Raw genomic sequence first — 139,546 nt, 5'->3', positions numbered from 1 at the left:
TCAATTAACTGCAGTGTTTTCTCTCTTAGACGTCCAGGGAAATCAAAGTGTCGGGGGCGATTGGACCCTGTGTGTCTCTGAACGCTAAAGGACCCTGTGTCTCTGAGAATGTACGTAACCACCAACACACTACTGACCTTTGAATACAGTTGCTTCTACAGGACAGTTGTACAGGTGTGCTCTAACGTGTGTTACAGGAGATCGGTACCGGAGGAACGTGTCAGTGGAAGATCTGCGGTTTGGATCCCAGCACCACGTTGGCTCTTTACTTTGAGGTCGTCAACCAGGTACGATCACCTGACCTCTGACGTGTATACAGACTCAAGTTTGGTTTATTACAGGTCAACAGCTGCTCTGAGATCAGTCTGAAGCTGCTCAGTGATTGACAATACTGATAATAAACAAATGGTTAATGAATAGAAAATCACAATATAAACAAACCTCAGTTTACACATCAACAGAGGGAGCAGGAAAGGAAAATCTGCGAAGATCTGGGGACTCGTTGTAGAGGTCTGGACTCACACAGGTCTGGACTCACAGAGGTCTGGACCTGTAGAGGTCTGGACTCATAGAGGTCTGGACTCATAGAGTTCTGGGAACAGTAATTTGCACATAAACAGAAGGAGTAGGAAATGATAAAGGTTTTTAAAATTTATCTGAACAATCGAGACAAAAAAGCACCATGTTGACTGACACCATGTGAGACCATGTTATATCCATTTATTGTGATTATTATTATATAAATACTTATTACAACCTGAGTTTTCAGTTTCCTTACATGTTAAACTGCTGTGGTTGAGATTTATTTGGCTTTTACAGCTCCAGTTGGTCACAGTGAGATTCACCAGTAACTTAACATTAAATCCACATTTTGATTCAATAAATTACATCAATAGTCACTTTATTACAATAGTTTCACTAAGTCTGTCATTATTGAACAGTGTGTGAAATATCCTCTCTGAAGCTGAAATGTAGGGGTTGGGGTTGATGCAGTGTTGATCCAGGTGGGTGGAGGTGTGAAAGTAAAGAGAGTATTAACTTCAGAGGAGAAGATGCAGGTGTCAGCTAACTGTCTTTGTTATCTCCTCTGGAATCAATTTTTTGAATGTAGTGGAGAAGGATTGTCTTTAAATCAAATGAACTAAAAATGGAAGGAGGAACTATATTTCCTAAAATGCACTCTAACGGTCACAGTTCGGCCTGTTCCTGTAGATACGGCAGATGTTTCTGTCTAATGAAGATGTCACAGTGGTGGCTGTGGATCACATTGGTCATGGTGCTGTTGGTACCGGTGTTTTTGGAGATGACAGAGGACGTGTTGACGTCGTCGTCACGCTGATGCAATTGGTTGTGTGCAGGTGGAGGGTGGAGCTCTGTGGGCATGTCCCAGAACATGGACACCTTCGAATAAACCTGCCGATGCTCTGACGCACTGCTGCCCTGTACCTACTGGAGACACATGAACAGACAGACGGGAGTTTGAATGGTTCTTTCACAGCAAATCTAACTAATACTCTGTGATGGAACCACCTCACATGAAGCAGCATAGACTGTTTACAGCCTTTGCATTTGCTGAGTCTTACGTACGTCTGCGTCATGCAGGTGATCCAGGGGTTGAGGGCAGCGCTGGTCAGAACCAGCCAGGCAGAGAGGGCGGAGGTCACAGCCGGACTCTGCTGACCGCTGAACGTCTCATACAAACACACTGAGATGTATGGCAGCCAGCAGACCAGCAAACACACTGAGAACAAGAACAAGAGCTTTCACCAGACGACCAAATCAGAACCAAACAGTGAAACAGTCTGAGGAGTAGTTGTAGAAGACTGAGGACAAGTTGTAGAGGTCTGAGGACTAGTTGTAGAGGTCTGGAATTGTTGTATAGGCCAGGACTACTTGTAGAGGTGTGGGGACTAGTTCTAGAGGTCAGGAATAGTTGTAGAGGTGTGGGGACTAGTTGTAAAGGTCTGGAGTAGCTGTAGAGGTCGGGAGCAGCATGTTATGACTGTGTGTCACTGTAATGAGAGTCATTAAACACTGACACATGACTCTGTTGTTTGCATTGGTTTATGACCAGTTTCATGTTCTCATACATGTTCTGTCAACATCCGTTGATGATGTCTGCGGATGTTTAGGAGCGCTGTGGATACATTCACCTCTCAGCTTCTCATCATCTACTACTGTTAAGTTCCTGTCACTGAATCACACTTCCTGCGCAGATGTTTCACATTAAAGGTTTTCAGGGAAGAAAGGGACTCTAACACATATAGACTTTTAATGTGAAACATCCTGTAGCTTAACAATGAACAAAAGAGCAGCTGATAATAATCAGAGAATGTGTTGGTGATTGTTTCATGACTCTGTGCTTGGAAATGACCATTAGACCTAATCTATAAAGACAATAGATGGTGGTTTTGAGTTTGTTGCAGCAGCTGATTAAAACAGGAGCAGATCAAAAATCTTACTAGAACACGATCCATGGAACTTTTGTTAAATACGTATAATGTAAGTTTTTCTGAAACATTTTACTGCAAGGTTCTTTACGTTAAAGAATAACTTAGGCATTAAGGCAGAAATGTACTACAATGAAATAAGATGATTAATAACCTGTACTGTAATCTAACCATTTCCTGATTAATACTTTGATCTTCACCAAGTACCTTCAAATAATATTCAACATGACTACTTATTAATTTTAGACACACTGGGACTGGGATCTCTGGACTTTTAAAAAATGAGAGATTTTGAACAAAGTTAGGACAAATTGTTTTAGTTTGTAAAGACAGAAGGGGCAGGTAGGTCATGCCAGGGACCAATCAGAACAGAGCATGAACTCACCTGAGGTTGTAACCATGACAATGGAGCTCCTCAGGTAATTGTTGGCAGGGACATAGAAGCAGTGCAGCTCATTGCACATGAAGGTTCCCCTCCGGGCCTGTTTCCTGGCCACGTAGACGATGTATCCATACAGAGAGCACATGGTGAAGATCGGTGCCACGATTCCCAGCAGCATCCACAGCACCACAAAGTACCTGTTCTCAGGTGTGAAGCTGGGACAGCAGAGGAACCTCGACTCGCTGTAGACGTAGCTGCCGAACCCCAGCAGGGGCAGGGTGGCGGCGACCAGACAGAACAGCCAGACCAGGACCAGCACCACCCGGCTCCGGCCGGCCGTCCAGATGCTGCGGTAGCTGAGGGCGAAGCAGATCTCCGTGAACTTGTCCACAGTCGCCCAGGTGAGCGAGTGGATGGAGGAAGTCTGCAGGAGGAGGAAGATGAAGCCGTTGCCCTGACAGAAGGCGCCCTCGCTGGGATATCCAGAGGGCTGGGAGAGGCTGTTGTGGGCTCCGAAGGGGATGGTGGAGAGTCCAAGGGCCAGGTCGCTGAGGCTGAAGCTCAGGACAAGGCCCAGCGTGTCGGACCGAAGCTCCTTGTTCAGGAGGAGCACAACCAGGAGGAGGAGGTTCCCACAGACGGAGGCCATGCTGGACAGAGCCATCAGAGCGGCGTACAGCGTCCTCAGAGCGTTCACCATCTTCACAGGACAGGAAGTGTGTCACTGATTACGTCACAGCTCAAACGGGACATGAGAGGACTCTTTTATACAACCTTACTGTCCAGAAGCAGCAGGAAACCGTTGTGCTGCAGTTCCTCTAATGTCCACCAGGTGCTGCTCTGAGAAAACTCCCAACTTTCAAGTCAACATGTGTAATCACATTTTAACAACCGGACTATCTCCACGACAACTGATCAACTCCATCTACTGAAGAAGGCCATGAGATATGGGTGAAAGCTCTAGAAACGAGAGGTAATTTGATAATCTGTGTGATTTGCGTCCTGCTCGTCAGGCTGGGAGCAACTGACCACAGTCACATCTGGAGAGAAACAGAAATAAAGATGGATCCCAGTGTTAGTTTGTTGAGATTCATTTAGTCACATTTAATGGAGAGTGTTTGGTAATGATACCTGTCACACCTCAGGCAGGAAATACAATAATTCACCTGGATGGAACAGTAAAAGGCAGGAGGTGAAACTGCAGCAAAGACGTGTGGTGATAATGTTCGTCTTGCTCTGAACATGTGAAGATATCCTGGACAACAGATCTCCTTCATAAACATGCAGAAAGTAGACGAGTGAAATGTCCTCCACCTCCTGCTCAGCGCTCTGTGGAGAAACTGACATCAAAGTTTCTATTCAAACTTGTTTCTCAGATTTCTTATCCTTATTTCTGCTGTTGCAGCTTGTGAAACAATTAAAATCATATAATTACTTTTCAACGCTTGACGACTGTTGAGAGAAACCTGAGGTTATGAGTCTCACTGCTGTTTCAGGAGTGAAGTGCTTCCTTTGGCTCCAAGACGAAGTTCAAATCTCTTCGAATCAGGTCGTCTGAACCCGACGCTGACGACACCGGACTGTGGACGCCTGAGGTCCAGACCTGGTATAAACAGACCTCAGTCACCACAGAGATGTGATCAGCATGGTTTAAGGTTAGATGAGTCACAGAAGAACAGCAGATCTGTTACAGCTGCTGCTCGCCTCTTCACTGCAGCTCGTCCAGGCCGATCGTTTCAGAATGTGTCCTTAGAAACCTGACAGTAACAACAGACCTGTGTTGTTCTGATATAAACAGACCGGCCGGTTTGATCTCTGTCACCACGGAGATGTGATCAGCTTTGAGTCTGAACCTGTCCAGGAAAGGGAGAATCCAGCAGAGGAACCACAGTCTGAGGAAGTCCTGGGAACAAGTCACATCATGAATCCTCTCGTTTTTCAGAGGCAACAGAGCCCAACAGCCAATCAGAGGTCAAAGGTCAAACCAGATGATCGGCAGATGTTGCTGCTGTCGATTGATGATTTCTTTGATCTTCACAGTTGTCGTTTAAATCTGATCTGAGACCATCAGTCTGATCAGCTCTGAGTCTGAGGACGGACTGAGGGAGGCGTGTCCTGCTGAGCCTCTGTGTGTGTGTGTGTGTGTGTGTGTGTGTGTGTGTGTGTGTGTGTCTCCAGAGGCAGCGTTGCCATGGTGCACCTGTCAGTCACCTGCTGAGATGATGATGACAGGACACACACACACACACACACAGGATATTGGATGCTCAGGTACTGTTGACATTACAGTCAGCAGATAACTGTGTGTGTGTGTGTGTGTGTGTGTGTGTGTGTGTGTGTGTGTGCGCGCGCTCACGTGTCACACGGCCTGACTCTGGTAATAACAGGTGTGCAGGTGTGTAATCATCATCATCCTGCTGCTGAACCTCAGACCTCTGAGGGCTCAGGTGTGAAGCAGCCAATCATAGCAGGATTCTGACCCAGTTTGTGTCATGTTAGATTTATGACTCACATTTATTCAGACCTGATGTGATCAGGGTGAAGCTGGTGTTTCAGACCAGGTGTAGGCCAGGTGTAGACTGTTTCTGGGCTTCATGTTGTCCAGAGAACAGTGAAGAGGTTCTAATGTTCTTCAGTCAGAGTCAGACCAGTGGGTAAAACCACCAGACTGAGCTCTCTGAGACTATTATTGTGAAAGGGTTATCAGGAAGTCTCAGCTGATTGATTTTATTGCAGTTTATTAAAACATGAGACAACAACAAAACAAAGGAAAACACTGATGCACGTCTGCTACGAGCATTTTGTTCTTACCCATAATGCACCAGTGGATTATTGTTTGGAAACACAACAAACAATAATAAACAACAACATGAAAACAGACTCAGCACAGATACACAACTGTAGAATCAAATGTTCCCTCAGTTTCCTGATCAGATTGATTATTGATCCAGATTGTTCTTCCTGTTGCAGCACAACGCTCCGATCCCTCAGGGTGGCCGGGGGGCGATCCAGTTCGTGACTCAGTACCAGCACTCATCAGGACAGAGACGGATCAGAGTCACCACCACCGCCAGGAAGTAAGAGCACACACACCTCCACTTGCACCGCCCGGTGATGTGTTCACTGACTTCACGTAAAGTCTGTGAGACTGCTTGTGATACTGAATCGTTTCCATGGAGACGTGTGAAGGTTGTTGATGGTGTTTATAAAGGTCACAGTGAGGAGAAGTTTATCTTTTACAGGTGTAACTGTGATGTGACAGTAACCCCCCCCCCCCCCATCATCTTCTCTTCCTCCCCCTCATCTTTTCCTCCGCCTCCTCTTCCTTTACTCCTTCCCCTCTCCTTCCCTTCCCCTCTTCTTCTCTCCTCTCTCCCCCTCCTCACTCCCTCCCCTTTCCCCTCAGCTGGGCTGATGCTCAGACTCAGATTCAGAGCATCGCGGCGTCCTTCGATCAGGAGGCGGCGGCCATCTTGATGGCGAGGCTGGCAGTGTACCGTGCGGAGACTGAGGAGGGGCCTGACGTCCTGCGGTGGTTGGACAGACAGCTCATCAGACTGGTACGAGGACCAGGACTAAAACCCGGATCTGGACTCAGAGGATCTGAAACTGATGTGTTCATGTGTTTGTTTCTGTTCAGTGTCAGAAGTTTGGAGATTATCATAAAGATGACCCAAACTCCTTCAGGTTCTCCGAGACCTTCTCCCTCTACCCTCAGGTGACATCCCATAATACTCTGCTCCACCTGAAGGTTACGTGTGACCTGCCTCACTTCCTGTATCTGACCGTCTGTGTTTGTGTTCCAGTTCATGTTCCACCTGCGGCGCTCTCCGTTCCTTCAGGTGTTCAACAACAGTCCAGACGAGAGTTCGTATTACAGACATCAGTTCAACAGACAGGACCTGACCCAGGCTCTCATCATGATCCAACCTGTGCTCTACGCCTATTCATTCAACGGACCACCTGAGGTATTTACACACACCTGTGCACACCTGTAGTGACATCAGCTGTATTCGCAGTAAATGATCCTTCTATCAGTCAGAGAGATTGATCAGAGTGATTGTGTGTTTCAGCCCGTCCTGTTGGACAGCAGCAGCATCCTGCCAGACCGAATCCTTCTGATGGACACCTTCTTCCAGATCCTCATTTACCATGGAGAGGTACAGACACTCATCAGCTTCACTGACAGAATGAACCAGAACCAACAGATCTGATCTCATGTCGCTCTGTAGACCTAAACTGAGGCTGGAGCTGGTTTGTTTAGATATAAGGACTCTGGAGACTCTAGATCCACAGGACTGAGTCAGAAATACACTGTAATCTGTTACTGTTAGACTGTAGCTCAGTGGAGGTAACGTGTGTAATCTGTAATCTGTTACTGTCAGACTGTAGCTCAGTGGAGGAAGGCTGGGTATCAGGACATGCCAGAGTATGAAAACTTCAAACACCTGCTCCAGGCTCCAGTGGACGACGCCCAGGAGCTGCTGCACACTCGCTTCCCCATGCCGAGATACATCGACACTGAGCACGGAGGCAGCCAGGTGAGGGCGCTAACGCACACAGATATATATACACTTTACATTATTAGATACACACATCAGCACTACATCAGTACATACGTGTACTACACATGAATATATGTTCCTTAGCTCGATATATAAAGCACATCACAATACACTGTACCTCAGTGTGTGTATTACAAATCAACACACTGTAAAAACTATTTATTTTAATTTATTTATAAATACATCACTTAAGACAAAAAACACAGGGCGCCCCCCGATGGGCGAATGTTTAGGGCGCGTACCACATGGGCCTCAGTTCCCTGAGCAGCTGGACTCCGGCTCGACTCCTGATCTGGTCAGACCTTTGCTGCATGTCATTCCCGTACTCTCTCTCCCTGTTTCCTGTCTCTCTCCACTGGGCTAATAAATGCAAAAAACCCCAAAACAATCATTTTAAAAAATAAAATAAAAAAAGACAAAGAAACACAAATAATATACATATTGATTTACGTACTGATACATTAACATGTATTTTTTCATTAATATATGTTTTAATGTTTTGTCAATATATACACTTTAGATAGATACATAGATAGACGGTTAGGGTCTATCTATCTATGTTTTTTCTTTCTATATATCTTTATATGTATACATCTATATCATAAAAAATAAATGTCATAGTATGATGTCATAAAAAAACGTCATGATATATGTTGTTGGAAATGTAGTATAATAAGACATAAAATAAGTCATGAAAATATGAAATTTTTTGACATTTTCATGACATTTTCATAGTATAGCATTAAAAATGTCATAGTATAATAAGACATCAAAGATGTCATATAAACATTATTGGGATCTAATGATTCTTAAACGTTCACAGTCTCATAAGGTGACACAGGAAGACAAAATCGTCATCTCCATGTCTTATCAGTATAGTGCGCTATACTGGATCACTTATAACACATCACATCACTGTACACGATTCAACATCACTTACACACAGTGCATCGTCATTTATACTGTATAAACTGCTCAGTGTGTTTGAGCTCTGACTGTTGAGTGACTTCATTTCATTTTCACAAACAGTTTGACTCATGATGTTTTCCAGGCTCGTTTCCTGCTCTCCAAAGTGAACCCCTCCCAGACCCACAACAACATGTACGCCTGGGGACAGGTACGACCCTCACCTTGAAACATTACGCCGAATGCTTTGACTTTTAGTTTCAGACCAGTGTCAGTACTGATGTGAAACCTGTTCTGTGTGCAGGAGTCTGGAGCTCCCATTCTGACAGACGACGTCAGTCTGCAGGTGTTCATGGATCACCTGAAGAAACTTGCTGTCTCCAGCGCTGCCTGATCTCACCTGTCCTCAACTCACCTGCCTGCATTATGTTTACTGTTTTGTTTTGCATTTGCTGCCTACAGTCACCTGTCAGCCAATCAGCAGCAGCATCTCAGAGCAGGAACAGCCAGTAGTGACGTTAGCTTCAAACCCTGCTGGGTTTTAGTTCTGTTGCGCAAAGTTATATTCTGACTTGTTAGAACTGACATTTGAAGACATGAAGAGATGAAACGTGAGTCGTGAGTGGACAAAACTTCATTTGAAAAAAAAAAACAGTCATTAGTTTTACATGTTTCAGCCACATCACAGCTTCAGGTAAAACTGATCCACTGACTAAAATAAAGCAACAGTCAACATTAACCACCTTTTTATTGTGAAGGATGACAGGAGGAACTGCTGCTCTTTAATTTTCTGGCTCAACAAATCGATTTCAGAAATCCACTGTTTTCCATGAACTTCTGCAAGATAGTGAACGCTGCTGTGAAGATCAAGTCTGTGTTAGTATTATGTTGTTGATATGGTTGAATTTTTCCCAGTAAGTCTGTAAAACTGGTTTAGAAGTCTAAAGCTGGACAGCAGACATCTGAATCAGTCAGATGATGTTAAACTTATCGAGCTGGTTCATACAGTAACAGACCAGTTGTGTTCCTGTTTGTCACCAGCAGGTGTCACGCTTTGCACAGGTTTGAGTTTCTCTCTGCTGATGTTTACATCTTTAAGTTGTTTTGATTTTCCTTCAGTGGCTCAGAGTCTGTTCATGTCTTTATCCTGTCACTGATGTGAGATCAGATCATCTCTGCTGAAACGACACCAGTCAGACAATCAACAAAGAAAAACAAGACTCTGATGGAAACTTGGACTAACCCTAACCCTGATCATCAGGGACTTTTCAGTGTCTCTGTAGTAGCTCTGTTTGAAGCGTCGTCAGGTCAGTGATGTTTGTACAAAGGTAGGGTTAGGGTTGGGTCAGGATTAGGGTTGAGTCAGGGTTAGGGTTGGGTCAGGGTTAGGGTTGAGTCAGGGTTGGGGGTTAGGGTTGCGTCAGGGTTCGGGTCAGGGTTAGGGTTGGGTCAGGGTTTGAGTTAGGGTTGGGGTTAGGGTTGGTCAGGGTTAGGGTTAGGATTTGAGGGTTAGGGTTAGGGTTGGGTCAGGGTTTGAGTTAGGGTTGGGGTTAGGGTTGCGTTAGGGTTAGGGTTGGGGTTAGGGTTGGTCAGGGTTAGGGTTAGGGTTGGTCAGGGTTAGGGTTGGGTCAGGGTTAGGGTTGCGTCAGGGTTAGGGTTGGGTCAGGGTTAGGGTTGAGTCAGGGTTTGAGTTAGGGTTGGGGTTAGGGTTGGTCAGGGTTAGGGTTAGGATTTGAGGGTTAGGGTTAGGGTTGAGTCAGGGTTTGAGTTAGGGTTGGGGTTAGGGTTGCGTCAGGGTTAGGGTTAGGGTTAGAGTTAGGGTTGGGGTTAGGGTTGCATCAGGGTTAAGGTTGCGTCAGGGTTAGGGTTGGTCAGGGTTAGGGTTGGGTTAGGGTTGAGTCAGGGTTAGGGTCAGGGTTAGGGTTGGGGTTTCTAACAGGTTGATTTTCTGACTACAGTGATTCAGCAGTGATGATCCTCTGTGCAGTATGAAAACAAGTTTGTCCACTTGGTTTGTGCGAAGTCTCTGACCTGTGGATGTTTGTTTGTTGAGTTTCTTTCATTCGTTGAACACTAAAGATGAGTTCCTGTTTTCCTTCAGTTCTCTCTTTATTCTCATGTTTCTAATAAAACTCTGCTCTGGAAACATTCACTGTGTCTCTGTCACTAATGATGATGGTGAACACACTGATGAAACTGTTTTTTCTGTCTCTACTGACTGTTACATTCATTCTCTGACTCTGTTGCCGTGGTGACAACCATTCCACCAGCTGAACAAACAGGCATAAAAACAACCCTAGTCAGAGGTTTGTTCACTGTTGCCATGGAGACGGTTGCTGCAGTGAGGGTTTGAGTTAGGGTTGGGGTTAGGGTTGCGTCAGGGTTAGGGTTAGGGTTAGGGTTTGAGTTAGGGTTGCGTCAGGGTTAGGGTTAGGGTTGGGGTTAGGGTTAGGGTTTGAGTTAGGGTTGCGTCAGGGTTAGGGTTAGGGTTGGGGTTAGGGTTAGGGTTAGGGTTTGAGTTAGGGTTGCGTCAGGGTTAGGGTTAGGGTTGGGGTTAGGGTTAGGGTTAGGGTTAGTGTTTGAGTTAGGGTTGCAGCAGGGTTAGGGTTTGAGTTAGGGTTGCGTCAGGGTTAGGGTTAGGGTTAGGGTTTGAGTTAGGGTTGCGTCAGGGTTAGGGTTAGGGTTGGGTTAGGGTTAGGGTTAGGGTTTGAGTTAGGGTTGCGTCAGGGTTAGGGTTAGGGTTAGGGTTGGGTCAGGGTTTGAGTTAGGGTTGCGTCAGGGTTAGGGTTAGGGGTTAGGGTTAGGGTTTGAGTTAGGGTTGCGTCAGGGTTGGGTTAGGGTTGGGTTAGGGTTAGGGTTAGGGTTAGGGTTGAGTTAGGGTTGCGTCAGGGTTAGGGTTAGGGTGGTTAGGGTTAGGGTTAGGGTTGGGTTAGGGTTAGGGTTAGGGTTTGAGTTAGGGTTGCAGCAGGTTAGGGTTGAGTTTAGGGTTGCGTCAGGGTTAGGTTAGGGTTAGGGTTAGGTTAGGGTTAGGGTTAGGGTTAGGGTTAGGGTTTGAGTTAGGGTTAGGGTTAGGTTGGGTTAGGGTTTAGGGTTTGAGTTAGGGTTGCGTCAGGGTTAGGGTTAGGGTTAGGGTCATGGTTAGGGTTGGGGTTAGGGTTAGGGTTAGGGTTTGAGTTAGGGTTGCGTCAGGGTTAGGGTTTGGGTTAGGGTTAGGGTTAGGGTTAGGCTTGGGGTTTCTAACAGGTTGATTTTCTGACTACAGTGATTCAGCAGTGATGATCCTCTGTGCAGTATGAAAACAAGTTTGTCCACTTGGTTTGTGCGAAGTCTCTGACCTGTGGATGTTTGTTTGTTGAGTTTCTTTCATTCGTTGAACACTAAAGATGAGTTCCTGTTTTCCTTCAGTTCTCTCTTTATTCTCATGTTTCTAATAAAACTCTGCTCTGGAAACGTTCACTGTGTCTCTGTCACTAATGATGATGATGATGAACACACTGATGAAACTGTTTTTTCTGTCTCTACTGACTGTTACATTCATTCTCTGACTCTGTTGCCGTGGTGACAACCCTCGACCAGCTGAACAAACAGGCGTAAAAACCACCCTAGTCAGAGGTTTGTTCACTGTTGCCATGGAGACGGTTGCTGCAGTGATGCAGTGCTCGTCAGTTTAAATGACATAACGATGAGACCCATCCTGATTATCATCTGACCTCCAGCAGAGCCAGGGCCACAGGTTGCGCAACAGAGTTTATATTCAGGGTCTTTTATTTTGTTAATGAGTCTGCTCCTCCACAGGAAGTCATTATTTCCTCGTTAGAGCAAATAACCAAATAATCATTATCAATAATCAAACACCTGTTGATCACCTAGCAGCTGCAGGTGTGAGTGTGTGTGTGTGAGACCTCGCCTGAAACCTCTGATCAGTTGACTGCAGATGATGTCATCAGCTGAGTGGGGAACAGGTGACACCACAGAAAAAAAAAAACACCTAAATCAATCAGACAGTTTAATAAACATGAAAACCAATCAGATCCTTCGCAGACTTCAGACTGGATCACATCCACACAGATCCTGAAGGATCCACACATAATTCAATTCAATTCAATTCAATTCAATTTTATTTATATAGCGCCATATCACAACAACAGTCATCTCAAGGCACTTTTCATATAGAGCAGGTCTAGACCGTACTCTTTAAAATAGGTATTTACACAAACACACACACACTCACACACACACACACACACAGAGTCAGGTTACCTATCACTGTGTTACCATGACAACAGCAGTCCATTAGTTGTAGCTCCACCCTCCACGACCTTTGACTTCCTGTCATTGTTCACACACTTCCTCCAGGAAGCAGCTGGGTCGCCGTGACAACAATTACCCTCCATTTCCACTGTTTGTTCAGATACAAGAACTTTGTGTGTGTGTGCTTCTATCTCTGTGAGGACCGCTCTGAGTTTAGACCTGGGGAGTGAGAACAAATCTCTGAAATCAAAGAACTAATAATCAGTTTAATCAGACCTTTGGTGTCTTCTCAAGGACCTTTGGAACTTTCCAAAAACAAGTGACGCTCTTCAAGTCCTATAGGACTCCTGGAACCACTTCAAGAACAAAATGACCCTCCTCAGAGAACTTGTGTCTTCTCAGGCAGTTCTAGAACATCTTCAATGACCAATGGATCTCCAGAACTCATTGAACCACATTAAAGACCAATGCAACTTCCTCCAAGACGTCTGGTCCTCCTAAAGGACCAAAACCCTGTCTAGAATCACCTCATGGACATAAGGACAAGTGAAGTTCTTCGACCTCTGTGCAGCCATAAATGATCACTGTTCAAGGACCTTGGAAGTCCCTCAAGGTCCATTTTAACATTCTCAAGCGCCTCTGGACCTTCCTGGTGGACCCATATAAGGTCTTCAAGGAACCCTGCCACCTCATCAAGAACCCAGGTACCTCCTCCCCAACGAACCCTGAATTTTTTAAGTGACCAGTCAAACCTGCTTGATGACAGGTCCCAAGGAACCTCCTCAAGAACCTCTGGCAGATTTTTAAGGACCACTGGAACCTCCTCAAAGACCCTTGAAACCAGAAGAAATTAACTGATTTAAATTAATTTGTCCAAACTAATCAGCACTTTTGTTTTTTTTTTTATTTCTGTATTGTGAATTCAGTTGATGCTGATAATGTGTAAAATATTTTCATGGGTTTTAAAGCTGTATCAGTTTTCCTGTTAGGGATCAATAAAGTTGATCTGATCTTAGTTTGAAAAATCTTAACTCGGCTGTGAAATTTTCTCTCAGTCTAAGCGACAGCGGCAGTGTTTCTGTGGAGGAAACCTGCTCGCCATATCAAGACGCAACACACTTCCTGTCCTGGAGGAGGGGGGTGAGGGGGGTGAGTGTGGTGAATGAGGGGTGAGGCTGACAGTCAGTCTGTCAGCAGAGTTACTCTGGAGGAAAACCAGCAGAAACTGGGAGAGAAAAGAAACTGGGAATACAACTTAGAAACAAGTGGAGAGAGAAGAAGTAAAGAAGGAAGAAAACAAAAGCTGAGAAAACTGTTGGAGAAAGGAGGAGAAAATACATGACACAAGGAGAGAGTGGGATAAAGAAAGTAAAAACCAAAAGGAGAAGAAGGTGCAGAAAAGAAGTGAATGAATCAGTTTCCTGATTCATGTTGAAGAAGACGAGTTGAGTTTCAGTTTGACAGAAGGTAAGAAAACAGTAAATTCAGATTTCATTGTCATTGTCATTAATGTGATAAAAAATCTGTCAGACATTTCGAGAGGAAGAGGAGTCGTCGTCCTCATTTCCTTCTCATCAATACATTTTGTGACACTTTACCTCTTTAGTTTTTCACCTCAGTGTGACGGCATAATGTCGGTCCTTTGGTTCAGACTGAAATATCTCTGACCTGTGTGAGCTTGGCCAATCATTGAGGAGGAGGGGGTTGAAAAGTTATCATGTTGAGACCAAACTGAAAATGTTTACTTGGTAGAGATTAACTTTGTTTACAGCTTCCTGTTAAAATAAACTCTTCAGGTCAACATTCATCTAAATTCAGCCTTCACTGGTGTCCTACCTGAATTAACCCACTTTTTCATACCCTAATAATGATGTCACGGCTATAGAAACCATCAACAACATACAGAAACACAGTGTAACAGAACAGGTCATGTAGCCAGAATAAATGACATCGCTGAAGCAATGCTATTAAAAACCTAATGAACACAGTTCAACAGGTCTCCAAACACTGCAGCCACAGCTGCTCCACACACATCATCTCCAGCAGAAGCAGCAATATAAGACATAAACAATACAATATAGATAAAATACATTTTACTCACTGAAACTTCTGATTATTTGTAGAAAAATAAAAAAATTATTCTCAGCCCTAAAGTAAATCAAAATATCTGTAAGAAATATGACTGAGCAGAGTGGACTTTCAGCGTTAGCCTCCACAGAGATAGAAAAGGACTTATTGTTGAGCTGAGATGCACAGATAACCTCTACAACAGAGTCATTGAACTCTTCCTCCTCCTGCAGCCCCTGCGGGTTGAGAAAACAGCTATTAAATCTATACTAATGTGTTTTAGCGTGTGCTAGCAGCTATAGATGTGGTTACCTCTCTGACTATCCAATCAAAAGACATGAAAATGCAGACACTATCATAGACTTGATAGATGGCTCCTAGTCTCACCGACTCAAAAGCTGGTTGGTTAAAAGATCCATGAAGCAACAGTTTCATCACCATTCATTTTAAATTACAGGAGCCTGAACTACTGATTCTGAAGGCCTCAAGGCAGATTTCTGTTACCTTGGCAACACTGGGCTGAAATCTGATTGGATAAAAATTCTAACATAAACAGACTGTATTGGAAGCAGCGCAAACAAGAGGAAAGCTATAAGATGAAGAGAATTAGTGAAGTACTGATGGGAAAAGATATATAAAAATATAATTCAGTGATTGTGACAGTGTTTAGGCCAGCAGAGAAGGCCTTGCTGGCATGATGATTAAAAGATGATCTTTTCATACAATCAGAATCTTGAAAAGTGCTTATTAAATAAACTGAACTACCATTATTATTGTCATTAGAATTAATGTGTTTGCTGAAGTCTGTGACTACATCCAGATTCCTGATCTTCTGGCCATGTGAAGAACCAAAAACACTGACTCTGAAAGGTAGAGTTGAGTATCATCTGCATATTATGATAGAAAATAGTTCTGACAGTTTCACTATCATATAGGAGGTTTCAGCCTGAATCACTCTCTGTCAGCTGAAGTGAGGTCAGCCACATTTTCTTTCTTTAGATATTTGAACTTTCAGTTTCATATACAAACACAAAAACCTATTTTCTGATGTCACTGCATTTTAACAGAGTAACATCATCAGAAAAGATGGCATCTTGGTTCAACTCCTGGTGGATTTACCTTTGGATTGTCATCCTATCCAGAGAAGTCTCTGCAGACTTGGCTTCACCTCCACACTACACCATCAACCAGATCAAGGCCAGCTTTGACCAGGCCACAGAGAACTGTTCCCCAGGTGTCCTCACCACACTCGCCACCAAGCAGGAAGTCACTGACGTCATCGGGCTCATCTCCAAATTGGTGTTGCATCAAAGAAAGTTCACCTTCTGGATCGGCCTGAAGAAAGCCAAGAACGAGTGTGTTGTTCCTGCACTGCCACTGAAAGGATTCAAGTGGACGGAGGATGGCAGTGAGGAGTCACAGATGATCAGCTGGATGGTGGAGCCACAGGATACCTGCACGACGACTCGCTGTGCAGCTCTACGGGGGGAGTTTCATGGGTCGACGGTGACCAGCTTGGGTCTGATTGCAGTCTCCTGTAAGTCCACCTTTGGGTTCATCTGCAAACTGAGAGACGGACAGACAAGACAGACATCTGAGGACAGAAAGACCACTGTTAAACCTGCTGCACTGGAACCAGTGACTCCTGAACCTAAACTTGCTGCACCAGAACCATCTAAACAAGCTACACCTGAACCAGAACATCCTACATCTAGACCAGAACAAGAAAATGACCTGAATCTTACAACCAGACCTGACCCTGGATCTGGCTCTGGACCAGCATCAGGATCAGACTTGTGTCATCACCCTACTGTTCCAGGGTCCCGCTCAATCACTCTGGACCCCAAAAATAGCAGCAGGATCCAGGTGGAGTGCTGGTCTACTGGCCTGCTGGAGCTCCGCTGCTGGGGTCATCCCACCATGTGGCGTCTAATTGACAACTCCCCTGCCAACTTCACCACCATCTGCCAGCCGTGCAGCAACGGCTTCAGGAAAGACACCTCTGGAAACTGTGTGGACATCAATGAGTGCAGCAGCGGCGTCCCCTGCAGGCACACCTGTCTGAACACAGAGGGCTCCTACAGGTGCATCTGCCCCGACCATGACAAGAACTCAACAGAGTGCACAAAGACGATCAATGACGTCGTCATCATGAACCCAGCAGGGATGCCAGACTTCCTGATCCCGGTGCTGGTTGCTGTGGCCGTGCTGGTGGTGCTAGTGGTGGTTGTTTTGGTGACGGTGAAGTGCTGATCTGATGAGACGGTCAAAAAAACGTGCCATGAAGAAGTTGGAGAAGATGGCGATGAAGAATAAAGACAGTCAGGATTCCTTCACAACAGCCAATGAGAAGACAGCAAAATGAGCAGGTAGAGCTGTGATTGGTTGAACACAGATGACATCACTGTCTCCAAAGTGACTTCACAGGAAGCGATAACAAGTTCATTTTTTCACTTTAAAATGTTTTGATGTAAATCAGCTGTTCTGAAAACAAGTATCTCAGTTTGTTTCTGGACTGACTGGACTCAGTTCTGAACCAGATTCAGTTCTGAACCAGACTCAGTTCTGAATCGGACTTAGTTTTGAACCGGACTTGGTTCTGTCTTTTGGATGTTTTGTTTCACTGCTTCTTGTTCTGACTCTTGGACTCGACAGCAGCGCCAGAAATAACAACAAAGGACATTTTAAACTGAACTGATTGAATATTAGTTAAATGAAAAGTGATCAATTAAAAAAAAAAAAAAACTAAAAGTGAAACGAAATTATTAGAACACATTCTTTTGGACCAAAGTTATTGTTAGTCTGTAAATTATTTTAAATATGAAGTTTGATGTGTTCACTGACATGAAGAAAAACCTGTAAAGAGAATTCTCTGACTCTGCTGTTGTTTGTTTATGAGTTGTAATCTTTTAGGGAAATGACTTTCTAACTTGATTAAAGAGAAAATTTGATGTATTGTTCTAACATTAAAATTATGACATTTTAAATAAAGTTTTGTAGATTTTATTTAAGAAATAATCTTTACAAACACAAACTGTCTTGTTGGGTTAAACTCTATACAACATATTAATATCCATAAAAATCACATGATGCTGTAACATCTGCTGTCCACATACTTTTGGAAACATCAGCATCTGTGTGTCTTTAGTTGACTGTGACCTGCAGCTGTCCACATACCTTTGTCCAGTCAGTGAAGGAGGTTTCTGTGAGACAGGAAATCATCAGTGTGTTTACAAACTGGTTTTCCTGTTTCCTGAAGAAACAACCAATGTTAAGACAGGAAACACCCCCACCCCCCAGCTGACTCACGGGAGGTTGTGATGAGTGTGTGTGGTTATCTGCCTGAGGGTCGGGACCTCTCAAACCCAAACATAAATCTGAGGGATCTGACGACGATTAACGGAAAAATAAAATGACCTGACATTCATCACAGAGGTCAAAGGTCACCTACTCCCCTGCTCATCCCCCCTTCACTCAGAGTTACAGTCATTTCCATCACCTCCCCCCTCCCTCTCTCTCTCCTCCTCTCCCTCCCTCTCTCCCTCTTCCTCCCTCCTTCCCTCCCTCTCTCCCTCTTCCTCCCTCCCTCTCTCTCTCCTCCTCTCCCTCCCTCTCTCCCTCTGCCTCCCTCCCTCTCTCTCTCTCTCTCTCCCTTCCTCCCTCTCTCTCTCTCTCCCTCTTCCTCCCTCCCTCCCTCTATCTCTCCCTCCCTCTATCCCCCCCCCCCCCAATCTCTCTCGGTGCCGGAGTCTCTCCGGTTGAACCGGATCGTTCAGTTCCTTTTCTTCTTCCTCAGAATCTGTTTGGGATTTTTCTGGATGAATCTCTCCATCTTCTGTCAGTGATGCAGTCCAACACCACCTCCTCCTCCTCCTCTCCTCCTCTCCCGGTCTCTCTCGGTTCCCTGGAGGACGGCTTATTCCTGTTGAACGGCTCCAGTAACGGCTCCGTGCCCGGCGGCGGAGCTCCGTCCGCGGGCAGCGCGGCTCTCATCTCCTCCATCTACTCGGTGGTGTGTCTGGTGGGTCTGAGCGGGAACTCCATGGTCATCTACGTCATCTTCCGGTACGCTAAGATGAAGACGGCGACCAACCTGTACCTGCTGAACCTGGCGGTGGCGGACGAGCTGCTGATGCTCAGCGTCCCGTTCGTGGTCACGGCCGCGCTGCTGCGCCGGTGGCCGTTCGGCGCGGCGCTCTGTCGCCTCGTGCTCAGCGTGGACGCCATCAACATGTTCACGAGCATCTACTGCCTGACGGTGCTGAGCGTGGACCGGTATATCGCCGTGGTGCACCCGCTGCGGGCGTCCCGGTACCGGCGGCCCACTGTGGCCAAGCTGGTGAACGTGTGCGTGTGGCTGTTCTCTCTGCTGGTCATCCTTCCCATTATCCTCTTCTCCTCCACTGCCCCCAACTCGGACGGGTCGGTGGCCTGCAACATGCAGATGCCGGAGCCGGAGCAGCGCTGGATGGCGGTGTTTGCGGTCTACGCCTTCCTGATGGGCTTCTTGTTCCCGGTCCTGGCCATCTGCCTGTGCTACATCCTGATCCTGAGCCAGCTGCGGGTGGTGGCGCTGAGGGCCGGGTGGCAGCAGCGCCGCAAGTCTGAGAGGAAGATCACGGTGATGGTGACAGTGGTGGTGTCAGTGTTCGTGGTGTGCTGGATGCCCTTCCACATCGTGCAGCTGGTGGGGGTCTTCTTGCAGCGTCACGACCCCACCCTGAGCCAGCTCGCCGTCGTCCTTGGGTATGCCAACAGCTGCGCCAACCCGCTGCTCTATGGCTTCCTGTCTGACAACTTCCGACGCTCCTTCCAGAGGATCCTGTGTCTGCGCTGGATGGAGGCCCCCGAGGAGCCCCTGGACTACATGGACTACTACAGCACAGCCCTGAAGAGCCGCAGACTCAGCCTAGACCAGGACCGGGAGCAGGACTCAGAAAACGGGACCCATCCCCTCCAAACACCAGCTCCAGGATGTGGTCTGAACCCTGCTGACCCCTCCAAGATTTAAAGGACCAGACTGCTCAGGGTCTAGGTTCCGAGTCTGAGTCCAGGTCTGCACGAGTCTACGTGGACAGTCTACAGGACAGAGGGGTTCAGATTAGTTTGTTCAGTCCAGGTCCTGGATTCAAAGGATCAGATTGTGTTTTTGTGCTGAAGTTTTACTCTTTGTGTCCAGAGTACTGATCCACAACGGTCCACAATGGTCCACAACGGTCCACGAGGTCGTCCACAGCTCAGACCAAACACAGTCAGAGTCAGAGGTCAATAACGCTTTATTGATCGTATTGATCTCATGGTGTTTGTCTCTGATCACTGAGATCAGCTGTTGTTGGACTACAGGTCAGAAATCCTTCAGTTTAAAGCGGCAGCTACTGAATGAATCAACATTAACATTAATGAAGCCTAATGAATGTTGACAACCTGTAGCTCCAACCTGAACATGAGCTGAGCAGCAGGAGCTCTGAAATATTGATTATTGATTGATGTGAATTGTTGGGTCACACCTGGAACAAACTGACTTTTACACCTGAGTGTTCACAAACAACTTGATCCTGGAGCTCCTGGTCCAGAACTCTGATGTTAACTCCAGATATTGACTGAGCTGTGATCAGCTGATGGTTTCTCTGTTGAACAGAAACAGATGTTACAGAGTGATGAGTCTTCACTCAGAGTCCAGGCAGACGTTCGTCAACATGAATCACTAAACTCTGACTTGAAATCAGTTTGATGTTCACTGCATTGTCAGTTTATTAGGAACAGCAGCTGAATCTGAGTCTGGTCCTCCTCTGTGTTCTCATGTTTAGTTTGTGTTCAACCTGTTTCACAGGTGTTGATTCATTTGTGCGATGGAGGACTTTGTCTGTGCTGCTGAGACCTGTTTCTGTTGTTTGGCCTACAGTCACTGATGTGTTTGGACACAATAATAGAAACACCTCCGTCACATGAAGGGGGATTTACATTGGACCAGACTCAGTTTCAGCTGCTGTTCCTAATAAACTGAGACCAGGTGTCCTGATCAAACAGATGGAGGTGAGGAAAGTTTCCTCCTCCTCTCCCTCAGGACTGTACAGTATGAAATATAATCCACAGATGGTTTCAGCTGCAGAGGAGGAGAGGAGGTCTCTGATGGTGATTGATGAAGAACCTTAAACGTCCCTCTGACCTTCACTGGACTTCAGGGACTTTCAGACATTTCTCAACATGTTACTCTTTGTCTACAGAGCTCTGCAGTGATGATGTGTTTCTGTACTCCAGCCCTGAGGTCAGCACCAGCCTGGTTCACTCCACAAAAAGCCAAAGGGATTTTTTCATTGTGTTTTGGATTATTCCAGAAAATAAACTGTGAGCAGCTAAAGTTTCTGATCCTTCAGGTTTAGTTGATCAGATCATCTTCTCAGATGAACACCACTGTTCTGATGTTTGAAGTAAGAAGCTAATGTTAGGCTATAAACCAACTACACCACGGTCACATGACGTCAACGTCTCCACCACTAAGCTTCCAACTGGTCATTTCATTTAGCTCTGAGCTCTTCTACAAAAGCCTTTCTTCTTAGAAAGTTAGTGAGAGTTTGAAAGAGCGTGAGTAGAAACACAACGAGGCTGTAAAGGTGGACTGGTGAGTAGATGGGTTTTCATGTTAATGTCTGGTGCTAGTTGATGTCGCAGTGGAGCTCAGATCCCTCTCGACACTGATGATGATGATCTATAATCTGCACTGATGGACTGAATCAGTGAATCTGATCAATAATGTTGATGATAAAAGCTTTTCTCTGATGAAATCTGAGGATTTATCTTCCATCTCATCACTGAGTCATTCTCTGATCTGCAGTCAGCTGAGTGAAGGTCACCTCCTGTTTAACAGTTGCTGATGAAATAAAAACATACAGGTGAGATTTTCCTGCAGCTCATAGGTGTCGATGAAGGACTGATGAGGGACACAATGAAAATATCTCAAATTAAATTGGTGTGTAAACCTTGTGACAGTGTTCACATCACTGCCTCTCACTGTTGCATCTTTGCACACAAAGATATTTTAAAAAAAATAATTTTAAAAAGGCAGCAGAAACTAAAGTTAGAGATGTTTTCTGAGTCAGCGTCAGGTCTTCAACAGAGAAACAGGAAATCGTTTAAAGGAAAACCCTGGTTTCTGTGTTTCTTTAAAGTTTCTGTTTGGAAAAATCTGAAGCACTTTACATTTTCTATCTTTTTAATCACCAATTTGTGAAAAGATTGTAATGTGACATTCCCTGACTTTCTCTGCTGCCTGTAGACTAATTTCTATGTAAAAGACTCAGGTCATGTTTTCAAGATGCTTGCTCCTGAGTGTCCCGCCATAATAAAAGTCTCTTTACAGCACCAGCAGTGTACTATCATTAGCCCCAGGATGGAGTTATTGTTATGAAACAACTGAAATACTCCAAAGCAAACTCTACACAAGAACAAAAACCAGAAAACTCTCATGAATCTTGTTGACTTGGAAAGACATCGGGGGAAAACATCCCAATCATGGAGAGCTCTGTGTAACAAGGGTTTTCAGATTCTCTAAACAGAACCTTTAATCCTGAAACAGAAACCTGTAACAGGCTGCAGAGATGTGAGGAGCAGCTGAGTCCTCACAGTGTTACTGTCCTCACAAACAGTCAGACCACAGCACTCACACACTACAACAACACTCATGTCCATTGTTTTGAAGGGAAGTTGCTCTGAATCTCTCCTGGAAACTGATCCAACTCTTAAACCAGGTCTGAGCCCTAAAACTCACTGATCCACCTTGTGGGGACTCTCCTGCTGATGGTGATGAGTCCCCACAACATCAGTAAAACATGTTCACACACACAATCTGTCAGACAGCTGAATGGGAGGACTGTTTCTCCTGCGACACCACAGGAAGTAACAGATATGGTTTCCATGGAGACACTGACACACTGACACACACACACACACACACACACACACACACACACACACACACAGACCATCACATCATAATGTGACTGATGATCTGGCTGATCAGCAGATCAATATTCATTACGGTCTTTATTTAAAACAAGTCAAATCTACAGCTGTGTCTTTTGTTCCTGTCGCTGTTGTTAATAAAGTTTTTTCTTCAGATGAAAAATATTTTTACTCTGAAACATGTTTCCTGTTTCTGTTCGAAACAGAATCAGACTCTCTATTGAGTTAATATATGATCAATCAATCAATCAATCAGTGCTCTCAGGTCTGTTTCCAATCATCTCTGCACTTACTTGTTTCCCGGAGCTCTTGACCATATCCCACTGTATTCTTCAGCAGGTGGATGTTGCTCAGGTAACATCAGGTGACCTCAGTACAAGACAGTGGATCAGTACAGGTGACGTCGTTATACCTGCAGAAGAAGGAGAAATACTCAGATTCTCTACTGAGGTAAAAGTACCAGTACTGCAACATATATACTTCTATATACTATACTATAAGTACTTATACTTATACTACACCGTATAAGTACTTATACTTCAGTGAAGTATAAGTACAGGAGTGTTAGCTTCAAGTACTTAAAGTATCACAGCACAAGTACCTCATGTGGGTCTGGTCTGATGTGAACTGGAGTCTGGATGGCAGTGTTTGTGTTGGATCTGGCTCCATCTGGCGGCAGTAGACCAGACTCACCTGCTCCTGCGGTCTGAGCCTTTCACAGGTGGATTGTGGGTAATGTGGTCCTCTGGGCAGAGACTGACCTGGGTCTGATGGACTGATCTCACATCGACTTGTAACAAAGTGAATCTGGGACTAGTTCTTCCCACAGAACCAATCTGAGGAGGTCCGTAGTGGTCTGAGGAGGTCTGAGGAGGTCTGAGGTGGTCAGAGTAGGTCTGAGGAGGTCTGAGAGCAGCTGGGACTGGATGAATCACACTTGTGGTCTTTACCTCAGTGACTCCGATGAGATTTGGGTCTAAACAGTGTCATCAGGACCTGAACCTGAACTAGCAGGTCTCATCATCGCCCAGCAGGTGGCAGCATCCACCTACAACACAGACCTCAAGCTGGTCTCAGTCTGAACCACATTGCAGCGCAACACAAGTACAACAGTCCACATCAGTCCACATCAGTCCTCATCATCAATTTGACAAAATACATTTTACATCAGGTACATATGTACAACCAGTCTTCACTGGTCCTGGTCTTCACTGGGAGCTGCTCTGATCTGTGAACAGGAAAATTGCTTCACTTCAGTGTGTGTGTGTGTATGTGTGTGTGTGTGTGTGTGTGTGTGTCCTGGTGGCCAGAGGTCAGCTGATGTTCAGGTCAGTCACAGTCAGTGTTTGACCCTCAGGTAAACTCACTCACCTGTCGACTGCAGCACGATGACTGACAGCAGAGGATGTTGGGAAATATTTCAACATCCGTGTGTGTGTGTGTGTCTGTGTAGACATTTGAACTGATAAAACAGAGTTGAAGAGTTCAGGGGAGAAACAAAGCCGTCAACATGACTTTAATAACAGGGTGTAACACACACATACACACACACACACTCTCACACACACACACACACACACACACACAGTGATCCTGTTCTGACGTGTTGATCCTGCAGTGACTTGTGTTACTGACGCTCTGATTAAACACAGGATCTAGTCAGACCGATCAGGATCGATCAGAGTCTTTTGATCAAGAACCAAAGATCGAAGAACTGAATTGGAACTCAAAATGAAATTCAGACTTCACAGAAGAACCTGAACGCAGCACGAGTGCTTCACCATGAAAGACAGGTTGTTGGTCCGAGCCATCAGATATGAGCGACAGGTGAACTGGACCTTCATCATCATGGTAACAATAATAAACAATTCAAAGAAAAAAAAAGCACATTGAGTCTGTCACGTGACCTCCTCCTGTGTCATCATCACCTCGACCACCAGAGGTCAGAAAACAATAAAATGTAACCACAGGTTTGAATAAAACCGATGACCCAACACTGCACCCCTGAATGAAGAAATCAGTCCAAGTTCAGGCTCTACCTGCCTCGGTGTCCTCGTGACCTCACTTCCTGTCTGCTGGAGTCTGTCAGTCTGTGTGAGCGGGTCATGGACAGGTGACAGGTGAGTCAGTTTCTGCAGGAACATGATAATTATCAGTGAGAAGCTTTTAGTGTGACGGCTGCAGGATTTACAGTCCCAGTGAGTCACACCGAAATCCTGAACCACCTCCTCCTCAGGATCTGGTCCTGAATCACATACGGGAAACTTCACGTCCTTGCTGTACAAAGACGTCACCTGTGTCAAGTGCTATAACACGGATCAGCTCAGACCAGTTTCTGTGAGTCTTCCAGGACCTGTTCCACGAGAGACTGGTCAAAGTAGATCCAGAGCTCTGCCTTGGGACTCTTATTCTGAGTCCATAAAGTCCTAAACATCACCCAGATTGAACTGGTTCAGGGCAGAAAGACTCCTGGTCCAGGTCTACAAGTTCCTAAATTCTGCAGTGAGACTTTGAGTCAAACTGATTCTGCTCCGAGACTGAGGTCCAACTCTGCAGCAAAAGTCTTAGTCCAGGATGGGGACTGTGGTTCTGGATACAGAGGGTCTAGGACTTTGCAGCATGGATCCTGGTTCAGGTCTAACTGGTCTAGAATTCTGCAAAGGGGTACCTATCCCAGGTCTGGGTAAATTCTACAGTCAGGCCTTTAGTCCAGGTCCAGCCAGTCCAGAACTATAAACCAGGTCTAAAGGATCCTATTCTCTAAAATAAGATCTCCTGTCTGAAAGGTAAAGAGTGAGTCCAGGTCTCAGCAACTTGTAAACCTAGTCTAATCACATTTACAGCAGGACTTATCCTGTATCGAAGTGGTCCGGGATCCTGTGTGGACTAAGATCTGTTTCAGGGTTGTGGTTGAAATCCAGAGATTTTATTTGGTTCATCGACTTTAAACCTGAGTGAAGCCAAAACAATAGAAACAAGTTTTAATGAGTCGGTTTCTCAAACTGTTTAAATCTGGTTCATTAAACAGAACCAGGTCTGACTCTGAGACCAGGTCTGAAACTAAAACCTTAGAGTCCAGAATCTGAAGGATTCTGTCCCCAATAAACTGGAAACTGTGTTTTTCTTCTTGTCTCCGTCTCCTCGCAGGTTTTTGGTGTAAGGTCCCTTTAATCCAGTGGATCATCCAGATAATCCGGAGTGATCCTGGTGAACAGGGATCAGTCGCTCCGCTCAGTTTCTTGCTCATTAACAGATTTAAACCGTCAGACTGGAACCAGAATCTGCTCTGTGACCAGTTACAGTCTCCATCTGTCTCCAGTTGAACATGAAATACAATAACAAAAATTACAGTGCTGCTGAGGTCATTTCCTGTTACTGAAACAGATCAATAAAGTTTTGAACTTTGAACAAGACTCTGATTCTGAATTAAATCAAAGATTAAAACATGAATTATTAATAATATTAAGTGTGATTTATTTCACAGTAATTTCTAAAATATTCAAACTTTTCATTTTTTAACTCAAATGAACAAAATGATTTAAACAGAAAAGAGAAACGTCAGTTTGTGTTTCTGTGATTTCAGCTTCAGCTTCTGGTTCATGTTTCATTTAATCAGTGAAATTAAAAATCACAGTTTTATTCACTGAAAATGAATTTTAACATCATTCAGGTTTGATTTGATCTGTGAATCAGAATGATGAAATAACTGCTAAGATTAATTCGGCACAGTGAAATGTCTTCACCTCAAACCTGTAGAGAAAAATCATCTTTAATGTTTTATTCTTCACTAAAGAAACACGACTGACTTTTAAAGCAAATCTCAGGGTTTTCATTGAATCTAAAGAAGCTTCAGTTTCACTGAAAGAAAAAATCTTTGGTCAGTTCAAAATTTTAAATCCGCAGAATAAAACTCACTCATTCATATGTTCATTCATTCACACACACACACACACACACACACACACACACACCACACGCACACACACGCACTGTGTAGTTAAACCTGAATGTCTGAAGAGAGAAAGAGAGCTGTTGTTGTTGTTGGAGGAGGAGGTGAATGAATGAATAGATGAATGAATGATGGGGGGTTAATTATCAGTTAATTCAAACATCAGAATTCAATAAAAATAATTTATTTTCATATAAAAACTCAGAGGGGGGACGTGGACCCAGTACCCTGGTCCCGGTCTCTCCTTGCTCCTGGTCTCTGATTTGTTTCCAATCGCAGATCAATAACTGATATTTCCTGCAGTCAGTGAACTGGTCTCAGATCAGGACTGAGGTGTGAGGAGGAGGAGATCCGGAGGGCTGGACCTGCAGGGGGAGGAGGATCACATCAGTCCTCAGGTCACCATCACCTTCTCCTCCTCCTCCTCCTCCTCCTCACTAACACTCTGCCTTTTTCCGCTCAGCCTTGCTCGGCTCAGCTCGGAACGCTTACACCCGGACCAGGATTGACGCGCGCAGACCGGCGGGGGGACAGGACCAGGAGAGCGGGATCGGGACCTGCAGGATCCGTGTTCCGGCTGCGGGTTCCCGTCATGCTGGGCGCGGTGAAGATGGAAGGGCACGACGCTCCGGACTGGAGCGGATACTACAGCGAGGAGGTCGGTGAGCGCGCGACTGTCTGTCAGACCCGGGTCTGACCCGGGTCACACCGCTCCGGGTCAGGGTCCTGATAAATCTCAAACTGAACAGTTTCAACAGTTTAACTTCAGTCTAAGAGGCGCGAAAATACCCGAGTCAGAGGAAAGGCAAATGTCAAATTTACACGGCGGGAAAAGAAATGTCTTAATTAAATTAAATTGATAAATCTCAATTTATTATCAGCTGAAGATAAAAAGAGAAAAACTCTAGAATCAGAAAAGAGCGATTTATTTTCTAAATAATCGGCGACAAACGCTGATCACAACATTTATTCTGATTCACAGCGTTTAATTTTCTCTGATTAAAACAGGAAGTTAATCTGCGGCTGAAAGAAAAGAAAAATGATCAAACAGATGAACTGACCTCGGGTCTGTTTTCTGCTCTAAAATCAGGTGTTTTTCAAACGGAGTTTTGTATGAAAGATTATTTAACGTTCAGATTATTGATCACACGGGTTTTTAAAATAAAAAATGATGAGAAAATGATTGATAAATAGCAGCTGTTATTGATTTATAATCTGATCCGATTTCAACACAGAAAAACTGTAGACACGGATCTTTCTATTATTATTATTATTATTATTACTATTATTAATAATATTTAACCTGACAGTTCAACAGAATGAGTTAAAAAACAAAAAATGACTTCAAATAAAACTTGAATCAAATGTGATTTGATGATAATTGTATTTTTCTGTTCATGTTTTTACATTTTATTGTTTAAATATGAAACGTTTTATTTAATGTAACATGAGTTAAAAACACAGGATGAGTTTAATCTGAGGAAACGAGAGAAAAAAACAGTTTTCCCTTCAGTCTGGTTTCACATCAGCTGTCTGACAATTAAATATTTAAACATTAAATATAAAATATGAAGATTAAAGAGTTGAATCTGCTCTGAGTCTTTTATTTTAAAGGGAAATTATTTTATATGAAATAATTGCCTAAAGAGTAAAAACACATTAAAATGAACCAAACATGTTAAATCCACGAATTCATTTAGATCCTTTAAACTTAGCTTTAATATTTAACAACATCTCCGATAATTATAGAAAAACTCTTCAGATCATTTATAACAACTAAGACTTAAACACTTTGAAATGTTTTAAATTTAAATTTTACTCTTGATTCAATTCAATTTATCATTTAAAGAAAAGATGAATTTAAATGAAGGTGAGTTCTGTTACTGTGAGCACTTTATTAGGAACACCTGTAAACCTGCAGATCTTCAGTTAATGTTCATCAAACATCAGGAGAAATGTGACCTCAATGACTTTGACCTTTGACCCAGACGAGCTGGTCTGAGTTTTTCTGGGATTTTCACAACAGTTTTACTCAGGACCCAAAAACAAAAACCATCCAGTGAAACACCACGTTGATGACAGAGGTCAGAGGTCAGACTGATTGGAGCTACAGTTACTCAGATAACCACTCTGTATCACAAGAGTCAGAATAAACAACAGCTCCGGCCACGAGGTGGATGAACCACGTTCAGACCACGTCAGGTTCCCGTCAGGAACAGAAACCTGAGGCTCACCAGACATTAATGAAGACTGGAAACACGTAGTCTGGTCTGATGGATCTGGATTTCAGCAGATGATCAGAATCTGAATCGATGAATCCATGGTGGTGGTGTGATGCTGTGTGATGGTTTTAATACTAATCAGTCACGGTCTGAGGAAAGTTTCCGACATCTGGAGGAATCCAGAGCAAAGAGAGGAACTACCCAGAGTGGTCAGTCAGTGTTTATCATGTTATTGGTGAATATTAATGTGTTTTTACTTTTTAAAAACTGAAAGATGGAGGATTAATTCTTTTTATCTGTGATCATCAGTTTGTGTCTCTGATGTGTCAAATATGATCAACCAATCAATTAATCAATCAATCAGTGATCAGAAGCACTTCATCAATAAGTAAACACAGTAATAAATATAAATCTAAGTTTGATAACTCACTGTTAGCTGAGGCAGTGCTGTTAGTCCAGTTCAGTCTGGACCGGATCACCAGTCATTTCATACCTGCTGGAGTCTGTGTCATCAGAGGTCAGGGGTCAGAGGTCAAACCTGAAAGACAAACAAACATTAAACATTAACATCTATAATCATCAAACTGCAGAGATCACCAGACCAGACCTGGTTCTGGTCTGAGTTCAAGCTGGTTTTATTCTCACACAAGGACGTCCTGATGAACCTGGTCTAACTGGTTCTAATTGCAGATCTCTGCAGATTTACTCTCCAGTGGCCAGTGATGTGATGGGTTCTGGTCTAACTGGTTCTACCTTTAACTAAAATCTGGTCAAACTGGTTTGTTCCATCTCTAACTGGTTCTAACTGGTTCTGGTCTTTCTACAGGGGTACTCTCTGATGGGATGGGTTCTGATCTAAGTGGTTCTGGTTCCAAGGGGTTGGAATTCTGGCTTGATAGGTTCTGGTGCAGGTCTAATTGGTTCTGACTGAATTGTGTCTAACTGATCCTGGTCTCTCTGCAGGTGTACTCTCCGATGGCAGGTGGTGGGATGGGTTCTGGTCTTGGGATGGGTTCCATGTCTGGCTACATGTCCAGCGGTGGGACCACGTCAGGCTCCTTCAACATGTCGTACAGTGGGACCGGTCTGAGTCCTGCCCCGGTGGGGGGTATGGGCGGTTCGGCTCCAGCAGCCATGTCAGGTCTGGGCGGGGGTGTGGGCTCGATGGGTGGGGCTCTGAGCCCATCCAGTATGAGCTCGGTGTCGGCTCAGCAGGCCTCGATGGGCCTGAACCCGTACGGAGGCATGAGTCCCACTATGAGCCCTGGCATGGCATATGGCAGTGGTGGACTGAACCGAGCCCGCGACAACAAGGCGTTCAGACGGAGCTACCCGCATGCCAAACCACCATACTCCTACATCTCGCTCATCACCATGGCAATCCAACAGGCGCCCAGTAAGATGCTGACTCTGAGTGAGATCTACCAGTGGATCATGGACCTGTTCCCGTACTACCGGCAAAACCAGCAGCGCTGGCAGAATTCCATCCGACACTCACTGTCCTTCAACGACTGCTTCGTCAAGGTGTCGCGCTCGCCTGACAAACCAGGTAAGGGTTCGTACTGGACCCTGCACCCGGACTCTGGGAACATGTTTGAGAATGGCTGCTACCTGCGCCGCCAGAAGAGGTTCAAGTGCGAGAAGAAGATGTCGGTGAAATCAGATGGGAGGAAGGAGCAGGGGGGAGGAGGAGCGTCTCCTGCTGGGGATTCCATCAAACCTCCGGGACTGCTGGATTCCTCCCTGCCCTCCTCCAGCCAGGCGGCCTCACCTCCTGGTCTGGATCTGCGAGGAGGTGTTGGCGGGGCATCAGACCTGAAGGTGTCCGGTTCCCAGCTCCTGTCCTCCCTGTCGTTGCCCCCCCACTCCATGCCACACGAGTCCCAGCTGCACATCAAAGGAGACCCCCACTACTCCTTCAACCACCCGTTCTCCATCAACAATCTAATGTCGTCCTCAGAGCAGCAGCACAAACTGGACCTGAAGGCCTACGAGGCGCTGCAGTACTCCTCCTACAGCACTGGGGGGGCATCCGGCCTCGGGGGGAGGACCATGGAGCCTCTGGAGGCCTCCTACTACCAGGGGGTCTACCCCAGACCGCTCCTGAACACCTCATAGTACCCGCTGCACCTTCAGTTTGGACTCTCTGCATGCAGCCGTCCTAGACTTCCTGTCTGACTGTGATGATGCTGAACCGGGTCGACTCTGCTGCTGCTGGTCTGCTGGTTTCTGAACTTCTGCACTGTGACCAAACCAGGACACAAACAGACACGTTGACTCTCAGTTGATTAAACTGATCCCAGGTCTGTTCTCTCCTTTTACACACTGAGTCACAATCAGCTAATGTTTTTGAGATTCAGGATCCCAACCAGATACTGAGTTACTTTAAACCTCCTCCTCAGACCAGACCAGGATCATCAGTCAGTCCAGAATCCAGGAGCTCAGTGTTTCCTTTATGTTAGAGGTTCCTGACCTGTAGACCGTTTCATGTCTGATCTGTTGGTAGTTACCTGAAGGCCTCTTTATTAGACCGTGTCCGACACTGTAACATCACAGTGACCTCAGTTTGTGATTGGACAGCTGTGTGCAGGTGAGACAGTAGGCAGGGTCTAAACTTCTTTTCCCTCCACCTTCAGACTGGAGTCCAGATCATGCAGGAACAGGACCACAGTATAGAAACTGGTCTTCATGGTCAGGAGACTTTGTGTTGAGGTAACAGCTGATCACTGGTCAATAATCAATCATCCCTGTGTGTTGTCGTCATGGAGCCGCTCTTGTTTGATGAGTTTAGTTTTAAAGTCGCAGGCTGATGATTATTTAAAGAACCTGGTTTATTCCCTGAGTTTACAACAGAACTCAGAGCTGATTCACCTGCTGCCTTAAAGACCGAACCCAGGGAACAAAAGTCTCCCTCATTCAGAGACCTGATTGGCTGCAGGTCAGACAGGTGCAGATGTGACGAGTCTAGGTCAGTTTCTGGTTGGTCAGAGTCACTCTGTCAGGCAGAACTGAGTTTTACTGTTTCCAGTCTTTGTTCATCAGATTTTCCTGCGACCCCTCAGAGGGCCTGACTCCACATTTTGTGAACCACTGTGACTGTTTTCCTGTGTGAAGTTTGATTCAGTGGACTTGGGTTTTGTCTCCTGATGAGCTAAAAGGTCAAAGGTCACCTGGTGATGACGGTGACGTGGTTGCCGTGGTGACACTGACGAAGCTGCAGGTGTTTACAGATTATAATTAATATCTTTGATCAGAGACGTGACAAGGATTTATTTCTCCCACGGCCTCGTCTGCCTCTCGGCTGACCTCCTGAGGGGTCACGACCCTCAGAGTGAGAAACCCCTGCACAGATAGAAAGGCTTATTATTCAAAGGGTCAGTTCACCCAAATGAGTCAAACAGAGATTTCACCACCGCTCTGTTTGTTGTCGTTGGGCAGATTTCAGATCAGTTTCCCACCGTTTTAACCAGAGTCCAGTCTGTTTCTGTCAGATTAGATTACTGATTTCATGACAAACAAAAATCAGTAACCATATCTTCTGAATGAAGTCAACGTTTTTTTCAGGTGAATTTTTCTGTCTCAATATTTTGGTGAATGATTGATGATCAGTGACTGACAATCAGTTGTCCTGTGTCTCTTCAATTTAATTAACAAAATAAATCCTCAGCTCTGCAGTTTGAAATCATCAAGTCAATCAATAACAAATCAATTATTAATATATAATGTGTTGACCTCAGTGATCATCCTCTCTGATGTAAAACCTGTCCACAGGAAATGATCGGAGATTTATTCATCGGCCGCGCTGCTCAGATCTGAACTGGTCTGGACTTGTGTTCAGGAGTCAGACTTGAACCACTGTTTAACTTGCGGTCGGGTCTCCCTGAGCTTTCACTCACAGCTCATCTTCAGATCAACCTCACATTCATTTCTAATCTTTTCTTTTCTAATCTTTTTTTTTTTAATAAAATCTTTATTTTTATTTATTTCATTAATATTTTCTAAATTAGAAATGATGTGAGCTGCTTCTCTGCAGATAATGATTATTAATGATGATGATTATTATTAATTCATGCGTGGATCAAACATTTAGTTTGTTTAATAAAACAATACTCGACAGTAAAAAACATGGAGCAGAATCAGCTCACTGCTGATCAATGATCAATAACGCCTGATTATTACAATAATCTGATTTATCCCAGGTCCTGACTCTGAGTGAACACTGTGTATATTAAATATCACTACCACCAAGAAAAAAAACATTCATGAACAAAGGATGAAACTTATTGATTAGTCAACTGATCAATATCTGAGTCTGTTTGTTTGGTGACTGTGTGTAAAAGGAGAAACCACTTCCTATCTGTTTTCTGACTGTTGATGCGTCTGATGATAAAAATCCACTCTGTGTATTTAATCTCTTCTGTCTATCACTGATTATTGATTATTGATTATTATTACCATGTGCATGAATGAAGTGGGAGGTCGTCATCGTCGTCTTCTTCTCTGTTCTGGAGAAAAAATGAATGGACAGAGACGTCCTTCTCTCCACCTGGAGGAAGGAAAGAAGGGATGGAGATGGAGGGATAGAGAGACAGAAGAGAGTTAAAGCATTAACAGACAAACAGACCTCCACCATCCTCGTCCTCGTTGTGTTTCTTCGTCGTTGGTTTTTGACTCTGATGCATGTTCTTAACTTATTCTGTCATTTTCAAATAAAACAAAGAAACACTGGATATTCATCATTTATTGGTTGGTTATTGATAATTGATTGGTGTTTCCAGACAGATTTATGGATCCAAAGTTCAGTTTATATGTAATAATTTCAACCTTTTATAGAAAAGCTGTGAGTACTGCCATTATTACTGATCAATACATAATTAATTATTGGATAAGTTATTAAACATTAATGAGCTGAAAACAACAGTTTATGAATGAATCTGATATTTTAACAATGTGTTTTTAGAAAGAATTTCTAATGAACCAACAGCAAAAAATAATATTTAATCTGGAAAGCTAAACATTGATCAGTGATTGATTAATATATTATTGTTTTATTATTCTAATAATATGAACAAGTTGTTCTTGAACATTTTTGTTTCCAGAAACGTCCTGATGCACTAAAGAGATAAAATATAATGTGATCAATAAATTAAACTGAATATTGTTTATGAACCGTTTTTACAAAGAGTGAAACATTAGAACGTGGTCAGTTTTTACAACAACATTTTAACAAAGACATTGACAGAAATATTCAGTGAAATCTACTGAAAGTCGAGTTTTTCTGTTTGAGACTTAAACTGAAAACAAATAGTAATAATAATAATAATAATAATAATAATAATAATAATAATAATAATAATAATATCAAACTTTGCTGATCAGTGAGATTCTCGGTTTATTTCAGTCTATTTGTTTTTACTGTAAAACCTTGTATCTCCATCCCGGTAATAAAAAGTCAGATGTTTCGTGTTTCAGGATCAGAAAAACTTTTCAGTCATTTGAGGAAATTCTGCTTGTTCCTGGTCTCAGAGCAGCTTCATGTTTAAAGGTGGAGGTTTGTCCCTGATTTACCGAGGTTCCTGAACTCATCACATCTGAATCATTTCACAAAAAACTCAGTTTGAAGTTTTCTTTTCTGGTTGTTTTTTTTAATGAAATTATTGGTTTTGTTTATTTGTTGTTGTTTTTTAAATTTTAGTTCTCCTTTCTGTTTTTTATTGTCATGATTTTTTTTCTTGTCTCAGTTTTGTCTTCACGTTAAAGTCGGTTCTGTTTTTTTCCCTGTTGCTCTCTCTCTCTTCTTCTCTTTCTCTTCTTCTCTCTCTCTTTTCTCTATCTTCTTTTCTCTCTGTCTTCTTCTCTCTCTCTCCTCTTCTCTCTCTGTTCGCTCTCCTCTTTTCTTTCTCTTCTTATTTCCTTGGTGGTTTTCCTTCTCTCTCTGGTTCCGTCCAGGAGGACCGGTTTCCACACTGAGACCGGGTCTCCGTCAGTCTGGGACTCGGGTTGATCCGGCAGCCCTCGGCTTTGTGTCGGCCCTCCTCTCCCTCCTCCGACACGCTGGAAAACAAGCCGAACACGGTGCACCTCCTGCGGCCTCAAAGCGCCTCAAAGCGCCGCCGCTGTCGCCGGATTTCGAAGCCTTTGTGGGGCCGTAACCTCCGCCGCCGCTCCCTGAACCTGAACACATCCCGACAGATTTCACTTTGATCTGAAGCTGTTTCACTTGCTTTGGCCGCGGAGCCGCGAAATGTCTCTAATGAGCCTCTAATTATCCGCTAATTACCCGCCAACATGATCCAACACACGCCGACGGCCCGGAGACACCGACACGGAGCCGAGCGGAGCCGAGAAGAGGCGCGAGGCCGCTGGATGTTTGTAAATGATCCGCTGCTTCACACACACACACACACACACACACACACAAACACCGCAGGATAAACAAATTAAATCCACAAATAAAAATAAAAAATGATTGAAAGTTTCGAAATAAAATCAAACGCTCGTTGTTTCAAGATAAAAATCTTCCGGTTCCGGTTTCATTTAAACACAATTTAAATGTAAATAATAAAAACAAGATGTTACATTTTAAAATTTAAAAATTTTGGTTCATTAAAGTAAATGAGCCAATTATTTCAGTTTGTTTCCTGCTGATAAAATGACAAACTGATCGATTATTGGTTATTGGAGTGAGATGCCTTCACTGACCTTTGACAACAATAAACAAACTGCTGCTGCTGTGATGACATTTGATTTGTCGGATCAGCTGTTTCTGACCTTCAGAGGCTTTTATTGTGGAGGGTCAGAGACTGATCAGTTTGTAAAATAAAATAAAATAAAATCATATTTAGTTTTGTTTCTGATGAAAACTCACCTGCTTCCTGTGAAAACCTCGTATCTCCAAACTGAAGCTGGACTCTCTTCTCTACTGGAACCAGGATTTTACAAATACTCAGGTCAGAGTCTGCGTGCCCCCACAGACCACCAGGATCTGGATCGTCAGAAAAAACACATTAACAACCTGCACAGACCAGTCAATGAAATAATCTTTGGCAACAAGAAACGGATCTTAACGAAACAGGAACTGTAATAATAATAATAATAATAATAATAATAATAATAATAATAATGTGAATGAGATTATTTCAGTTTCATTTTTTCATTATTTCAGTCAAGATAAAAATAGAAATAATCTTTGAGGAAATCTGATTCTGAACCAACAAGATAAAGAAATCATCTGATCGAGATATAAATAAGATGAACAATAGATATATTATTTATAAACACAATAAAAATGAAATAAAATAAATATGGATCAAAGAAATGAAGTGGATCATCAGTGTGACCCTGGTTCTACAAACAGGATGAGTTAAATATCTTGAGATAAAAACCTCCAGTGAACAAGATAAAGAAAGAAATATCTCTGAGCTCAAACTGAAACCGGTTCATTTAACAGAAGTCGGAGTCGGTGTCCTCAGAGAGTCACATTTAACTTCATTTAACTTCCAGCGTCTCACATGTTAATGTTTGATTCAAAGAACAATCATCTACAGAAAGAAAGAGTCAGTGAGGCCTGATTATTAATGGAACAGATATTTAATGTAACATATTATTACTGTAACAGATTATTAATGGAACAGATTATTGATGTAACAGATTATTAATGGAACAGATTATTGATGTAACAGATTATTAATGGAACAGATTATTAATGTCTGAGAAGTGAATTAAATAAAATCAACATGTTTGAGTTTGAAGAAAATCCAGTAGCAGTTTATACTTTAATGTGGAGATACAAGGTTTTCACTGTCAGAGTTTTAGTTAAAAAACATGTTGTTCCTCTGAACCAGAACCATTTTCAACAGATTTTCTGTTTATATCTGAAAAAAACTTTTAATATTTTTCTGTCACATTTTCTTTGGACAGATTTATTTATTTAAATAAGATTATTAATTTGTATTTAAATGTTTGAATTCTTGTGAAATCAAATATTAGAAAATGAACCTGATCAATAACCAATATTGATCAAATCCCAATGATGAAATTAAACTCAGCATAAACTGAAACAGACGCTGAATGAATAAAATCTTTGTTATTTCAATGAAACAGTAAAGAACTGAATTAAGTGCAGCTCGTTTCTTTTCCTTCAGTCAAACCTCTGATTTTTATTTCACTGATTAAAACTGGATGTGAGATATAAACTCAGTCTAATCACTGGCAGTTTTCCCTCTGCCACCCAGTCTGCTGCTGTAATACGAGCCATATGTTCCCGGCGGGGCGGACCGGGGCCATGGGGCCCCGCGGCGGCTGTGGCGGCGGCCCCGCGGCCTCCGGCATCATTTCACTAAAGCCCTCGGCCTCTTTTCTCTCTGCTCGCACCTTATGGAGGAAAATGTCGGCCACAATGCGACAGTCCTCGGCCCCTTTCTTCCCCTCGCCTTTCATTCCCCCCACTAGAAAGACACGAACAGGGGCCCCGGGGCCACTAATGCCTTTTGATGGGGATTGGAATTAATTATCTCCAATAACACAATTGTGCTCGGCCAACGAAAAGAGCAAAGAAATCCCCTCCAGAATCAGAGAGGAGGAGAGGAAGGAGAAGAAAAGGAGAGAGGGAGGAGGGCGATCAAAGGAGGGAGAGAGAGGGTGAGAGACACCAGGACATAGAGAGAGAGAGAGCAGCTGCTTTTCCATTAAAAATGACAGGGAGGAAGTTTATTAGAGCTCTGTGAGGTGGTAATATGGCTGAGCCGGGAGGTTGGTGGTCCGGGGGGTCTGTGTGTGTGTGTGTGTCTGTGTGTCTGTGTGTGGGGGGGGGGGGGGGTGTTAATGGGCAGAGATTTGATGGTTGTTGTGGTCAGACTGGTTCAGAGCAGTGAAGAAGAACACACACACACACACACACACACACACACACACACACACACAGAACTATCACACACACAGAGACACAATGAAAGGACACACAGATGTACACTGCTGTATTCTGACCTGTGCGTCCCTACAGATGTAACTGTACCTATGGAGGTAACGCAGACTGTGGACAGCTGTGATTGGTTGGTTTGTTCTTGTCTTTTATGGTCAGATACGGAACCTGAACCTGGACCTGGACCTGGACCTGGACCGTACAACCTTACAGGTCTGAACCCTCCAACAGTCGTTTAGATTTGTGAGGACTGTCCTCACTGTGTAAGGTCTATATATGGTCCTCACAGAGACAGATGTACAAACTCAGGCACACACTGAGTGTGAGGTGGTTTTAGTTCAGTGTCTGTGGGCACAAACATCTGTCTACAAAACAGGTTACCTGGATGTAACTATGGTTCTGTGAATCCTCTCCTTCTGCAGACAGAGAGCATCATGGTCCTGGACTGATGAATGTGGACCAGCAGGTCCTGAGGACCAGTCTGAGACCAGTACAGGGACATCAGTGGTCCAGTGGAACACACCTGAAACACGGACGTTATGTATATATGTATGTGATCAGTAACACCTGCAATGTCAAACCTTCAAACTTTATTTATATGTTTACACACGTACAAACAGACGATTACCTGAAAATGTTTGTACAGGTGTGTTGGATCAGAGAGCTGACAGCCAATCAGAGAGCATCACTGTCTGTCACTGTCAAACACGTAAAAACAACTACACACAGAGAGGCAGAGCTCAGACTCTACTGAGACTCTACTGAGAGGTTTCACCTGCAGATCAGACTCTGCTTCAATAAGAGATCAATACCCCCCCCCCCCCCCCCCACACACACACACACACACCCAGGTGGCGTCAGAAGTTGAAGCTCCAACAAACTGAGTCTTTCTTCAGAACAAGCAGATTAACGGCTACAGGATTAAAACCAGGACACCCAAGTCGACCACGAGTGGTCCGCTGTAACCATGGTAACCAGTCCAGCAGGCGAGTGGGGGTTGATGTGTATATACTCTACACGTTACTGCTGTCACATGGTTCTGGATTCAACAGAAACATTTAATCTTTAATTAAAACCACTCCGATGTTGTTCTTCAAACTAAGCATTGTTTCGTTTTTATCAGTTGTGTTTTATTTTACATTCAAAAATCAATTTGAACCTTTAAACGTGATTTTCACCTCTGTCAAAGTTTTTACAAATTTTCTCGTATGAATAAAGTTTAGAGGCCTGAAGGTAAAAAAGTTAGAAAAATAAACAAATGTTTCCTGTACTGATTTGATTCTAATTACAGAGGAAATCAGAATTACCCCTCAGTAAACAGCTCCTTTTAAATCTAAATTAATACGCGTCAATTAATGATTTGTTAGTGGAAGTTCATTCTTCATCAATTTTTACTTATTTGTTTGTATGAAGACAAACTGTCCAGCTGATCAGCTGTGAAACGGCCAGATCAGTGTTTCCCCTATTTTCTCCCTAGGAAACTTTATTTAAAAATTATTAATTAATTATAAATTACACAATGACCCTCAGGGTGGGAATCTTCTTATTCTTCTCTACTCTCTTCTATGGTGTATTTATATTTTGTTTAAGTAAATGTATAAATATTTTGTTAACAAATCCAAAACATCATAAAGTTATACAACAATGAACTTTATTTTAACACGCCTGACAAACTCTAAATAATCAGTTTTCATTTAAAACTTTTTGATTTTAACATCTGAAAAAAAAAAAAAAAAAATACTGATTGGTCCTTTAACCATTAATTTTGATGCCCAGGCTGTTTTTGCCCTCAGGTGAATCTGACAGGCTGATTCCATTGATGCTCTGTGTTGATGTTTAGCTGTGGTCTTGGTGTGAACTCTTTTACTAGCTTTTTTATTTTTGTTGAATATTTTTAATGAAAGCAGCTGAACAGACGTGTTTAGTGGCCAATGAACCTTCCTCTGTTTCCTTTAAACTGACAGTTTGACTGAGTTATTCAAAGTTGTTAAAGTTGAATTTTAATTTGAAGTTTTTAGGGAACATGAAGTCAAAGCAGCTTCCTCACATTTGTCACAGCGATCCTGTGAAATTAATCTGAGCGGCGTTTCTGTTTAAAATAGGAGAGTTTAAGAGACGAACCTTAAATCAACAGACGAAGTAAAAGGCAGACTGATCTTCAATTAGAGACACGGAGGAGGATGAGGAGGAGGAGGGATCCTTCACCACAGAGACCCTGAAACGAGACATAAACTGGACTCAAACAGAAGATTCATAATATTCATGTTTCTGTAACACAGAGTAAAACATTAATAAATAAAACATTAATTATGTTGTAACAGAGTTAGATTTAGTTAACTGCAGAATCAGAGATTAAAACACATTTAACTCTTTCATTCTTTAATTTCTTACCGTAACAAAGCCGCATCATTCTCAGAAAAAAATCCAACAATACCTTCAGCACAAAAACAGTAATAAGGTCAGATTCAGTTTCATCATCAAATTCCACTCAGAAAACCAACATGAACCATCTGAGGGTTGGATTATTAATACAACTACAGACATGAAAACTGATTATTGTCAACATTTTATTTCATGTCAAAACCAAAAAAAGAAAAACCTGTCCATACTTCACTAGTAGAAAATATGATAAAAGTACAGATAAAAACAAAGAAACAGCTGATTTACAGAATATTTCATAATTAAACCTGAAGACAGAAATGAACTACAAATCAAAAACGTGAAACTTTTAGACTGAAACCAGATCTCTTTTTTGGTTTTTACAATAGTTAAAGACACAAAACAAAGAGAAAGAAAAAAGAAAGAAAAAGGAGAAAAATATTCTAATGTGGCTTCATGATAACAATCAGATACGTAACAAAATGTATGATGATAACAGGCTGAAAACAGAAAATGATCTGTGATCAGTTTAGAGATATAAAAGATCAGATGACGGCTCTGAGGCTTCCTGTCCCAACTTTCTTCCTCAAAACCTCGACGAGACGCTCCAACCTGAAGAGGAGGAAGAGGAGAAATGACTTCAGACTGAAACCAACAAACTGGCGGAGGACAGAAGGAATGTCTGACATTAAAGACAGAATTCAACAAACAACCCTGCAGGACCTCTATCAGTCTGTTACAGGCCAGGGTCTGACAGAGTAATGGGTGAGTAGAGGAGGGAGGAGGGGTGAGAAAGCATTGCAGACAGACCAACAGGACAAAACAGGGCAGTGACAGGAATGTGTGAGGGGGGAGGGAGGAAGCAACGGAGGAGACTACTTACAGTAACCACATCTCTACCTACAGCGAGACTTGTCTGGGTTTCTGCAGTGACTTCCCTTTCTATCTGCAGTGATGTGTCTATATACACTACCCATGTTCCTACCAGCAGAGCATTTCTACTAATGATGATACTCCTTCTAACACATTGGTGTGACTACACTAAGTTTCTACCTGCAGTGATAATGTTTAAACCACATTTCTGTCTGCCTATGTCTCTCAGTTTTCTTGTTCAGGGACTTAGTTCTTATCGGCAGTGTCATGTTTTTATCAGTTGTTTTCCTACAGCAACCAAACATTTCTACATAGACATTTGATTATAATCTGGATGGAAATCTGTGAAGTTCTCTGTTTAACAGAGAATATTTGACAGCCTGGGTGCAGAGAAAGAAAAAGAAAAAGCAGGAAACTGAGATGAAGCTGAAATGAACAAGGGAGGAGTTGGAAAATTGACCCTGGATGACTTTCTAATACTCAGTGAGGCTCTCTCTCTCTCCCCCTCTCTCTTTCTCTCCAAACCAAATTAAACTTCCCGTCTCTAATAACCAGCAGATTTCTATCACCCCCTCCCCTCCAGAGAGCAAATATTCCTCTCTCCACTATTCAGAAACTTGGGAGGCTCTTCAGAGCCGGCCGCCCCCCCGCTGGCAGCCAAATTAGAGCAGAAAGCCGCGGGTTTGAGCCCAGAGGACGACGTGGGACGCAGACGGACGACTTAAGCTGTTTTCATCATGAATCTCATCCCTTCATCTTCAGGCTGATGAAATGAGAAGCAGCAGAAGAAGAAGTCACGTTATTCAGCATCAGACCGTCATTCTGCATGAGTCGAAATCTGAAGGATTAATTCTTCCTGATCAACTCGCCGGCAGAGACACTCACACCAATGTCCACTGAATATGAATCATCACAACCAAATCTCTTAAGTCCCACACGCTTACACAGTCTTTGAACACATCCCAGAGTCTCTGATGCCTGTTCTTAGATACAGCAACATGTTTCTGACGACAGGAAACACCATCCATGCTAACTTTTCACTGGTTTCCAACCTGTTTGGTTTGTTAGCCATAAAACAGTTTGTGACCACTTCAAACAAAGTGATTTTCATCTGAAACTGTTTAAAGCTCTGAAGAGTTCAAATTTCCTAGTAAGTCACAGGAAGAAAACAAGCATTACAAGAAAAAACTGAATTTTGTGTGGAAAAAAAGTATTTTGTGATGATTTAAATGCTGCACCTCGTTTCTGCAGACGCCCTCTGGGTGGATTCATTAGTGTTTTACTGCTGCACCTGTAGCTTTGGTGTCTAAAGAGTCCATGACTCAACAAACAACTAAACATACGTATTTCAGAAGGTTTTCAGAGGCAGAGTGATATCACAGGGTCAGAGTGCAGTGATGCAGCTACAGGAGAGTCAAACCTACCTATTCAGGTATAATTCACCACACAGGGCCATGCTCTGAGACTACGGAAACATTTTGTGGAATTTAACCAGACAACAGGAAATATACCATAGAACAAGACCCTGAACAAAGACTGATTTGTTTTTTCTCCTATTCTGAATAATTCTGAATATAATGTATAAAAATATTTTAAAGTGTCATCCTGGATTTCTCTCTGTTCACAGGAAGTTGATTTGGTTGTCTTCTGTCATGTGACCTCCTGACTACACACCTGAGCTAAAAAACAAGCTGTACAATAATCACACAGAGGAGAGAGCGCTGAGGAACTACAGGAGGATCTGCTGCAGAAAAACTCCTTCACTCAGTTCAATGTGGACTTCAGGGACTGTTCATAAAAGTGAGCGTTGGGAATAAAGTGCTCATCTGAACAGTGTTTGTAGATTGTTTGTCTTTTGTGCTTTTCTGTCTGAATTTTATAGTTTGAAGTATTTGAGAATAATCCTGGTTCATGTTATAAAGTTATCTGTGTGTAAAGTTCCTGCAGCAGCCAAGCATTTACTCTCATAACAAAACAAATATTTCTGACCAGATAAAAAGCAGTTTGTTCCTCAGAGCTGGAAGTTCACCTGGTTTAACCTGAACAGGTAAAACTCCAGCATGATGTCATCACCAACATGTCAACAGGTGTGTTGGTATTTAGAAAAGGTCACTGAATGTATGTACACACACACACACACACACACACACACACACACACACACACACACACACACACACAGAGCAGGTGATCACCCTCAGCATTTTCTCTCCACTAAAAACTATTTATTTTCATTCTATGATTATTTTCAGCTCAACAGCTAAAATATGAATCATTACCTCAGACTGTTTTAGGGCTGCTTATAATGATTATCTTTATTGATTAATCTACAACAATTTATTATAAAGGAAGCCTTCTATAAACCATCAGGTGACCAATGTTTATTACAATTTCCTGCAGCCCACAGTGAAGTCATGAAATGTCTTTTGTCCAAAAAACCCAAAACTATTTGATGGAATCAAGGAAAAGTAGCAGATTCTGTGGAATGATCAAATGTCTATACAGAGTATGGTCTATACCTGCTCTGTATGTACAAAGTTTCGGGATGACGTCTGTTGTGAATTGGTGTTATATAAATTAAAATTTACTTGAGACGTGGACAAATGTTTAATTGATTCGTGCTGAAACAGAAAGTCAAATACAAACTGCTGACACGACTGCATGCTGCAGTGTTTACATTTCTACACCAGAGAAACCACAGGACACTGATGGAGTGAAATCACAACAGACGACTGGATGAAAACATGTTGACAGGTGGAGGTAGAATCTGACCTGCGCACTCTCTCGCTCGCCTCTCGCTCTGCCTCCTGACAGCGTTGAAGCTCCGCCTCCACGCTCTGCTTCTCTTTCGACAGCTGCTGCAGCTGGACCTGGAGGGGCGGGGCCTGCAGGGGTGGGGCCTCCAACGAGCTCACCAGAGAGACACTGTCCCCAGACAACGAGGGGGTGGAGGTGAGAAGGTCCTGAGAGCTGTGGGAGGAGGGAGAACAGAGGATGTCTGTTACCAGTCAGTCTGACTGAAGCTGAGCTGTTTAACTCACAGAAGACAGACTCCACCCTCTGCAACGCAAACCCAACGCACCATCTGTGATGAAAACCCAGCACACCTCTACAACAAAAACCCAACACACCTCTACAACACAAACACAAACCCAACGCACCCTCTGCAACACAAAACCCAACGCACCCTCTGCAACGCAAACCTAATGCACCCTCTACAACACAAACACAAATCCAACGCACCCTCTGCGATGCAAAACCCAACGCACCCTCTGCAACGCAAACCTAATGCACCCTCTACAACACAAACACAAATCCAATGCACCCTCTGCGACACAAACCCAACGCACCTTCTGCAACAGTCAAACATCATCAGAGCATCAACACTGTCATCAGCCACATCACAGAGTCATCACTGCATCTTCACTGTCCGAGTCATTAAAAGGTTAAAACTGCTTCATCACATCTGTTCAGCTAAATGAAGCTGAAGGTTTTATTTGTTTGAAAACCTGAAGGAATCAGAATCAAACTAGGACAGGACTGATGATGAGTTCATGGATGATTTATCTTGATCTAAACTATATTAAATATGTCAAGAGGTTTGAATCCATGAGGTGTTTGATGGTCTGAGACTCAGGTCAGTTTCTCTGTGAGAGGCTTGTCTGAACAGAAACGACCCACTGCTGACAGACCGATAGATAATCAATCAGCTGTGATATTGATAGGTACTGGTCCAGGTTAATTGAAGGTAAACACAGAGACAGACAGCAGAGGATGGAGGCAGACTGGAGTCTGAAGGTTCAGATTTCATTTCTTCTTCATGTGAAACATTTGAAGTTTTCAGAGGATTCTCACTGTTTATTGTCTCATTTTTAAATCAATGACTCCAACAACAACAGTACAACAGGTCTCCATGGAAACCATTGGGGGTTATAGCTTCATCATCTGTATCTCTGTGGTCTGAAGCCTCAGTCTCAGTCTCCTACATTTCCCATGAGCACTGTGTCCTGATGAACAGCAAAACAGAAACAGTTTTAAACCAGCTGTATGAAGAAGAAGAATCTGAACTAAAACCAAACAAAGCTTCAGAAAACTTTCATCAGAACCAGAACATGTGCCAGATCTGTTCTCAGAGACTCTCCATATGTCAAACCCAGACCCTGTATGTGGACTATTGTGGTCCACTGAGCTCCTGAACCAACAGATAGCAGGTCAGAGGTCAGAGGTCAGGGCAGGGTCAATATGTTCCTGACCTGGATCAATGAGATTTCAGTCAGAAACTGATGTTTGACATGACAGAGCGTCTGATCCTCAGCTGTCAACCTGATGAGGGTCAGCTGAGATCTGAGGAACTGAGTAGGAGGAGGAGGAGGAGCTGTGGACCAGAGTCCAGTCTGGCTTTAGATCTACAGATGATCTGAATCAACAGAAATGATCTGGATACTGTTTGGAATCATGATGAGTTTACAGACCATCTGCAGAAACTGTAAAAAAGAGAGACAGAACTGGTGTCTGTGGATAATAAATAACAACAGTTAAAGGATTATAGAGTCAAATCTAACAAATCTCTGATGTGAAGAGAAATAAAAGAGAAATGAGATTTTATTTTTTAACACCGCCCCACCCCACCCCCCAGCAGCTCTGTGGGCGTTCAGCATCAATCCTGACGATGAATGGAGACTCACAGTTTACACAGCACGACTCACTCGTGATGTTACTGGAATCTATTCTTCTACTCGGGGTCTACTGCAGGCGCTCAGCCTTTAACAAACACTCTGTACATGTTGTTGTTAAACTGCTTCATTAATGAACCCTGCAGCTCTGATCATTTATCCTGGTGTTGGTGAACTTTACAGTGATGTCTCAGTGAAATTAAAGCAGTGAACTAATAGCTAGTAGAAATGTATGTATCAGCTGCTGTCAACAGTCACACTGTAACTGCAGCACAATCTGAAACCAAAACCAGAACCAAACCAAACCAGAGAGATTCTACTCAACAAAGCACTAGAAAAAACAGATTTGTCTTCTGGATGAACTGAAACCTTAGGATCATGAAGTAAACAGCTTAGTATGAGGGAGTGATGGTGCATTCACCGACCTCTGTACATTGTGTACTTTTCTGTTAACAGGAAAATATAATTATACAGTCAGTTCATTATTCAAAGAAAGAAAACAAAGAACTATGTAACTAGTCCCCCCCCAAAAAAAACTAGTCCCCTCACCTTTACAACAAGTTAATACACCTCTTCAACTAGTCACCTACAGCTGAATTTATCATCTTGTGTTCAGAGTGTAGTTTTTAAACTGGTTCCTTAAACAGCTTTATACACTGTACACTCTCCATCTGTGCAGAATACTGAAGTATTAAATATAATTATCATGTTTTTATCAACATGTTATTGAATCTGACCAAACATGGAGAGGTTTATTAGTGGACTGAGAGGTTTAAGATGTGTCATTGTTGCAGTGATAATATCTTTGTTTTTCTTCTCTTTTGTTTCTACCTCTTTTTAAAGTTCCTCCTTCTTTTTTGTAAAAACCTCCTGAATTACTGCAAACACAGACACCTCCTAAACTTCAACCAACTACAGACAGAAACCACCTGAACAGGTAAATACCTGAAAATAAGCAGTTTATTAGTATTAAAGTTTTTATTTATTCATACACACATAAACATACAATCAAACTCTAACACAAACATTGACACCAATAACAGACAGTATATCCAGCATACAACCATATAAACAAAGGCCTCTTGTAAATCGACATTTCCTTTTTTCACTTTTGAAACCACCAAATATATTCATCAGTACCATATCTACAGTTTTTCCATATGCCCTGCCTACAAGAAAATACGTTCCCAGGCCCTCCTAAAATGTTCCTCTTCGTTGTTAATTCTAGCCCACATGCATTTATATGATGCCATTTCTGACAACATTTCCATCCATTTTTTAACATCTGGGTCGACTGTACTCTTCCATACTCTAAGTATTGTTCGAGCAGCTGTGACCATCCCAACTTTTAAAACCCCTCGTTCATATTTAGATATATTTGGCATTTCTGTTTGGTCTCCGAGCAAGCACAGTCTTGGTGATACAGGTACCCCGACACCCAACCATTTACTCACATGTTCCAGTACTTTCTCCCAGAACAGGTACACTAGTTTACATCCCCAAATCACATGCAAAAATGTCTCTGTTTCACTCTGATATTTCCAACATAAATTATTTCCTGTTAAGGCTATTCTATGTAATTTTGAAGGGGTGAAATTAAATCTATGAGTTATCTTGTACTGAATAAATTTCCCCTTCGCCTCTCTCATGTGTTTCCCTGTATTTGATAAAATGTTTGACCAGTCCTCCTCACTCAAATCACACCCTAGATCTTTCTGCCAAATGATCCTCAGATTTTGACACATATTTTCTCGTAAACCATTAAATTTCTTGTAGAATATGGCTTATATATATGGTTAATATGGTTAACAGAAATGGCATGAAAACATTATTCTCTCACTTCCCTCTAATCTGTCAAACTGACTTTTGGTTTAATGTGGCAGGAGATATTTATCTGTTTACCTTAGTCTGACACTGGGTGTATACTTTTTGTTTACTTTGTATTCTGTGTCAAATTATCTGAAGGGGCGATAACAGTTGGGTATTTTTATTTTTATCTTTGTCAGGTATGGCACACATGGACAGTTCAGTTTGGCTGTAAACATCCCACTGAACCAGGATCCAAACACCCTCATGAACAGCATTGACCGAAATGCCCTCCTGTCCCCATGTGGAACAACGTGTACAAATCAACGCAATCCCTACAACATCCTTAAACATCGAAGAAAAAGTTCTGAGAAATTGGCAAAATTATGCTTATTTCTACAAACTAAAATTATGTAAAATGTCTTTGTTCCCTTACTGTTCTGTGTCTTCGGTATAAAGCTTGGCTGAGCATCCAACCTGCTCTGTCCGTCCATCTGTCTTTTAAGTCTGAACATATTCAACTCATTCAGTATTATAGTATAGTAGTCATATTTGTGGTCAAATGCTCGGCAGCACAAATATAATGTTACATATAAAGAAGGGTGCTGTTATCTAGAACACTTTTTTCTGTCTTGTATTTTAGACAGAAGATCTGAGTTTATATTTCACATCATAAGGAATCTTTAGATGGAAAGAGTCGGTGGCTGCTGCTTTACTAGTTACTGATTCTCACACAAACCAGTCACATGACCTGTAGAAACACAACTCACTGGAGAGACGGCCTCTTATCTGAAGTCCACTTACTGTTGGATTGTTTACAGGTACATACAGGTGTGTGTGTGAGCACAGTACAAAATACCATTAACCTGTCATATGACTCTACCAACTCTATTTGATCAGCAACTAAAACACGGTCCCCAGAAGCACAGAAACTAAACAGGGCTGTAGCTGAGTACATCTGTATGGACAACTTCACCTCTCAGACAACTTGAAAGTATTCTTGTCATTGTTGCTGCTTCGTATTTACATTTTTTTTTTTGCACTACCTCAGACAGCCTAAAAATATTGCTGTCTTTTTTTTGCCATATACATATACTTTACAGTTCTGTTACTGTATTTTTCTTTATCTTTCTTTAGTCTTTATCAACACTTCTTCTCGACTATTCGTTTTTGTCATTTTTGTCCCTGTGGTATCGAAAATGGTGTTGAGTATTTTTCTTGGTATCGGTGTTGTGTGTGAAATTTTAGTTTCATTACAACCCCCTGCTCTTCAGCAGTCTGACCTGTGATTGGCTCGTAGCGCCTGTAGCTCCGCCTCCAGCCGCCGCCTGTCGTCCAGAGCCCTGTCTCTCTCTCTCTGAAGCCTCAGCAGCTCCTCCTGGTGGTGACGGAGAAACACAGGTGGGTCAGTTTACCTCCTGACTGAAAACAGCTGCACAGCAACACAACAACAGTTTCAATCAGTTTAACCTGAACAAGCTGTGTGTCGTCAGTGTGTGACGCTGCGATCTCACTGGCTACGAACCCTATCAGCCATCAACTAAAATTAAGGTCCCTGATTCAGTGTGAAGGTTTCAAACATTAAAGTGTGTGTCTGAGCTGAACTCGGTGTCTGTGTGTTTGTGTTGTTGCCATTGATGTGAACAGATCAAGACGTTGATCTCAGAGAGACTCTGTTTAAATAAAGGACTAATTAACTCATTAACCAACACGAGTGTCAACACTCTTCATAATGAGGGTCTGAGTTTTATCAGCGTGTGTTTAACTCCTGATTTACTGAGGCAGCAGCTCATTACATCAGATCAGAGACAGGAACTACAGGTGCATTCTGGGAATAAAACAGCTCAGTGGTGGGAGAGAGAGAAGACAGGACAGGAGAAGACTAGTGAGGACAGGTGAGGACTGGTGAAGACTGGTGAGGACAGGAGAAGACAGATGAGGACAGGTGAAGACAGGAGAGGACAGATGAGGACAAGAGATGACAGGAGAAGACAGGAGAAGACAGAAGAGTACAGGAGAGGACAGGTGAGGACAAGAGAGGACAGGAGAAGACTAGTGAGGACAGGTGAGGACTGGTGAAGACTGGTGAAGACTGGTGAGGACAGGTGAGGACAGGAGAGGACAAGAGATGACAGGAGAAGACAGGAGAGGACAGGAGAAGACAGATGAGGACAGGTGAGGACAGGAGAGGACAGATGAGGACAAGAGATGACAGGAGAAGACAGGAGAGCACAGGAGAAGACTGGTGAGGACAGGTGAGGACAGGTGGAGGTCATGGTGTTCATACTGAGGTAGATGGAGGAAAACATTCATTATAAACACAAAGAGCTGCTGCAGGGTTTGAACCTGTGGGTCGATAGTTACAGGACGGTGGATCTATCTGTGTCTTTGGTCAAACTGTGAGGAGGTTACAGCAGGGATTACAGACCTGATTGTGATCTGGATCCTGGCCTCCTCCTCCTCCTCCTCTATGCTAATTAAAGCCCTCAAGGTCTGTGAGTTTAAAGTGAGACATCAAAAGAGAAACCAAACCCACAGAGTCAATATGTGTCTTCTCCAGCCGGGCCAGAGGAGACGCTTCAAAAGAGCCACCGACTTATTAATCAGAATAATTTCCAAATGAGATGATGAGGAAGCAGGAGCGACACCGAGGTGACCTTTAACATGAGGAGTTAAGGTCAACGAATTGGGGGGGGGGGTAATAACACCAACCCACCTGGACCTTTAACATGAGGAGTTAAGGTCAATGGAAGGGGAGAAGGGGGAGGAGGGAGGGGGTCCTTCAGGATGTGGAGGTGGGGAGACACTGGATGAGGAGGAATGGAAGGGTAAATTTATTTATTTTGAGAGGAACAGGCTGGGGGGGGGGGGGTGTCCATCAGGGTGTGGACGTGAGAGTGGCAGAGGGGTGAGGAGGAAATAAGGGGCAGGGGTGAGGAGGAGGAAATGAAAGGAGCCTACTCTGACCTTTAACATGAGAAGTTAAAGGGGCAGTTCAAAACAAATTAGCCCCCAAATTCTGCCCCCCAGTCAGTGACGATTGAAGCTGGTGTATTTGATCATTTGACTCTGACTGTTTTAACTTTTCTGAAAAAAACATTTTGACCAATCAGATGCCGCAGAATCCTCAACAGTCCATAACACCAAAGATGGCGGCCATATGACACAGTTCCCGCCCCTCAGCCAATCATGTTGATGCACTGACGCACAGCTGAGGGTCATGACAGTTTGAAGAGACAAGTGGCTGCAGGCAGACTGAGCCTGAACTAACTGACTGAGGGCCTTTTCAAGATGGCTGCCGAGCACCGACACTTTATTGTAACGACCTCTCAGTTGGTACATTCCATTTTCCTGAGTTCCCAGTCTGAAGTTTGAACCTGAACGCCTCCTGAGAGCAGCCCCACCAACCCCGACATCAGAATCCAAGATGGCTGCTCCTCACATCAACAGTAGTGAACACTCTGCTAATGTTCCTCTTTATAGCAGCTCAGTCTCATTAGTTTCACATGAAGTCAGTCAGACACAGAGAACTGTTCAGGTTTATTTGTGGACATGTTGCTACGCTGTTTGTAGCGCGTTGTTATCAAGTGTTGCTAACAACGGCTAGTCTGAGATACGTTTGAATCAGTTCACCTTCATGGTTTAATGTTCCAGGTTTGAAATGTGAATGTCTTTTTAACAACATTCTGAAGTTTTTATGTTAAACTCTAACTTCAACGGCTCAGGTGTTCTTGAAAGGGAACTATAAAGGCTCTGTGAGCGTCCATGTTTTTCTGACTTCTCAACTGGAACATCTTTAACTCGTCTGTGACGTTACTTCAGTCACCCGTTAATGAGCTCCAAACACTCCACTGTCTGAAGAAAGTGGAAAAAAGACTAAGGTCCTGGTCTAAAGGTCTGGTTTAAGGTTCTGGTCTGAAGGTCTGGTTTAAAGTTCTGGCCTAAAGGTCTGGTTTAAGGTTCTGGTTTAAGGTTCCGGTCTAAAGGTCTGGTTTAAGGTTCTGGTCTGAAGGACTGGTGTCTGGTTTGGGCTTCGGGGGTTGTGGCGGCTCTCTGCTTGTGTATCTGTTAATTGAATGGCAGCTGTTGGCGTTTCTGAGTGAAATTAAAAACCTCTCCAGGCCTTAATCCCCCGGAGTCCCCAGACTAATTAACAGGCTGAGTGCTACATTAATAACAAATCTAATATGTTTCACAGAAGACAACAGACACAGCAGAGCTGCAGGAAGACAGAGAGAGGAGAGGACACAGAACTGATTCTACTGATTCTACTAATTCCATTGCTTCTAACTGCTTCTAGTGAGGATCTGATATCTGACTGAAACTCATCACTCACAGTTTAACACTGATCAATCACAGAAACATTGAAATATTTTAATCAATAAATAACTGAATAAATTCATGGGGACTGGGAACACTAAGAATGGGAACACTAACTCTGGGAACGCTGGGAACACTAACTCTGAGAACACTGAACACTAACTCTGGGAACACTGGGAACACTGAGAACACTAACACTGGGAACACTAAGAACACTGGGAACACTGAGAAAACTGAGAACACTAACTCTGGGAACACTAAGAACACTGAGAACACTGAGAAAACTGAGAACACTAACTCTGGAACACTGAGAACACTAACGCTGGGAACACAGAGAACACAGAGAACACTAACTCTGGAACACTGAGAACACTAACACTGGGAACACTGAGAACACTAACTCTTTTAACATCGAGAACACTAGGAATACTGAGAACACTAACACTGAGAAGACTGGGAACACTGAGAACACTAACTCTGAGAACACTGAGAAGACTGGGAACACTGAGAACACTAACACTAGGAACACTGAGAACACTAACACTGGAACACTGAGAACACTAACCCTGGGAACACTGGGAACACTGAGAACACTAACTCTGGGGACACTGGGAACACTAACCCTGGGAACACTGGGAACAGATATCAGGTATTTTTCTGGTCTTAAAGTCTGGTCTTGTAGTGAAGTGAACCCTTCACATGAAACCTGCACTGACATGTTGTGTTTATCTGATATATTGTATGTATGATGTGATGTGTGTGTAATGTGTAGGTATCTTTGTGTAATGTGTGTGTACCTTTGAGTGATGCTGTGTGTTTTATCTGAACTGCCAACAGACACCACAACTAAATCCTCTGTTAGTTATCGTGATCGTGACTTTGTGTTGGTGAAAAGTAACTAAGTACATTTACCAGTACCAGTATAGTAGGGAAGTGTAATTTCATGTTACTCTCTACTTGTAATCCACTACCTCACTGCACTAAGTACATCTGACAGTTAGTTACTTTTCAAATTCAGACTTTTAATGAGAAAACATGACAAACTTCATTCAAACCTCAGATAAAGTCAATGAGATCATTAATGACACATCAGCAATCACACTGGTTCTGATCTGGACTGGAGGAGACCTGGACTGGGTCTCTGAACAGAACCAAGGTTCAGGAACCAGAGATAATGTTGGTATGAAAACAGCTAACTGTAACACACACACGTCTTTCTATAGTTGTGAGGACACTCGCTGACATGATGCCTTCCTTAGCTCCAGCCTAAACCCAGACCTGATTCTGACCTGAACCCTAAAACCAGGTCTGAACCCCCAAACAGAACCCGGCCAACATGTCCCCACAAATATGGTTCATCCACAAAACAACAGAAAGATGTACACGTCCTCACACACTCACACACACACAGCAACCCTGTTTGAATAACAAGTTGTTGGCAAACAAACGCTGCAGCGTCTCCACGGCAGGTTGTCATGACGACGGAGAAGACATCCCATCATCACCATTCAACACAGAGACACCAGTTAATATGCAAGAGAGAGAGAGTGTGTGTGTGTGTTTACCTTGGTCGCCCTCTGCTCTCTCTCCTCAATCAGATCCTGTTCCACACGTTTACACTGCAGAGAAACACAACCAGGATTATTGATCTGATCAGTTTGATCAGCAGAGTGTAAAACACATGACGACCTGCAGAGTGAAGACAGGAAGTCACACCTGCTGACAGGACTGATGATGTCATTACCAGAGAAAACACCTGAGATCAGCTGTTCAGTACAAAGTGTACTCTGAAAGACACAGTCTGAAAACTTATGTCAACATGATATTTCACTTTTTTTAATAAACTAGCAAATTTTATAAAGTTCTGATATCAGTTTGCCATTATGTGAAGTGGTCCGAATACTTTCTGAGTGCATTGTACGTTGAAGTAACTTCAGTCTAAAGTCTGTTGTCATCTCTTCCTGTAAAACATCATCAACCACAGTCCTGAACGACTCAACTCCTTAACCTGTTCAAAAACAGCAGGATGGTCCTTTAACATTGTTTCTGCTCCATTCAACTTTTAATATCGCGCAGCATGCAGTTCAACACCTGTTTCACAGTCATACCAAGTGAGAGTTACTGAAGATAAATAATAAGGTCTACAATCATTGTAATCAAGGTGCATTAATTTGTTGACATCTCTATAATGTTTGCTGTACATAACAATAATTCACAGTAATTTATTCATTGATGTGACCTCATAAACTGTTCACACCTGGACTCAGATAAGAGGTAGAGAACTGACTGATGGATTAACCAATCAAATAAATAATCAGTTTGTTTGTTTGTTGTTCATTCTGAGTGGATGAACTTCCTTCACAGTAAAAGTTATAACTGATGTTTCTGTCAACAGCAGGAGAGTAAAACATATTCAAGACCTTCGTACATAAAATGTAAAACCTTCCAAGGCCTTTCTGAGGGAAGTTAATTCACTGCTTGTTTAACAAGCTGCCTTGCCTGTGGGAATCAAACCAACAACCTCTCTGTGAGTGCTGCCTTCAGAGTGAGTGGAGCTGGGCTGGTCCAGGTGAGCCTTAATAACCTGTAATTACCTGATATTAACACAAAAAGAAGCAGAAACCTGCAGCTGTCATATGAGATGGCTGGAGAGAGAGAGGGGGAGAGAGAAGTAGAGAATGAGTGGGAGACCCCTCCCCCTCTTTTCCAATATTTCCCAGAAGTCCCGGCTGTGGCGGGCGATAATCCCTGAGAGATGAGGAGAGGGAGCGCGGGATCGGCGAGCAGCGGGGGGGAAGGGGAAGAATCCTCCAGTGTGGAGTGCTCTCTCTCTTCTTCTCCTCCGAGGATTACGGCGGCATTTGAAACATATTTCAGTGCAGCACTGCAGCAGAGCGAGGGCGGGATTAAGGTGTTACCGTGGAGGGGTGGTGTTAACGCAGAGGGGCGGGGTGTTAAAAGATGGAGGAGCTGTGATATTGGTGGGGGTTAGTGACAGAGGACTGGGTGATACTGAACAGATATGAATACAGCCGTGAGTTTGGAGGGTTAATGGAGGTGGGGGGAGGTAAAGGGGCAGGGGCAGGAGAGGTAAAGCTGGAGATGTGTTACAGTGATGCAGGTGTAAAGGTTTGATTCATTTCTACAACTAATACTTCATTTCTACAAGTGTCACTTCATTTCTACAAGTATTACTAAATTTTTTCAACTATCACTTCATTTCTACAAGTGTCACTTGATTTCTACAAGTATTACTTCATTTCTACAAGTGTCACTTCATTTCTACAAGTGTCACTTCATTTCGACAACTATTACTTCATTTCTACAAGTATTACTTCATTTCTACAACTATTACTTCATTTCTACAAGTGTCACTTCATTTCTACAAGTGTCACTTCATTTCTACAAGTGTCACTTCATTTCGACAACTATTACTTCATTTCTACAAGTATTACTTCATTTCTACAACTATCACTTCATTTCTACAAGTGTCACTTCATTTCTACAAGTGTCACTTCATTTCGACAGCTATTACTACATTTCTACAACTATTACTTCATTTCTACAAGTGTCACTTCATTTCGAAACTATTACTTCATTTCTACAAGTGTCACTTCATTTCGAAAACTATTACTTCATTTCTACAATTACCACTTTATTTCTACAAGTGTCACTTCATTTCAACAAGTATTACTTCATTTCTACAAGTGTCACTTCATTTCTACAACTATCACTTCATTTCTACAAGTGTCACTTCATTTCGACAACTATTACTACATTTCTACAACTATTACTTCATTTCTACAAGTGTCACTTCATTTCGAAAACTATTACTTCATTTCTACAATTACCACTTTATTTCTACAAGTGTCATTTCATTTCAACAAGTATTACTTCATTTCTACAAGTGTCACTTCATTTCTACAAGTGTCACTTCATTGCTACAAGTATTACTTCATTTCTACAAGTATTACTACATTTCTACAACTATTACTTCATTTCTAAAAGTGTCACTTCATTTCTACAATTATCACTTTATTTCTACAAGTGTCACTTCATTTCTACAAGTACTACTAAATTTTTTCAACTATCACTTCATTTCTACAAGTGTCACTTCATTTCAACAAGTATTACTTCATTTCTACAAGTGTCACTTCATTTCTACAAGTGTCACTTCATTGCTACAAGTATTACTTCATTTCTACAAGTATTACTACATTTCTACAACTATTACTTTATTTCAACAAGTATTACTTCATTTCTACAAGCATTACTACATTTCTTCAACTATTACTTTATTTCAACAAGTATTATTTCATGTCTACAAGTGCCACTTCTTGTAGAGTTCTAACTTCTCTTGTAAAGTACTGTTACATCCCTCCTCCTCGCAGAGGAGGAGGGATGTAACTGACTGTTGCTATGGTTACCAGTTTTCAGCTGTGCTACTGCAGGTCTGTTGCCGTGGTGACATCAGTCTGTCAGTCACAGTGAGGGACCAGATGAAGGTTTCTGACTTGATCTGATCTTTTTTTTTTCTATCAGACATCAGGGGGAGGCGGAGCTTCTGAGCCCGCCACCTGCCGCAAAGCATGCTGGAAGCTCCACCCCCCCTCTCTCTCTGTCATCCCCCCCATCAGTCAGACCTCTCATCTTTTTTCATTTCTACTCGCTCTGCTCTCTCAGACCATCCCTGTCTGCCCCCCACCCCCACCCCCGATCCTCCCACAGAGAGCGGTATATGAATCCAGATGAATTGTGGGTAATAAATCCAGCACTCTGCAGGTTTTTGTAATAAACTCTGTGAACTGAACTTCGATAATAATCAGCCTCCAGAGGAGAGACGGGGAGAGGAAAGTCTGGATTTTCTTCTTCAGATTTAAACTTTTTAATCAGCTTCCGAATCTTCCTCACTTATTGATTATTTATTGACATTCTGATTTTGATCAAAAACTCAAATCAGACAAAAACTGTTCGAAAGAAAATGTCTGACTAAGACCAGAGAAAATCTAAAACAAACACTGCTCATAAACCATCAGGATAAACACTCAGCAGGTCTGAGTATCAGTAAGTTAAATATATTAATGATCTATTTTTAACAGTGTCCCAAGCTCTCATCTTTTAAAATAACATGGATGAAAAATTCTCATTAAAATGGAAATATTTACAATTCAATAACAACTGATGAAGATCATGTGGTATAATTGAAAGCTCCTTATTTTACAGTACAGTTTGTAGAAGCTGTTGTACAGAAATATTTTGAAAGGATGTGAAAAATCAAAATGATGTTATTTTATTTTCTTTTATTATTTGTTGTTTTCTGTTCAGATCAGTTTCAATTGAAATATTTTAGCCTAGTTCAGTGTGTTTTTGTCATATTTGTGTTTTTAATTCCAAGTCATTTCCACTGAAGTTCAACAATATTTACTATTAATTTATGCTGACCCTAATTTACGTTTGGATCACATAAAGGCCCAACCAGAGCTGAACACAGTTTATAAAACTTCACATCCACTTACCTGTCGTACCTGTAAATACACTGCTGCTCAGATAAGCTCAGATAAGAAGTTTTTATCTAAACTCTTTATGTCTCAAAGAACATCAGACAATATTTTATGTGATTCTCTTTAGAGATGAAGATAGAGATGAAGAGCAGGGGGACAGAGTCTGGACAAAAATCCTTGGCCGGGAAAAACAAATAAAAGATGAGGTGTCAGTCTGAGCCTTCAGGTGATGTCATCCAGGTGGACGATCAGGAGACACCTGGAAAGCATCTGTCTGATTCAAATATCTGTGTCCATCAGCAGCTCCTCTGCCTGCATACGCAAATATTCAGCAGAGAGATTCCATTCAAACAGCACACACACATACAGGCAGGCAGTGTGAGTACAGAACACACACACACACACACACACACACACACTCAGGTGTGAGCAGACAAATAGGTGTATAAACAGCGGCTGTTCAGCAAACATCAGCCTCCATGTCAGCTTTGTCAGGTCGACTCAATATTTGTCTCCACACCACTTTGTTTTCACACCATTCAAAATATTCATGTTCCGATTGAAACCGCAAATATTTGAGGTTTGGGCCACCAGGGCCACCGTAACCTGGCTGCCACGGCAAGTGCCTCACAAACCGGGTTAAACAGATGACTTAGAGATGGTGTTTCCTGCAGACAGACTGAACTCTGAGGTTCTGACAGACAGCAGGACTGAAGTCAGACATTTAACTAATTCAATAAAAACTATATCATCAGACTGAGATCTCAGGGACCACAGAGGAAATGACATAACGACAGTACAAACAGCTCGTTTCTTTTTCTTATTAGAGGCTTCACAAATACTAGTTTTTGGTTGTTTTGGTCGTCCCAAGGTAGATAGTAGCGGACTAGTTGAGTCCCGTTGGTTAAACAGCTTCAGTTCCTCATGTTGGATCAGAGCTCAGATCAGATACTGAACGGACTCCGGTGAACTCGTCTACCAGTCTCTCATGTCTCAGCAGTTTTTATCAGCTCGTTTGTGACAACTAACATAATGACACCTTCAAGTGATTAACACACAGGTAAACAGACAACCAGACAGGTGTGGACTCACCTTGGCAACAGAGCCATCTCTCTCCTCCATCACAGCCTTCATCTCCTGAGCAGTGATGTCATTTCGTCGTTGCCGTGACAACTGCAGACGTTGAACCAGAGTTGAACCGAACTGCTCGACTTCCTGGACGGAGTCGGCATCACAAATGCGATGAAGGAGCTCGTCCACATCCTGAACATAAAAACACTGATGAGATTATCAATAATACATTTGTGTTTAAAATCTAAAATCTGTAAAACAAAGTGTAAACGTGTTTTTACCATGTCAGTGTCCTCAAGGTTCACGTTCTCCAAACTGAGAACACACAAACACAAATAGTTTCAGTGTTATTGGTAAAACACAGGAAACAACAGCTGACTGATCAGCTGGTGTCCTGAGGTAGAAGGAGACGAGTTAAATGGCTCTCGATACCTAAATGTTCAGTTCAACTCTTTCACTGATTCTGCAGAAGGTTTGAATGTTTGTGGTTTTTCTATTTCAGGTGATTGAAAATTGAAGGTCAGCTCTCTCTGAGAAAATGGTCACAGCAGCGATCCATATTCAGAAGATGACACATGCTACCTGAAAACTACCAACATCTCCACCTGAAACCTACCTAAGATTTGACTGAGGTTCTGTGTCAAACTGTTTCAGCACATTAGAATCTGAATGTAAACAGTTTTAAATGTGGATGATAATGATCCTGCTCAGTGTTTGATCACTAACACAAATATCTGAGGTTTATTTTCTCCGACTTTGGCTTCATCTTGTATTTTTCCTTTGTTCTGCAGTTTACAGATTTTTTTGCTTTTTCACCAGCTTCTTATTGAAATTTTGGATTTCTGTTGATATTATGTTTATATGGTCGTGCTCAGTGTGCAATATGAGGAGGGTGAACTGGGGCCTACTAGTATTTTAATCCGGCCCTGCTCAGACGCCCCCATCCACCACCCCCGCCCCCCGGTGTTCCCACTGCTGACCAAATTAAACCTGGACCTCAGCAGCCTGTTAGATGACCTGAGCGTTGCAGCTTAGCAGCTGTGCAGTAATTTTGTCCTGCGCTCCCTGAAGTCCACCTGAAACTCTCCATCATTTTAAAATCATTGTAAAGCTGCGAGGGCGTCGGCCGAGTGGACTCCTCTCTGTTCAGGAGTTTATTTCTCCCTCTGACAGCAGTCATAATGGTGGACGTGGAGCTGGTAACTAGCTGATCTCCTGCCTCTCCTCCTGGGAAGCTCTTTTCATTTAGCCTGCTGCTGTTTTGCTGTAATAAACTGTAATAAGGTGGCCGAGGCGGCTCCACTCTGCAGGGAACAGCAGGTAATGAAAGACTGGCCGCCTCCAATAAAGCTCCTCTAACACCCTGCTTACAGCCCATCCAGCCCGGCTCAGCTCGGCTCGGCTCGCTCCACAGCCGTCATTAACACTCCCACTCACACCTCGACTCAACAGAAACACCGCCGCCGCACGCCATTAGTGGGATCAGAGGATCTGAGAAAGAATAAAATCTTTCATCGTTTCTGAAAAGTTTCACGTTAGACTGAATATTTCACATCTGCAACCAACAAACTTTCTTCATGTTAAACGCACAGAGACACAAGGGGCATCCACAGCTCTCAGTCTTTTGCTTTTGACTTCAATTATTCTCAGAACTCAACACAAAATGTTTTTAAACTTTTTGTACTGAGACAAAAAAAGTCCTTTTGAGATTTGAGTCCTGAGATGAATGGATGATTATTAGGACAGAAAAGAAGAAAAAACTCACATACACACAAACAAACACACACACACACACACACACACACACAAACTGAAATTCATTTTTGGATTTATTTGCTTTTTGGAAAATAATAGTAGATAATAGATATAGTAAGAGGGAAAATAAAAGCAGATTGTGACACTGCATCATTTGAATAACTGAAAGTTTACAGACCCCAGTTATTTCGAAGAGGAGAGAAAAAAATGTCACTGGACATAAAAATAAAATTAGTGACGACTAAAAACATTCAGGAGAAATGTTAAAGACTGAAAAAGCTAAAACAAGATGAGGACAGTTTAATGAATGAGGTGTTCATTAAAGCTGAACCTACTGCAGGGACCTGATCCATGACCCAGGACCTGAGATCAGTCTGATCAGGTCTCTGATGACTGAGCGACTATTATTATCATCATCATCATCATCATCACAAGACAATATTGTTCGAGGCATTGTTCGAGGAAATATTCTGCTGACATGAGGTTAAAGCAGCACTGAGGACTAAAATCTCCAGGACAGACCTGAACCAGGACAGACCTGAAACAAGAGTAAACTGAAATCTGAGAGCGACTCGCAACAGCTTCTGTGTCCAGCGGCGTTATGGAGCAGTGACACACACTGTGTACAAACAATCATGTGATCTGTGTTTTCAGACATGTGAGTATGGACGGAGCTATAACACTCATCATCTTTAAAATGAAAACATACGTCACATAAACAAGTCTTCAGGAAAACTCTGAACTCACAACAGAGTCTCAAACCAGATTCTGATAATTATCATCAACTGTGGAAAATGTTCAGGATTTCGTCTTAACAACATGTGATTGTCTATATTTATATAACTGGTTCTACTGGTCATATTTTTTGAGGGTTAGGGTTAGGGTTTTTTGAGAGAAGTGGTTAAAAAAGTCTAATCTAGAGCTGAAATCAATTTGTTGATACACACAAAAAAAATTTATGAATATTTTTATTCATCCTCCAGGATTTTCTGTTCTTCTCTGTTTCTTGTCACATTAAACTGAATCTTTTAGGGTTGAACAAACTTTAACAGACATTTTCTAACATTTCAGACCCAATCAGCCGAGTGATGGAGAGAAGCAGCAGCAGATTATTGGATAATGAAAATCATCTTTACGTCACTGAACTCTGACCACAGAGAATGTTACGTGTTTTACTGACAAAACAATGAATCGACCAGAGAAAAGAATCAGCAGATTGATAGCTGAAATTAATTGATGAAGTAATTGATAAATGCAGCATTGAACTTCCACAGATATTTGATGAATAAAACGAATGTAAGCATAGAAAAACAAACAGCGACAGCAGCAGCCTCACATTATTCATACACACACTTCAGCCTAAAACACACAAAAACACACACATTTACAGAGGCATTACAGGCCGCTCTGTCCATTAGGAAAACACACACACACACACTCTCAGTCCTGACAGATGGAACATGCTCTTCCATATTCTGTCCCTCATAAAAAGGATTGTGGCCTCCAATATCAATTACCCTCTCATCCTGGGAGGGAGGACAGGGAGGACCGGGTGGGGGGCTATCTCTAATTACATTTTCTGGTCTATTTGGTGGCTCCTCGAAGAAGACGAGAGCTTGTTTCACAGCTCTTAACGAGACTGAGGAGGTGAATAATGAAGAGAGGAGGAGGAGGAGGAGTGGGGGGAGTAGTAGTTTGTCGTTTTCCTCCAGGTGAACACAGTAAACATGTTTCACATGTAAATAAGTGAATAAACATGTGGGAGGAAACAACAACCTCTCCCTCTGTTTATACAACAAACAAACAACCAGTCGCCTCCTCAACACAAACCGGCAGCTCAGCGCACAACAGGCCTCCACATATTTATCACCTGCCTACATTACCCACAATGCACCTCTGACAGTTATGCTATGCTAATAGGTGCTAATGAGAGGGGTGGGGGCTACAGAGGTCTGGTGAGCTCAGGAGGTCCTCAGACCCGACCAACTCAGGTGACATCACCTGAGGACATGGGCAGATTACTAAACAGGTCCACCAAGGACAGGACCAGGGGCCCAAAGGGTCAACGGATCTTTGGACCAGGATCTCAGTTTGAATTCACTGACTGACTTCCTGACAAAGAGAGACTCAAAACCCCCAGTGACTGGAACCAGTGGTAGAGGCCATTAGCTTCAGAGGACAGTGTTGCATTGTGTGTGACGGCCTGTGAGATGCTGAACCTGCTGTTTACCGACACTCTGTAGGTCAGAAATAAAGATCAACATCGTTATTGATCATCAATCTGTCTGCAGCAAATACAACACATTTAAAATGTCTTCTTTCAACACTGATGTCATTCTGTCTGGACCAATCAGAAGCCAGAGAATGTGTGGGTGTGTGTGTCGTACTCGGCAGTTTGCTGCAATCGTCGTGCACGGAGCAGAGCCTCGTCTCTCTCCTCATTGGCCAGCAGAAGTCGTGACATCAGAGCCTGATCTCTGTCCCTCTGAGCCGCCAGCACCTCCTCCAACACCACTGAGGAGACAAGGAGAGGAGGAGGAGGAGGAGAAGAAGTGGTGGAGAGAAGGAGGAGAGATGAAGAGAAGAAGGAGAGATGGAGAGGAGGAGGAGAGGTTGTGGAGAGGAGGAGGAGAGTTGTTATTACAGGGTTTTTAATGTTGCTCATTTAGACTCAAACTGAATCTATTAATATGACATAGCTGTGGTTACGTCATATTTCTGCTAACATAACTGTGGTTACATTACATCATATTTCTGTTAACGTGTTAATGGAATTCAGTGTTGCCTCCTGATGCTGTTTGTTTCCATCAGTGTGACTTCACCTCCAACAACAACGAACAGTTTTCATCAGATTCAAGTTTTTTCTCTTATTTCTGTTTTTATTCAGGTCATTATCGAAACAAAAGATTTTCTGTTTCTGTGATAATCCTGGAAGATTACACACACACACAGCTCAGTTAAATCAATATTACATCTGAGTGTGATTGCTGGTTAAACACACACACACTGCTCTGTTAAACTAACAACTGCCTCGTTAACTGTCACCTCGTTACCACTGCTGTTGTTTTAATTACAGTGTGTGTGTGTGTGTGTGTGTGTTAAACTGCATTAAAAATATTCAAATATTTAAGAAGTTGAGGTCGGATCAGATCTGATTAAGATGGGAGTAAACTGTAACATACACGTCCTCCCTCTCCTTCCCCTCCCTCTCCTCACCTGCAGGTCTCTCCCAGCCTCGAGCCTCCCTCTGCTCCTCCCTCAGCTCCTCCTCCACCTCCCTCCTCTGCAGCTCCTTCTCCTTCTGAACCAGCTGGTCCTGCAGCTGAAACACAGTCAGGAGTCAGTGTACCTGTGAGAACCTCCCTAATGGTCCTGCTGCAGTAACCTGAACCTCAAAGAACCTGAACCTCAAACCCTGAACCTCTGAGAACCTGAACCTAGAACCTGAACCTCAAACCTGAACCTAGAACCTGAACCTCAAACCTGAACTTCTGAGAGCATGAACCTCTGAGAACCTAAACCTCTGAGAGCCTGAACCTCTGAGAACCTGAATCTCTGAGAGCCTGAACCTCAAACTTGAGCCTAGAACCTGAACCTCTGAGAACATGAACCTCAAACCTGAAACTAGAACCTGAACCTCTGAGAGCCTGAACCTCAAACCTGAAACTAGAACCTAAACCTCTGAGAACCTGAGTCTCTGAGAGCCTGAACCTAGAACCTGAACCTCTGAGGTTCTTTTAAACCAGGATGTTTCAGACAAATGTCAGAGGAGAAGACAGTGGAACAGACTCTGCTCAGTATTTTACTAATGAATCTGGAAACTGTCTGACCATCTATATGATTTGTACATGTGGTAAACAATAAATTCTGATAAGATTGTGTGTTTACCTTCTTGTTGATTTCTCTCAGAGCGTCGAGCTCCTTCAGAAGAAACAAGATGTTTTTGTCTCGATCAAAATTCTGAACTCGACCAGATGAGACGTCCTGATGAAAACTGAAGAGATGACAGGAGCCAGTTAAAAAACAGATTTCAGCACAGATCAAACATGATCAGGTCACACTGATCATTGATCCTGTTATATCAGCAGGTTTCTGTTCTACATCAGTCCCAGCTGATTCTGAGATCAGGACCAGGACCAGACCTGTGATCCAGGACCTTCAGACTCTGTTCATCTTATTACTGGTTTATTTAACAGGGATAGTTAATAAACATCTGTTCTTCATCTGAAGTGTCTGGACAGATGTTTCACAGTCACTTCTTATTAAATCATCTGTGATCCTGTGAGCAATATTCATGTAAACTTAATCAGGTAACAATTAAAACATTTGTTTAAAACACGGGGAGCAGTGTCGATTAAACAAATGTTTTAGCTCCACATTCATGTCAGTGTTGTACTGGTTTACTGGTTAAAATCCAGAGCTGACTGGATGTTTGTGTCTCACACTCTGGATTGGGTTGATTTGTTGTCGGTTCTGGTGATTTCTGTGTTTTCATCCTCTCATCTCTTTGTTGTTTTGAGACATAAATCAGTATCAGTGGAGATCACAGGCTAACACTCAGTAGTCGATTTTTATTTTGAAACGTGGGTCACTTCCTGTGTTTTTGGAATAATAGAAAATATCATCCTGTCCTGCAGACATGATGAACAAACGATCTGCAGCAGGTGAGCTGGTGGCCAGCAAGGCTGTGATTGGTCAGGACTCCTGTGACATCATCTCAGTGTGTGTTTCATTAGAATTTCACCTGTGTGTAGTCAGGTCAGGTGTTTTAACCTGAGGTCATGGCCTCACATTATCAGATATGAGGCGCAGAGATGAAGGCAGCAGGTTATGAGGCGTTGCTTTAATAAGCACTGACTGATGTTCAGCTGTAATTCTCTCATATCACCTTAAAGGTCAGGCTGCTTCTTAGCGTAATAAAGCGGGTAAATAAGACACTGGAATATGGCTGACACTGTCTTCTGTAATTGACTGTTTCTCACTTTATAATATCAGCTGCTTCTAATCAACTTCCCTCTCTTCCCGCCTCGACTGCTTTTACTATCTTTCTATTTCTGTCTCGCTCTCTAACGCTGCCACTAATCAAATCAAATCTAAATTTAATAGGTCACATTTCACACAGTGATGCAACTCACACTGCTCCACACATCTCATTTGAAAAAGCATCAAAAGAGACAAAAGAAGAGAAAAACACGAATTACAGAATCTAAAGAAGCTGAGGAAGTTTAATGAAAAGCAATAAACTTTTTAATAAATCTGCTCACTGGCTCCAAACAGCTCAGATTAAACATCTCTGAACGACTAAAGAACATTATGGAATAATAAGATTATTATTGTATTGATTATGTGTAATAATCTATAGCTCTAATAGATCATTAAAATACGGCTGAGATTTTATTATTGTTGGTTTAATGCCACAGCCTCTGTCTCTTCATTATTACACTGATCAATTATCTGTTATTGATCTCTGATCACTGGTGTTCTCCTCTCTGGCTGTGATATTGATGATTGATCATCTTTATTTTTAAAAGGAAATGCTTGAAACTCTTCGTGGCCTCAGCCTTCACCCAGAGACGGGTGGAGACAAGCTTCAGCTTCAGCTTCAGCTGCTGCAGTAAACATCAGGGAAAAAAACCAGTGACTTTAACTTTTCTTACATGAACATATTCAATGTTCTGCTCTCATTTTAAAATGAAACATCTGTCTGTAACTGTCTGTCTGTCTCCTCTTACTGATTACATGTTGATGGATGTTTCCACTCCTTTCAGTTCTTCTACCTCTACAGAAACTTCACCTGTTGTCTTAACTTCAGGTTCATTGGTCATTTCAATTTTCACAACTTCAACTTCTTCTCCTGTAAAACTACATTTAACCTAAAGTGACATTTCACCACATTTTATTGTTACTTTTAGTAACAGCAGCAGCAGTATTAGTAGCACTGCTGCACCCTCACCTGTCATCAGCAGTGACCAGGTGTTTTCTGAGGGCGGAGCTTCCAGGACCTCTGGGTGCTCCACCTCCATCATGGTCGTCTTCGCAGCTGCCTACCCGAGGAGAGGGGCCTCTGCTGGGGGAAAGGTCCATCTCCACCTCCCCTGCCCCTCCTGGAGACCTGGAGAAGAGCGGAGAACCAGACGTCCTGTGGAAGACGGGTGAGACAGGAGAGACGGACGTCCTGTGGAAGACGGGTGAGACAGGAGAGACAGACGTCCTGTGGGACCGAGGGGAGTGAGAGCAGGAGCTCAGAGGGTTGTGCAGGTGCTGAGGGTCTGAAAGGACAGAAAGACAGAAAGACAGACAGACAAACAGACAGTCAGTGTCATTTCAGAGCAGCAGAGTTGCTGATGGTGAATGGAAGGTAGATGGATGGTGGATGGATGGTGGATGGAGGGTGGACGGAGGGATCTTACCCTGAGGCCACTCGGTGTGGTCCAGGCTCAGGCTGGTCCCTGATCTGTAAACCAGGGCAGCAAAAGAGGTGAGTCAGAAACTAAATGGGTATGTCCTCTGGAGGCGGACCCTAATGACGGAGGTCTCCATCCACCTGGAGACCTGCTGTCTTAATAAATCAAGACCTGAACACAAACATTTACAAAGCTGCACATTCATGAAGAATCATTTTCATGACAAGACTTTGAGCCTGTAGGGGGCGTCAGACAGCGATGTGATGATGTCACCTGTCAGGGCTGCTGAGTCGGACAGGTGAGGGCAGACGCTGTCGCAGTTCCACGTTCACTCTGGGATTAGCTGAAAAACAGAAACACGAGGAAACAAACTGTTAGTCCCTTGTTGACTTGACAACACCTGTCTGTCTCTCACCAGTCTCTTCCACCTGTCTGTCCCTCACCTGTCTCGCTCATCTGTCTGTCTCACCTGTCTGTCTCCCACACCTGTGAGTGTGAACCGTCTGTGTGTATTTTGCTGCTTACTTTTGACTTAACAAGCGTTTAACATGTGATCTGCCAGCATTTTAATTACACCTGATGAACTGAGCTCTGATTGGTGGCTTCTTTAACAAGAGCCATTAAATGTCCTTAACGAGATATTAAGGCTGTGTTTGCTCTGCTGATGAGCTGCAAGTATTTATAAAGCTCAACATGAAGACAGGATTACTGCTCGTTAAATACGGAGAGAGAGAGACAGGTGTGTGTGTGTGTGGGGGGGGGGGGGGGCAGGTGATTGACAGGTGATCACAGGTTACCACTTTGCTACAATTATATAAAGAAATGTTCAAACTTATTTGACTGAATTAAAAGTACTGGTGCTGAAACAGCTGATTATTGATTGCGGCTGAATGTATTGATCCTCTGGAGTCTGGATCATTAATGTCACAGAAAAAAATGTCCTCTTTTTCAGATAAGAAACATGGGTCTTCAGTGATCATCCACAGTGACATCAGAAACTGCCGCCAGGTGAACTTTACTGTGTCCTGACTGTTCGATGCTGAGGCTCATGGGTACTGTAGTGTTTTTCAGGAGCCAGGAAGATCCTGATCAGTGTAAATAATTCAAACTGGAGTCAGAACATAAAGAACCCTGAGGAAAGTTTAAAGTTCCTCAAAGTTCTTCCTCACTAATGATTTCTCATTTCTACTTAAAATTCATTGTCAGACTGTTGTCCACCTCATGTCCCAGGTCTCAGGAAAAACTAATGAAACACCTTCATTAACAACATTTCCTCATTTTGTTCAAACCTGACGTGTCTGTTGATGCAGATTAGTTTTAAGGTTTACAGACTCCACACCAGAAACAGAGGCTGCTCCTGGTCCTGGTCCTAATTCTGGTGTATTACAGTTATTGAATAATTTCCTCTTTAAGCATTTTCACTTTGAAACTTTTCTCATTTCCTGTCGTCCTCTGCCTCCCCCCGTCCTCCCCCCGTCCTCCCCCCTGTCTCTGATCTTCTTGTGGACTCAGAGCTAATTGAGCGCGGCGGCTCTTCTTATTATTCATGTACAATTACAGATGTGATAATGTGCTTAAATCCTTCTAAATGACCGTTCATGCCTCGCGCTCGCTTTGAAGTCTCGTCAAAGATGGAAAAATCTGCAGAAAAAAGGGAAAACACAAAGGCCAATCAGAGGACCAATCTACGATAACCAATGACGAGAGGACGGGGGGGGACGGGGGAGGCGAGTCCCCCTTCCTCCCCCCTTCTTCTTCATGTAATATAAACTAAAGTCCATTAATTTTTTAAGCTGTATTTAATACATTTTGTGCAGAAAGTTTGGTTCAGTGAGTGTGGGGGGGTTCCAGCTGACTGCATGAATATTAATGACGGTGTTACGATGATTAAAGAGGCTTCAGCTCAAATCCAACACAATCCGCCTGTGATCCGGCCCGCCGACACCACGCCGCCGCCACGCCGCACATGAATTTAGATACCGACATTAAGCCGAGGAGAGACGCAACTTATACAGAACACACACACGTATGTGTATTATATTAATACAGAGGGACGTCCAGTAAATACTGATGTATGACATCCACACAAACAGGAAACAGGTTTCAGACACACAAGACAAGTTTGGTTTTATTACAGAATTCGTCCCCCAGCAGCTGAAGATTCTCTGATCTGAATATTTTAGATATATAGATATATAATATTTAGATTTTAAACCGTTGTTGTTTCTGTCTTTTTACTTTAAAGACCAAACAACTGGAGGTTTTCTACAATGCACACCTGTGATTCACTGTAAAACAACACTCTTGATACAGTTCAATCACCATGATGAAAACCATCAGGAGAGAGACGTCCTTCAGTTCGTCACATGGTCAGTTTGAACGTCAGCTGTCTTTGTCTGTCTCTCTGTCTCTGTCTCTGAACACGTCTTTGGTTTTCACACGTGACTTTAGTTCTTTGTAATTTTGTCTCTGTTTGTTTTTCATCATCATTATTTTAAATAAAGGTTAAATAAATTCATTTTTGAATCTTCAGTTTCTGCTCAGATTTTTTCTGTGTAAAGTGAAAAAGTGAATTAAAACGTTTGAAAACAGAGTCATAAGCAGTTCGCTCACTCTGCAGCCCAACGCCTGCAAAACACACACACACACACACTCTCTCTCTCACACACACACACATTCCTACACAGAGACATGAATAGCAGCTACTTCAGTCTGTTCAAACAAACCAGTCTGCAGCCCACCCTCATCTAACAATACAGTGTGTGTGTGTGTGTGTGTGTGTGTGTGGACCACCCACTCTGCAGATTAAACATAGTTCACACGACTGCCTCCTCCCTCTCTCTCTCCTCATTCACTCTCAGCCTCGCTCAGCCTTTGTCTTCTTCTTCTGTCCTTATAATAATCTACTGACCAGTGTGTGTGTGTGTGTGTGTGTGTGTGTGTGTGTAGCAGCTGCTCAGTGATCAATTATTGTTCGATCATGAAGTTCTGATCATTTAAAGACAATTCCAGTTTTAGTTCAGTTCTTATTTTATTTTGGTAGTCATGTTTTATTTTGATAGTCTTGTTTTATTTTGGTAGTCTGAATTGTGTTTGTGTTATTTTAGAAAACAGGATGAATTTTGAAAAAAATGTTTTGTTTTGTTGTTTGTGACGTCACTGAAAGTTACTGTGTTGTTTATTTGTGTATTATGTTGTTTATTTGTGTGTTGTGTTGTTTATTAACTCGTTCCTGTCGACTCCTCGTCTTCATTGTGTCATCAACAACATTTTAAACAGAAATTAGTTCTTGATGACGTCCAGTTCTTTATTTATTTTTCTATTTTTCTGATTTGTTTCTGCTTAAAGCTGCAAACTGATCCAGAGATAATCAATAACCAATAACCATTAAATGTCTCCAGTTTCTGCTTCATGAGGGTTTGATGTTTTTCTCTGAGACTGAGGAACCAGACCAGCTCCAACACTGATTCGTCTTCATCATATTAAACTGAAATATTTTTCATCAGCAGATTAACAGAGGATGAAAATAATGTTCAGCTGTAGCTCAGGTTCAGGTTTTAGAAAACGACAAGACGACAAGCTCTGTGATCATCAACATGTTTCTATCCACCACTGAATATTTGTTGTGTAAAAGAACTGTAGTACTGTGTAGTAGAGCTGCGGTACTGTGTGGTAACAGAGTACTTCTCTTCCTGATTATCAGAGTATCATACTGAGTCTCAGAGAGTTTCTGCTCTGATGAATTTTGACATTATATGTCTTGATTCACTATCTAATATAGTACTAGCTTCTAAACCCACCACTTGCCTTTTTGACCCTTTACCAGGTAAACTCTCCAAAGATCTCTGGCCAGTCTTGGGCCCTGCAGTGCTGAATATTGTGAATCTATCGTTGACGACTGGCACTGTTCCTTCTAGCTTTAAAACAGCTGTGGTTAAACCTTTACTTAAGAAACCACACCTTGATCCTGGGTCTTTAGGTAACTATCGGCCTGTCTCAAATCTCCCATTCTTCTCTAAAATACTAGAAAAAGTGGTGTCTCAGCAGCTTTCAGCTCATTTAGCTGATAATAATCTATTTGAACCGTATCAGTCTGCTTTTAGGGCCTTTCACTCTACTGAAACAGCACTTGCTAAAGTAGTAAATGATCTTCTACTCTCTCTGGATTCAGGTTCCACTCTCTCTGCTCCTCTTACTTGATCTTAGTGCAGCCTTTGAAGCTATAGACCACTGTATACTCATGGACCGACTGGAAAATAGATTTGGAATCTCTGGCCTGGCCCTCAGCTGGTTAAAATCTTACTTATCTGACAGAACTCAGTGTGTCTCTTGTAATAACCCCATATCAGCCTTTTCTGATGTGAAATATGGAGTACCCCAGGGTTCTGTTCTTGGCCCCCTGCTTTTCTCTCTATATATTTCTCCTCTTGGCCAAATTATTCACAGTCATGGAATTAATTTTCACTGTTATGCTGATGATACCCAGCTGTATGTGCCTATAAAGGCTGATAATGCCTCTCAAATTAGGGAACTAGAGATCTGCTTGTCTTCTATTAAAAGCTGGATGTCTCAAAACTTCCTGCTTCTAAATTCAGACAAAACTGAAATGCTGGTTATTGGCCCGGAGCGATATAGACACCAGTTCGATCAAGTAACTATATCCCTTGAGAACTGTGCTATCTGTCAAAGTACAACAGCCAAAAATCTTGGCGTCACATTTGATCCTGCAACCTTTAATTTAAATCAAAACTAAAAACTCATCTTTATGTTTTAACTTTCGACTAGCACATTATTCTGGTTCCTATTTCAGGATACCATTTTTCCCTCGGCGGGTTGGGTCAGTCTCAGTGCATCAGTTAAGCTTAATAGTTAGTAAATGTTGTCCATGATGTCCTGCTGATGAGATTATTATTAACTGTCTTAATATCGCTGCATCACTTTAACTGTGTGTTCTTCCCTCAAGCACATTACTGCCCAGGCTGTGCTTCTCTCTCTCTCTCTTCTACTGTCTCTCACTGCAGGGTTCTGCCTCTGGAGCTGTAGAGTCTCCTGCTGCTCCCATGATCCAGCTCAACCCATGATACGACAATAAACATTTATTAGTGTTAGTGCTATTAATGTTTCACTGTTTGTCATTATTATTCCTTTAGCTGTAATAATAACAACAACAACAAACAATAACAATAATAAAAATAATAATAAATATTATTATTATTATTACTACCACTATTTACATTTTGACTTAGTCTGTGTATCTGCAATGTTGTCTTTCTCATACCCCATCCCCCCACTCTCTCTGTTTAAACCCAACCGGTCGAGGCAGATGGCCGCCCACCTTGAGTCTGGTTCTGCTCGAGGTTTCTGCCTCTTAAAAGTATCTCAAGGAAGTTTAATCGAAAGCAGCTGGACTTAGTTGTAGTCTAGGAAGACGTTTCACCTCTCATCCAAGAGGCTTCATCAGTTCGTGTTCGCATCTGACCAGGCTCAACCCATGTTATCCAGAGATAACTATGACCTAGATAAATGAGAATATTCACAGGCCTGCCTCTTAAAAGGAAGTTTTTCCTTGCCACAGTCGCCTAGTGCTTGCTCATGGTGGGATCTGTTGGGTCTCTCTCTGTAAATTTTATAAGATAAAGAGTATGGTCTAGACCTGCTCTATATGTACAGTGCCTCGAGATAACTTCTGTTGTGAATTGGCGCTATATAAATAAAATTTGACTTGACTTGACTTGACTTGATTATTTCTCCTGGAAAAAGCAGGATCCACTGCCACCACAGAAGAAGAGACAGAAATAAACAGAGGACACATATGGGGGTGATCTCAGTCTGGCTCTGCTGACTGAGAAACTGAATACTGTGTTTCCTCCACAACTGTTTCATATGGTGTGTTTGATCTGGGCGAGAGACACCGACAGATGATGGATTATCACTGAGGCGAGAGAGAGACGCAGATAAATTAATAAAAAACGGTTTATTCAGTTTCTTCTTCTGTCACATCAACGACACTTTCTGGAAACTGAAACGACACAAAGGTGTACCAGTACCTCAAATACTACTCCTTTTTTAACTATCAATAGGATCAATACTTTAACAATGGATCAGTCACAGTATCATTGATTCTGGCTCCTGGTATTTCTGTGGATCAAAATCTAATTTTGTGGAATCACCGACCCCCGGTGACAAGTAGCCGTTCAGGATTAATTTCTCATGTTCAGTTTCAGATTGTGCATCTTTCAGGATCAGAGTTTCTGCTTCAGTTCAGCAGTTTAAAAACAGAGTGAAAAACGTCATCAGAAAAATAACCACACGACTGTAAAATTGACCAGAGACCTCCTCAGGTGTGGCGGTGGCCTGGACTGACAGGTCTCTTTGTTCCATGTTGTTTCATTTCCTGTCATTTCTCTACCGTCTGCTTTTTAAACAAGGCGTAAACATTAAAGAATAATTTTCAGCTTCAAGACGACTGTAAGGACGGACCGCTGTCTTACGGCCCAGCTTGGTCGGGATCCTGTGAATCAGAGCGCCCTCACCTGTCAGCTCATCAGACCACACCAGGACGACTCTCAGTTCTCCCAGTTCACAATACACCACAGTATTAAGATAAAAGGAACAAACTCAGACCGACATCAACACGACAACTCAAGTCACAACCTCCAGCTACAGGGTCCAGACTCAAAAGCCCCTACAAAATAAAACTGAGTTAAAGAAACAAAGTGATTGATCTGATACACGACTTTCCCAGACAGCTCATATTCCTGATGACTGTATAAACAGTGCAATTCTACCTTTTACCTGTATATCGAACAAACAGGATAAAATGATTGTTGCTATGGTAACTAATAATAACTATGCCTGTCATTGATCTCCAGCAGGTTTCATCCTCTGTGTTAACATCCAGCCACTCAACTCCACGTTTCACTGCAAACATATTTAATGAAGCAGAAAGTCAAACTCCAAATATACCGACGTCCTCCAGACAGATTTACACAGCAGATTACTGAGGACGCACTCCGCCATGATGGAGGGCCGCACATCATCACATGACTGTCAGGGGACAGAGGCATGCTCACACCTATTTTACTATAGGGAACCATTCACACCTATTTTACTGCAGGGAAGCGTTCACACCTGTTGAACTGAGGGAATAGTTTACACCTGTTTTACTGTAGGGAACAGTTCACACCTTAAAGTGACGCCCCATCACCCTTCAGCCAATCACGGTTGACTAGTTTGTTTTTTACTTTCTTTTTTCAGTTTGATTAATAAATAAAAATGTTTTATTGTTGGAGAGATATTTTAGACTCAAAATGTAAAAAATATCTTCACCTGTAAGAAACCTGAGCCATTTAAAGCCTTCAGTTTAATTCAGTGATACTAGAACAATATCATATATTTATTTTATTGTTAAGTGAAGTCACCAGGTTTATTATCAGTAGTTGTAGCTGTGGGAGCATTCTGTTGTGTGAACCGTGACCTTTGACCTCTTCTCCATGCTGCTGTTGATGCTGTTGTTCAATGTTAATCAGTGTGAGGAACCACAGCTCCACCCAGTGGACAACCTGAGTCATTACATCTCCTCAGAGATTTTCTGATTAGACTCATGATCTCATGCTACTTGTCTGAACACACAACGGATTCCTTTACACACAAACCTCTGTACATGCGTTGTAGTAGTATTTTTTGTTGTATTACCTCTGTACATGTCCACCAGAGTGTCCCTTAGCTCCTTGCTGGGCATCCATATCGTCAGACTGGTCTCCTCTGGACTCTCTGAACTGGTTTCTCTGGAAACATAAAAATGGTCAGAAACACTGATCCTGGATCAGTTCATCAAACACACAGAACACACATCCTCATCATCAGAGGGACAGACATACAGAGGAATAGAAACAGTAAAATAAAAGCTCAGAGATATGAAACCACAATGACATTGCCAGGTAACAGGTGACTTTAAATCAACTGAACCATCAAACACAGTCACATCCTGCAGGACAAAACCTTTTCAATGAAAACACATATTAAAAGACCAGCTGGTTCACAGCTGATGTGAAGAACAATGAGGTGAACACAGGATCCACTCGATGTCTCTGACTCCACAGAAGAAATGGATTAATACTCCAGCCAGAACAGTAAACACAGAAACTAACCTGCTGGAGACCAGGAGAGTTCAGTCGAATTCAGCTGGTCTCCAGCCTGACTATACATCTGAGCACATGACCTGCAGGTCACATGGTCCCTGCAGCGCATTAGCTGTTTAATCTGTACCACATAGTGCTGCCAGAAATTCCTGAGTTCAGTACAGACCACGTTCTGTCACGGTCTCCTCCAGACCACATTCATAGTTAAGGAAACAAAACTTAACTCCTGGTCTTATTCAGATTCATTTTATTTCAGCTTCTTACTTGTTGTTCAGTTGCTGCTGTAGACTGTTGATCTTCCTCTTCGCTCTCTGCAGAGCAAACTGAACATCTACAGCTCTGCTGGACGCCATCAACACACCTCCACCTGACTGACAACACACCTGACCGTCCCCATGACAACCACTGCGCTCTGCACCAGCTGACTGCACTTCCAGGTCACATGGGTGGAGGTGGGCTGTGATTGGCTGACAGTCAGAGGCTCTGAACCTTCAGCAGGTTAAATATTGATGAGCTCAGAGGATCAGGTGAGTCAGGAGACTCAGGTGTCGTTTTCAGATTCAAGAATAAAACAAGTCTGTCACTAAGATCCAAAAATCTGTTTTTATTTCTCTGTGTGATGTCACTAAACATGGCACCTGACTGGTACAACCACCCATCTGATCCCAGACACTCGTGTTCAGACAGAAATAAACATTCATTAACGGACTGAACCTGTTCACACAGTGTGCTCTTTCTCATTGGAACAGATGTGACAGATCGTGTTGTACTTACTCTAATGAACAGCTCCTGATGTCTGAGTCACACAATGGGATGTTAAAGCTTCTGTGAAGAAACCAAAAAGAGAAAAGTGGAAATATTTCAGGGAAAAAGTTTTGATATTTCAAAAAAAGAGAAAAGAGATTTTCATACTCAGAGTTGATATTGATGTTAGAGTTAGTAACACAATACGGGAATGAAAAATAATCCATTATAGGTAAAAAATCCTGCTTTCACAATTCTACATTAGTAAAAGGACATAAGTCCCCCCACCCCTCTTCTTCAAACGAAGTAAACACAAAATACAGATTCAAACAATAAATGTAAATACTGAGGGAAAGAGATAATTCACTGACATCAGCTGATTCAGTTTAATGTTTGTAGCAGAACATCAGCACAGTGGGAAACACTAACCATAAAAACTTCACTTTAAAGTTTAGCAGCTGATCAGTTGTGACATCACACTGAGGGGCTGCTCTGATTGGTTTAACTGGATGATGCACTGAGGCATTCATAAATAAAATCTATTTAACAAAGACACATTGATTGATCAGAAAGTTTTATTGATTATCAAACATTAACATTCCACCAGAAACGATCACATCAGGAAAGGTTTCATGTTTGGTGTGTCTCTGCGTCCTGCAGCAGTTTATCCATCAGGACGACATCCACTCGATGTTTCATCACAAACTGTCCGTTCAGGTGGAATACAGGTATGTCCCACTTGTACCTGTCCCACCACACCTTGTTCTCTGGAAGACTGATGTCCACCTGCTGCAGGACAAACTGTGGAACAGACAGAGACAGTCAGTGAGGGCCAGTCGCCTCAGATATTAAACTTTCATCTGTTTTATTAAACACAGCAGCTGTTAAAAAGTAGTTTTAACTGTAGCAGACTGAGTTCTGCTGGTTTTACTCTTCAAATGACAAACTCCACATGTTCTCATTCCAACTGTCTTTAACATACCAGCTTCTGTCTTTTTACTCAAAGTTTCTCAAACTATATTTGGTGTTTGGTTTTTTCAGCGTTCAAACTTTTGTTTTCTATTCTATTGTGTGTAGGAAAAGCTGTTTAAAATGGGATAATTACATCAAGAGATCAACAGACATCTGATTTTTAAAATACATTAAAATATAAATGACATGTTGATGGATGTGTTGATGGACATGTTGAACATGTTGATGGACATGTTGGACATGTTGATGAATGTGTTGATGGACATGTTGATGGACATGTTGGACATGTTGATGGACGTGTTGATGGACATGTTGATGGACATGTTGATGGACATGTTGATGGACATGTTGGACATGTTGATGGATGTGTTGATGGACGTGTTTCTCACTCTGTGTTTGAGCGGTTCCAGCACTTCTTTAGCTTCATCACACAGAGGACAGGGATCCTACAAAGAAGTGTTTATTAGTGTGATAATACTGATCATGATTGATCATTGATCACTAATGATGTACATCAACATTAACTCTTGACAGACAAGGGACAGGACTAAAGCCTGCAGAGCATTTTACACCAGTGAGTGAAACATTTTTAAAATACATGAACATATAAATGAAGTCTGGTCCAGACCAGCTTGTGTTTTTAAAATCAGGAGTGAACCTGTTTCATTTATTTCATTGATCGTGATGTCAACAGCTGTTACTGTCGTGAAACCCTGGTATGTAGTGTCAAATATGAGGTTACCTTAGTAAAGAGAGTGAGAGTGGGTAAAGTGTTGGTAGAAAACTGTCTGAGAAGCTGCAGAACTGCAGGTTCACAAAGAGGAAAAGTCTTCAGGAGAAACATTTAATCTGAGAACAAAACACAAACAAACTGTTACTGACCTCAACAATGATTCTCCTCAAAGACAGCAGCTGACCAATCACAGAGCAGGAGGCGGGGCTTCGATAACAAGGATAACGTGCACACTGGCATTTTCAAAGATCGCGCTCCAGAGCTCGACGACTCTCCTCTTCATTTTTAGTTGGTACAAAATGACAAACGTGAACTTTATTGAATGAACCGAACCCGTCACAATAAATTTGATTAATTCAAACTGATTCAACAGTTTCACCTGCTGCTGTTTGATGATCTCACCTGACACATCACTGACAGTAACATGTGACTACAGGTACAGCTACAGGTTGCTGATGTCACGTCAACCACCTCACCTGTATCTGAATTTACTGGCTTTTCCAGTTGGACCTGAAGGCAGCGTTCAAGTCACATCACAGTTCCAGTAATCACCAAACAATATTCAGTGACCTGATACAGAGGACCGTGAAGAACACATGACCATGAACGCATCCTCAGCCAAACATCGTCCTAATTCAACCCAAAATTAATTAATATTTTATTAATTAATATATTATTTCAGAGTTCAGTATTTTACTCTTCACACAACCGGAGTTCATTCACCTCTAAACACAGAATATTATCTGATCTGCAGAGTTTTATGTGACGTTTTAAACAGAGTTTAGTATAAAAACAAATGTATTTAAGTTTCATTACAAACTGAAGGAAACCCGTAAAACATTAAACATCTGCTGAGGAGGAAATTTTAGTCTGACGTCATTTGTAGTTTATTTGGTCATATGTAAATATTTCTATTTACTTTACCAAAAAAATAATTCACAGACGTGACGGCGCTGAACCGCTGACAGTTAACCCGGGTTATCATCGCATCAACCCGGGTATTTACCGGGTTCAGTCCGTTTAGCAGCGCTCTGCTAGCCTGTTAGCATGTTAGCATATTAGCTGAGGTCCACAGTGTCCACCGGCTCTACAGATCGGGACCGACCGGTAAACTTACCGAGTGTCGCTGAACGGTCCCGCTTGTGTCCCAGAGGAAAAATCAGGTTTCGGTGTTTTAAACAAAGTTTGTGTTGAAGTTTGAGGCTGAAACTCAAACACAACGCGGGTCCTCCTCCTCTTCTTCTTCTCCTATTGCTCCTTCTTCTTCTGTTTCCTAATGACGCGTCATCAAACACCGTCTCAGGTGAATCCTGCCACCTGCTGGACCGGACTGTAACTGAAACTTTAAGAAGCGCCTGAATCTCTGACAGAAACATCCTGCTGATCACTTTATTCATAATCCATCCGTTTTCAGATTGATCTGTAAAGATAAATAACTGTAAAAAGAATTGAAACTTTGCGCCACCATGTGGCCACTTCCCTCCTGTTCTCCACCTCGTGAGTTCACTTTCAAAATAAGTCTCCATTATGTCGGAGGCTCAGCAGGACTTAGGCCAATCAGAGAGGAACTCTGGGGGTTCGGGGGCTTGGGGTGGTCACACAAAGACCAGAGATTTTTCAAAACCCTCTCAGTTAAATTTGAGTGATTGAAGAAACACATTTTAAGGTGAACTCTGAAGTAAATGAGGGATGATGAATCCTGAGTCCATTTAACTCAAACACAACATGAACCCTGGAATTTAGACCAATGAGAAACCTGAAACCTCGTCCTGATGAAAACTCTGTCCTCAGGGTTTTTAGTTGTTTTCTCTGCAAAGGAAGAAAAGGTGAATAAATTCTCATTAAATACAGAATAGACACATTGTTTGGATTAATTGTTGAGCTGTAGGAGGCAACTCTCTCATCTTGCTGCTTGGTGCACAGTGTCATGAAAATGTCATGATCTTTGACCTCTTGTTGTCTGGTCTGAGGACACCAAGGCTCGGAGACATTTGACCTTTGACCCAGATGTGCCAGTCTGAGTTCACAGACTCACCAGAACCAGACTGATGAAGACTGGAAACACATTACCTGGTCTGATGGATCTGGATTTCAGCAATGGTCAGAATCTGGATCCACAGACCTGACCTGCCTTGTGTCAATAGTCCAGACTGGTGGTGGTGGTGTGGGGTCATGGTGTGAATGCCAAAGCCTTTCTGAGTGTCGTTACTGTTTGTGTTTGTTGGTAAAGTGTACTGGTGGTTTGGTGAAAGTTTTTTAAAGGGAGGTGTTTCCAATGTGTTCTTACCTTAAAAAAACTGTTTCTATACATTATTAACACCTCAGACTGATGGTTCATGAGTTTATCAAACATTTTAAATAAATGTGAATGAATTCTGAAATAAAAGCAGATTCTTTGTGTTTTCTCTTTATCTTTATTGTCACACGTTAACAAACATTCAAATTGTGCAAATGAATCAATGAGTCAGATGAATTCTGTCAACGCTGAGAAACTCACAGAGGCCACAGAGGAACAGCTGACTGGATTCTGGAATCCAGATCTGAATCATGAATCTTTCTGGATCAGGTCTCTACTCTCTAACACATGTCCTGACTTTGTGTCCGTTCAGGGTTTCCTCAGTTTCAGATCACCTCAACACTCAGTGAAGGAAAATAAAATTCAGCTGTGACCCTCTGAAGCTCTAGTGTTCATCCTCCTCCTACCTGCTGACACCAGGTGAACTGACTGAACTTACCTGTTTAGAAATAATAAGGAAAATACGTTCAACACCTCTGACCAGACAGATGATCAATAATGTTTCTACAGTTTATTTCTACTGTTTCTACTCACAACAGGAAGAAAAACGTCACACACATCGCAGTTATCAATCATCAATAATCAATATCCCTCCTCTCTTCAAAGTGACTCTTCACTGGACCTTACTGATCTTTACTGGTTTCTACTGGTTTAAAAGGACCTGCTATTTATTGATTTTCATTGGTTTGTACTGGATCCTGCTGGTCTATTCTGTTCTGGTCTGATCTGGTCTGTTCTGGTTTTCTATGCTCCTCTGTGGCTGTGGTGGATTTCCCAGCATGCCTTGGTAAACAGGTAATAAACAGGAAGTAAAGTTCGATGCACAGCATCAGTAATGAGCAGCAACAACATCCTGCTGCGACGGCCATGTTGGCACTGATCCATTCACACACACAGAGTTCTTTAGTCCATCAGCCAATCAGAGGAGGAGCCGCCCTCCAGTCTGTGTAGAGTTCACTCTGATTGGCTGCTTCCTGTCTGACTCTTCTCCTGTTCTGTCAGCGTTGCTCTCAGTCGGATTATCGCTGATCCTTCCCATAATTCTTTGCTCTGCTGGGTGTGGACAGGTGAGCTGATCTCAGACCAGTGAGGTCAGAGGTCAGACGGGTCAAAATGTCACGGGTCAGGGAGGTCAGAGGTATCCACGGTAACCTGTCAATCGAGCCAATAAATACAGACACTGATTAGACTGTCAATCAGAAGTGATCTCCTAAAACCCGTCCTCAGCAGCAGGACGTGTCATGCGTCCCACCTTGATAAAAATGGTGTCGTCTTTGATGTAGCTGCCGGTCTCCAGGACGCTCTGAGACACAAACAGAGGACAGCCGGAGGCAATGTTCATCTCTGCCGCAGGACGTCTGAAGCTGCTGCTGTTGGGATCAGGTTTAAAGGCGTCACCAAGGTGCTTCCTGGATGGGCCCTGGTCCATTAGCATCAGAGTCACCTGACAGGAAGACAGACACAGTGAGACAGACAGACCAGCCAAAAGCAGCACCATAGGAGTAACCAGTCAGTAACCAGTCAGTTTGTGACATGTACCTTCTGTTTGAAAGGCCAGGGCAGCAGGGCGTCGTACTCTCCCCTCATCACCACAAAGAACAGCGACAGGTGCGTCCCCTTACCCATGCCGTCTCCGTTCAGGTAGACCCGAGCACACATCTTATATCCAAAGTATCCGGTGTAAAATGGTTGTGAATACAGCGACAGTGTCTTAGCAGCCACCGCTTCCTGTTTCCGTCTCTTATAGTCACGGATCTTCCAGATCAGAGTCCCGTTGTAGCTCGCTGTCTCCAGCACCTGGAAACGCAGGTCCATGTCGGCCAGTCGGATCTCATGGACACTTAACATATCGTCATGTCGATTAAGCTGAGTCTCCAGGGGTGCTGCAGAGAGGTGGATATTTATTATTGCGTTACTGATCGACTGTGTGTGTCTACACATCTGTAACCAGTCCCCAGACCTCTACAACTAGTCCCCAAACCTCAACAACTAGTCCCCAAACCTCTTCAACTAGTCCCCAAACCTCTTAAACTAGTCCCCCAAACCTCTTCAACTAGTCCCCAGACTTCTTCAACTAGTCCCCAGACTTCTTCAACTAGTCCCCAAACCTCTTAAACTAGTCCCCAGACCTCTACAACTAGTCCCCAAATTTCTGTGTGTGTTCTGACCCAGAGTGTGTGTTGTGGATCCAGTTCCGCTGCGTCCCCCTTGTTCTAGAGCATTCAGCCTCGTCCGTACGTTCTCCAGCGTTCCTCTCAGGTTCTCCACCTCGTCTCTGAGCAGACGGAGAGAACGAAGCTCCAGCTCCACCTCAAGGAGCTTTTCTGAGTGAGAGCTCATTAGTTTCTGTAGGAGGAGAGAGATGATTGATCTGTCCAGGTCGAGGGAGGGAACAGTTGGTCTAACGGACAGACTGAAAGTTTAGTTGATGCTGACAAGGCCCCACTCAGAGTCTTTTGTTTCATTTGTGTCATTGGTTTGAACCCCCATCCCTCTCTAAGCTCCACCTTCACAGTTTTTACTGTTCCCACTTACATTAAAAACATAAACCTGAATGTTCAGCTACATACAGGTTTGTATACTGCACACCTTCACTCTTTATCTGTGAAAACTGAGTCAGGCCAGATATTTTTGGGGATTGTCCTGTAACCAGATGTAATTAAACACAAACAAATAATAAATCAGTCACAGCATCAGTCTTTTATCAAAAAACACCGCTCTCAGACATCCTTCTATTAATTATTGATTTCATTTTAATGTTTTAATTGTGTGGTCTGTTGTTTTGTAAATTACCTTCACTCTGGGCTTCCATAGTATATGAGATATCTAAATTTATTGCCATTACTAGTTGCAATAATAATGCAGTAACAGTACCTGCATGGTGGCCAGTTTCTGCTCCATCTGTCGGTTCTTGTCTCTCAGCTCGTCGTTCTGGTTCTCCAGTTCAGACAAACGACTGCTGAGAGCAGGAAGCACCTTATACCTCTCCAACAGCTCACCTTTAACATCCTCCACCTGCAGATATACACAATGACCAAACTCGCACCGGACTGCAACTTTTAATTGTATAGCTTTAACATGCTGCTATAGGTCACTCTGGTTGCTATGGTTACCTTGTTCTCCAACAAGGAGTTCCTGTTTGCCATCATTCTCAGGTGTTCAGCTGCGAAGGTGGACTCGTGTTGCCTCATTTCCTGGTTCAAACCCTGAAACACAAAGAAACACAGTAAATCTAGTGCATAGTATTTACAGTATGTACAGTAATGAAGTATGTATGTTACATGTGTGACACACTGGGATATTCTGAGAAGGAGGTAAACAGGATCATGAGGACTTACCTTAAAGGTGCAGCCATAGCGGTGGAACTGACAGCTGACCTGAGCTTTGGGACAGTCGTGTTGGTGACTGGACAGCTTAAAGACAAAATCAGTCAGTCAATATCATTAATACTGCTGCTGTGAGGTAAAACAGGAAGAACAGAACTAAATTAAGCCACAATTTTCAGACTGGACAGTGGAGGATAACTTGGCTGAGTACCTCACTCCGTGGTAGGGAGGAGAAGGAACAGTGGTTTGGACAGGAGACTGGGAATGCTGGACACACCGTCTCCTTGTGTTTCTGAAAACAGACAACAGTATTTATCTAAAACTGTTTATCTAAGACCTCTGCAACTAGTCCCCAGACATCTGCAACCAGTCCTCAGACCTCTGAAACTAGTCCTCGGATCTCTGTAACTAATCCCCAGATCTCTGCAACTAGTCCTCAGACCTCTGCAACTACTCCCCATATCTCTGAAACCAGTCCTCAGACCTCTGCAACCAGTCCCCAGACCTCTGCAACCAGTCCTCAGATGTCTGCAACTACTCCCCATATCTCTGCAACAAGTCCCCAGGTAATTGTCATGTCATGACTGATGTCAGCAGTGATGTCATAGGTTACCTGCAGGTCGGTCAGAGGCATCTTGGTCATGCAGAACTCGCAGGTGGTCTCTCTGTGTTTACATTTCCAGCTCAAATGGTCTGGAATCTCTTTCCTCATCATTCGTTCTTTACATTTACCCAACGGACAGGGAACCTCAAAGAACGGACACACATTCAGGTGGTCCTACAGAGAGACGGACAGGTGAGAGACAGACACAGAGAATTGTTTTCTTGATATGATAAATCTTGGTTATCAACTCTGAATCAGAAATTTTGTGTTGGGCTCGCCCTACAGCCAATCAGTGAGCAGGATTCTTAGCTGCTATGGTGGGAGGTGTGAACATGTTCTCACAGGTATCTGGTGCAGACTCATCTGCTCCTGACAACCATTGACTTCACTGCGACAGTAAACCTTCAGAGCCATGATCTCCCGATGGCAGCAAACATCTCTGAAGATCTTCAACACAAACCACAGGATGTTCAATAACCAATCGATAATCAGTCAGTAATTAATGACAACATGATTTGTGTTGTGATGTCACTTCCATCCCACCTTGTCCTTGAACAGCGGCTCCATGTCAGCTGGACACACCGGGTTGGGCTGACTGTTGGAGGACAGAGGATGTGAAGTTACTCAGTCACTGACAACTGGATTCAATTTCTACTCAGGAGCAAGATGATTTTTAATGTGACATAATGAATCATGGAGCTGTGAAGCTGCAGAGAGTCAAGTCAGTTTTATTTATATCACAACAGAAGTTATCTAAGATAACTAACAAACATACAGAGCAGGTCTGGACCGTGCTCAGTTCCCCCCATGAGCAGCACTCAGGTGATGACGCTCAGAGACTCTGTCCTGACTTCAGTTCAGTTCTCTGTGGGTCCAGAGCCGGTTTGACCAGGGACCGGAGCAGGGACCAGTTCCCTTCACCGCCCTGTAAACCTGCACCAGAGTCTGAACTGAAACAGCACCGTGGTGAAACCTCCCCACCCTGTTACAAAACTTAAGAAGGTTTATAACGAGGCGATCTGTCCAGCTGTTTATCTCCACCTGTCTCACCTGAGGATGTTGCCAATGCAGCTCTGACAGAAGCGGTGTCCACACTCGGTCTGACGGGGCTGACACAAGACCAACCTGCAGACCTCGCAGCAGTATTTGGCCTCTGGAGTCTCTACAAAGTGATCTCTGAATCCTCCGTGAAGAGGCAGGAACCCTGCAGGGACACCTGGACACAGAGACACACCTGAGCTCAGTCGTCTGACGAAACCTGCCTCCATTAACAGTAGAACATATAATCTGACTCTGTTTACCTTGTGAGGCCGCGGGGTCGCTGGAAGGCCAGGGATTGGCTGGGCGGTGAGAGGGCGGGGTGATGGGAGGGGCCACAGAGAGGGAAGCAGCCAGGGAGGGCGCCACCTGCTGGAGGGGAATCTGCACCTCCCTCCCGTCAGCACTCCTCCCTGCTGACATGACCTGGGGGGGGGGGTAAATAATAAAGATCAATATGTTTATAGATCAGTGATTGATTTTTCTGTTTGTGTTCACTGAATAGAATCTTTAATCTGACAGAAACAGAGTTGATGGTTTGATTCCCTGAAGCTCAGAGAGAAACTTCCTGAACTTCTGAAGTTTCTCTTCAGTCTGACTGGAAATTATTTCTACTGTTTCGTTTCTGTTCTGGTCATGTGATACACTGTGACTGAGTTTACCTGCAGGTGTCAGGTTTCTTCTCATATGAATAACTTCATTCACTGGCTCTGATGATGTTCCTGAGCCAGGTGATAAGCAGCTTCACAATGCAGCTCAGAGTGAGTGTCAGTGAAAACAAACTCTTCATTCTATCACATCAGATCAGATTTTTCTGATCAATGTTTACACTGGAAAAGAAAAGTGAAACAAATCTACAAAAATCCAAAAACTAAACCTGAAGCTGATCTGTCGACTCTCATCACACGTCTGTCATAAAACCTCTGAACATTTAAAATATATTTATAAATGATTCAAATCATGAAGCAGTCTCACAGCAAGAGACAAAATAAACCTGAAGCACATGAATGACCTTAAAAACACAAAGAGCTGTGACGTTTGACCTGTATCCTGACCACACGATCAGCTGTTTTACACACACACACACACACACACACACACACACACAGAAACAGAAACACATCACTTCCTGCTCAACTGTGGGGATGCTAGGGGCTTTTCCACTGAGACACACACACACACACACACACACACTACAAACTTCAAAATAAAAGCCCTGAGTGATTCACTGAACATCAGATATCATCAGTGTGTTGATGAATCTGATCTCTGGTGTCAGTCAGAGATAAAAGTCTCCTCAGGTCTGAGAGAGGAATCTCTGACCTCCGGACTGAGGGCCGATGGGAACACAGCTGATCCTGGTTTATAAACAGCTGAAGAACAGGGTGCGCTCTGACCCTGAACACCTCACCTCACACACATACACTGCTGGTGCATTTAGGTGCTCCTCAACAATTTGTAGAGTCAAATATTCTCAGTTGATCAAGTTTCCCTGCAGCACAGAGGTAACCTCTGAGGATCACCTGAACTGACCGGCTGCAAAGGACTGTGGGACACGGAGGAGCAAAGAGGCCGGTCAAGTCCTTCAGAAACACCAACTACCAGCATGCACCTCTGTCTGACAGAGTTTCTGTTCTGACCACAGAGAACAACACTATCATCAAAGAATCTCGTTCTGGTTTCTGATCTACAGAGATGAAACAACCATCACCTGATCTAACAACAACAACAACACCCCCTCCCTCCCTGAGTCTGGTTCTCCTCTGTCTCCAGGTTCTGTTCCTGGTTGATCTTCTCTCTGTTCTCTGTTCATTGTCCTCTCAGGTCAGACACACTCACCATTCATCAGGTTCACGTGTTCACCTACTCATTAACATAAATATCTGATCAGCCAATCACACAGCAGCAACACGTCAACCTGCTGGAGTTCAGACTGAGCATCAGACTGAGGAGGAAAGGTGATGTCAGACTCTGAATGTGTCCTGGTTGTTGGTCTGAGTGTTTCAGAAACTGCTGATCTACTGGGACTTTCACTCACAACCATCTCTAGACTTTACAGAGAGTTTACAGGAGGTCAGAGGTCAGACCGCTTAGAGCTGAGAGGAAGGCAACAGTTACTCAGATAACCACTGGTTACAACCTGCAGTCTGCAGATCATGTGTGAAGGCAGACAGCAGCAGAGACCACTGCAGGAGTCAGTCCTGTCAGCTGAGAACAGGAAACTGAGGCTACAGTTCACACAGACTCACCAACACTGGACAACAGAAGACTGGAAACACATCGTCTGCTCTGATGAGTCTGGATTTCTGGGTCAGAATCCATGAACTCATGGATCCAACCTGCCTCGTATCAGTGTTCAGACTGCTGCTGTGATTTCCTCCTCAGCACCAACTGAGCCTCACTTAAACTCCACAGCCGATCTGAGGACTGATGCTTACTAGGTTCATCCCTGTAGGACCACAGTGAACCATGTGGTGACAAACCTGCAGCAGCTGTTTGATGCTTCAACACAAATCAAACCTCTGAGGAAGGTTTCCAAACAGTTCTGAAGGTAAAAGGATTTGACCTGAACCCACACTGTGTGTGTGTGTGTGTGTGTGTGTGTGTGTGTGTGTGTGTGTGTGTATGTCTGTACGTGTGTGTGAGGAAAATCCCAGTAACTTCTTTGAACTTTGTCTTTGGTTTTTTGGTCAGAGTGAGACCTCATTTACTGTCTGTCTGTCTGTCTATGTAACAGTCAGAGGCATCATGACCAACAGTGGTGTCACAGTGAAATGTTTCCCCCTCTGTGTTTCTGTCACTTCCTCCTTTAACAACATGAAAAGGTTAAAATCATGTTTCTGTGAAGTCGCTGAATCAATTAATCAGACAATCATCTGATCGATCAATAATGAAAATAAACTCCTGGAGACCTGGATCAGGACTCTGAAGGTTTGAGTTCACCTGTGGATACAGACTGTGTTCACCTGTCAGACTGAAACTGACCTGAGATCAGATCAGCTGATTCTGTTTGTTTCTGACTCAGGATCAGTTTCCACTCAAATCACCTGAACTTGATCAATCAACCTGATCGGTATTTAATTATTCACTGATCATTTCAAATCTCCAAAATCAACTCAGACTCAGACAGTTCCGGATCAGGATCAGGATCAGCTGACGATCAGTTCAATGAATCCATTAATTGGTTTGTTGATTAATGTGTCTGGTTTAAAACAGAACTATACAACCCAGACCACGACCAGAATCAGACCAGAACAGGACCAGGACCAGAATCAGACCGTGACCAGACCAGGCCCAAAATCAAACCAGAATCAGACCAGGGCCAGAAACAGGTTTTTAACGTGTCCAGGTTTTAATTTCACTTTCTGCTCTGAGTTTGATTGATCAGGTCTGACTGTAGTTTTTCCCTCTGTCCCTGTAAACCGGTTTATCTGATGGTTTATTGATCATGTCCCCGCAGTTAAACCGGGACTCGGTCTGGGACTCTAGGACTCTGAGAGTCCGGGTCTTAGAGAGTCCGGGTCTCTGACTCACTGATGTAAACACTGACTGATGCTAACTGTTAGCGTCTTTAGCTCTGTGTCTCTCTGGCTGCTTTTACAAACCGCCAACACACAGCTAACGTCTTCTACCGGATTCTACTGAGGTTCTACTGGGTCTCTACTGTCCCCGGGACTCACATGAATCTCCTCCGCAGGCCACAGCTCAGCTCAGCAGCTCCTCGGCTCGGTGGACTCTCTCCGGGATTCAAACCGTCAACCCGCCGCTGCCGCTGCCTCGGAGCCTCCAGGCCTCAGGCAAACTCCTCATGGTCCGGGTTCAGGTTCGGGGTTCTTGTTCGGGATTCCCTGGGTTCTGAGCGTCCAGAATCTGTGTGTGAGAGAGAAGTCACAGGGATCCAGTTCAGAGATCCAGCGGGGAGGACTGGGCTGATCACACTGGAAACCCCCTCCGCAGCTTCCGCCCAGGAAATCCCCCAGCTGCCCGGGACGGAACCAGACCACCAGGGGCGCTGTTTGTTACAGACTGCAGAAAAGGAACCAGACCACCAGGGGGAGGATGTGTAATAAATACTGTGAAGTGCTTCACACACAATATTCTGAGAGAAAATGTTGATTTGACCCAAATGAAAACTTTCTGTTTCTGGTTTGATTTTTCTGTTTTAACTCTGAAAACCTTCAGATCCCTGACGACTGACGATGTTTGGCTTTGTCTTCACCTGCGTCAGCTCATGTTTCTGTTTCATCTTGTAGATCAGGACTTCACCTCCCGTCTGAAAAGGCTCCAGGTATAAAGGTTATCTGCTGTAATTAAAAGTTTATGGATCAGTTTGAGCGGTTGGGTTGTGATGTTGCTGTTACAGCAGCTCAGGACGTTGGTTACAAATAAATATGAAATCAGTTCCTTCTCATTGACGTGGATTTTCTGTGATAGAAACAGGATCTGAGTTTGAGATCAGGACGAGTTCAAACATTTAATACTGAATTCATCAGCAGAAGATTCATCTAATTAAACTACAGTTTGACAGTCTGAGGTTTCAGGATTTAATTTCCCTGAGGGAGTCATCCCAAAGGATTCAATAAAGTTAGATTTTTCCATTTCTCTGTTTGATCAGTTTGTTCTCTCTCTTAGTTTGTTGTATAATTTATTTCATTGTCCAGCTGATACATAATAATCTCTGCATATGCAGTACTTTTACCTCAGATACTCTGAGTACATTTAGCTGATGCTACTTTAACTGAAGTAAAAGATCAGAGTATTTCTGTCATTTCAGAAAAAAACTGTTGATCTGTGTTTGTGTTTAAAAAGAGAAGAAGATGAAGAGACGCTCATGTTTATTGATGAACTTTGGTTTTATTGTCACTCTCCTAAAATGTCCTAAAATCCATAAAACAGGATGACGATACCTGAGTGACATCATCCAACATGGCTGATTCAGTTCAACACCTCTACCTCCAACACACACACCTCCACACAGAGAAACAAAAACTCAGAAAACCAAAAACAGCAGATTTAAAACAGAAAACATGGAAATAAAGAGACAGGAACCAGGCCCCTCCCACTGTGATTGACAGGTCAGGCCTGATTTCTGATTGGTCCAGAGAGAGCAGTGACGACAGGTGACAGGTCATGATACAAACCTCAAACCTGATCAATCAACTGATCAATAAAAGTTCAACACACTAACTGATAAACTGAGGAAATAAAATAAAATAAAATGATGACATCATAAAACCAAAGAGGCGGAGTCAGAGGGTCTCAGGAGGCCAGAGGCTTCTGGGAGTCGACTGGAGAGGACGAGTTCTGAAGGACAGAGCAGAAACACAGCAGAAACACAGTAGATTAACAGTAGAAACAGTAGAAGCTCAGGTACGTTTAAAACGGCAGCACTGGAACAATAAATGTACCTGAGGACAGTGACCTGCAGTCAGAGAGAGTTCTGGGATTTGTAGTGAACATAACTCCTTCTCACCTCCTTTGTCTCCTTGGCTGTAACCTCCTCCTCCTCAGCAGGACACACCTCCATCTTCTCCTCCATCTTGTCCTCCTCTCCTCCTTCGTCTCCCCCCTCTCCTCCCTCCATGCCGTGTTCAGCCTCCCACTCCTGAAGAACCTCGTCCAGGTTAAACCTCCGTCTGTAGTTCACCAGGAAGTTCTTCACCTGAACCACAGACTTGTTACCAATCACATCTGAGATTGCCTGGAAGTCCCGCCCATACTTCCTGATGGCTGCATGGGATTGGAGGACAGGATGAGTCACTGACCAATCACTGTGAGATTATAGTACTGGTATTCAGGTGGTTCAGGTGTGTGTTGATTCACCTGGTCACAGGTAGTTCAGGTGTGTTAGTTCACCTGGTCACAGGTGGCTCAGGTGTGTCAATTCACCTGGTCACAGGTAGTTCAGGTGCATGTCAATTCACCTGGTCAAAGGTAGTTTAGGTGCATGTCAATTCACCTGGTCAAAGGTAGTTCAGGTGCATGTCAATTCACCTGGTCACAGGTAGTTCAGGTGCATGTCAATTCACCTGGTCAAAGGTAGTTTAGGTGCATGTCAATTCACCTGGTCAAAGGTAGTTTAGGTGCATGTCAATTCACCTGGTCAAAGGTAGTTCAGGTGTCAGTTCACCTGGTCACAGGTGGTTCAGGTGTGTCAGTTCACCTGGTCACAGGTAGTTCAGGTGTTACCTTGTACAGCAAGCAGCTGCTCCTCTGTGGTCCAACGAGTGTTAAATTTCTGATTCACCTGAAACAAAAAAAACAAAAACAAAACAAAACGTAAACACAGGTAAACAACTACAGCAACAACAGGCAACCAGCAACATCAGATTTCAACACCCTACTTATAGCTACTTATATAGGAGTATAGGAGTAATAGTCCATGGTTGCCATGGGTACCTCAGGTTGCCTGAACTCGTCAACACCTGAGCTGAGCTTCTCCTTCAAAGTGCTGTTCGTCTGTTTAATGGTCTGAATCTAAAACCCAGAGAGAGAGACAGATGAGAGAGAGACAGATGAGAGAGAGAGAGACAGGTGAGAGAGAGAGAGACAGGTGAGCAGACAGACCTGTCTCTTGATGGAGACCAGCTGACAGTCCAGGTGTCTGATGAGTCCCTGAGCAGATGAAGACGACAGAGAGACGACGTCCTGCTGATTCAGAAACATTCCTCTCGGAGGACGTTTCTTCATTCGCTGTGACGCCTTCCCACCTGTCTGAGAGAGAGACAGGTTACCGTCACCTGACTGAGACAGACAGGTTACTGCACACAGCTGATGATACAGGTGTTCAGGTGAGTTTAATCTGTTTTTACCTTCAGTCCAGCAGCTGGTTTCACCTCTGATCTCTCTGATCCTGGACTCACCTGAAAACCAGTTTCGAAAAACAGTCAGTAACCAGTAACCAGTCAGTAAAAATCAGTAAACAGTCAGAAACAGTCAGTAAACAGTAAGGCAGTAACAATCAGTAACAGTAAACAGTAACAGTCAGTAACAGTCAGTAAACAGTCAGTAAATAGTAACAGTCAGTAAACAGTAACAGACAGTAACAGTCAGTAAACAGTCAGTAACAGTCAGTAAACAGTAAACAGACAGTAACAGTCAGTAAACAGTCTTTCACCTCTTTCTTGTCGTCTTTATTTTGGTCGAACTCAGAGTCACTCGGAGGATTTCTGTTCCCATCTTCAACTTCATCGTCACTGAAACACAACCAGGTCAGAGTTTAATCCACCAATCACATCACAGAATTCAGCCGTGAGGGTTCACACCTGTGGTACTAAGCACAGTGTTACCTGTTGTGTTACCTCTCGTGCTACCTGTTGTGTTAGGTGTACCTGTGCAGGTTACAGCTCACCTGTCATCTCTCTCTCTCTTGTGTTTTCGGGTCTGTCGGTCCATCAAACTGGTTTTACTACGACTTTTCTTCCAAGAGTAATAAAACCGAACCAGACTGGCCATCGATTTATCAGGCAACTACATAGAGACAGAAAATAAACCCTGATTCTACAGCACAATAAATCTCTGACCACACTAACTGTAAAGCACCAGTCACAGTATTTGTACTGGTCACAGTGATATAAATGAACTGGTGTGGTACCATCTGCTGGATGCGGTGGAAGCTCTTGCCGTGGAAGCTGAAGGCCTGTTCAAACAGGACTCTGTCCTCCACCGTCCACTCGTCAGGAAATGGGGTGAAGTTCGGCAGATCAGCCAGAGATTTCTCAATGTTGTGTTTGTGCCAGAAGAGCATCCCCAGAGCCTGAAACCCAGGGTTATACAGGTAACTGACTCTGAATTGGAGGTAATGACAGGATTATAATGTCCGCAGTGAATACACACAATACCTGCTCCATGTTGTATCCATGTTTCTCTTTGGCGATGGCGATGTACTCGTCCACTGAAACAGAAACAGAAACAAACGTCTCAAACTATAGTCTGATATTAAACATCAGTCTACTTTGGTTTGGAATTAAAGTTTCTTACACTGAGTCTGGTTCAAACAGTTGCTGGGGATCCAAACCAACATCCCGAGGTTTTCTCTGAGCTGAGCTGCCTGAGCCACTTCTGATAACACACACACACACACACACACACACACACACACACACATAGTGTTATTATTACAGCACATATCTGAGATCACACCTGACCTTCATGTCCAGGTGTTCCTGATGTTCTGACTACACAGGAGTGAAAACAGAAACAGCAGCAGCTTTAACCCTGAGCTCACTGACACACACTGAACACTATCAACTTTAAAAGACACATGCACAGGTGGACCTGACACAGGTGGACCCGACACAGGTGGACCCGGTGGACCAGGTGGACCTGACACAGGACACTGAGGATATTTATCATTTATGTAGTGCTGAGCAGCTGGTCCAGTTCTGGATGAGGACCAGCAGCTCTCTCTAAGTCCAGAGTCTGAGACTGTTATAAAACTGTAAGTAGTTCAGTGTGGGACTGTAGACCTGGTCCTGAATCAGCTGCTCACTGAACCAGGAACAGTCAAGGTGTGTTATAGAACTAGAACCTACAGAAGCTGCTGTTAAATAAATAAAGACCTGGACTCGGTCTGAGAGGACTGGAACCAGTATCGTGTAGTTTGGTGGTTGCGTTGTTCGAGGCTACCACTACCGAGTCGCGTTTAGTCTCTTACCTGGGTCAAAATCCGGAACAACGGCCTGGTACTGGGGTCCGACTCGCATCCCTCCACCACCTACACGCACAGTACACAGCAGTACTCAGTAGCAGTACTCGGAAGTACACGCAGTACACAGCAGTACTACAATGATCGAGGCTACCCACCATGCTCCTCGTCGCTGCTAGATCCTGAACTTCCTTCTTCCCAGCAGCTGTTGGTGCTGGTTCCATTACCGGACAGATTCTTCCCGCCCGGGTTCGCTGCTGCTCCGGGGCCGCTGCTGCCGCCGCCGCCCGCCGGGGCTCTGCCTCTTCTCTTCCCCGGAGCCTCCGGGTTTCTCTCCAGCATCGCCGGCATGAGGAGCACGGAGGCAGCCCGGGCTCAGTGCTAGCTGCTAACGCAGGTTAGCTTGTTAGCTTAGCTGCCCTGCTAACTGAACCGAACCAGCTGAGCAGCTTCTGGGTGGACCGGGCTCTGGGTCCGGTCCGGAGCGGTAGCAGGGGGAGGTGGGGCCGGTGTGAAACAGAGACTCTGATGTGGGAATTTTCCGCGTGATGAAGGTAACAGAAGCTAAAACTGCTCCAACACACAGATGCTAACTGTTAACCCGAAACCGAGGCTTCACACCGAGGCAGAAAAGTTCCGGAACAAGCAGCCAGAACCAGAAGGGACCAGATCAAACCAGACCGAGACCCGAAGAACCGAGAACAGAACCCGACACAACAACAGCTACCGATACAGAACCGATACAACTGATCAGAGATCAAACTGTGAGAGGCTCATCGATCAGAGCAGGAGGAGAGAAGGGGGGCGGAGGGGGGATAGGGGGGCGGGGTCACATATTAATCTGTTGATAATAAAACACATTAATCACAATTCATATGAATTAGCTTTGATTAATGATTATTGAGTCTGTATCGCCCAGAGTTAATAATAGAGAAATTATTAGCTCTGTTTTAATAATCAATAATCTTCCAGAACCATCTCCCACCTCAGGTAGTAGTTTTTCGAGGTGGATTCCTGGTCAATACTGAGTGAAGATCACAATATCATGATTGATGATTATCAGTGGATCTGGTGTATTGATCAGTCTGCCAATAATCAATAAACTTGTAATCAGATCAATGAGCAATAAATCAAGTGAAGAGTCACAGAGTGAACAGTCTCAGAGTGAAGAATGAATAGTCTCACAGTGAAGAGTGAAGAGTCACATAGTAAAGGAGCTGATCTGAGCACTGCTGTGAAGGAATAACAGAGAACATGAGAACAGACTTCACGTCGCTATCTCCTCCAGAATCATTGATTTTGTGTTTAACCAAACACCTCACAGAGCTGCTGTGTGTGTGTGTGTGTGTGTGTGAGGTGGGGTGCGGAGGGGGTGTACTACTTCACCTTAGGCAGCAGGGGGCGCTGTTCTCACTGTAGATCAGTGTAGTTACAGTCAGTGAATAGCAGGAGGCGCTGATGGTTAAAAGTAAAACCTGTTTTATTTTTTTTAAATATGTTTTATTCAATTAAATCTTCATATTGATCCTGTTGTAGCTTGTTTAACTACATCAGATCAACTGTATTGATTATTAATATTCATTGATCTATTGCTTCATTAACGGTTGGCATCAATCTTTAAACTCAAACCTAAGGAAAAACAGCTGTTCATCACATCTGGAACCATCATTTGATTATTGATTATTTCTCTGTTGATTGATTAATCAGTCAGTGAACTAGTCAAGTCAAGTCAAGTCAAATTTTATTTATATAGCGCCAATTCACAACAGAAGTTATCTCGAGACGCTGAACTAATCACCTCAGCTCTGTCTGACTCTGCTGGAATATGTATTGATCACTGAAAATCAATGAAGTCACAACAGGCAAACACCCTCTAACACACACACACACACACACACACACACACACACACACAGCGTGTCAGATCACAGATCAATACTCTGATCAGTAATAATCCGTTCAGATCGATCAGCTACTCAGTTGAACTCTGCTGTTTCTCAGTGTTTGTGGAAACAGGCCGCTATGTTCGCTATGTTACTAATGTGTGACACTCGATCCGCCCCGCGCTCCGCCGCCCCGCCCCTGTCCCCAAAACAAACATCCACACATGGAGCTGAAACTGAGAGGGGTGGGGGTGGGTGGGGGGCAGCTATAAAAGTGTGAAGCAGCAAAGGACGGAGGTTTGACTGAGAGACGGTTTGTGACTCTGCTGAATCCGGATCAGATTGTGTCTCCCTCAGAAGAGGTGTGTGTGGTCTCTCAGGTGTGTGTGACGTCATGCCGTGGCTGCTGTCATCTCAGGTGGACCTCGTGTCCTCGTCACCGTCTGAGCGTCAGTGCGAACGGACCGCCTTTTCCTTTTATTGCGCGGTGCGGGAGCGGCTGCCGGTCTGGCTGCTGGAGGACATGCGCAGTATGGAGGTGTTCTGCTGGGAGGACGGACGCCCACGAGCCTTCCTGCCGTCTGAGGCGCTGCTGTACGCGCTCGTGCACGACCACCAGGACTACGCGAGTTACCTGCTCAACAGGTACTCGGTGAGCGCTCTCAGAGCGCCGCGCTGCAGCTTCTGCTGCCGCCGCAGCAGCGGCACGCCGCACCTGAACGTGGCGGTGCGTTACGACCGCGTGTCGATCCTGGGCGCGATGGTGGAAACTCTGAAGGACTGCGACGCGCAGAGCGAGCGGCGAGAGCTGCTGGACGGCTGCGGCGGCTGCTCGCACGTCGCCGACGCGGGAAAGACTGCGGTGCAGCTGGCGGTGGAGCTTTCGCGCGCCGACTGTCTGCTGCTGCTGCTGGCTCACGGCGCGCGGCCCGACGGACTGGACGCTGCGCTGCAGACGCTCGTGTCGTGCGACTCGACGCAGCGACGCCACGCGCAGCGCTGCTTCGACCTGTTGCTGCTGTTTCTGCCCGAACCGCCGCGGCCGCGCCGCCTGCGGGAGGAGCCGCAGCGCTGGCAAAGCCTGTTGGGAAATGAAGTGTTCGACTGGCTGTGCGGTTCGGCCCCGCCCCCCCTCCTGCTGCAGGCTCTCCGGTGTCTGGCCCGGTCCGGACCAGATCGGATCAGCACCCTGCCCGATTTCTTGCAGCTGCACAGCTGGCAGTGACGCCATCTGTGACCATGGAAACAACCCTGTAAACACCTCAGGACTGCTGTGATTGGACGGTTTGTTGACGATGTAAATACACTGTAAATAAAGACCAAAGACCTGATCACTGATCAGTGATCAATACTGCTAACAATCTGTCAGCTGCAGCATCAGGCTTTAGGACCCTAAGGAGACCTGGCAGTGACGATCTGTAAATAAAGATCTGATCAGTTTCATTGATTAACTAAATAATAATCAATACTAGTCTGAAGATTTAAAGACAGAGCTGTGACTCTGTGTGTGTGTGTGTCTGTGTGTGTGTGTGTGGTGGGGGTGGGGGCATGTTTCTACCTCAGTGTCATGATGTAACCTCTGACCTCAGCATCATCACCCCCGGTCATATTGATCATATTGATCACACTGATCGACCTCCTCTGCAGTAGAGTTCATGTTGTTTATGTTGTTTTGACTTGGAGCAGCTGATGTTTGTAAATAAACAGCTTCACACATCTGTTTTTCTTCTTGTTTCTTTTTCACCTGAATTCTCAGTTTAACATCTGGACCAGAAAACATCATTAACACCCCACCCCCACCCCACCCCCACCCAAAAAAAAAAGCGTAGTGTAGAGCTAAAACATGTTTGGTAAAAACATAAATGTTTATTTAACTGGATGTTTCAGACGTTTGGTTGAGAAATTTGAGTTTTCTTAACTTTTTAATTTTTACAGTGTATCTGGGACCACTGATCCTGGATCAATAACCTCACGCTTCTTCAGAGTTCAGACATGTTTATTAAGTTAATGGATGACATCACACAGGTGAGATCACACTGAACTCTGGTCACACCTGCTCAGGTTCCCATGGCGATGCCATCAATGAAGACAAAGAGAGAGTCGACGTCTGCAGAACGAGTTCTGTGTTTGTTAGAATTTAACTACAAGTCCAGTTCAGACAGTCCAGCAGAGTCCACCACAGTCCATCAGAGTCCATCACAGTCCACCCCATTCCATCACAGTCCAGCAGGTTTTGTTTTAAGCCTCATTACAGGTGAATCTTTGAATCTTGGATCTTTTCACTCTGAACTTGTTTTTTCAACAAACAAACAAACGTTTATTAAATTTACATTTTTTACACATTTTTCATGAATCATTACTAGTGGGCGTTCTGCCTATTACCATAGTAACTGAGACAGACAGGTAGGCAACTACCTGAGGAAATGCTGCCCACAGGAGGAAAACCAACACCTTCAGACTGATCCAATCTGGTCCCAGTAACAGAGTCAGAGCTGGAAACCAGTTTAAACCGGTTTACACCAGTCTCTACTGGACGGACTGAAAAATAATTTAAATATTAAACTAAATGCCCCTTTAATATCCTCACACACAGTACAACCAGAACAACTGAAATAAACCAGTTCAACCCAGTTTGACCATAAGGAACCAAACTGAACTGAACTGAACTGGACTGAACCCCTCTGTAGTGAAATGTCCCTTTAATTCCCTCATACTCAGTAGAACCAGACTGAACCAGATTTCATGAGAATAGGGGCCAGTTAGAACCAGCTAGAACCAGACCCAGCCTGAATGAGTCCCTGTGTAACTGCCACCCTAACCCCCAAGATTAAAGTGCTTCCTGTTAAATTAAAGAACAAAATTTGTTAACTCCATTTCCCAGAAGCCACCCAGGCTGTCTCCATGGCAGCCATCTTGGTTTAAACTCTAATGTCATAGAAAGTGATGTCACTGTGACATCACGGTGTCCCGCCAGGTGAATCCAGATCAGGTGGATCTACAACCATCAGTGACATCACAGTGATGTCACAGGTCAGATTAGCTCCCATTCGTCATCCACGTCGTCCCCGTTGAGGACGGGGCCCGAGGAGGTGGGTTTACAGGGAGTCTGAGGGAGGAGCTTCGTCAGCCGACGGGACAATCCACCAATCAGAGTCACCGCCCACAGCTCATCCTCTGGAGTCACTGAAGAGAGAGAGAGACACACCTGAGACACATACCTGAGAAACACTTGAGACATACACGAGACATAGACCTGAGACACACCTCTTCATATTGTCATATTTTCACATTTCCGGTATAAACCCAGTCTTACCAGTTAACCAGTTGGTGTTGCCGGGGATCTTCTTCCAGTAGTCTCCTGCAGGGTTTCGGTCGGAGACGCCGTAGCGTCGAGCCAAATCTCCGTTTACACAGCGAACCCAGACGGTCCGACAGCTGAGGACCAGCTGACTCACCACTAATCCTGAAGATACAGAAATACACAACTGTACACACAGAGGAAACCAGGCTGAGGACCAGTCGTAAAGTACGTACGATATGAATGAGACCACAGACAGCATGAAACAAATTGGTAACACCAGACAGACAGGTATAAATGACAGACAGGTGTGTACCTGGCACTAGCTCCCAGTCCGTCCCTACAGGCATCTCATCACTGAGTCCAGTTCGGACAAAGACAGATCCTCGGTTGTCCAATGCCCAGAGGAGACGATCATTAGGACTTGTCTGGATGCTGACCAGCTGCACTCCTATTGACTACAGAGATATGATGTCACAGTTACTGGGCCAGGTAACACACACCTGTAAGGCTGGTTCTATGTGGGTTCAGTGTGTTACCTGTGCAGGTGGTTCTATCTGGATCCACGCTGGCAGCATCATGCTCGGGTTCAGCGGTTGAGTTCCAACCCTGAAGTAAACAACTCCTCGACTGTCGACAGCCCAAACGTTCTGGCTGCCGCAGCTCACGCTGACCAGACGGACACTTCCTGTAACACACAGGTGACATTTTACGTGAACACACATTTATATCTTTGTAGAACAACACATGGAACAACCTTATGGACACCCAGGACCTTGAAGAGTCAAAGAAACCTCCACTTAAAGTCCAATGGAACCTCACAGACCACAGAAACCTCTGAAGGATCCATCTCCTCAGGGATGCCACTGCTTTATCCAATGGAACCTCATTGTGGACAAGCTGAGGAACACTTACAACTATCAATCAATAAAACCCTGTTAATTTGGTTGGATGTGACTTGGAGCTAATGTGGATTTCTAAAGATCAGGAGGTCCTGGGAATACTGACCTACACCCTTGGACATGGTGGACCCCTCTGGACTGGACTTTGTTCTACCTGACTAACAACACCGGAACTATACTGTCGTAATCTGACTAATTATGTCACATCAATGGTGTGTGTGTGTGTCTGTGTGTGCTCTGTATCATGTTTGTTAGGTTGTGACCCCTGACAAACATGGTTCTGTACATGGGTCCACAGAACCTCTTTATGGACTACTGGAACCCTCTCAATGACCCCTGAACTGTCTCAAGGACCCCATCCTTGAAAACTATAGAACCACCTCAAATTTAAATGGAACCTCTTTGTGGACCCCCTGACCCAGACTGGAACATGGTCTGTGTTTCATTTTTCTACCTGTACATATATTTATTGCTGTTCCCATAAACCATCAGTAGAAGCTGATTTTCATACTTTACTGTTAATTTACTTTACTGTTAACTTTATTGATATGTAGTAAATGTTGATCAGTTCAGGTGCAGCAAACATTATTTATGGTTCCACTACTGTCCAGGTGGAACGTGAATAAAATCATGTGACCATGTCCTGTTTCAGAGCAGATTCCAGGTCAGTCTGTTTCTGGGAAACAGCCTCATGTTTCAGACAAACTGTCCTGCTGACCTTTGACCTCTGAAGGCCTCAGTAACCTGCAGCTGTTTGTCATCTCTGGTTCTGTGTTTTACATCAAATATAAACAACCATATGTACACATCAAATTAACAGATCAACAACAACACAAACAAACCAACACTTAGGGTTAGGGTCAGCTAGTACCTCTGTATGAGCTGAAACATTGCTGACTTTTTATAGCCAAGAGAAGAGTGAAGCAACATCAGATTCAGATCAGTGCTTCCTGCTCAGTGCGATGATCACTGGATGTTTGTTTAAACCTGTTCAGGTCATCAAAGCGCGACGTGAATAAATTGGATATGCAGGTTCCAGTTCTCTTTACAGTGAGAACTTGTTACAGCCAGATTCTGATCCAGGTCCATTTGGATCCGGTTCTTGGTTTGTAAAATACCCAGATTCATTAAACTGCAACTCTTTTCTCTGTACTTGTTAAGTAGAAAACTGTTGATTACATCATAAATTACACTGACTGTAGATTATATTGTAGATTATAATAACTGTAGATTAAATTAGATTATATCATCAATAGATTATGTCAGATTATATCAATTGTAGATTATATCAGATTATGTCAACCTTAGATTATATCAGATGGAGACTATATCATAGAATATATTAACTGTAGATGATATCAACTGTAGATGATATCAACTGTAGATTATATCAGATGTAAATTATATCATGAATTATATCAACTGTAGATTATATTGTAGATTGTATCGTAGATTATGCCAGATGTAGATTAGTAATTAATGTTGAATGTGGTGGTTGATGAGCGTCTGCCTGGACTCTGCCAAATATAGTGTGTGAGTGAAGACTCATCACTCTAACATTTGTCTGTGACTGTGTCTCTGTTCATTTAGTATCTGCCACTATAAACTGAAGGATTTCTGATCTGTAGTCCAACAACAACTGATCTCAGATCTGAATTCAACTTTTATTTATAACTTCAGTCACTGACAAATGATCAGAGACAAACTTCATGAGATTAAATGAGGAATTCCAAGACAATCAATAAAATGTTACTGAACTCTGACTCTGATCTCGCTTTGTCACCACACAGAAACCAATGTTCATATCATGGACTCTAATTTTTTATTTTATTGTGTCAGAGAGACAGACAGACAGAGAGACACAGAGAGAGAGAGAGAGTCATGTGGTCTGTGATAGTGAGAAGGGCAGAGGAACTAAAAAAAGATCTAACCTACCAGCCAGGTTACACTATGACGCACAAAACACACACACACACTCACACCATCTCCATGTTGACCTCTGAATCACGGTCCTGTTACACAACCTCCACTTGTCAGTGTGACGAAGAGACACAGCTGAGTGCATGTTCAGAGTGAGAGAGAGTGTGTGTGTGTGTGTTGTGCGTCACACTGTAACCTGAACCAGAAGTCCATGATGTGCCCCCCCCCAAACATAAACACAAACACAGACTCACACATTAAAGGAAAATTTCACAGTCATTTTTCATGACTGTATCAAACCAGGTGCAGTGGTTAGCACTGTTGCCTCACAGCAAGAAGGTTCTGGGTTCGAGCCCCAGGGCTTTTCTGTGTGGAGTTTGCATGTTTTCCCTTTGCCTGTGTAGGTTCTGTCTGGGTTCTCCAACTTCCTCCCACAGTCCAAAGACCTGCAGTTTAGGTTAAATGGTGACTCTAAATTGCTGGTAGGTGTGAATGTGAGTGTGAATGGTTGTTGTCTGTATGTGCTGGATGCGATGGACTGGTGATCTGTACAGGGTGAACCCCGCCTCTCGCCCAATGTCAGCTGGGACAGGCTCCAGCCCTCCCGTGACCCTTAACGGATAAGATGATGGATGGATGGGTGTATCAGACCAACATGTCTCTGTGCCTTCACCTGGAAGCTTCAACTGTCTCAGTTACACACATCAGTCATCCACCTGCAGTACTACATCTGCACAACCACACTTGTACAAACACACCTGACTCTGATACGTACCGAGCTGGCTGAGGTCCAGGGGGGTCCAGTGCAGTCCAGTGGGACAAGATGGAGACAGAGTTCGAATGCTGACTCGGCCATGAGAGTCCAAACCCCACAGAGCATCACGACAGGCAGACAGGTGAGACAGCTCCACCTGAGAACACAGGTAGAACACAGGATAGCAACACAGGGAGAACACAGATAGAGTACAGGAGAAAACAGGTAGAAGACAGGAAAACACAGGAGAAAACAGGAAGAACATGGGTAGAACACAGGTAGAACACAGGGGAACACAAGTAGAACAGAGGTTGACCATGAGAGAGAGTAGAAACCAGTAGAATCAGAGTCAGAAACAGGTGACAGGTGTTTTTACCTCGGGTGGTAGAGGGACAGAAGAGGGGCGGAGCTCTCCATCCTGATCCCAAACACAGAACAGGTCCTTCCTGCTCTGAGCCAACCACAGGAACGTACCTGAAACACACAGGCAGACAGAGGATCAGAGGTCTGCGGACATGACACTTGGCAGAATGCTCAGAGTATGAGGATGAGATGGATCCAGGACTGTGTGTTCTTTAGTGTCCAGGTGTCGCCAAGGGTGTTACCTTCTCTGTGAGGCACAGCAGAAGATGTGATGAAGGTCCACCTGGTGGCTGAGACGGTTCCTCTTGGAACAACGTTCTGCCAGAAAGTTCCTGAAGGAACCGAACACAAGCAGCAGCTGAGCAACTGAAAACTACAAAACTGAATTCTGTTCTACTGGACTCTACTGGACTCTCTTCGACTTATGCTGGACTCTACTGGACTTTACTGGACTCTACTGACCCACGAGACTCCCGCGGGCCAGGTGCATTTGGTTCCGTCCCGATGCAACCCAGACTCCGCTGGCGTTGGCGCTGACCAGGCTTGGCTGACACTGAGAGTACTGTGACAGGAAGGCCACCACCCGCTCCACCGGTGCCCTGGTTACCGTGGCAACACTCTGTGTGGCCTGCAGCAGAGTCTGGAACAGACTGCCCTGATCGAAGACCACATAGTCTGAAATACTGATCTGATGGAGACAGACAGACAGACAGACAGACAGGTATTTAGCGGAGATCAAACAGGATGAACCAAAGACCACCCCCCACCCCTACCTGCCACCAGTGGTCATCCTCCCCCTGTGGTCTGGATGAACAGATCCCGGTTCTGAACCACAGGCTGCCGCTGGCATCCAGAGCCCAGGCTGTCCCCCCCCCACCGAGAGCGACACACATCAACTCCAGACCCTGAGCCTCACTGACACACACACACACACACACACACACACACACACAGTATTAATCAGTGATCAATAAACTGTCACTAAGGATTTTCACTGTAATGATAATGTAAGATCAGTCAGCTGTCTGTATACTCTAGTATTCCAGTAGTATTGCTTTAGTATTGCAGTAGCAGTAGTACCTGACGGTGTCGTACTTCCAGCCCTCGCCCTCGCTGCAGTAGCTGTTCAGTCCCTCTCGGTAGAACAGCGCCTTGTGTTCACTCAGAGCCCAGACCACGCCTCCTCTCACACACACCTGGCTGAAGACACAAGGAGACTCCACCTTCACAGAGCGAGCGCAGGGACGCTCCACACTCAGACCTGACGGACACACACAACAGTTACTGTGTCAACAGCAGGGTCAGGGTCAGGGGTCAGGAGGGAGGATCCCAGGTTTGATGGGATTTATAATCCTTCAGGATCCTGATCAGATGTTGAACAACCTCAGTTGACTATGGTCCTCCTCCTGTCCAGACACCCTGCTGGTCCCAGAGACCAGGACCACATCACTGATGACTCTGCTGATCTGACCCTGAGATCATCTATACTCGGAGCAGCTGGTTTCTGAAAGTCCCTCATTAACGAAATAAACTAATCTCTATGTTGCTATTGTTTTTATGAAAAACAGAATTTCATATCAGCTCTCGCTGCTGTTCAGGATCCAAACATCTGTTTAACTTCAGATTCTTTAACTTCGTCTGTGTCAGTATCATCAGGATGAACCTGCTGAACAGGTAAACATGGGTAAAACACAGACACCCCCTGCTGGTCACACAGAGACATCTCAGCTGGTAAATCCAGGTGAGTGCAGGCAGACCATGATGTTGCCTCTATGATGATTAAATAAAGTTTTAAATAAACAGATGTTTGTCTGGATGTGACTCTTCTCAGCCAATGAGAACCCAGCTCCTCCTCTAAAGTAGTCTTTTCTTTGTTTCTGTGAAACTGCAGCCGAGTGGCGTTGTCTCATCCAGAACCACAAACATCAACTTTACAACATCAGTAAAGAGATGACGCTCAAACTGAAGGTTGATGTTTTATCTCAGATTTAAATTCACCTCCTTCCTCTTTAACCACAACCTGTCTGCTGCTTCACAATCAGGTGCAGGTGGGTAGTTACCTGTGAGCAGGACGGTAGTTACCTGTCTGCAGGTAGAGGTCACCGTTAGTCCTGATGATCCAGGCGGAGTCGTCACTCAGAGCAACGAAGGCCGTTTGCTCCACAGCTTTGTACCAGTGACGTTTTCCTTTAACAGACACTTTAGCACAAGCGAACGCTGTCATGCTCTTCTGCTCCACCTTCCACAGCAGATTACCTGATGGAGTTAGCAACAATTAGCATTCAGCTAATGCCATCTGCTATGTGTGATGTCAGCGGCTCACCTGATGGTGATAACGCCACCTGGTGGACGTTGTCTTCAAAGCGCTGCCAGTTGAGTCCAGTTTCAGGCAGAAGGCTGCAGAACAGTCCTCCTTTAAAGTCCAGACACCACACATACCTGAAACATATAAATCACCTGTAAGATACCTGCTAAACACGTCACCTGATAACAGCCCTCCTGTAAAGTCCAGACACCTGTCTGTCACTTGTAGGCTCAGTATTCCACATCCCGGTCCGGAGTATCCCATCCAGCTTTCTGCCAACTAGACAGGAAAGAAAAACAATATTAATCCCTGCTGAGAGAGTCACCTGGTCAGGTTTGAGTTTGTCTCACCTGGTCAAGTTTGACTCACCTGGTCAAGTTTGAGTTTGTCTCTGTCCTGAACATCCTGGTCCGTCTGTCTGTCTGTTGTCTTCTCCATCTGATTGGACGGACAGGTGTGAGCGTCTCCTCTGCTGCCAGCACCAGACAGAGTGTGACAGTAGATGTCTCCTTCTTCATCACTGGATATACTGGGTTCTCTGTCTAGAGTGGACACAGTGGAGTAAAACATCTGGTCTGCCAAACCAGCAGGGGGTGCCAGGTCATCCTCCTGTACACAAATACAGAGGAAATTTAACATTTAATTACACTCATGACTGATGCTTTGTCCAAAGCAGAGTTAGAGATTATTAAGTCTGGGGACTAGTTTCAGGGGTCTGGGGACTAGTTGTAGAGGTCCAGTGGCAGACCCAGAAGCTTTGGTGAGGAGGGATTTGTACTAGTCCAGGTATGAGATGATGAGTGAGGAGGGGGAGAATCCTCCTCATGTTGCAGGAGGAATCTCTGGGTTCACCATGATGTTGTACAGGTTTTGGTTCAGGGATGTTTTCCCCAGCAGAAACACAAGCTCGGCCTGGTTCAGGTTGGAGAAACCAGACAGGTATAATACAGACAGGTATGACACGGACAGAGAGACATGCATTGTTGTTTGAGAAGGGTTGAGAGAAGGATCAGGTGGTTCAATGAGAACCATACAGGTCCAGGGGCACGAGGACCAGATGGGTCCAAGATCAGGATGTGACAGGGCCTGGGGTAACTGGCACAGGCAGATCCAGGAGTATGAGGACCAGACAGGTCCAACACTAAGAGGACAGAGGGAGTCTGTTGTTGTGGAGGTATGAGGAGGTTTGTTACAGAGGAGCCAGATTAACTGTTTAACTCTGAATGATAATATATAATGTTGCCTCCTCATGAAAAAACAGAATTTGCTTCCAGAAATCAGAGAAACTCCATTTTCAGTATAAACCCTACCAGCAGTCCTCAGCGGATAAATCACCTGATAATTACACATCTAACATGATCATGTAGGTGTAACAGAAACATCAATACACCTCCTCCTCCTCTGGTCCAATGAGAGGGCTCAGAAACTCATCCTCTTGCTCCTCCATTGGCTGCTGCTCCTGTCCATCATCTTCTACAGTGTTGTGCATGTAGGAGAAGGTGCACTTCAGCAGCAAATCCACATCCGGGGTTGGAGGGATGACGTCTGCCCCTGGACCAGGACCAGAGTCCTTTTCTGGGATAAACTGGTTCTCCAGACCTTTGAGAACCAAGGATCCTGGAGGGAGGAGGGAGCTGGGGCAACAAGAGTGAGACAGATGTGTCAGTCCGTGATACCGTTAAAGACAGACAGACAGGCAGGCAGGCAGACAGGCAGACAGACACACAGACAGACAGATAACTAACCCAGAGTCCATTTCCTCTCCATCCTTTACACCTCTGTCTGAACCTCCCCCATCTTCCTCCTGTGAGTTCTGGTCCTGGTTCTGTTCTGGAGAATCCTGGTTCTGAAGGTCCAACCCGACGAAGGAGGCTCGGTCGCTTAGAGGAGTTCCACTTCCTCCATCACTACAACTGCCGTCCTGGACTACAAACATGGAGTCTGAGCAGCTGCTCTCAGAGAGGTGGTTCCCACTGCTGCTGTCTAAGGATGGACAGGAAGACACAACACAGTCAGTCAGTCTGTCAGTCAGACTGTCTGTCAGTCTCTCCCTCTCTCTCTCTCTCTCTCTGTCTGTCTCTCTGTCCATCTGTCTCTCTCTCTCTTCTACCTTGCCGTTTCCTCTTCTTCTTTTTCACTCTGATGGCTTTCACCACCAGCTCCTGTTGCATCTCCTCCTGTCCCAAGGGGGCGCTGTAGCGTCTGGAGCCGAGCTCACAGGATGTGGTTACCGGGACGTTTCCATGGAGACTGTCCCAGGAAGTCACGGAGCTGCTGCGACTACGGGAGCTGCTAGTGAGGAGATCGGACCGTCGACAGAGCTGCTCCATCACCTACATCAGCAGTGAGTTTGTTTCCAGGTGGAGACAAATGAAACAGATTCTGTTAAACCAGCAACAGGAAGCATTCACTACAGTAAGATAAGCAGCTGTCAGTCACCTCCAGCTGCTCCTCCTGCTCCTCTGCCTCCTCTACTTCCTCCTCTTCTTCTTTCTCTCCCTCCTCGCTGAGTCTCTTCCCTCCTCCTCCTTCCTCCCTCCCCCCACCCTCTATGATGATGGCCATGGTTCTGATTGGCTGAGCTGTTTCCACTGAACCCGTTGGTGGGAGGACAGTAGGTGTGGTCAGAGGTGAGGACAGACGGATGGAGAGCTCCGACACTGAAGAAGTGAGGCAGACATTTTGGAAAAGATCAGTATGATAATTGGCCTTAACGAGCTTTAACAGTCGACCGGTGTGTTGTTGTGTGAAGTAGGTGAATGTAGCAGGAGTAGTACCGGTTCCTCAGAGATGTTTTAGCATTTATCTATTTTCAGCTGTATTTCTAGTGGGAAGGTCATGGTTAGGATAGTAGTCATAGCAGCAGTAATACTGTTTGTATAACTAGCAGTAACAGTACTCACAGTTGGAGGCCAGGCCCTCAGGACTGTTGGAGAGGCGGATGATGTCTCTGTCTCCTTTCAGGATGAAGATCTCATTGTCACAACATGACACTGATACGATGTCTCCGCTGCTCTCCAACGCTCCGATTATCACCTGAACACATGAAACACAAAACAACATCAACATTCACACACGTCAACATTCAGATAAGTGTCTGCAGTAGCTGTACCTCACTGACGCAGTCAAGGACGTAGATGCTGTATTCGTTCCAGCTGAGGATCCAGCCCTCTCTGAGGAAACAGCTGAGCAGACCGAGCTGTCTGTCTGCTGGACGGTATGCTCCGACTGGACCAGGACGAGGAAACAACTCAAACTGAGGAATCTGACAGACCGACAGACAGACAGTTATTCACAATCTTTACAGAGTAACTGGTGTAACAGCAGCCAGTACTTCAGTAGTGATGACAGTCACAGTAAATTTATTTGTACCATATGTCTGTGAACAGTAACTGTAACTACATGTATCTGTATGTTCCTGGTGTACCTGTGAGTTGAAGAGTGGTTTAAGCAGCCGGGTGTCCTCCACCTGTCCCGTAACATCAGACCTCCACAGTCTGAGTCCAGGTCGAGCAGCAAACACCTGAAGATCACTCTGTTTACAGAGAGCCGGCAGGAAACAGGCTCCGAACCTGCCGCTACTGCAAAGAACGAGTACAGGTACCATCAGTGAGCACAAGTGCTCTCAGTGAGTACAAGTACTGAGCCAACACAAAACATCCTGTCATGAACAATCATCATGAACAAGTTCAAGTTCAAAGTTTATTGTCAAATGCACAGATCCCACTTCAACACAAAAACTACACATCACATTAACCACAGTCAGTTTATAACTAGTCAGTTAATAACTACAGTCAGGTCCTGTTGTGCAGTGTTGTGTTGTACCTCTTGCGGGGCTTGGTGCCCAGCTGATGAACTTCCTGTCTCTGGGAGCAGTAAAGCAGAGATCTCTGCTGCGTCGACACCAGCAGTACCTGGTGACTGTACTCCATCTGAACCACACCTGAGGATTCCTCCAACAGCAGCACAGGTTTACACACTCCCTGCACATGTACACACCCACACCCACACACACACACACACACACACAGGGGTTAAACACAGACAGCTGAGAAGATGAAACGACTCGAGATATGAACAGAAACAGGAAGTGTGATTCCTGTTCTGTCCTGACTTCATCCTTCAGCAGCTCTCAGATTATCAAAGATCAGCAGAATAAACAGAATAAAGTCTTACAAAGTCTTTAGTGTTAGTATTATCAGACTCTCTGCTTCTTCTCATGATGGTGAACTGAAATTGTAGTGTAAGAAGTCAACAGCTATGTGATGTGCAAAGAGTAAAGTGCCTCTAAAAGAGAGAATGTTGCAGCAAGCTAATGATCTTAAAGGAATATTGTGATGAAATGGTATTATCATTATTTAATGTATGATTCAAAGTGATTCAAAGAAAACATGTGATACATGTTAAATGTCACTATGTAAGAGTAAATGTTAGTGTTCACTGCATATAATGCATACTTTTGTATAATCCATATGAAAGTGTGAAAAAGATACATATTTTTAAAAAAATGATACAAGGAAGAGTTAAGAAATAATGGTGTAAAGTCAACGTTTTTAAAAAAATATAATCAGGACAGGCCAGAACATAATGGTGTAAAACAGAGAGTGAACAGGTCAGATGAGGACAGGGCCAGCTTTGACATGACCCAGTAAGCGAAAGTTGGCAAGGAGGAAAGCCCAGGTGCATTTCAGGAGATATTGGCATATGACAAATAAGTTAATAGTGTATTTTAACGAGGGGACCAAGGATGGACAGTTAGACTAACCAGTGTTTTAATGGTGTAAATTTGACAAACCAATAAAATGACCTAAAGCATGGAAAGTCACAGCAAAACTGTATATAAAGAGGGACAGAGCCAGTACAGTTTTAGAGCTCTTCAGGTGTATCTTGTGTGCACTTTGAACTCTTCTCGGGTTTCTTTGTCGACAAATAAACTCTGCAGCCTTGGACACTGCCGTCTCCTGATAATTTTTGGACACCTGAATTAGGCTGAAGAATTCTGATCGTAGCCCAGTGGTTTGGGACTTTAAACCCAAATCCACATCAAAATAAAATAAACAATCTGAATCTGTGTCTTTGGGCCATGGGAAATTCAAACAGCGTCAGCAGCAGCTTCAGTCCACAGGAGGCATTCAGGTGCAGATGGCGAAATATGTTTCTGTTCACATTAACAAACTCAAAGCATAAAACAAGGACTGTGTAAAACACTGAACTGAGTAAACAACTGTTAACTGAAAATAATCTGAAATATAGATACAATAATCAGAGTATAATGAGATAATTTGATGGTTGAGGTTTCACCTGGTCCAGATCCAGAGCTGAGAAAACAACTCGTCCTTTATCGTCTCCAGAGAAAAGTTTCATCCCATTGGTGCTCCAGGCCAACGATGTCACAGAACCTTTATGAAGGCCGATGACATCAAAACGCCTCAGCTGTAGACAGACAGGCAGAGAGACAGGTTACAGCTACAGAGAGACAGACAGGTTACACCTGGAGTTATTATTTACCTGTCGATACAGATATCTGTAACAAGCCCATACTGCCGATACACCAGTGAGGAGAGAGTTCACTGAGGCAACCTGATGGAGGTCTCTGTACCTGTCTGTACCTGTACCTGTCTACCTGTTTGTACCTGTACTTGTCTGTACCTGTCTAACACACATGTGGATCTTCTCACCTGTTTGTTGCGACCAGGAAGTGGAGACACCAGCTGGAAGACTGCAACTCGACCTGAAGCTGTTCCCACGGCAACCAGGTCATCAAAACAGCTGAGCAGCTTCACAGCTGTGATCGCATCACACTTTCCCTGCAACACACACACACATACACCCCGTTACAGACAGATACAGATGTGCTCCAGCTGTGTGTCTGGTGTGTGTGTGTGTGTGTGTGTAGGAGTTTCCCCCTGAGGATGAGTGTGCTGATCCTCTTCCTCTCTCTGCATCTCAGAGTCCTGATCATGGACCTGAGTTTTCAGAGTGCCCTCTGCTGGACCACAGCCTGAACTTCAGTTTAAATGTTTAATCAAAAATTAGTGTCTGAGGACTGAACCAGGATCCAGCTGGACCCCCCGTGCTCTAAACACCACAGAAAAAGAAGAGCTCTGACCTCCAGACTGTACTTGTTCATGTGTGCGAGGCGGCGACAGTACAGATACAGCATGCCTATACTGCTGCCCACGGCCAGGAAGTCACTGCTGCTGTCCAGAGCTGTCAGGTAGACCAGGACAGACCTGAACCCCCGCTGGACCTGCAGAAAGACCAGAGCCTTCATCATCATCATCATCATCATCGTGGTCTCAGTTCATCAGAGATGTAAACAGGTATCAGACAGGTCAGAGACAAACTGATGGACCTGCCTCATCTCAGTTAGAGCCTGACTGGATGGAGCTGATCAAACACTGACTGTAACAACAACAACAATAGTAATTAAAAAAATCCCACTCCCACGATGCAACACTGTATAGAAACAGAGGAGTGACTGAATACCTCCTCACCTGAAATTTTACTATTTTAATTTAGGTTATCATTAAATATGATGATTAAGTTTCTCTGAATCACATGAGGGCACATTGTGGTAAAAACAGGAAATAAAAACTAAATCCTCTGATGTCTTTCCTTAAAAACAATCCTCAGTGTTTTCTATATAATATATAAAGCATTTTATAAAATATATTTATGTAATATTTCTCAGGAGAATATATGAACAGGTTAGAAACTTTTCTCATCCTCAGTCTCTGTCATTATTCAAACACTCCATACTCAGACATATATAATAATGAACTTATTAATTTATCTATCATCTATATTCAGCTCAAGCCAATTCGTTGACTGGGTGAGAGGTGTGGTAAACCTGGACAGGTAACCAGTCTGTCACAGGACAAACAACCACTCACTGGAGTCATTTACACACAGTCATGATTTAATATTTAATTATTCTTCTTGTTTTGTTTTAGTTCTGTTGTCATTTTCTTTCACTTCTTTGAATAAAACTTTATGGATCAACCTGGATCTACCTAGGTTTACCTGGATTTAGATGGATCTACCTGGATTTACATGGATTTAGATGGATCTACCTAGATTTACCTGGATTTACTAGAATATCTACCTGGATTTACCTAGATTTACCTGGATCTATCTGGATTTACCTGGATCTACTTGGATTTAGATGAATCTACCTGGATGTGCCTGGATTTACCTGGATTTACTTGGATCTACCTGGATTTACTTGGATTTAGATGGATCTACCTGGATTTAGATGGATTTACCTGGATTTACTTGGATCTACCTGGATTTACCTGTAGGTTTCACTGTTTCATATTAAAAACTTTATTCATGATTCTGATGAAGTCGCCTCCACCTCTCATTCAGAGCTGGATTATTAAACCCAGAGTTTACAGATCCAGATGATCAAGGATGGCTGATGTCAGACTCAGTCTGGCTCCAGGTGACCTGAGGAGAGCCAGACTGAGCTGAACTCACCTGGTCCAGGCCTCAGGTGTTCAGCCTGTTATTTAAATGAAAATACAGTTGTGTTTTAGTTGTTTACAGCTGGGCTGGGTGTACTGGACTGGACTGGAATGGACCAGGCCAATGCCTTGGCATTGGTTTGGATAGGTTCGGTACCTTGGCTGGGATGGCATTCAGCAGGTAGTAGAGTGGGCAGAACTCTTTGAGGATGGATGGCGGGGTCGTTGGCGTTGCCATGTTTGGTCCTGAAAGTCAGTTCAAAACCTTCATTTTAAAACACACAAAAAAACTGTGTTTAGCGAAACACACAACTGAACTGCAGCAGTGGTTCAGCTGGATGGAGCTCTGCACTAAACTCAATATAAAAACCAAACATTTGACTATTCCCTTCAAATGTTATGAGCCAACACACAACACTGATAAAACATAACGAAAGGTGATATTTAAAGATTAAGATCTTACTACAGTAAAAGGTAGGGTTTTACTTTATATACAGTATATTATGTTGTAATATTCTCCCCTTCCAAGAGTCAATGAGGGCGGTAACGAGCAGCATGAACGAGCTGAGATTTAACCTAATTTTAAACGCTGTTTGATGTACCAGACAAACGCCGAATTACGTGGAAAGATTTAACAGATTATTTGAGATTGTGTATCACGTTCTACATTTAATATATTTGAGATCAAATGAAGAACTTTACTAAATTGACAATATCATTAATGAAGTTTGGAGTGAAGAAAGCCATTAATGTTCTGCTTCCTGATCAGGTGGATGAAACTGCACCAAACTCGGTTACAAATATCAGTAGTTTACAGTTTCTTTGTTCATAATCTGACAACATGCAACAGTGTAAAAAACAAGACGGTTAATTTAATGTACCACCCTCGACCCGTTTACAACAATAAAAGTTCAGGTTTGATGATTTATCTGCAGTTTCTCCTGCAGTGTTCTCCCCCGGACAGAGTGATGGAGGGCGGTAACAAACTGTATGAACAAACGTAAACAGCTGACATTTAACATAATTCAGACGCTGTTTGGTAGACCAGACATACACCGAATTAAACAGAATGAGATACTTTGATGTAAGTAATATTAAACCATTCTTGGCAGTAAATGTATTTAAGCACAAATTAAGAGAAATATTAAATTGCACATCTGGTCAACGGAATTTGGTGTGACGCTGTCTGTTAAAGAGACGACGGCACCAATTTACGTTAACACAGCAGATTGTTCTGGAAAATGACAGTTGACCGTAAACCTCCCAAAAACAGCATCATGTCAACAAACAAACAAACAAACATCCTGCTGTTTACCGAGCTAGCCTCTCAGGTTAGCTAGCATCATAAAGCAGCAGCTAACGCAGCGGTAGCATCAAAAGCCGAGAGTCACTTACTGAAGGCTACGGCGAAGGATCCGCTCAGATGTTCGTATAGATGTTTTTAGCACAGCTGGATATTAAAGGGTTGACAGGTGATATCGCCCTGACAGATTTCACACCATGTTTCATACTGACGCTGCCGTCAACAAACTGTGCCACCTTCCGGCGACACGGAGAATTATAGCTGTAACTTCTGATGTATTTTTATTCTAACGTGTGTGTGTGTGTGTGTGTGTGTGTGTGTGTGTGTGTTTTATTTTATTTTATTCTCTTTCACCTGAGTCACTAAACCTCACATTCCCTGTTACTTATATTAATTATCATTTTCTTCAGACCCAGCCGGAAGATTCACGAATAAATACATTTATAAATGAATGACCGGAAGCGGAAACTCGACGACTGCTGGTTGGAAAACCTGGAAGGTGGATCTGTCCGTCCAGTTCAAATCTTGAAAGTTATACTGGTTAAAAATGAAGGTAACATTCAGAGAGCTTTCTCTTAAAACTGATTGGTTTAAAGTTCTTGTGAAATTACCAGATTCAAAAACTAAATCTAATAGTGTCAGAAACATTAATTAGATAAATAAATTATTGTAAAACAGATTTATAATGGTTTTATATCTGTGAAATAACATTTTAATGCACATGATCACTTCCTAACATATTTTATATTTTTTATAAATTAAATGTAACACTTACACAAAATCCATCCATCCATCCATCATCTATACCACTTATCCATTAAGGGTCGTGGGGCGCTGGAGCCTATCCCAGCTGCCATTGGGTGAGATGCAGGGTTCACCGTATACAAATCACCAGTCCATCGCAGGGCCAACACATATAGACACCGGGACTGGAACGCTTCTTGCTGTGAGGTGACAGTGCTAACCACAGCACCACTGAAAATGTTTAATATTCAATAAGCTAAGATTCAAAGAAGATTTTATCTCCAAAATATAAAATATTTAAGTTGGAAAAATCTCAAGAATAATCGCCAGCAGAATTTGAGGCCTGAAAATATGGATATGAAAGAATCAGAGTTGGATACAAAGAATGGAAGATTCAACTTTAACTGAGACCTGAGGACTCTGTCATATATTTATTACATATACTCTGTTACTATTTTACAAATGCAAAGATTTTGAAAGTAGTTTCTTTCTTACGATGCAAGACTTACGCTGAATGGACTTGGGACATGAACTAATAACTTTTGTTTCGTGGGGCTCCTTGTTTTTATTTATTTTTTCTTTATATTTCTATATATTTTGTGCATGTATCAACAACTGTGTGTTTTCTATTCTTTATAGTTAATTGGAGGCTGTTCAATGATTTCTGTTGTTGAAAGGAAATAAAAATATTACTGTAAAAAAAAAAGTTTAATGTAATAATATTAATGAATCCGGTCCAGTAGCGGTTCCGGTCCGGGAAGTCTGTGACTCCGCTCCTGATGTGGGCTAAGCTAAGCTAGTTCAAAACTCCCCCCGCTAACCGTTACCTGCTCCCGTTATCACTGCTCCCGTTAATGACGCCCTTATCCCTCGCGGAGCGTTTTATCCATCAGCACATACAGACCTTTTAAAACTGTATTTATTTGGTGATATCGACCGTCGATCCGGTTGATTTGAGCCACCAACTGGCTCCCAGTCTGAGCTAAGCTAACAGTTAGCCTCACTGCCAAAATGGCGGACAACGAGGATGACAGCGGTTCGGTCAGAACAATAACAGCCGCGGAGCCGCCGGTGGCCGCGGCTCAGCACCCCGCCGCCGGCTGCACTCAGCCTGCGGACAGTTTACCGTCAGCGTCCGCCGTTCAGATCACCCAGCCCGGGGATAGCGTACAGGCCTCCGATCAGAGCGGTCAGCCCGGGGAGAGTTTACCGTCAGGCTCCGGAGCTCAGCTGACGGACTTTTTACAGAGCTGCCCGGAAGAACAGAGCATCCTGGTGGGCACAGAGTTCACCGGCCTGGGCCCGGACCTGGTCAACACCACCATCATCTACGTGCAGCCGGATGGTAGTCTGGTGGAGGGCTCCGGGCTGACGGCCGAGGAGCAGCAGGCTCTGCTGGACCAGCTCACCAAGCAGCAGATCGTCCAGGTCTCTGACACAGAGGCCGCCCAGCTGCTCCAGCAGAGCCAGCTTGTCAAAACCATCCCGGTCCACAACGCGGCCCTAGATCCCAGTCAGCTGCAGCAGGTCATCAACCAGGTCACCAAGACCCAGCAGCAGGTCCACGCCCAGGTTCCCCAGCAGCAGGTCCACGTCCAGGTCCCCCAGCAGACCATGAAGCAGCAGGTCCATGTCCAGCCGGCCCAGGTACCTCAGCAGGGTTTGAAGCAGCAGAAGCAGGTTCAAGTCCCTCAGCAAAACCTGAAGACCACAACCTCGAACAACGCGTCCCAGCAGCTGAAGAGTGTCGCCCAGCAGGTGGCCATGCAGACCAGCGGGGTCCAGGTGGTCCAGAAGAAGGTGGGTCACAGGTCGAGACTGGTTGAAGACCAGACCGGTTCATCTGGACTGTTGTGACTTTACCCCCTCACTGGTTCTGTTTGTGTGTCTGTACTCACCTGTCAGCTCACCTGTTTGTAAGAACAGGACTCAACTGCTCCATCAACAGCAGTGGTTCTCAACCGGAGGGTCAGGACCTCACTGGGATCACAGAATGAATCTGATAGGACAAAATGTAAAAGCTTCCCTGATTTATTTTTATTTTGTCTCAGAGGGTTAAACTTTGTTTTTTCTGCCAGGTTTTTCTCGTCAGATTTTTAAAATGAGTTCAGTTAAAGAAGAACAAAAATCATTCTCACATTGACTTGAAATGTTTGTAATTATTTTCATTTTTAATCTGGAAATTATTTTTAGATGATTTATGAAACAAAGTTTTATCCTTTGTTGTGAAGCAGGTTCTGGTTTTCTGTCCATTCAGACGGAGCCCGTCAGGATCCAGATCCAGGCTCCTCCCAAACAGGAAGTGAAGCCTGGTGCCGCCCCACAGCAGAAGAGCGTGGCTGTCAATCATCCGCAGGTGAAGCTGTCGGCGAATGGCAGCGTGAGCAGCGCTCAGATCATCCACATCCAGCCTGTGGTTGGTCAGCAGGGTCAGCAGTTCTTCCTGCAGCAGAGTCCGGGCGACCCGCCCATTCAGCTGCTGCTGCAAAGCCCCACCCCTGTTGTTGGATCTCTCCTCCCATTGGTCCACAAGCTGACAGGCCAGACGACATCACCGGGCGCTGCCTCCGGTCCGGGTCAGAAACCTTTAGCGTGCCCCATCAGAGTTCAGACCCCCTCTACTGTTAAGACCACATCCGCTTCCATTGTCAAGACCAGTTCTTCTAAAACTGTCAGTGTCCCGCTAATTAAAAATCCTGCTAATGGCACAGCTGCCGGTCAGAGTCTGGTCAAACCTCCTGCAGTCATCACGGCAGTCTCAGTCCAGACCGCCTCACCTGCCCAACCTGCCGTGACCACGCCCGCAGCTCCACCCCCTGTAACTCCAGCAGTGAAGGACAGAGAGAGAGAGGAGAAAAAGAAGGTGAAGAAGAGGGAGAAGAAAGCGGTGAAGGTCCAGACCAGATCAGGTCGGGTTTCTAGACCGCCAAAGTACAAAGCCAAAGACTACAAGTTCATAAAGACGGAGGACCTGGCCGACAGCCATCAGTCCGACTCTGACGACTACTCTGACATGAGTGTGGAGGAAGAGGAGGGGGAGGGTGGGAAGAAGGACGGCCCCGTCCCCGGCGCCTCCACCTCCCTCACCTACAGCCACAAGTCCCGGTCCCACCGCTGCCAGACCTGTGACAAGGCCTACATCGGTCCCGGAGGCCTGAACCGGCACTATAAACTGAACCCAAGCCACGGAGATCCTGATCCATCCGGCGACCAGCCCGGCAACACACCACGTACACTCAGAGATGTCAGCCAATCACAGGAGACAACAGTCAGAGAGGAGGAGAAGAAGAAGGAGGACAAACCTGTTCCCACGGCAACAAGCAGAGTAGGAACCCATCGACCAATCAGAACTCAGAGTTTCAGCTTTTATCTGTGATTACTTAATCAGTTTGGTTTATTACCAACTAGTTAGCGATGACCTGATTAACTGACCAATTGTTTAGTGAGTAAACTCCGATCTGTCCTCAGGTGGAGGGGGGTCCAGCAGCAGCTGTAGGACTCAGGGGCCTCCATCACCGGGGCCCTGGCCGGCCCCGAGGACGAGGGAGAGGCCGGGGCCGGGGCCGGGGTCGGGGCCGGTCGCTGGCTCCACCTCCTAAGGTGAGTTCTGTACTATACCAGTCCAGTCCAGTCTAATCTAGTCCAGTCCAGTCTTCAGTACTCGCAGCCTGAAACCTTCTCATGTTTCCAGCTGCTGTTCTTCTTCACGAGTAGATATCAGGTAGATAACCAGGTAATCTGCTCGTTTCTCTCAGGTGATGGTGGGCCTCGTTAGTCGTCGAGGTCGACGTGGCCGACCTCCAAAGCTCAGCGTTACCACGGCAACAGCAGAGCAGCAGGCAGAGAGGAGGCGAGACCGACTTCAGGAGGTAAGGGGAAGGAAGCAGAGATGTGGACTTTCAAAGTAAAGTTTGCCTTTACAGGTGTGATTTATTGATCTGTAAAGAAGTGTTGTTGTGTTTCCATGACAACCATGTGTTGTTCACAGCTGGTGGAGCAGTGTGAGGATGAGGAGCTGATGGACATCGTTCTTCCTCGTTTAACCAAAGTGTTGAGTCTGTGGGAGCTGCTGCTGGCAAAGGTAAAATGTTTCGCGTGGCTGAACTGATTCCACCTTACAACAGGTGAGATCACATGACACAGATAGGTGATCACATGACGCAGGCGGGGGGTCAGAACCAGAGGGATCATCTCATCTGGTTTTGGATCCTCCAGGAGGAGCTGGTGTAGATAGGAAGGTCTTGTGATAACACACCTGTGTTGTCTGGTCTGCAGGTGGAGCGCGGTGGCCCGGCTCGGACTCGGTTCCCAGACATTTACCGTGAGTACGAGTCCCTGCAGGTTCAGGTGAAACAGGCTGCTCAGGACTACATCATCAGCCCGCAGGGCGGAGCCATGCCACTCGAGGTCAGGAACATTGAGGTGAGAGCTTCTACTCTGATCTACTGCCGTCTGCCCTGCTCTGATCTACTGTAATCTGCTGTGACCTGCTTCTTTCTGCTGTGGAGTTCAGAAACGTTCTGTCGAAGGTTGTAGCAGATCTGGTCTGGTCTGATCTGGTCTGGTCTGTGTGACTCAGGTTGCCAGGTCTCTGGGGATCCTGGATGAGGTGAACAGGATGAAGGTGGTTCCTGGAGCGTCTCCCAGTTCCAGTCTGACCAATAAGAATGTCCGATACATGGAGGTAAACATACCGTTAGGTCAGGTTCTGAGAACCAGGTTCAGGGTAGATCTGGGTCCAATATGTCAGAAAACATCATACCTTTATATCAAAGACCTGTTGTACTCTGATAGAAACCAGGACTCTGTGTCAGTTGATCCTGGTCCAAGTTCATCATGATTTAATCAGAAAATCTTTTCTCCAGAATTCCAAGATGCTGCCGCCTTCAAAGAGATTCAAGATGGAGAACAGCATCCCAGTTCATCAGAACGGCATCGAGACGCAAACAACTGGTACAAATACTGTACCTATAGTACCTCACTACTACTGTGTACTACATCAATACTACTCTCTACCTGTGTTACGCTGCTGTAACTGACGTCATGTGTCTTTTTTTTCCAAGGTGGGACGACAGTCACCTCTGTAACCTCCGTGACCCCTGCTAACTGCTCTATAAAGTCCTGCTCGGTCTCTGTGTCCCCTCTGGTGATTCCAGAAGGATCCAAACCATTGACCACTTCTGCTGACTCTGCCTCCAGGTGAGCTGACCCTGCCCCCGTCCTACCTGTACAGGTAGAACATGTAGTTTTATGGAGACGGAGTGTTGGTGAAGGTGTGAGGCTGGAGGGTCAAGATTAATGTATCACAGCTGATTATTAACGTGTGTCTCTGGTCCTCCAGCTCCTCTGGCTCCTCCATCGAGCCCCCACCCCTTGCCACACCTATGGAGGTGACCCCAGGTGAGGACCAAGCGGAGGGGTCTCTGAAGACTGACGTCCTGGTAGAGCATCTGCCGGCGGGCCAAGACCAAGTCTTGAGCACCACTGACATCGCGGCCCAGATGAAGGAACTAGAGAAAGCTCTGGGTTCAGGTCCTGAGACCACGACAGACACAAAGACACTGGAGTCCAGCACAGTCCAGACACCTGAGTCCACCCAGACACCTGAGTCTAGCATAGTCCAGACTCTGGCCTCCTCTCAGCAGAAGGACTTGTCCCAGTCTCAGTCCAGCACCACAGATGTGTGTGAGGCCAAAGAGCTGCAAGAGGGGCAGGAGATCTACATCCAGACTGAGGGGCTGACGGTCCAGCTGGCAGAGCCTGGATCAGACCGGATTGTCATTGTCAACGGGCCGGATGGGACCACTATGCACATCCAGACTCCAGAGGGGGTCCCCCTGGAGGCGGTCCAGGCCCTGCTGGGCATAGAGGCGTCAGACGGAGCCAAAGCTCCTCACTAAACCCTGAACAGAATCCAGTCTAATCTGCACTGAGCAGGACCAGAAACTGACCTGGACCGCATCACACTGGGAAAGTCTGGATTTTTAAGGTGGTATTTATAAGGTAGTATGAGCTCCCAGGTAATACTACAGCTGTGAGTCTTACACATCCAACACCTGGACCCATGAAACACCTGCAACACCTGTCTGCAGGGGGCGGAGCATAAACACACCTGTCAGTCTGGTTTCAGGTGTTTCTTTTTCAGATCATCATCTGAGGATGAACTGCTCCTTCTTACACCTGGACCTGTTGACTCGGACCCGGACTCTGTCGACATGATGTCTTGTTCTTACTTCTTCAGACTGAACTTCCTGTTTAGATCTTCCAACAAACACCTGAAATTTTTCTCCCGAAACATCAAAACTCAGAAACCAGAACGAGGCTCTTCATGAATCAGTTGTCACATTTTCTCAATAAATGTTCATTTTATTATTATTTTATTTGGTCAGATATTTAAAGTTATAAAATGACCAAACAGGTAACGACATATTTATCTCCTGATCAACAGATAACCTGATCAGTCAATCCTGACTTCAGGTTCACAGATTAAACATCAGTATTTATTGAGAAGATGTGTCAGTGTCCCTTCTGGGCTGCCGTACTGACGAACAAAGACTCTCAGTTCAACTTGACATTTGTTTGGTTCATTCAGTCCTCACCTTCGATGATGTCATCGGCGGCTCAATAGGTGGCACCTGGTCCTCCTGCTGGTTTTTAAGGAATCTGGAGAGATTGTAAATTTGTAAACTTTATTTTCAGTGTTTCCATATTTGGACTTGTTCATTTAAAAATAGAAACCGATTAGTTGGATGTTTATATGTAGATAAATATAAAAAACAAAGTTTAAAAAAAGTTGCACTATTTTATTACTTTTTATAAAACTTCACAACAAAACATTTTCCAAACCTGAACTGAACATTTGTAGTTGTTTGGAGAATCAACGTGAGGACGGACTGAAAACAGTTTGGAGGAAATCAAACTTTATTGATTTGTCATGTTGATTGTTCGAGTGCTGAATGCATTAAATACATTTCATGTTCCTCCAATAAACTGATGTGACAAACTCATATCACCTCTGTGTTGAATGATTTCATACCATGGAGGTTTGAACATCGTCAGAAATCACAGGTGAAATGTCTGAACGTCCTCCAGCTCTGTTCCTTAACAGTTTGTTTGTTACCCCTCATGACTGACGTGTTACAGCAGGATAGGATTAATAATTTTAATAATTAATTCTGGGTGACTTTGCAGAAGCTTTTGTTGATTGCTGTAAATATGTCAAAAATAAATTCAGAGGTATTTTCTGAGCAGTGAAAAACACTGCAGTAAAACTAGTTGTACTGCTTTTACAGTCAGTGACAAATTGAATTTTTATTTCATGTCCACTAAATAAATATTTATCAACATTCAGTTATTCTGTGGCCTTGAGCTGCTTGGACAGAAAAGATATGTCTGGTGGACAAGAAAAAGTCCAGGCTGCAGGTGAACTCACCTGAGTTTACCTGTTTCTGATGCTGCACCTGTTTGATAAACGAGAGATGTGAGTCATTAATGCCCTCTCCCTGTGCTCAGCTAGGCTAACACCTGGATTCTAAAGGATGACCCTGACATTGATCACATGACTCTAAAGGACAGATGACATCACAGCGGGCGGTGTCCGGTCTCCAGCAGCAAAGCCTCCAGTGTCAGTCTGGTTTGGTTGGGGATGAAGGGCTGGTGCAGCCAGCAGGACAGATAGACCATGCAGAGGTCAGAGGTGGAGGTGTGGGCGAGTTCCTGCAGGACTGTCTGCTTCAACTTCAGCTCCTGACTGAAGGCTTCCCACAGGACGCCAGACGACAACTCTGAAACAAGAAGAAACATCAGACGACTCTGAAACCAGACCAGAACCAGAGCAGAACACCAGAATTGTTTTTTTTTATTTTTTTTTTTTACAAATGTTAGTTTGTTTAGATGAAAACAGTCCAACCCAAAACTTGTGGATAAACCAGACTGAACAGGTGGATGATACTGGTGTTTTACAGGTGAGTCTCAGTCAGTTAACAGGACAAGTGAGTCTGTGGTGTGTGTTAAAAGCAGCCTCACCAAACTGATTGGTGTTCCAGGTATGAAACAGAGGAAACTTTCTTCCTTCAGGTCCAAACTGAAATTCCTCCAGATCCTGAATGCCTTGCTGTGATGTCATCAGACGCTCCATCTTCGTCACCACAACGACCTACAACAGGAGGAAGACGACAAACATAAGAAGAAAAGATAGTTACAGTTACAGTTTGTTTTTCAAATTAAACTTTATTCATCACGTTATACAGACAGGAAGTGTCACCATTTTGTCGATGATGTCCTGAAGTTTGCAGCATTCGTCCCGCAGCTCTGCAGCTCCACCTGCTGCATCTGACGGAGGTGAGGAAGGTGAGTAAGATGATGGAGGTGATGAAGACTCGTCCACCGGCTCTTGTTGATTTCTCTGAGAACTACAGGAGAGAAAAGTGAGGTCACACAGTTAGAAGTTAAATGTCAGTGATTGACAGACAGGAAGTCGTACAGGTGAAGCTCCTGAACAGGTAAATGTCAAACATTATATCACAACTCCAGTTCAGGAAACATGAACGTGTGTTGATACAAAAAAAGTAAAATCTGCAGATTTAAACAATTTTAAAAAAAATTTTAAGATGCAACAAGTCAAATTTTCATCACGTTTAATTTCAGTCCAGCGAGAAACATTTCTGTAAAAACACCGTAATCTTAGCGTCTGAGTTGAATGAGTTAAGACGATGGCAAGCCTTAGAAAGAAGCAAGATAACCCACCTACAGGGGTCCAGGTGTATTGTGGGTAATTTAGGCACCTGGTTTTGACAAGGATGAAGAATGTGTGGAATAAAAAAATTATATTAGAAATATACATATGATAAATCCATTGTAGTATCACTCGTGTCAGAAACCTGTCTCTGCCTCACTGAATCCTTCATCATTAAAAACCTAAATTAAATAAATCAAACTAATTAAACTCACAGTCTTATGTTAACGATGTTTGCTGCGATGTTGAATCCGTCCTCATTGAGTTTTTCCCATTTCAACATCAGGTTGTGCCAGTCAGCAGCGTTATCTTTGATTTTTCGGGCACTTCCCGTGACAGCAGAGCACTTCCTGTTTCCTGAGGCCACCGTGATGTCACCAGACTCACCTGAGAACATAGTTTACCTGATGTTGTTATTGAACACAACAATAAAACATTTCATGGAGAGACATCCAGACTTTTACATGTTTACAACATAAATTATGAAACTTGTTTTTATAGTTTTCGCATTGTGATATCACAATCACAGAAATGGGTTTATACATTTAAATTATTATTATTATTACTATTATTACAACTGTTTGTATTTGACTCATGTAGAACTGACTGATGAGAAACTAAACACCTGTGAATCTAAAACTAAAACTTTAATATTAATACTGTTATAAAATTACATAAATTAAAGTACATGAACCTTTCCAGAATATATGACTGAACTGATGATGTCAAAATAAGATGTGATTTAAAAACACTTGAACTTTCCAGTTTACATCATTTAAAGTTTCAGTGTTTCTGAAACTCAGATCAAATAAAGGCTGAAAAAAGAATCATTGAATCTTAAATCTGATCTTAAGTTTGGATTCTTCACCTTCTGTCCTCGAACCCTGACCCAGCTCCATGCGGTAGAACTGTTTTTTATAAGTATCCATAAACACCGTCAGTCTGTTTATTTAATGTTGTCAATTTAAAAAAAACTTCATCTGTGATTTATTTAATCTCACTAATTCACTTGAGTTTTAAGGTGAGACAGAAATGACTAAATCAATGTATACGATTGATTTTTATTTACAATAAACGATCCTTGCTTTAATTATTGATTATTATCTGTATTCTTGTTTCAGGAGGTGGGACATGATCGTATAAAGCCTCAGTTAACTCCGACAATATTATTGATCCTTCAGCAGAAAAATATTGATCAGCGATTGACACTAAGACATACTAAAGTTTTAAAAATATGATCCGGGGTCAGTCATTCGTTTTAAATCCATAAATCAGTTGATCACCTGATCAGCTGATCGGCTTTAATCTTCCGATGAATCAAACTATCCATCAGTTCATCATCAGATGATCAATTATGATCGGCAGATGTTTACTCACCTTCCATCTGATCAATAAATCCCGTCCACGCACGCTGATGATCGACTTTCTCTTCCTGATTCTTCTTCTTCTTCGTTGGTGCTTCTCCTGTTCTGCAGCGCGTTGGCGCCTCCTGCTCATCGACCACTTCTTCTTCTCTGTTTTTTTAGGACAGTGGAAACCTCCTGGACTTCTTGGTGTTTTTTTTTATAGTTCTGTTACATATTTATCACCCGTTTCCACGTTATTTCTGTTTTATTTATTCATATATATATATATATATATATATATATATATATATATATATATATAAAACATGAAATCTGGTCTCAGCAGAAACAGTCAGAGTGAGACCTCTCGCTGTTCACACACTCTGCTCACTGACGCAGCAGGAAGAAGAAGAGGAAAGATAGCAACGTGGATGGTCCGTGTTCCTCCGATCGATCAGACCGCAAACATAATCAAAAATCGATAAAACAGCTGACATCGGCGTTCTGGTGTGAGGTCATAATGACGTCAGCACCGCAGCTTCCCGCCGAGCTGTGGCTGCAGGTGTTCAGTTTTCTGTCTTGGAGAGACAAACTGAGCGTGCGCTGCACCTGTTCACACTTCAGACACCTGTTGGATAAGTCCCCCCCCCTGTGGCGGGGCTTCAGCATCGTACTCCGACACTTCGCCAAGTACAACCGCCCGTTCTGGCGCAGCCTGGCTCAGAGGCACGTGGGCAGTGTGTCCGTGCGCTCAGGGAAGAAGAAACACCTGAGGCAGCTGTCCACCTGGCTTCCAGTTCTCCATGCACTGCGATTGGATGACTGGAGAGAAGGAGGTGTGGACGAACTGAAACTGTTCCACCGACTGCAGCGTCTGTCTATCACTTCCTGTTCTTCGCCACTGAAGAACCTGGATTTCCTGTTCCCTCTGAGTCGTCAGCTGACGCAGCTCAGTCTCTGTAATGTGCAGCTCGCCTGTGCGTCCTCTCACCTGTTGGCCGCTGTCAGTCAGCTGACTCGTCTCACATCGTTGGTGCTGCATCATGACGGCAGTCTAAGAGTCCCGACGCTCAGCGGAGTTTTGACTCACCTGACCGAGCTCAAACACCTGTCCTGGACCATGATCTCCTACAGGACCCTATCACATGACTTCTTCAGCCCTGCCCACCTCACAGGTAAACACACACACGTGACACTGAATGAATGACAGAGAGTTGACGCACCTTAAGACGTGTGACCACAGGTGTGTTTGTCATCCAGCAGGTGGCAGCACTCTAAAGCTGTCTGACCTGCAGCTGTTGAACTACGACGCTGTGGTGACGCAGGAAGTTCTGCAGCCTTTGTCCCTCCTCCACAGCCTGTCAATCTTCCACTTGTACTCAGTACCTGGGCCCACCTGTCACCTGCAAACATGGCTGTCATCACTACCTCAGCTCCGCAACCTCAGCGTGCATGGTGAGTCTGAACACCTACGGGACATCTGCTGGCTACTGTCAATCTACTGCAGCTCTTCTACTGTGACTTTACTGTAATTATACTGTGAGAAACAGAAATCTGACGCAATAACTACACATGGTCGTTAAAACGATGTTTCACTACATTTTAAACCTTTTAACCTTCGAAGCTCCAGAAGACATTTTTCTCGACCGAGTCGAGAACTGTCGACCGGTTTTGTTGCTTCCATTCTTATCTAAGGTCAATAAAGGGCAGTTTTCAAACTGGTTTCAGAATTCCTCTTGCAGAGCGACATCCTCAATCCAGATCAGGCTTTAAGAGCCAGTCCACTGAAATACCTCTATAGTCTGATAGTCCTCTGTGGTTATCAGCACCTTGGGCAAAGCACTTTCTTGGTTTGAATCCTGACTCACCGGGCGCTCCTTCAGTGTGTCGTGGCAAAGACAAATATTGTTATCCCCACCCCACAGCGGTTCCCCAAAGATCGGTACTGAAGCCCCTTCTCTTTGCAACATAAATCATGTCCATGGGTCCAATTATCCACTCACATGGCCTCTAATGTCACTACTACGCTGATGATGCCCAATTATTCCTGTTGTTCCTGTCATGACTCCACAGTCTCAGCGTGGATCTTGACTACCGCGTGCTAGCACTAAAAGTCTGCAAATGGTCCAGAATGCTGCAGCTAGAATGCTGACCAAATCAAGAAGGTTTGACCATATTACCCCGGTTTTAGCCTCTCTTCACTGGCTCCCTATTCATGTTAGATCAGACTTTAAAGTTCTCTTAATGACTAAAATTCTAAATGGGCTAGCCCCCTTATACCTGTCTGATCTTCTTAACCCTTATATTCCCTCCTGTGCTCTGCGTTCTCAGAGTGCAGGGCTGCTGTCTGTCCCCAGAGTCAAAAAGAAGTCAGCAGGCTGCAGGGCCTTCTCCTATCGGGCCCCCTTCCTCTGGAACAACCTCCCTAGTGATATTAGACAAACTCATCTTTATGCCTTAACTTTTAATTAGCACATTATTCTGGTTCCTATTTCAGGATACCATTTTTCCCTCGGCGGGTTGGGTCAGTCTCAATGCATCAGTTAAGATTAATAGTTAGTAAATGTTGTCCATGATGTCCTGCCGACGAGATTACTATTAACTGTCTTAATATCGCTGCATCACTTTAACTGTGTGCTTCTTGCCTCAAGCACATTACTGCCCAGGCTGTGCTTCTCTCTCTCTCTCTGCTACTGTCTCTCACTGCAGGGTTCTGCCTCTGGAGCTGGAGAGTCTCCTGCTGCTCCCATGATCCAGCTCAACCCATGATGCAACAATAATTAAACATTTACTAGTGTTATTGATAGTGTTAGTGCTATTAATGTACCATTGTTTGTCATTATTATTCCTTTAGCTGTAATAATAATTATTACTATTATTATTATTATTATTATTATTATTATTATTATTATTACTACTACTACTATTTACATTTTGACTTAGTCTGTGTATCTGCAATGTTGTCTTTCTCCTACCCCCATTCCCCCACCCCCCTCTCTTTCTGTCTAAACCCAACCAGTCGAGGCAGATGGCCGCCCACCCTGAGTCCGGTTCTGCTCGAGGTTTCTGCCTCTTAAAAGGAAGTTTTTCCTTGCCACAGTCGCCTAGTGCTTGCTCATGGTGGGATCTGTTGGGTTTCTCTCTGTAAATTTTATAAGATAAAGAGTACGGTCTAGACCTGCTCTATATGTACAGAGCCTCAAGATGACTTCTGTTGTGAATTGGCGCTATATAAATAAAATTTGACTTGACTTGACTTGTCTCTCTGACATTTAACGCTTATTATTCATTATTTTGTCCTGCACTCAAACTCAGTGCTTTCACTTCAGTTAAAACATTTAAATAGAAACTGTAACTTGTTGCCATATTTTGACTATTTCAAATTAATCCAGAACACATCCATCGCTTTTACTGAAGAAATATTTGAACTATAACTTGAACTTTTCTGTTTATGTTACTGAAGTACCTGTCGGTCAAACCGCTGAGACACACTGATGTCACAATGACCTCACTCTGTGTGTCCAATAGGAGGCCATCCTCTGGCAGTGTATGCAGACTTCCTGCCGTCCTCCCTCCTCAGTCTGACTCTCTGTGTGGATCTGCAGCCTGAAGACCTGCAGGTGGTCTCACTCAGAGCTCCTCACCTCGAACACCTGCACCTGGAGCCCTGGAGCTCCTCCTCCAACCTGGTCAGACTCCTCCCACAGCTGTTCCCTCACCTGAGGACACTTCGAATCAGGTGAGTCCGTGATACCTGGTGACCTTCATTCAGCAGGTTGAGGTCATCGGTTATTGTAGTGCTCTGCTGTTTCCATGACAACTGGCTCACTCCTGTGTTTCAGACATCACCACGTTTCGGATGCTGACTTCCTTCAGCTGCAGCAGCTGCGGCGTCTCGACATGCTGGAGGTCCTGGATTCGTACTACAGACCGGACCCGACGGACCCAAGCTTGGTCGTCTACGAGCCGAGTCCTCGTCTGCTGCAGCTGATCTCTGACCTGCAGAAACTGACCAATCACAGAGTCCGAGTCATCACCAGCTCACACAGAGACCCACTCACCTGCCACTGTGTCTGACCAATCAGAATGAGTCTTACCTGACGGGGGGCCAAACACCTTGTGTGACATCATGTTTGGAAATGGGAACAGTTTTCAGTGAAACGTTGAATCCAAAGAATGTCTTTGTTGGGGTGAAATTACTAAATATTGAAATTATTTTATTTCACTAAATGTGCCTTTTCTGTTGCCAGCTGCTATCACTACTGCATTATGGGTAAAGGTGAATGTTTTTACAGTAACTAAATGATTCTGAAACATTTAAAACATGACCATAAATTTGACCTGATAAAATATTCAATATTTGTTCAGAAAAAACCCTATGGTTCATCACTATAAAGTGGGTTAATGTTTAAAACTGGCCACATGGTGGTGCTTCTGGTGTCACTTATAGCTTGTGTAAATTAGTTACACTAAATCTATGTAAATAGTAACCTGACAGGTAAAATAAACATGGAACATTTGAGTCTCGTGCACTTTGAGGGCTCCTCCTTGTAAAAGGAGGCTCTCCCTTCACCTCTCCTCCTCTGTTCTCCACGGGAGAAGTGTCGCAGTTAGCGAAGCCTCTGAGTTAGCTTCTCTGTTGTTTTGATTGTTATCCTGTGATATGCTAACATATTTTTATGATTTAATGTCACAGTTGACCAGAGACTTTGTTATTCCTCTGTCAGCTGATAAACTTATCCTGAGGTATCCACGGTTACACTGGGAACACCTTTGGCATGTTGCACAAAGTGTGATTTCTCTACTGCACATTCCCAGACTGCCATTCAGAAAGTAATATTTATACAAGATGTGCGATAAAATATTTGAAAGAGATAAAAACAGTAATATTAAGAAGCTGCTTTAAAATAAAAATTCACAATAATTCTCTGAAGGACAATCACTTGCTGCAGTTTTAACTACTGTAACTTTAACTTAATGTTTTTCATTTTGTTCATGGACATTCAGACTAATACAGTTTAAATCTAAATCTTTGAATAAGTTTGTTTTTATGTTCAAATAAAAAGCTTCTCTCAGCTCGTCGTCTTTTCTTTCTGTTAGAGTTTAAACTGAAGCTTGTTTTAACATCAAGGTTCATATGAATATTTATCATCAGTAAATTTAAACAGATGTCACATTAACCTGCTGTTAGTAGTTATTTACAGATTAACATGTAACCTGAAGATTTAAATCACATTTCATTAAACTTAAATTTGAAAACACTGATTGAACCATGTTTAGGCTTTATAATTAGATATTTCCCTTTAGCATTTTTAAAGTAAAAGGCCTCTACATTTTTCTGACCTCTGACCCCATCCTCCTGAAATTAATTAAAACAAAGTGTGTTTATTTTCAGCATGAAATGAGTTAAACTGCTGACTGATGTCTGTTAACACAACTGAACGAACTGAAATGTCTGTGCCAACAAATACAGAAAACAGACTTTTATTTTGAAATTACAAACAGGCTTCCTGTTTAGGTATTTACAGCTGAGAACAACATAAAATAAAATTCATATAAAAAACAAAAACCCTCTTTTCTGCAGTCATGCAGTCCATTATTAAACTCCCAGAATGCTTTGCATCCAGATGTTCAGACAGGTGTGACAGTAGGTGGAGCCTGACAGTGTCCTGTTCACCTGTTGATCCATCATCACTCTGATGTGTCGCCCTCTTTCGGTTTCTTCTTCTTCTTCTTCTTTTTGGCACTTTCAACCTGCAGGAGACAAACAGCTTCAATCTGACTCAAGTGTGTTTATCAATGAATGGACTCATTACCTGAACAAAGTTTCAAGCTTCATCAAGTTTATAACAAGTCATTAAGACTTGAAACTGAAATCAGGTCAATTCCTCATCATTTCTTTATATTGATCAGCTGGACAAACTAACTACTGATCTTTTCCTCCATCATCACTGACCTGTGATAAAACCACCCCCAGCCGTCTGATCACATGACCAACAGGTTGTTACGTGTTCATTCAATAACAAGACGTTCAAATCATGTGATTTACATTAAGAACTAGTGAGATGACATCAGATGAAATCCGATTCTGTTGTAAATCTTCATGTAAACTGCAGAAGTGACATGTTTCTGTCGGACGTCGTGACGTTTCTGTAGCATCTTTTTCTTTATCATGTGACCCAGGTGGAGGTTGATTTGTTTCTTATTTCAGATGTTTGATGATGAAAATTGCAGGTCCAAATGCATCATTAAATTTTGAGAACTGCCCTTTAAAATCAAACAAAACTGACCTCTGCCTCCTCAGGCCCCGCCCCTTCTTCCACAGGCTCTGCCTCCTCCAGTTTTGCTCTTTTCTCTTTCTTTTTCTTCTTCTTCTCTTTCTTCACATCCTCTGCTGATGGCGTGGAGGGCGCCGTCACTGCTTCACCATCACTTTCCGTTGCCTCCCTCTTCCTCTACAGAGCACAGAGGTCACAGATCAGAGGTCAGACTCTACAGGAAGTTCAGATCAATTCTCAGCGTAAAGAACCAGCCTGAAGAGAAGCAGTTCATTAAAACTCTGAAAAGGTGAATTTACCTTCACTGAAGCATCACATGACTCCTCTGTCGCCTTGGAGACACTGTCAAATGAAAAATTACGTTTTAATAAACAAGGCTTTTAAAAGTTTAACATTTGAATATTTATCCTGAAGCTGTGAAGTCACATGACTGTTTTCAGGTGAGCAGCAGCTCAGCAAACAGCTGAGCCAAGAAACTCAAACCTGAAAGTTTCTGTGGCAGACTGACTCCCTCAGAGAGCACGTCAGCTCAGGAAGGGATAACTGTCTGCAGCTCAGATCCCCCCCACCACTGCCTCACACCTGTCAGTCTGAACACACCTGCATCAGCCCCACCCTCCACATGTGACATGTACCTGTAGTCGACATATTGGTTTTTCCAGTCCTGCGGTGTGCTGCCGTTCGGTTTCCCGTGTTTGTCAAGGAGTCCTTTCTGAATCATCATCTTCTTCTGACTTGCCTGGTTCAAATAAAAACGTGTTCAAACGTCGACACCTGGAGGTTTAGGGTTTAGTTTGAAACCAGAGCAGATCCATTACTCACCTTCGGTCCCAGACCCCACTTCCGAGGATACGTGTCTCTCTCCATGATCACCCTCTTTATCTTTGCCACGACACCGTGATCACACGTCGAGATCACAGCTGTCGTCATCAGAGCGACAGCTGGACAACAGACAAGGAAACACTTGTTAATCATCTGCGTCTGACTAATTATTGATCTGATTTTATTGATTAATCTGACTGGTTAATCTCAGATTAAACCTGAGTGTGTGGAAATGTTCACTGAAGCCATCAGAAAAGGGTGATAGATAGCAGGTCATCACAGCCCGAGAGCTACTGCAGCTACTGAGGTCATCATGTGGCTTCATCTCTCACCTGCACGCTCGCACGCACACCTCTCACCTGTACAGATGGCCTCCCCCTTGGTCGTTATGACGACAATGTCCTGGTTGACCTCGATGCCATCTTCATACCTGAGGACACCCGGCAGCATGATCTTTGCTCCATAACAGATGGCATTCACCTGGAGACACAGTCACCAGGTGAGTTTCTGGACTCAGTAAAGATAACAAAGAGGAAACCTGTAAACAGGTGTTTGTTAGGATGAAAACGAGGAAGACTCACAGCGCTGTCCTTCATCACCAGACGTTTGTGAGACACCAGCAGCTTCTCCAGAGGGAAGATGACTCTCCTCAGATACGTCTCGTCTTTGTTGTGATCAAACTGCCACTGAGCGTCCAGGACATCGTGCATCGTCACCATGTTGTCCTACGATAAAACCACAATGAAAACATGTATGCTTGATGATGTAGTGACATCAGCTGTGGCAGAATGATGTCATGATGATGTCAGCAGCAGTGAGGCTCCAGATCTACAGACAATGTGAACCGAGTCTCTGCGGCAGGTTTCTGTCTCAAAGTTTAATTATCAGACCGGCACCGAGCAGCCAGACTGAACTCAACACTTTGACCTCAGGGTCTGACCTCTGAGGTAAACAGGAAGTGATACTGACCATCTCTCCCAAGACTCCAGACCGGACTCTCCTCAGTTCCTGCATCTGACCTCCAACCCCGAGCAGCAGACCCAGGTGGACACACAGAGTCCGGATGTAGGTACCTGCTTCACAGCTCACCCAGAAGATACCTGCAACACACAGACAGGTGAGCTCTGACATCACCTGATGGTGAGGAGCCATGATGCCTCTGTGACCTCTCAGTTATCAGTTACTGATTATTGACAGATGATCTCACCCAGCCTCCTCTCAGGGTCGTACTCGATCAGTTTGCTCTCGTAGATCGTTCGAACTCTCAGTTGACGTTTCACGGCAGCGATCAGCGGCGGTCGCTGGAATAAGGCGCCGGTCAGTGTTTCCAATGCCTGCAGACAGAACCTGAGTCAGTAAAGGTCACGTGACTGGTTATTGAGGGTTTAACAGGAGTGTCTCTCTTCCGCTAACACCTGAGGTCACCGAGCCATCACTGATCATTTCATCTTAGTCTGAGACTGTTTCATTAAAATTGTAATCTGAACTCTGATGTCTGTAAATCTCTAATCAATAACTCTGTGTCTATCGATTGATCGGCTGACTTACCCGAGCTAGAGCATGTTCACTCTCTATCGCATTGTGCAGCCGAACGATTCCCACATACTCTTTACCTGCAACACACACAGAGAGTAGTGAGGGGGCCGCTGGGTTTTAATGTGGTGACATGCCTGTCAGCCAAGTGGCTACAATCAGTACAACACAGATCAACTAATTTTACAGGACAAAGTTTTCTCCTCCTAACGCTAATGAACAAGAAGTGGTCAAGATTGCGTACCTGCACTCTGCTGAGATTTGACCAATCGTGTAGCACGGTCGACACACACGATCAGACAGCCCGTGACCTTCGGGTCAAGTGTCCCGCTATGACCGGTTTTCTCCACCCGCAATATCCTCCGAATCCATGCCACCACCTCATGCGATGATGGGTTCGCTGGTTTGTCCAGGTTAATGAAGCCCGACCTGACAGGAAACAGGAAGTACATTAATCAACATGTGCTCACAGTGATGTTAACATGTTAGCTTAGCATTACGTTACCTGACATAGTCTTGGATGCTCCTCTTCAGAGGGTTGCTGCCGCTTGGTAACGGGGTGTAATGAGTCGTCCGGACGTTTAATTTGTCAAAATTCTGCAGGGAAAAAAAAAAAAAAAAAAAAAAAAAAAAAAAAAACATCAGATGGCTTCTTTAATCTGCGGCTAAAATCTGCTCACTTCCTATATGAACTCAAGCCCACTTTTATTTTGACAGTCTAATCTGATGTCATCTCCATCCTGTTTGTCAGTTCCCCTCAGAATAAAATAAATCAGTTTGTGTTTATATTTAAAATTAAGTTTTATCGCGTCATCTGTTAGATTTTTTCTGCATTATCCTGGTGATTTAAGACTTCACATCATGTGATCAGAACAGGAAGTCGTCTCGGCAGCGGTTCCGTCAAGTCTTTCTCTTCATGTGGTTCTGGGTCATGGTCCAGCAGAACGCTGTTATGACTCAGGCACCACAAAGAGGCCCCACCCCCAGAACGGGAGCAGGCAGAGACAAGATGGCTGCCACTCAGAGAATGGATAAACTGATTCATCATGTCACATGATAGAGACTCAGGAATAAACAATCTTAATAATGATAAACAACAACAACAACAACAATAATAATAAAAATAATAATAATAATAATGACACTGCACATTCAGGACCTGAAGAGTTCATATTAAACTATGGTCAAAATTAACAGCAGCTGTGATGCTCAGAAAAAAACAACTCATAAGTTACACACCTGTACAACAAGATCTAATGTTACAGGTTTATTAACTGCACTTTCATTTAATAGAAAATTATACCAAAACAGCTTCAGTGTTTTATCTTTAGTTGTTGATGTGTCTCAGGTGTGTCACCTTTAATAATAGAGGCCACTGAGACGTGTCCAGTGAGACAACTTTGGACTCTGGTTGGATGAAGAAGTCTCCGCTCTGTTGGATCTCCTGTGAAATAGAGAGTGAATAATTCATGTTCTCCCAGCAGGAAAATCAAACCTCACGTCTGCAGATGAAATAAAAACTCACTCCGACTTCTTCTTCACTGACTTTCTTCACCTTCTTCTTCTTCTTCACTGATGCTGCTGAAACACAAATCACACACTGTTTCAATAAAAAAAAAAATGATGTGGAAATTTGATTCAGATTAATAAATCAGCTCTGCCTGAAGAGTGTTAGTAACTGTTAGTTATTAACTTCAAACCTTCAGATAAATGTTGGTCATTTCAACAGGAAACAAATCTTATAATTCCTGTAAACATTAAAAATTATTTCACATCATTAATGTTTAATGAGGCAAAGCAGCAGCCCACGTGGCCTGTCCCTCAGCACGTGGTCGTTAGCATCAGCTGCTAAGACACGGAGCTAACAGGCCATATGAACTACAAAACTAAAACATCAAACAGCTGATAATCAATCAATACACAGGTGGGCCAGCAGAGATTAATGCAGGGAACCGATCGGGTTTGAATGATCAATAACAGGATTGAGACTGTGCTGAAAACCGTCAGCTTCAGTCTGATTAACAACAGGCGGTTCAACGTGTACGGACTTCACCCCCAACTCTGCTACACACACTCATTTCTACATGTTTATTCCCTCTTTACACCCCGTTAATTCCCGCTTTAAACCTGGTTTATTCCCTATGTTACTGCCTGAAACTTTCCGTAAAGAAGCGTCCACACGTGGGTTCTGTGGGTAGCCGCACCAGCCCTCCCCCGGTGATAAAACCTCAAATATTTCTTGTATTTCTGTTTGTTGATACATGATCTAAACGCCGAACTGACAAACTGAGTGTGAAGTTGGAAAAAACAATCATAGTTCAAATTAAGAGCAGAGCACGTCTCTGTAATGTAACGTATTTTTTATTTGTTTTTTTCTCAATGCAGTTTGGCGTCAAACACAGACAAATGGTTCAGAGGTCAAGGAACAGTGATTATATTTCTGTATTTAAATAGCTTCAGGTTAAAGTGTTAGATTGGACTCTGAAGGTAAAGTTGGTGTGTAGAAATGTTTCAATAAAACGTGCAGCCGACTCACCCTCGGTATCCGCCATCTTGAACTGAAAGACTGAGCGAAGAAACCGCGACCTCCTCCTTCCTCCCCTCCCTCCTCCTTCTTCTTCCTTCCGCCTCCTTCTTCTTGGGTTTTATCGGATAGTAAACAGCGTTTTAGCCGCATTACCGCCACCTTCTGGTCCGGAGCACGGAGCAGAGATTAATTGTTCGTGATAAACTCATAGAACACGGATTGGTTATTGATCTAAATACTAAACTCACGAGCTCCAGACTTTCTCTCTCTGAATGAATCATATGATATTTCTTGTATCACTCTGAAAGACTGGGTGTGAACAAACCCTTACCCTGACCCTGCTCTCAGTAGTTTAGCCTCATCTATCATTTCTGATCTGATAATACTGACAGCATTTCTACTGTGAACACTTCAAATCCATTCCCTGCTTTAATTGTAAATACTGAAACAACAAATGCTATTCCAGTTTTTTAAAATTATTTTAGTGAATTATCTGTGTAGATCTGTAACTTTTGATACTTTATTAGTTCAAATTCATAATAAACTCTTTATCCTTTGCCGTGATGTAAAATCTATGGTTGTATCAGGAGGTTTGTATTGTTGGTAAGATATTGCTTCTTCTGTTGCTTTCTGTGGAAATGTCCATTTAACTGGCAGCATTTCAACCCCACTGGATCTTCTTCAGGCCCAGGGCACAAAAAATAAAATAAAATTTAATAAAATAATAAAATTAAATTTAAAAAAACTGAAATGTTCTCAACTTAATAATTCTGGAATGTCTTTTGATCATCATTATTCAAATTTTTTTTTTTAGCTTAATCTATATTTAAGTATTTTGATGTAATGAAAGTGTGTATCAAAGTCTATTTGAGATCGGGGGTGAGGGTTAGGGTTAGGGGTTAGGGTTAGGGGATAGAGGATTTTAGCCAGAAGTGCCAGGGGGTGCATTTGGTTTTTGGCAAATAGCTTTGTCTGTGGTGGTTGCAGAGTCATGAGACCCACATGCTCCCCCACTAATTCTACGATGGACTTTCCAAAGGCACCAGCCACGAGTCTCTCTGAGCTTGCATTGCTGAGATACGCTCTGTACGCTCTCTGGGCCTCATATATGGGTGCGGCCCTCTGGCTGAGGATAATGATGATGATGATGATGATGATGATGATAGAGGGTTTTAGCCAGAAGTGCCAGGGGGTGCACTTGGTTTTTGGCGAATAGCTTTGTCTGTGGTGGTCGCAGAGTCACGAGACCCACATGCTCCCCCACTAATTCTACAATGGGCTTTCCAACGGCACCAGCCACGAGTCTCTCTGAGCTTGCGTTGCTGAGATATACTCTGTATGCTCCCTGGGCCTCATATATGGGTGCGGCCTTAGCGAGAATTCACTCTGGCTGAGGTTTGTCTATGATAGAGGGTTTTAGCCAGAAGTGCCAGGGGGTGCACTTGGTTTTTTGGCAAATAGCTTTGTCTGTGGTGGTCGCAGAGTCACGAGACCCACATGCTCCCCCACTAATTCTATGATGGGCTTTCCAACGGTGCCAGCCCCATGTCTCTACGAGCTAGCGTCAGCGAGCTATAGTGATATGGAGGGGGGGTGCAGTTGTATTTGGCCCAATATCTTTGTCTGTGGTGGTCGCAGAGTCATGAGACCCACATGCTCCCCCACTAATTCCACGATGGGCTTTCCAACGACACCAGCCACGAGTCTCTCTGAGCTTGCGTTAGGGTTATGGTTAGGGTTAGGGATAGAGGGTGCACTTGGTTAGGGTTAGGGTTAGGATAGAGGATTTTAGGGTTAGGGTTAGGGGGTTAGGATTAGGTTAGGGTTAGGGTTAGGGTTAGGGTTAGGGGTTAGGGTTAGGGTTAGGGTTAGGGTTAGGGTTAGGGTTAGGGTTAGGGTTAGGGTTAGGGTTAGGGTTAGGGTTAGGGTTAGGGTTAGGGTTAGGGTTAGGTTAGGGGTTAGGGTTAGGGTTAGGGTTAGGATAGAGGGTTTTAGCCAGAAGTGCCAGGGGGTGCACTTGGTTTTTGGCAAATAGCTTTGTCTGTGGTGGTCGCAGAGTCACGAGACCCACATGCTCCCCCACTAATTCTATGATGGGCTTTCCAACGGTGCCAGCCCATGTCTCTACGAGCTAGCGTCAGCGAGCTATAGTGATATGGAGGGGGGGTGCAGTTGTATTTGGCCCAATATCTTTGTCTGTGGTGGTCGCAGAGTCATGAGACCCACATGCTCCCCCACTAATTCCACGATGGGCTTTCCAACGACACCAGCCACGAGTCTCTCTGAGCTTGCGTTAGGGTTATGGTTAGGGTTAGGGATAGAGGGTGCACTTGGTTAGGGTTAGGGTTAGGATAGAGGATTTTAGGGTTAGGGTTAGGGGTTAGGAGGGTTAGGGTTAGGGTTAGGGTTAGGGTTAGGGTAGGGTTAGGGTTAGGATAGAGGGTTTTAGCCAGAAGTGCCAGGGGTGCACTTGGTTTTTGGCGAATAGCTTTGTCTGTGGTGGTCGCAGAGTCACGAGACCCACATGCTCCCCCACTAATTCTACAATGGGCTTTCCAACGGCACCAGCCACGAGTCTCTCTGAGCTTGCGTTGCTGAGATATACTCTGTATGCTCCTGGGCCTCATATATGGGTGCGGCCTTAGCGAGAATTCACTCTGGCTGAGGTTTGTCTATGATAGAGGGTTTTAGCCAGAAGTGCCAGGGGGTGCACTTGGTTTTTGGCAAATAGCTTTGTCTGTGGTGGTCGCAGAGTCACGAGACCCACATGCTCCCCCACTAATTCTATGATGGGCTTTCCAACGGTGCCAGCCCCATGTCTCTACGAGCTAGCGTCAGCGAGCTATAGTGATATGGAGGGGGGGTGCAGTTGTATTTGGCCCAATATCTTTGTCTGTGGTGGTCGCAGAGTCATGAGACCCACATGCTCCCCCACTAATTCCACGATGGGCTTTCCAACGACACCAGCCACGAGTCTCTCTGAGCTTGCGTTAGGGTTATGGTTAGGGTTAGGGATAGAGGGTGCACTTGGTTAGGGTTAGGGTTAGGATAGAGGATTTTAGGGTTAGGGTTAGGGGGTTAGGAGGGTTAGGGTTAGGGTTAGGGTTAGGGTAGGGTTAGGGTTAGGATAGAGGGTTTTAGCCAGAAGTGCCAGGGGGTGCACTTGGTTTTTGGCGAATAGCTTTGTCTGTGGTGGTCGCAGAGTCACGAGACCCACATGCTCCCCCACTAATTCTACAATGGGCTTTCCAACGGCACCAGCCACGAGTCTCTCTGAGCTTGCGTTGCTGAGATATACTCTGTATGCTCCCTGGGCCTCATATATGGGTGCGGCCTTAGCGAGAATTCACTCTGGCTGAGGTTTGTCTATGATAGAGGGTTTTAGCCAGAAGTGCCAGGGGGTGCACTTGGTTTTTGGCAAATAGCTTTGTCTGTGGTGGTCGCAGAGTCACGAGACCCACATGCTCCCCCACTAATTCTATGATGGGCTTTCCAACGGTGCCAGCCCCATGTCTCTACGAGCTAGCGTCAGCGAGCTATAGTGATATGGAGGGGGGGTGCAGTTGTATTTGGCCCAATATCTTTGTCTGTGGTGGTCGCAGAGTCATGAGACCCACATGCTCCCCCACTAATTCCACGATGGGCTTTCCAACGACACCAGCCACGAGTCTCTCTGAGCTTGCGTTAGGGTTATGGTTAGGGTTAGGGATAGAGGGTGCACTTGGTTAGGGTTAGGGTTAGGATAGAGGATTTTAGGGTTAGGGTTAGGGGGTTAGGAGGGTTAGGGTTAGGGGTTAGGGTTAGGGGTTAGGGTAGGGTTTAGGGTTAGGATAGAGGGTTTTAGCCAGAAGTGCCAGGGGGTGCACTTGGTTTTTGGCGAATAGCTTTGTCTGTGGTGGTCGCAGAGTCACGAGACCCACATGCTCCCCCACTAATTCTACAATGGGCTTTCCAACGGCACCAGCCACGAGTCTCTCTGAGCTTGCGTTGCTGAGATATACTCTGTATGCTCCCTGGGCCTCATATATGGGTGCGGCCTTAGCGAGAATTCACTCTGGCTGAGGTTTGTCTATGATAGAGGGTTTTAGCCAGAAGTGCCAGGGGGTGCACTTGGTTTTTGGCAAATAGCTTTGTCTGTGGTGGTCGCAGAGTCACGAGACCCACATGCTCCCCCACTAATTCTATGATGGGCTTTCCAACGGTGCCAGCCCCATGTCTCTACGAGCTAGCGTCAGCGAGCTATAGTGATATGGAGGGGGGGTGCAGTTGTATTTGGCCCAATATCTTTGTCTGTGGTGGTCGCAGAGTCATGAGACCCACATGCTCCCCCACTAATTCCACGATGGGCTTTCCAACGACACCAGCCACGAGTCTCTCTGAGCTTGCGTTAGGGTTATGGTTAGGGTTAGGG

General features: G+C 43.9%; 14 protein-coding genes and 1 non-coding gene across 20 annotated transcripts in view; 7 read left to right on the top strand and 8 right to left on the bottom strand.

Annotated features, from left to right (window-relative positions):
* Positions 1 to 10,449, top strand: part of sec23a (Sec23 homolog A, coat complex II component) — a 15,185-nt gene extending 4,736 nt beyond the window's left edge. For both annotated transcript variants that reach the window (XM_018688785.2, XM_018688784.2), the window contains exons 11-21: positions 30 to 110; positions 198 to 287; positions 5,803 to 5,909; positions 6,239 to 6,392; positions 6,473 to 6,550; positions 6,639 to 6,800; positions 6,906 to 6,992; positions 7,218 to 7,373; positions 8,449 to 8,514; positions 8,608 to 9,676; positions 10,153 to 10,449. In XM_018688785.2, the coding sequence (XP_018544301.1) occupies positions 30 to 110; positions 198 to 287; positions 5,803 to 5,909; positions 6,239 to 6,392; positions 6,473 to 6,550; positions 6,639 to 6,800; positions 6,906 to 6,992; positions 7,218 to 7,373; positions 8,449 to 8,514; positions 8,608 to 8,697 (1,071 nt within the window). In that variant the 3' untranslated portion in view covers positions 8,698 to 9,676; positions 10,153 to 10,449. The remainder of the gene's footprint in view (positions 1 to 29; positions 111 to 197; positions 288 to 5,802; positions 5,910 to 6,238; positions 6,393 to 6,472; positions 6,551 to 6,638; positions 6,801 to 6,905; positions 6,993 to 7,217; positions 7,374 to 8,448; positions 8,515 to 8,607; positions 9,677 to 10,152) is intronic.
* Positions 294 to 5,793, bottom strand: LOC127139651 (adenosine receptor A3). The gene has a single exon (XM_051067784.1). It carries the CDS (start codon positions 3,530 to 3,532, stop codon positions 2,798 to 2,800), a length of 735 nt encoding a protein of 244 aa, XP_050923741.1. The 5' UTR covers positions 3,533 to 5,793; the 3' UTR covers positions 294 to 2,797.
* Positions 10,450 to 13,697: 3,248 nt separating the features above from the next.
* clec14a (C-type lectin domain containing 14A) lies at positions 13,698 to 17,627 on the top strand. Its single transcript, XM_018688788.2, is given in 3 exon segments — positions 13,698 to 14,021; positions 15,689 to 16,871; positions 16,873 to 17,627. Coding segments are annotated over 2 exon segments (1,278 nt in total). The 5' UTR covers positions 13,698 to 14,021; positions 15,689 to 15,707; the 3' UTR covers positions 16,987 to 17,627.
* A 741-nt stretch (positions 17,628 to 18,368) lies between these two features.
* Positions 18,369 to 21,980, top strand: sstr1a (somatostatin receptor 1a). Its single transcript, XM_018688789.2, has one exon. The coding sequence runs from the start codon at positions 18,466 to 18,468 to the stop codon at positions 19,630 to 19,632; it is 1,167 nt and encodes a 388-aa protein (XP_018544305.1). The 5' UTR covers positions 18,369 to 18,465; the 3' UTR covers positions 19,633 to 21,980.
* Positions 21,981 to 26,972: 4,992 nt separating this feature from the next.
* foxa1 (forkhead box A1) lies at positions 26,973 to 33,474 on the top strand. Its single transcript, XM_018688778.2, has 2 exons — positions 26,973 to 27,187; positions 29,715 to 33,474. Exons 1-2 carry the CDS (start codon positions 27,122 to 27,124, stop codon positions 30,867 to 30,869), a joined length of 1,221 nt encoding a protein of 406 aa, XP_018544294.1. The 5' UTR covers positions 26,973 to 27,121; the 3' UTR covers positions 30,870 to 33,474.
* A 6,750-nt stretch (positions 33,475 to 40,224) lies between these two features.
* Positions 40,225 to 80,378, bottom strand: mipol1 (mirror-image polydactyly 1). Its single transcript, XM_051067786.1, has 16 exons — positions 80,298 to 80,378; positions 78,161 to 78,291; positions 75,369 to 75,419; positions 74,149 to 74,240; positions 66,727 to 66,796; positions 66,460 to 66,503; positions 66,003 to 66,318; positions 63,938 to 64,043; positions 63,266 to 63,371; positions 62,437 to 62,563; positions 58,576 to 58,609; positions 58,316 to 58,486; positions 53,288 to 53,341; positions 48,686 to 48,780; positions 43,696 to 43,893; positions 40,225 to 40,662 (listed from the first exon to the last, which is right to left on the bottom strand). The coding sequence occupies exons 1-16, from the start codon at positions 80,376 to 80,378 to the stop codon at positions 40,596 to 40,598; spliced, it is 1,743 nt and encodes a 580-aa protein (XP_050923743.1). The 3' UTR covers positions 40,225 to 40,595.
* Positions 79,435 to 88,581, bottom strand: traf3 (TNF receptor-associated factor 3). The gene is made up of 14 exons (XM_018688805.2): positions 87,988 to 88,581; positions 84,571 to 84,733; positions 84,320 to 84,485; positions 83,813 to 83,864; positions 83,612 to 83,716; positions 83,279 to 83,443; positions 82,877 to 82,957; positions 82,678 to 82,752; positions 82,453 to 82,545; positions 82,214 to 82,354; positions 81,508 to 81,685; positions 80,879 to 81,222; positions 80,592 to 80,783; positions 79,435 to 80,491 (listed from the first exon to the last, which is right to left on the bottom strand). The coding sequence occupies exons 2-14, from the start codon at positions 84,728 to 84,730 to the stop codon at positions 80,456 to 80,458; spliced, it is 1,788 nt and encodes a 595-aa protein (XP_018544321.1). The 5' UTR covers positions 84,731 to 84,733; positions 87,988 to 88,581; the 3' UTR covers positions 79,435 to 80,455.
* A 560-nt stretch (positions 88,582 to 89,141) lies between these two features.
* Positions 89,142 to 93,783, bottom strand: rcor1 (REST corepressor 1). Its single transcript, XM_018688808.2, has 13 exons — positions 93,113 to 93,783; positions 92,964 to 93,023; positions 92,288 to 92,368; positions 92,149 to 92,201; positions 91,902 to 92,063; positions 91,659 to 91,777; positions 91,425 to 91,503; positions 91,120 to 91,170; positions 90,875 to 91,021; positions 90,707 to 90,784; positions 90,497 to 90,554; positions 89,781 to 90,037; positions 89,142 to 89,611 (listed from the first exon to the last, which is right to left on the bottom strand). Exons 1-13 carry the CDS (start codon positions 93,303 to 93,305, stop codon positions 89,567 to 89,569), a joined length of 1,383 nt encoding a protein of 460 aa, XP_018544324.1. The 5' UTR covers positions 93,306 to 93,783; the 3' UTR covers positions 89,142 to 89,566.
* A 1,327-nt stretch (positions 93,784 to 95,110) lies between these two features.
* Positions 95,111 to 96,555, top strand: ankrd9 (ankyrin repeat domain 9). Its single transcript, XM_018688809.2, has one exon. The coding sequence runs from the start codon at positions 95,232 to 95,234 to the stop codon at positions 96,060 to 96,062; it is 831 nt and encodes a 276-aa protein (XP_018544325.1). The 5' UTR covers positions 95,111 to 95,231; the 3' UTR covers positions 96,063 to 96,555.
* Positions 96,556 to 96,681: 126 nt separating this feature from the next.
* On the bottom strand, positions 96,682 to 113,409 carry tecpr2 (tectonin beta-propeller repeat containing 2). Of its 2 annotated transcripts, none has more exons than XM_018688793.2 (27): positions 113,244 to 113,409; positions 112,006 to 112,113; positions 110,489 to 110,629; positions 110,058 to 110,186; positions 109,681 to 109,812; positions 108,205 to 108,362; positions 107,807 to 107,960; positions 107,492 to 107,644; positions 107,283 to 107,415; positions 106,819 to 107,039; positions 106,490 to 106,712; positions 106,125 to 106,362; positions 105,770 to 106,013; positions 104,749 to 104,988; positions 104,591 to 104,658; positions 104,398 to 104,513; positions 104,157 to 104,330; positions 103,155 to 103,335; positions 102,848 to 102,989; positions 102,537 to 102,762; positions 102,317 to 102,406; positions 102,088 to 102,185; positions 101,733 to 101,868; positions 98,675 to 98,823; positions 98,452 to 98,593; positions 98,151 to 98,300; positions 96,682 to 98,020 (listed from the first exon to the last, which is right to left on the bottom strand). In XM_018688793.2, the coding sequence occupies exons 2-27, from the start codon at positions 112,084 to 112,086 to the stop codon at positions 97,869 to 97,871; spliced, it is 4,071 nt and encodes a 1,356-aa protein (XP_018544309.1). In that variant the 5' UTR covers positions 112,087 to 112,113; positions 113,244 to 113,409; the 3' UTR covers positions 96,682 to 97,868. The 2 variants fall into 2 exon arrangements, with proteins under 2 accessions (XP_018544309.1, XP_018544310.1); XM_018688794.2 differs by having other exon boundaries at positions 112,006 to 112,094.
* Positions 113,410 to 114,652: 1,243 nt separating this feature from the next.
* znf839 (zinc finger protein 839) lies at positions 114,653 to 120,902 on the top strand. The gene is made up of 10 exons (XM_018688795.2): positions 114,653 to 115,695; positions 116,153 to 117,220; positions 117,364 to 117,495; positions 117,651 to 117,764; positions 117,884 to 117,976; positions 118,171 to 118,317; positions 118,475 to 118,579; positions 118,761 to 118,848; positions 118,959 to 119,094; positions 119,237 to 120,902. The coding sequence occupies exons 1-10, from the start codon at positions 114,907 to 114,909 to the stop codon at positions 119,793 to 119,795; spliced, it is 3,231 nt and encodes a 1,076-aa protein (XP_018544311.1). The 5' UTR covers positions 114,653 to 114,906; the 3' UTR covers positions 119,796 to 120,902.
* cinp (cyclin-dependent kinase 2 interacting protein) lies at positions 120,794 to 124,163 on the bottom strand. The gene is made up of 5 exons (XM_018688801.2): positions 124,007 to 124,163; positions 122,845 to 123,016; positions 122,159 to 122,306; positions 121,921 to 122,050; positions 120,794 to 121,679 (listed from the first exon to the last, which is right to left on the bottom strand). Exons 1-5 carry the CDS (start codon positions 124,011 to 124,013, stop codon positions 121,477 to 121,479), a joined length of 660 nt encoding a protein of 219 aa, XP_018544317.1. The 5' UTR covers positions 124,014 to 124,163; the 3' UTR covers positions 120,794 to 121,476.
* Positions 124,164 to 124,333: 170 nt separating this feature from the next.
* Positions 124,334 to 129,050, top strand: im:7136021 (uncharacterized). Of its 2 annotated transcripts, none has more exons than XM_018688799.2 (4): positions 124,334 to 125,150; positions 125,236 to 125,430; positions 127,504 to 127,714; positions 127,818 to 129,050. In XM_018688799.2, exons 1-4 carry the CDS (start codon positions 124,496 to 124,498, stop codon positions 128,050 to 128,052), a joined length of 1,296 nt encoding a protein of 431 aa, XP_018544315.1. In that variant the 5' UTR covers positions 124,334 to 124,495; the 3' UTR covers positions 128,053 to 129,050. The 2 variants fall into 2 exon arrangements, with proteins under 2 accessions (XP_018544315.1, XP_018544316.1); XM_018688800.2 differs by having other exon boundaries at positions 124,336 to 125,150; positions 125,239 to 125,430.
* A 393-nt stretch (positions 129,051 to 129,443) lies between these two features.
* Positions 129,444 to 135,246, bottom strand: dkc1 (dyskeratosis congenita 1, dyskerin). Of its 3 annotated transcripts, none has more exons than XM_018688796.2 (15): positions 135,145 to 135,246; positions 134,134 to 134,189; positions 133,966 to 134,052; positions 133,114 to 133,205; positions 132,853 to 133,037; positions 132,624 to 132,688; positions 132,283 to 132,409; positions 132,045 to 132,175; positions 131,657 to 131,800; positions 131,435 to 131,555; positions 131,076 to 131,194; positions 130,889 to 130,992; positions 130,553 to 130,595; positions 130,266 to 130,430; positions 129,444 to 129,729 (listed from the first exon to the last, which is right to left on the bottom strand). In XM_018688796.2, the coding sequence occupies exons 1-15, from the start codon at positions 135,158 to 135,160 to the stop codon at positions 129,667 to 129,669; spliced, it is 1,518 nt and encodes a 505-aa protein (XP_018544312.1). In that variant the 5' UTR covers positions 135,161 to 135,246; the 3' UTR covers positions 129,444 to 129,666. The 3 variants fall into 3 exon arrangements, with proteins under 3 accessions (XP_018544312.1, XP_018544313.1, XP_018544314.1); XM_018688797.2 differs by having other exon boundaries at positions 134,134 to 134,186; positions 135,145 to 135,230; XM_018688798.2 differs by lacking the exon at positions 129,444 to 129,729 and having other exon boundaries at positions 130,289 to 130,467.
* On the bottom strand, positions 131,319 to 131,395 carry LOC127139654 (small nucleolar RNA SNORD83). Its single transcript, XR_007809967.1, has one exon. It is a non-coding gene; the product is annotated as a small nucleolar RNA SNORD83 (small nucleolar RNA).
* Positions 135,247 to 139,546: the final 4,300 nt, after the last annotated feature.

The sequence above is a fragment of the Lates calcarifer genome, unplaced genomic scaffold, assembly GCF_001640805.2.
Source record: "Lates calcarifer isolate ASB-BC8 unplaced genomic scaffold, TLL_Latcal_v3 _unitig_2006_quiver_642, whole genome shotgun sequence".
NCBI lineage: Eukaryota > Metazoa > Chordata > Actinopteri > Centropomidae > Lates > Lates calcarifer.
The sequence above is the reverse complement of the archived record's forward strand: the minus strand, read 5'-3'. Positions and strand labels throughout refer to the sequence as shown.

Bases quoted from the DNA above. Each gene is read 5' to 3' on its own strand.
- LOC127139651 (XM_051067784.1), bottom strand. From the start codon at position 3,532: ATGGTGAACGCTCTGAGGACGCTGTACGCCGCTCTGATGGCTCTGTCC.
- sstr1a (XM_018688789.2), top strand. From the start codon at position 18,466: ATGCAGTCCAACACCACCTCCTCCTCCTCCTCTCCTCCTCTCCCGGTC.
- foxa1 (XM_018688778.2), top strand. From the start codon at position 27,122: ATGCTGGGCGCGGTGAAGATGGAAGGGCACGACGCTCCGGACTGGAGC. The intron at 27,188-29,714 runs GTCGGTGAGCGC...GTCTCTCTGCAG, and splicing joins GCGGATACTACAGCGAGGAG to GTGTACTCTCCGATGGCAGG.
- mipol1 (XM_051067786.1), bottom strand. From the start codon at position 80,378: ATGGGAAGGATCAGCGATAATCCGACTGAGAGCAACGCTGACAGAACA. The intron at 66,319-66,459 runs GTAAGATCCCTC...CTGTCCTTTCAG, and splicing joins CCACACCGAGTGGCCTCAGG to ACCCTCAGCACCTGCACAAC. The intron at 43,894-48,685 runs GTCAGACTGCTG...CTCCTCCCACAG, and splicing joins GCGCTACGAGCCAATCACAG to CTCTCAGGACCTTCTCACCT.
- traf3 (XM_018688805.2), bottom strand. From the start codon at position 84,730: ATGTCAGCAGGGAGGAGTGCTGACGGGAGGGAGGTGCAGATTCCCCTC. The intron at 83,717-83,812 runs GTGGGATGGAAG...TTTGTGTTGAAG, and splicing joins AGCCGCTGTTCAAGGACAAG to ATCTTCAGAGATGTTTGCTG. The intron at 81,223-81,507 runs GTCAGAACACAC...ACCTCTCTGCAG, and splicing joins ATCCACAACACACACTCTGG to CACCCCTGGAGACTCAGCTT.
- rcor1 (XM_018688808.2), bottom strand. From the start codon at position 93,305: ATGCCGGCGATGCTGGAGAGAAACCCGGAGGCTCCGGGGAAGAGAAGA. The intron at 91,171-91,424 runs GTGAAAGACTGT...ACTGGTTTTCAG, and splicing joins ATAAAGACGACAAGAAAGAG to GTGAGTCCAGGATCAGAGAG. The intron at 90,038-90,496 runs GTAACACCTGAA...AATCCCATGCAG, and splicing joins GCAGCTGCTTGCTGTACAAG to CCATCAGGAAGTATGGGCGG.
- ankrd9 (XM_018688809.2), top strand. From the start codon at position 95,232: ATGCCGTGGCTGCTGTCATCTCAGGTGGACCTCGTGTCCTCGTCACCG.
- tecpr2 (XM_018688793.2), bottom strand. From the start codon at position 112,086: ATGGCAACGCCAACGACCCCGCCATCCATCCTCAAAGAGTTCTGCCCA. The intron at 107,040-107,282 runs GTGAGTACTGTT...TCACTTCTTCAG, and splicing joins TGAGGGCCTGGCCTCCAACT to TGTCGGAGCTCTCCATCCGT. The intron at 104,331-104,397 runs GTGAGCCGCTGA...TAACTCCATCAG, and splicing joins GGTGGCGTTATCACCATCAG to GTAATCTGCTGTGGAAGGTG.
- znf839 (XM_018688795.2), top strand. From the start codon at position 114,907: ATGGCGGACAACGAGGATGACAGCGGTTCGGTCAGAACAATAACAGCC. The intron at 117,765-117,883 runs GTAAGGGGAAGG...TGTTGTTCACAG, and splicing joins GGCGAGACCGACTTCAGGAG to CTGGTGGAGCAGTGTGAGGA. The intron at 118,849-118,958 runs GTACAAATACTG...TTTTTTTCCAAG, and splicing joins CATCGAGACGCAAACAACTG to GTGGGACGACAGTCACCTCT.
- cinp (XM_018688801.2), bottom strand. The intron at 122,307-122,844 runs GTGAGTTTAATT...TCTCTCCTGTAG, and splicing joins AACATCGTTAACATAAGACT to TTCTCAGAGAAATCAACAAG. The intron at 121,680-121,920 runs GTGAGGCTGCTT...TTCTTGTTTCAG, and splicing joins CTGGAACACCAATCAGTTTG to AGTTGTCGTCTGGCGTCCTG.
- im:7136021 (XM_018688799.2), top strand. From the start codon at position 124,496: ATGACGTCAGCACCGCAGCTTCCCGCCGAGCTGTGGCTGCAGGTGTTC. The intron at 125,151-125,235 runs GTAAACACACAC...TTTGTCATCCAG, and splicing joins CAGCCCTGCCCACCTCACAG to CAGGTGGCAGCACTCTAAAG. The intron at 125,431-127,503 runs GTGAGTCTGAAC...TGTGTCCAATAG, and splicing joins CCGCAACCTCAGCGTGCATG to GAGGCCATCCTCTGGCAGTG.
- dkc1 (XM_018688796.2), bottom strand. The intron at 133,206-133,965 runs GTGACACACCTG...TTTTCCCTGCAG, and splicing joins AGTGGCCTCTATTATTAAAG to AATTTTGACAAATTAAACGT. The intron at 131,556-131,656 runs GTGAGTCTTCCT...CTGTGTCTCCAG, and splicing joins TGGTGATGAAGGACAGCGCT to GTGAATGCCATCTGTTATGG.